We start from the raw sequence: 144,179 nt of genomic DNA on the forward strand, positions 1-144,179 counted from the left end.
ACACCCAAGGACCGTAGATACTATGGCCACAGGGATTGCCCCATACCTGGAAGACTGCTTCATGAGCGGAGGGGAGAAGACAGATGGCATAGAGAAGGGATCACTAAGAAAATGATGGCTGGAGGAACCAGTTGGGATGGAGATGCACGCCGAAAATAGATAATGGCCCAAACATGATGACTTCTCAGTGTCTGTGTTGCAAGCTATAATGCCCAAAAGTAGAGAGAGAGTATGTGGAATAGTGTCTGCCTTAGAGGCAGGGGGAGGGTGGGAAAGGGGTGGGGATAATGGTGGTGGGGAATGTGCCCTGTTGGAGGGATGGGTGTTTGATCACTGTGAGATTGTAACCCAAATATGAAAGCTTGTAACTATCTCACGGTGATTCAATAAAATTTTAAAAGTTAAAAAAGTAGGAAAATACATCCTGAATTGATATATGTTACTGAAATTCAATCCATTTGTAAATTAGAGATGGCCAGTATATTGTGATTAATACAGAACTATGTTAGGAATTCAAAACGTTTTTACCTAGTGGAGATTTATCTATTGTGAACAAAGTGAAATGTTCCTTTCTTTCAAATGGATAAGTACATTAGACCTTTGGCCATCTGGTTCATCTTTGAATCATTAGCCTTGATGGATAGTCTACTTACAAAGGCAATTATATTATGTGTGATTTGGATCTTGATGGAAAAAATAAATTAACCATATGTTTATGCAACATAATAGATAGAATTACAGTTGGAAAAGAGCTTTGCTTGAATAGCATCCAGACCAGTTAAATCACCCTCAGCTTGATCTGTGATAACAGAACTCTGTGGTTATTGCTGCTTTTATATTTTGTAACTGCCTGCTCTAGGTGAATAAGATAGCTCTGAGTCAGCCAGTCTCTTGCCTTTCAAGACTCAATGGATTTAGTTGCATATTATTTGCATTAAAATCCTCTCATATACATTTAGATGGGGACAAGGACAAAGCACCAACTCATTCTCCAAAATTATTCAAGTAGTGAGAGTGATCCTGTTGGAGTTTGGAGTATGCAAGTGATGCTATTTAAATTCTTAAATCAAAACCTGGTTGGCAAAATAGCAATATAAGCTTCAAATTTTTAGAAAACTTCCTATCTATCTTATTTTCAGGATTACAGTTTAATGGAACCCTTTTTTTTCTCTTAGTATTTATTTTGCCTCTCTATTGTTTCCTTGTTGTTTTGTTAACTTCTCTTTCCTTTCTTCTATTTGCTTTCCTTTCTAACTCTTGAGTATTATTTTCTCTCCAAACCCCTGCCACCATCTTATTCCACATTTCTCTTTCCCAAATATGAGTGATATAAAGAATTGGGTGCTAGAGAGATAGTGTGGGGTCTAAGGCACTGTCTTGAATGCTATGAACCCAGGTTTGATTCCCTGCACAATATTTGGGACTCTAAGACTTGCCAGAAGTGATTCCTGAGCACAGAGCTAGGAGTAAGTCCTGAGCACTACTGGGTATGACCCCAAGTCAAAGGAAACAAAACAATGAGGTGAAGAAGCAGAAGTCAAAGAACTGTTAAAGATTAATAGATTGTGGTGATAAAAATAATTATTATACATTTTTAGCAACCACAGGATTTCTAGAATAAGTAAATACTATGTGAGCATTTTATTACCTTTACTTTTCCTACTTCTTTTTAAGGATGTCAAATAAGTGAGAAAAATTGATTTGCCATAATTTTTTCCTACAGTCCTTACCTTATTTTTGTTAGGGCACGGATTGAAATCTCCCTATAATGACAAAGAGACTCCAGAGACTGCAAAGAGCAAGCAGGGTTTATTGTAAGACTGGCTAGCCAGGGTCCAGCCGCCTACTCGGACATGCAGGTCCAGCAGGTTGGGCAAAAGACCCCGAGCTTCTCCAAAGGAGATCTTATATAGGCCTTGCCCGGCCGTTACAGCAGAGCCCGCACATTTCATAGCCAATAGATTTGTAATATTGCAAACTTTCTTAACCAATCCATTTAAAAGGACATCACTCCTTAGCCTATGGTTTTAGAGATCAGTATTCACGCCAATACTCAGGAATGTCCCAGTTCTGGGGGCATTCCTGGGTCTTGTGATATGGGTCGTGTGATATGGGTCTGGTTATCTGGTCTGACCACCACCCTTCTTGGGACCCAAGGTGCCTGTATCCAAATTCCTTGCTCTGGGACAGATAGACAAGTTATTCTAGAATGCGGGCTCCTGTAAAAAGAGTCCTTTAAGAAAGCTAAATAGATTCCTGTGGTCTGTCCTGGGCCAGATCCTCACAATTTTACTACCCACAATTTACTCATTTACCATGTTCTGTCACTTTTAATATCTTTCTACTTTATAATCATATTTCTTAGGGGTGGCAGATCTCTGCCCAGGGGAGGCTAGGAGAAACAAAAGAACAAAACCAAGACAACTCTTTCTGCAAACCACGGTGTTTATTCAAGCCAATATAGCTATATTGGGACCTTCATCTGTGCCTGAATCGTGGCATAGCCGAAGGCCCCCAACTCAAAAAGTTAGCTGTTTTTATACCCTTTTGGGGGAAAAAGGAAAATCACACATATTGCAGCATCAAAGGGAAATCACACCTATAGATCAAAGGGGATCACAGATAGATTGCTTCATTTGCTTATCTCAACATTTGTTGACTGTTAACTGTTTCCCTGCAAATGTTTGGGTACAGTTCCTAGGGCGGTTTGTTGGCCCATTTGGTGACAGTTTCCTGCCCAGCGGTAGGTAGGTCTCCAAAACATCTTTCAAAGCAGCCAAGCATTTACAAAGGCAAATTTAACCCTTGACCTGCCCTCCTCTTCATATTATTCATTTTGATATTAAAAATCTCTAATAATCTTTGATATTTTGGTGTAACTTAAAATATAAAAAGATGTAAAAATGCAAATATGATAAATATTATCAGTAGCTTATATTGAGTGCTTATAAAACCATGATATTGAAATTGAGAATTGAATTCAACATTAGAAACCAGTAAACCAGTCTAGGTAGGGGTAGTGGACAGTGTTGAGATTCCCTCTTTACTTGTTCTTAAAGGAGAAGAGGATGGGAAGATTCACCATCGTTTGAATCTTTTCACCATTTATGTGAAATTACATCAGAAGTATGCCTTAGGAATTGAGTCAATGATGTATTGATCACCCCTGAGCCCACCAGTCTACCTTTATGGAAAATACTTCTCCCAGTTCTCCTTTCCTATAAAACTATTTCTTGGAATTATATGGATACAATTGATGTAGGCAGGTAGATAGGGAAAGGCCCTTGGCAATGAAACTCAGATTATCAAAGTCTCCGGGAAGGAGAATCCTGACACAGACCCACCCTGTGGATACAGAAAACAGACCTTCAGCAGATCCTGAGGAGGTTGGACCCCTCCCCATGAAGTTCCTCAATTCCCTCAACCTCTCCCTTAATCTGATTAGCTTCAGTGACCCAGCTCCAAGGAGACTCCAGAAGACTCTGATCAAGACGAGCTGCAAAGAACCTATAAAAGCCAGCCCAATAGTCCATTCAAGGCTCTCTCCATCCTCGAAGGAGCCCACGTTCTTTCTTGAGCGTGTTACTCCTGCTGTTTTTTCTTTTCCACTTACCCCTTCCTCCTTCCCTAAAAAAAACCTCTAAAATAAAATCTGTTACTTCACTGCTGTCTACTCCTGAAATTCTTTTCCGCGAGCAAGACAAGAACCCAGTAACCCTGGGTCCCGGGTGTTAGAGGTGGCTGGAGAGAAAGTAACCGTCTTTCTCCTCCCCGCTTCACATAAGTCACCCTGGGGCCCACCAACATCACAATGAGTTTTGGAGGATATTGATGTAGGTAGGCCCCACTGGTGGCTTATGTGAAGCGGGGAGGAGAAAGACAGTCACTTTCTTCCAATACACCTCTGCCACTCCAGGATCCAGGGTTACTGGGTTCTTGTTTAGCCTCTCAGAAAAGAATTTCAGGAGAAGCCGTGAAGTAAAACATTTTATTTGCAGTTGTTGAAGTAGAGGAGGAAGAGCAAGTGAGAGAGAGAGAGAGAGTAGAGTAATACACTCAAGAGAAATCTCAGCCTTCTCCAAGGGCAGAGAGCACCCCGACACACATCTCAGCATTAGATAGGAAAGTACACATCTCCAGAAGGGAGATGCTGGTAAAACATGTGCTTGGCCACGTGGGCACAAGAAGCACCTGGGCCTGAGCAGCATATGTACGCACTTCCTTCATTCAAGTGACTTTTATAGGATTTTTCCAACCAACCCCCACATGGGGCTTCTAAGGTAGAAGTCCTTTGCTATGGGGGTTGCCAAGAAGATTAGGGTTAGGAGTGGTCAATGGTCTTTAAAATTCCTTTCCTGGACCTTTGTTTCTGCTGAAGCTTCTGCTGGAGGGTGGTCCAGCCTTCTCTGGGTCTGTTGTTGGTCGGGTGTAAGTCTTATCAGACTTTAGTTCCTTTTTGCTGCAAAGATGGCTTTTTGCAACGTCAGAGCTACTAATATCATTATTTCCCAGGAAATTCATTGCCTTGAGGGAGGGCCTTCCCCACCTACCTGCCTACCTGCAACAACATGAATCAGCCATCTTTGAAGGTTGTTGGTGCATGAATAAACACATTTTTCTCTCATCAAATCTTATTTCACCTTCAAGGGAAGGCACCTGAACTTGCCTACTATTGATGTCGGTGGGCCTACAGGTGACTTATGTGAAAGGAGAAAGACAGTCACTTTCTTTCTGTCCGCCTCTGCCATCCAGGACCCAGGGTTTCTGGGTTTCTGGATTCTTATCTTGGCTTGCAGAAAGGAATTTCAGAAGCAGAAGGCAATGAAATAGATTTTAGTTGGAGGGTTTTTGAAGGTGTGGAGAGGCACAGAGAGAGAGAGAGAGAGAGAGAGAGAGAGAGAGAGAGAGAGAGAGAATAACATGCTCAAGATAGAACACTGGTTTCTCCAAGGGTAGAGAGAGCCCCTAAACACATCCCATCATTAGACTGGAGAGCTGAAAGTGCATTTCTCAAGTGGGAAGATGCGGGCAACACATTTGCTTGGGCACCACATGTGCTAGGCTATGTGGGTGCAAATAGCACATGGGCTGGGACAGCATATGTGCGCCCTTCCCTTGTTCAAGGTGGCCTTTATAGGGTTTCTCCAATTTACCCCCACGCGGGGCTTCAATGTAGGTCAAAGTCCATTGCTAAGGAGGTTACCAGGAAGGTTTGGAGTGGAGATGGTCTTCTTTGGTCTGAATCACTAAAGTTAGGGTATTTGAGGAATTTCCTTCATGGGAAAGGGTCCAATCTCCTCAGGGTCTGTTGCTGCTCAAGGTCTTACCAGGCCTTAGTTTCTGCTTTTCCTGTTTTCTGCAAAGTTGGCTTTTACCATTGCCTTGGAAGGAGCCTCCCCTACCCTGTCTACATCACTATCACAGGCTTAGTGTGTCCCACAGGATATAGCTCTAGTTCTCCGAAGGTTCCTAAAAGTTAAAAAAAAAGGCTTCTTTTACATATATAAAGACCGAAGGTCACAGAGCCGGTGCAATAAGACCACATGTAGAGTGCTTGCCTTGCATGAGGCCCACATAGGTTTGATCTCCTACACCCCATATTGTCCACCAAACCCTGCCAGATGTGATTCCTGAGCACAGAGCCAGGAGTAAGTCCTCAGCACTGTCAGGTGTGGGTCCAAAATCAACAAAGCAAAAAATTATAAACAAACAAAAGATGTCTCAAGTTCAGAAAGGTTAAGCAGTTGTGAAAAAGAGTTAAGTCCTTTCATCCAAAGCTCTTGAGATAGACAACAAACTGAAGCTTCTGTGTTGTAGATGGATAGAAACTAAAGCTGTCGGACTGTCTCTTCTTGCTGCTCTAGCACCACTTCTATTGCTTCAGAATCACTTTGGCTGAGAATCTCCAATGTTCCTGCTATACTGATTTAGCTCTGCCCTGTCAGTTTTGAGCAAGACATTCTCTCTTAAGATTCTCATTGCGATGCAATTTGTTAAGAAAACAAGATGATATTCATTTCTACCCTTAAAAATGTTAAACCTTTCTTACTTTTTATTTGCTCAATAGTGATTTCTATCACTGGCTGTATTTAAATCAGTATTTTCAATAACTGGATCTTGGCCATTGAGCAGTTTGTGGGTGTGATTGCCTAGCTGCTGGAAAATGAGGGATCTAGGTGGAGGAGGCCCAGTCCAGACCCGAGCAGGCTTAGAGATCTCAGGCCCAAGACTTTCACACCTACATTCCGTTGCCAGTTCCTTCATGTGTGAGCCTCATCCAAGCATGTGGAGAGTGGCCTTGAGCATGGCTGTGGCTGGGTTCCAGAGATCTTCTGCTGTCGGGGCTCTGCTTGGGGCAGGGAGAGAAACTCAACCCATCCCCTGAGGGGCCCCAGTGAAGACACCTGGTGGAGGGGCAGGAGACAGCCAAGATCCAGAGTATAGTCTAGAGCTAGGATGTGTGTGGGCTCTCTCCATCCTCGGAGAAGCCCGCATTCTCTCTTGAGAGCATTACTCCTACTATTTTTCATTTCCGCTTATCCCTTCCTCCTTCCCTCAGAAACCTCTAAATAAAATCTGTTTACTTCAAAAAAAAAGAAAAGATCCAGAGTATGACTATAAGACAAAGCTCCCAGAAGCACGTGGCTGCATTTGCTTCTGCACAACCTCTTATTGTCTAGTTCTCCCTCTCAGAAAACCCGGCAAGCTACCAAGAATATCCTCCTCACACGGCAGAGCCTGGCAAGCTCTCCGTGGCCTATTCAATATGCCAAAAACAGTAACAATGATGGATATCATTCCCCTGACTCTGATAGAACCTCCAGTGCGGCACCAGTGGGAAGGACAAGTAAACAGAGGCTGCTAAAATCTCAGGGCTAGGATGAATGGAAATGTTACTGGTTTCCAAGATGACAGTGATACAGTGATTTTCAATTACTATTTAAAAATTAGATAATGACTAATGCAGTCACAACTAATTGCTTTATTCAACCACTTCATTTTACATGGAGGAAATATTTAGTATTCTTTTATGCAAAGAAATTTACTTAGAAAAGTATAAGGTGAGAGAAAAAGAGAGGTATACATGTTTAAGAGAGAACATGGTTTTCTCCAGAATGGGAAAAAGTTAAAATAATGGTTATTATGCAGTGAGTTCCAAATATTTAATCTAATATTTGGGTTAGTCTTATTCAGAATCTTCAGATTCATAGATTTCTAAGAATTGAAATTATAGAGGTAAGTTTTTTCCCCCCAAACTCTCAAAGTGTTAAGATTTCTACCTTATAATACTAAACAAATTAAAGAGTACTTCTGGAATAAAGCTGAGATGGGTTAAGTAGTCTTATAGACATTTATTTATACTCCCTGGACTGTGAATCAATGAATGCAGAAGATTCCAGCACATGAAACTTGTTTGCAAGTCTCTAAAAGAATTTTTTCAGAGCTTAGCAATTGTCTTCTACCTGTTCATCATAAAAAACACAATAGTTTAGGTTTAAAGTTAAACTAAAGAAATTTAATTTAGATATGGGACTTTTTTTTGACAATGCTGTTTATTAAGGCATAGAGTGTGTAACCAATAGAAATTATAATCTCTCCATTGTAGGTATTCAGATAAAGGTTGTCATCTGCTCTTTCTGTCATTGTTTAAACTTTCATGGAAGCATGAGAGTGACATACTGACTCTTATTTGAAGCAATTACTTAAAAACATATTGACTCTACATTTATCTTGATTTATTCAGGAATGAATTGCATATTAATAATATGTTTAAGTAAACTTGGAAATAATACTTTTAGGGACAATGTAAACACTGCACTGCACTGTTGTCCTGTTGTTCATTGATTTGCTCAAGCAGGCACCAGTAATGTCTCCATTGTGAGACTTGTTGTTATTATTTTTGGCATATCGAATATGCCATAGGTAGCTTGCCAAGCTCTGTCGTGTGGATGGGATACTCTCGGTAGCTTGCCAGGCTCTCCGAGAGGGACGGAAGAATCGAACCTGGGTCGGCCATGTGCAAGACAAATGTCCTACCCACTATGCTATTGCTCCAGTCCAATGTAAACACATGTTTTATAAATTGTTTCAGTTTATTTTACTTACAAAATAATTTAAATATATATTTTGCAAGATTTATTTTGATTATTATTTGATATAATAATTATTGCTTATCTATTATCTATTTCTCTTTAACAAATTACTGCCAAATTCAACCTATTAAAATAAATTACATTTACTATCAAACAGTTTCTGTAGGGATCCGAAATGTGGGCATTGCTTAGTTAGACCTTTTGCTTCAAATATAGTATTTGGGGTCTCATATAAGACAGGACTGAAGGAAAAAGCACATTCAGGCTCACACATGTGGTTGTTGACGAGCTCAGTTACTCATAGTTGGTGGAGAAGGGCCTCAGTTGTTAGCCCTACTTCTTCCTGGTTGTTGGGTAGTGGTAATCAATTCTTAATACATAGATTTCCTATATACCATCTACTTTATGACAGACAAGAAGAGAGAAACTTTAGACAAAACAGAAGATATGGTTTTTTATAATCAAATCATGAAGTGATGCCCATTAATTTTACCATATTCTCTTCATACAAAGCAAATCACTTGATATAGTCCAAACTCAAGGAAATAGACTCACAAGGGCCTGAATGTTAAGAGAATTTGAGAGTCTCAAGGAGACTCCATTACATCATTGAGTGTCTCATCAGAAGCTGTATACCACAGCTCCTACAGTTAATAGTGTTAGCTCTGTGATATAATTAAAGCTCTGAGATCCATCTGGTCATAAGTCAAATAAAAATTTTAACTGAAAACAACTAAGTGTTTATTTAAACCTTAACATTCAGTCAAAGAAATATTTGGAGTTTAGGGGTATAAGAAAATGTGTGTGTCAAATTGTTTATAAAACCAAGGATTCAGTCCTTTGCAAAGCTAACTATTCTTAGCTTTATTCTTAGGTTTATTGCAAAGGACAGAACTAAATGAGAATGAACAGAAGTAAGTTTTGAGCACAGAGTAGCAAGACTATGAGCATTAAAAGGCAGATATTCTTAATTTTTCTACCCACTTTTTAATTAAACCATAACCATGCACAATCCTTAAGTACTCAGATTAAGAAGTAATTGGGAGTAAAAGTGGATTAATTTCCATAAATTTGTATCATATGGTGGGACAAAAATTACTTCACATATGAATGACCTAGATATACTATCATTGTATAGAATGCTAGAGTGTTACATTGATTTACATTGGAAACTGGTTGAAAAAAAAAACTGAAGTAGAAATCTAAAAAACTAAAATATCATGAGAATTATCATTTATAAATACATAGATATGAATATGAAAGGCATCTAGAACCCAAGAGTAATTTACACGCAGGGTATTTAAAAAATGCAATCCAAAGTTCAACTGAAATAAAATGATTTCATCTTAAAGGTGATAGATCTAGACTAAAAACATACACTCAAGGTTTTGATCTTATACATGAATAATTCCCACAAAATTTTGGTTTTCATCTAAATTTTAGAGAAAATACAACTGATTCCCAAAGCACTTATAACATAGTAACAGATATTATATTATTTACATCCTCAGTAATTAAATGATGTAGCCAGTGAGTGGAAGAAAAGGAAAGGCATAATGAATAAAAACATCTCCTCATAATAAAAACATATCCTATTTATTTCCTATTACAACTGCAGTAAAACTTCTTATTTGTTATTATTACTGTAGTATGTAGCCATGCTAACAATCACAGATAAGTGATGGCTTAACTTCCAATATCAGTATATCAAATACATAATTAAATATTGTCATAGTTCTAATTAAATAAACTATAATAGTAAAATATTAAACATTTGCTTTCCTGTGGGTATTTTTTCATCTCATTAAAAAAAATTCCAAATTAACCAGATGAAGAATACAAAGGAGAGTTATATGGTGAAATTAGAACATATAACATCATGGAAAGTGATGTTCTGTTTTATTTGCTATTTTTACATCATGTTATTATTGCAAGTAAAATATTATTACTTTAGGTAAAATAAAATTAAATTAAAATTAAAAAATAATAGTATTGCAGGGCTGGAGCAATAGCACAGCATGTAGGACGTTTGCCTTGCATGCGGCCAACCCGGGTTCGATTTCTCCGCCCCTCTCAGAGAGCTCAGCAAGCTACCGAGAGTATTTGACCCGCATGGCAGAGCCTGGCAAGAAATCCATGGTGTATTCTATACGCCAAAAACAGTAACAATAAGTCTTACAATGGAGACATTACTGATGCCCACTCGAGCAAATCGATGAGCAATGGGATGACAGTGACAGTGATAAAGTGATTATTACAGGTGAAAATAATACTTAATTTAGTGACAACTGTATATCATAATACACCATTCCCATAATAATACTTAGGTAATTACGATGATGGTGCCCTTCTCTCGTCCTTTCAGAACTCTACCTATACTTTTATCCCTCTTAAAATGGTGATCAGCATAGATATCACACTATTGTATGGCCAACAAGTATATTGAAAATTGTTCACCATCACTTTTCAGAGAATCCAAATAAAATGACAATTTATCATCTCATGCCAGTAAAATGGCAGTCTTAGGAACAATGGAAAAAAACAGTGTGTTAACAGTTTGGGGTGGGGTTATCATAAAAAGCAACACTTAGTGGGAACACCTTCTGGTTCAACCCTTATGGAAAATGGTATGGCAATGTCACAAAAAAAGGACAAAGCAAAACAAAACAAAAAGCACTAATAATTGAGCTTCCATATGACCCAGAAATTCTACCAGAATCTCCAAATAGGTAGACGTTATCTCATGTAAGCTTATTCATGCCAAACTTGTTGGTGTGTACACAATCTTGGTGTGTGTGTGTGTATGTGTGTGTGTGTGTGTGTGTGTGTGAGATGCATTTCAAGCATTGCTCAGTACTTATTCCTGGCTTTGTGTTCAGGAATTACTCCTAATTATCAGAGCTCAGGGGCACCATGCATGATGCCAGAAATTAAACCTGGGTTGGCTACTTGCAAGGCAAATTCTGTAGCTACTACACTATTTCTTCAGTCCCTACATTTTTTATAAATGGCTTTTACCTTGGCTTCCAATAGTTATTTTATTTAAGTCTCTAAGACTGAAAACGTAGCAAAAGTTGTTTAGCTGATGGTAAAATAAAAATATTTTTTTATTCCTCCTACATAAATATCAAGCACTAGGACATAAATATCTATTTTATATACTTAAATATAGATTTTTACAAATTTTTATATATATCTGAGATTGAATTTCAGAGAAGTAGCAATAACTGTTTCACAACAAAGTCCTTATATCAGTTCTATTTATAAATTTTAGGAAGTATAAGGTCTTGCTCATGCATATAATCTAAGAATCAGGTGACTAATAAAGTTAATACATTGTTGAAGCTTTTTAATATGAGGAAGTACATAGTCATTTTCAAAACTATAAAGATTAGTATTATGTCATATGGTATAATGGATCATCTATTTATTTATTCATCATATTTAATATATCAATAAAATAATCATTGATGACATTCTATATCCCTAATTTGTAATATTTATGATTGACATGAAGAGTATTACACAAATTGCACTTTCTATCCTTAGGAATTGTACTGGGAAAAATTATAAAGTGAGAGAATGCAATGGACGTGAGGTATTCAATATAAGAAGAATAGAATGCTATAGGAGCACAAAACATAGAGAATAACCCAAACTTGGTTGGATTAAGAGATATTCAGCATCCCATATGGTCCCCTAAGTACCGCCAGGAGTGATTCTGGAGTGCAAAGCCAGGAGTAACCCCTGAGCATCACCGGGTGTGACCCAAAAAACAAACAAACAAACAAAAGATATTATTCAGATGAGAATATGTCTAAGCTGGTACATGGAGGTTGATAAGATGTGTAGAGAAATGCATCAGTACAAAATATTTGGAGAAACAAGGAGCATGGTGGACAACTACAAGAAACATGTATCACCATCATCCCATTGATTGTTGAATTTCTCCAGTGGTCTCAGTAACATCTCCATTTGTCCAAGCCCTGAGATTTTAGAAGCCTCTCTCTACTCCATCCTTCCAATGGATGCCGTACTGGAGGTTCTTTCAGGGTCAGAGGAATGAGACCCAGCTTGTTACTGGTTTTGGTATATTAATACACCATCGGGACCTTGCGAGGCTCTCCCATGTGGGAAGCAAAGTCCCAGTAGTTTGCCAGGTTCTCCCAGAGGGAGAAGTAGGCTATAAAAAAGCACACTTGCAGCTGCGTGGTTGCGGGAGCTGGCTTTTAAGTCTTTGGCTGTTGGCTGTTGGTGGGATTACACGGCAGTGGGGGCAGTCCCTGGGTGTGACCGCCTTGCTACTGGAAGATGGGAAATCTGGGCAGAGGAGGCCCAGTCTCGATCCGAGCAGCCTTGGAGGTCTCAGCCCCGGGTCCCACACACCTGGGTTTCTCTGCCAGTTCCTTCATGCATGAGGCTCGTCCGAACCTGTGGAGACGGGCCTCGAGCATGGCTGTGGCGACCAGGAGCTCTGCTTGGGGTGAGAAAGGAAGCTGGAGCCCATCCCCTCCAAGGAGGCCTCGGGGAAGACAGACAGGCCCACAGGCAAGAGACTTTATGTCGAATTTAAATAGAATAGAGTAACTTTTTGAAATTATGTTGACAGTTAAGTGTTTTTTGTGAACTGAATAGTGGGTGTTTCTTTTTTGTCTACTACAGACCATAATTGGACCTCAGAAAGATAGAAAAGTAGCACTTTTCTATCATTAGGTGCAAACTTCCAGGCATGGAAATAGATTTTAAGGACAAATATCCTCTAGCAAGTTGTCCTTAAAACCTGCTCCTAGCAGTTTACAGAATAAAAACAGTTAGGTGTAGGCTGGTGACTCAATCAGAACATAGATGGCTGTTTTCTTCTGACTGATGAGTACATTCTGACATTCAGAGAATGAGAGGGGCTATGAACATCCACCCTGCCCGCACCCAATCCCTTTTCCTATCACTATGACAGTGCCAATATTGTTCAGGAGATATGCAGCCAGCGTACTCCAAAGGGAAGCCAACCCTATTCCTATGAAAGGAATGATTAATGATTTTTCTAATCTTTCTACTGCTTCACAAATCAGGTTGTGATTTGATGTGAGTCAATGTAATATGAAAACATGATATTTGCTCTTCTGTTGTTATTTTCCTTGATAGGATGTGAAGTGTTTTCATACCTGAATAGCTATAACAAACCCATGAACGATGTTTTCAACAAACACAACAAGGTTTATATTATATTTTTTAAGTGTAACATAGAGTAAATGAAATAAAAATTTAAAAGTTCAGTTCCTAAATTACAGTAACATGTTTCAAAGGGTCAATGGTCCCCTCCAGTGGCAACTATTACTGTGCTGTTTCACAGCTTTAATAACTGCAGTGAATCTGACTGACTGAATCACATTTCTATCATTGCAGCCATTTGACATCCAGACACCTGGCTCCAATGGCCAAACCACTTGGATAATCTTAAGGATGGTTATTTCTAGGAACAATTCATCGAAATTGTTCCATGGAGTTCCACGGAAAGTAAATGCAAAGCCAAAGCCAAATACCCTGCTTTCTATAGTTTTCTGGTGTTGTTCAAGGAACATCAACAGCGAACAAGACAGTGAGGATACAATACGAATGGCCATCTACATGACAGAAAATGGCATCTTTGTAAAGAGCTAGTTCAGATAATTACAAAGAGACAAAGATGGTGTTGGCCCAGAGAATCACAAGAAACACTAGAAGCAGCACATTAAATCACATCTAAGGACTTCAAATCTGATTCAATCGATACCATTATTGTTTAAGCCAGTTTGAGCTCAGTTTTCTTTTTTCTCCAGCTAGAAACATCGTAGCTGATTAGAGACAAGCCCTTTAAAATGTTTAGAACTATGTATGATATTGTGCCCCAACATGAACTGCAATTCTCTTAAATGATAGCTGCTATTATTTTTCTCTGTCTCTTAATAAGCTCTACATATTTTAGTCAATAATGAATAAGGATGTTGTAAAGCTTCTTGCATTTAATATTACGTGATTTCATCACATAGACAGTTTTTTGGCATGCTGTTTGTTCTGAAACGAAATAAATTTATTTGGGCCATTTCAAATAAAATGCATCATTCTTCAAGTTTTATGTTAATAGCTTTACTGAAGCGATCAGAAAAGATTCTTTGATTTTACAAGACAAAGGACAGCCTTTTGCCAAAGCTGTGTTGTCTCATGTGGTATGACATCAGAAGTAACTGTCAGCCATTTGCACACCCTTGTTTCCTATCTGTCATTTTTAGGTGCTGGGTGGGATTCATTAAAGGGCAATGTAACACTAGGGGGCAATTATATTTTTATCATGAAGCAATCACTTTTCTTAGAAAAGCCCAGGTACCCATCTGGGGCTTCTGCCCTAGGGAGGTAGTTTTCTTTAGATAATCTCACCTATTGAACTGTCATGTTCCATTGCTCAATTAACTTAGCCGGTATACAGTTCAATAAAAATGTTCCCTCTCTTCAGGCGACTTGATGACTCTTTCTGAATCTCTCACACCCAGCACAATGAAGTCCTGGGCATGAAGTCCTGTGGCCACACACAAAAGCTCCCAGACCTCTTACTGCCCCATGCTGGCCCTCCCTTGGCTCCATGCCCTCCTGCAGATGGAGGAGAGTCCTGAGTCTTTATTCATCCCCTAACAGACAGCACCAGGCAGCTTCCCCTGTGCACACACATTCAGGTTAAACAAATAGCTCAAATGCTGAATTGGTATTAAATCCTCTGTCTGACCTCATCCATTTAAAAATAAACCTTTGAGTGTGAGACAAAAAGAGAGATGTTTTCTGCTTTACAGAATGTCCCTAAACATATGTATTCTTCTGTTAAAAGATGTATTTGAATTCCAACAATAGTAAACATGTATTTCACTAAACTAACACTTCTGAGTTATCCTTTGAATGAAATTAAATGCACTGATGCTTGAAGTTAAAAAGAAATTTAAAGATACAGAATAGAATGATTAAGTTATCTCCAGCATATTCATATGACACTTATCACCACTTTCATTTTACTTCATCTTTCTTTCTTCATTTAACCACTGTAAAATAGGATATATTTCTTTATAGAATATATCTCCAAATTCAAACAAATATTTTCAAGTACATGTACACAGTTTGTCCATTTTTCATAAAAGGCATTCTACTATCTTCATTATTCTTTAAGTATATGTTCTATTATCTTTTCAAAATAACTTAATATAATACAAAATAATAAAATAAAACCAGGAAATAAATACCATTGCACTACATGAGGCAAAATATAATAATCCACACCATAAAATTACATATAATCTTAACTTTCATATTACTAACAGTGACAGTATGGATTGGTTCTACATTTTCTTCAATATTGCAAATAGCATCATGAGGAGTATCTGTATAAATGTTTATATATTCTTATATAGTAACTTCATGGGTAACTTGAATCAATGGAATGATTATAGTCAGGAGATTGCCATAATACTCTTTTTGTTATTTGGGGGGGCCAGACCTAGCAGGTCTCAGGGGTGACTCCTGGCTCTACACTCATGAATCACTCCTTGCCATCTTGAGGGATCATATGAGGTGCTGTGGGGTGGGGAGGGATTGAACCTGGGTTGTTTGTGCGCAGGACCAGCACCTTCCCAGCTGTACTATTGCTCTACTCCTGCATAATATACTTTGATAAAGATAATTTATAATCCAAATGTATCTAAATACTTATTTACACAGACTTCACTCCACATTGTCAAATTAAACTTTTTATTGAAAGTATAGTCAACAAATAAATTTGCATTTACTTGGTTACCTGTCAGCAAAGTACATATGTATTTTATTTGTGATAGATATTCATCCTTTATTTGTGATAGATATTTATCCTTATATGTTTCTCTATTTAAACCCGGGGCTGCCATATGCCCAGGTTTAATTAGATTACTAATTTTGATTAGGTATTTATATCTACAACATGGAATTATCTTTGAGACAAGGTTTGTAAATATTCATGAATTTTAATTTAAATGGATGATGTTTTACTAGTTTTTTTTCCTCCCTTTAGATTCCTAATACCTTCATAGCTACATTGCACTAAATTCGTGTTTAAAATGTGTTAGTTTATTTCTACTAACTGATTGCTTTATTTTAATATATAGACTTATATATTTTCACTTAGAGTCAGTTCACTTACATAGATGGTTTGCACCAAGCACGTTGTCTTTCTATAGCTCTAGAGAAAAATTGATCAATATACATCAAAATTACAAAAGTGAAATTCCTCCAGCATATCTTTCTCTATGATCACTACTAGTTAGTAGTTATAGCTATTACTTTTTAATTAGTGAGATAATTTTATAGTTGAGTTCTATAGTTATGAGTTTTTATAGATAAGGAATATATAATTCCTATACTGTTATAAAAATGAGCTAAAATTAAGAATTTTTTCCATATTTTAAATCAAGCTGAATACTCAGGTAAAGAAAGTAACAGCTCATTTGAAAAACAAAATTATTTTTAAATCTTCCACATTCCTTTGTTCCACATTCTAGCAAAATTTATTACCATGTAGGGAGGCTTAAAGGATTTGAATCCTTCACAATTAATGTGACTGAGGCAAAGTTAGGTTTACAATTTCAGTCTGTGAGCTTCTAGCTATAATTTTAAAATCATACCAGTGTTTACTTCTCTGGAATACAAGGAACAGCCCTTGCACAGGACTGCTTTTATAAACAGTGTTGCTTGGAGGTGGTAGATGCATTGCCACCTAGAATTCTGAGGTGCAATACTATATACCTGAATACAAGCTCTCCGTTTATGAAGACAGCCTTTGGCCCAATTCCCAATGCAATTGATGACAGTAGTTCATAGAGGTCAATCTTTTTCTATTTTTAAACAGTGTTCATATTAGAGTTTAATTTTGACAACCACTATTCATAGGTATGTTATTTTGAAAATAAATCCTTTTTTCTTATGCATTTTAAATAGAGGTTCCTTTCAGATCCCATCTAGTTACCAACTAACAGATGAGTTACTACATATAAATAATTTCATGCTTTCTGCTCTATTAAATCAAAATGAGTGCTAACTTTCCTGGAATAACATATATTCTTATTGAATATATATTCTTTTTAAAATTATTTTTATTGATTCATTGTGGTATACAGTTACAAAGCTTTCATGTTTGAGTTTCAGTCATACAATGATTGAACACCTATCTTTCCACCAGTGCACATTTCCACCACCAATGTCTGCAGTAAACAACACCCCCCCACAATATCCCATTCCTCCCCATACCTTTATGGCAGAAAATTTTCCTCATACTCTCACTCTACTTTTGGTATTTTGGTTTGCATACTGAGAGGCTATCACATTTGGTCCTTTATCTACCTTCAGCACACATCTCGCATCCCGAAAGATTGAATATATATTCTTAACAAATTGAATATATACGTTAACATTATCCTGATTTTTTAAATGTTAGGTGATAATCAGGGAGTTTATGTAAATCCATGCTGTTAGGAACTGTACCCAATCAGTTTTAAAAGATAATAACACTTCTACAGTAATAATTGCAGAGATTTTATACTTGATTGAAAAATTAAAGTTCCAGAAACGCTGAAGAACTGCTGGCTTCTCAGAAAAAAAGCTGGTTTTACTTAAGTGTGATGAGATGAGATGAGAGATGGTAGAGTTGGATCCCACTGATTGCTCCAGCAGAATCTTTTATAAAGGGAAGAGTCTCAGTGCAGCCAGAATCAGAATGTGCATTTGTAAACTCACCTGAGCAGGAGGAAGCAGCTAGCTTTCAAACTGGGATTTATACCAAAATGCCAAATTAAATAGCTGTAGATAATCTGAGTCAAAGTACCTTACATCTGCATTTAAAAGGAGCTAAAGAAGGTTTAGAGAACAAAACACACAAATAGGTGTTTTTTTTTTTTTTAACTAGTCAACTCCCTGGATATTAAATTAGGAGCATAACAGCCTATTGTTAGATTCTAGTGATAAAATGGTCAGGTGGATTTTCATTTTCTTCTTGGTGTAATTTGGGGGAAAAGTCACAAATAATTCACTTGGTTGATGCCTTGCAGCATCAATAGATTTCTAATCTTGCCATGGGAATTTATTTCCAGGATCATTCTAGATTACCCACTGAGAGGTAGGGTACAGATTCACAAGTGCCAATTGCTCAGAGAGTCAATTTATTAGTCTGCTTGCAGATAAACTTTTAATAACAGATGTTATAAATGCCTAGGAACTATAGATTCATTCTTTGCGACTAACTACCAAAATTTTAAGTTTTATAAAATTAAGACTATACTAACCAATCTTCCTTCCAATTATTTATATATAAAAAAGTGAATAACATTAAAAGTAGATTTCAAATATGCCACTTTATGCAAGCAACTATTTTCTTTTTCAGCATACTTGTCTTTGTATATCAGTGATATTTAAAGCTGCACTTTGCACTAATTTAGCTTCTTATAGAACTTCAAGAAAACAAAATCTTTTGGGGCCAGAGAGATAGTATAAGAAATAAGGAGCTTGCCTTGCAACTGATCCAGGTTTGATCTAGCCGGTTGAATATGGTCCCTGACTCCTGCCCAGTGAGGAGTCCCTGACTCCTCCCTCAGCACAGAACTTGGAGCAAACATTGTACAATGTCTCATGCACCACACCCTCCCCTGGTGAAAAAAAAAAGTTTCTTCAAACCATCATTATTATTTTGTATTTTTCTGATTATTTAAACATGAAAGCAATTGAATTTAAAAAAAACATGCTTTATCTTTTCTGAAAAAAATATGTCATTAACGTGTCTTTGAGTTCTATTCTTCTTAGATTAAAAATAGAATAAAAATACCCCATTATTTTTAAGAAGCACTGTAGCACTGACCATGCAAGTGGAAGCAAACAAATTCAACTATATCAAACTAAGAAGCATCTGCACTTCAAAAGAAACAGTGACCAAAATACAGAAAGAGCTCACAGAATGGGAAAGAGTATTTACCCAATACCCATCTGATAAGGGATTATATCCAGGATATACAAGACACTAGTAACATTGTATAAGAAAAAATCCTCCAAGCCATCAAAAAATGGGGAGAAGTGAGCAGAGATTCCCTCAAGAAATACAAATGGCCAAAAGGCACATGAAAAAATGCTCCCCTTCTCTAGTCATCAGGGAGATGCAAATCAAAACAACAATGAGATATCATCTCACACCACAGAGACTGGCACACAGTCAAAAAGACAAAAGCAACCAGTGCTGGAGTGAATGTGGGGAAAAAGGGACTCTCTTTCACTATTGGTGGGAATGCCGACTGGTCCAGCCTTTCTGAAAAAACAATATGGACAGTCCTTCAAAAACTAGAAATTGAGCTTCCACATGACCCCATAATACCACTTCTGGGAATATATCCCGAGGATGCAAAAAAGCACAGTAGAAATGACATCTGTACCTATATGTTCATTGCAGCACTGTTCACAATAGCCAAAATCTGGAAGCAACCAAGTGCCCTAGAACAGATGACTGGTTAAAGAAACTTTGGTACATCTACACAATGGAATACTATGCAGCTGATAGGAGAGATGAAGTCATGAAATTTGCTTATAAATGGATAGACATGGAGAGTATCATGCTAAGTGAAATGAGTTAGAAAGAGAAGGACAGACATAGAGGACTCCACTCATTTGTGGAGAATAGAATAGTATCACATGGGACTGACACCCGAGGACAGTAGATACAAGGGCCAGGAGGAGTGCCCCAGAGCTGTAAGCCTGCTTCATGAGTGGAGGGGATAAGGCAGATAGAATAGAGAAGGGATCACTAAGAAAATAATGGCTGGATGAATCAGTCGGCATGGGAGATGTGTGCTGAATGTAGATAATAGACCAAACATGACCTCTCAGTGTCTGTGTTGCAAGTCATGATGTCCAAAAGTAGAGAGAAAGTATAGGGAATATTCTCTGCCATAGAGGCAGGGGGAGGGTGAGAAAGGGGGCTTATACACGGGATATTGGTGGTGGGGAATGTGCCCTGGTGGAGGGATGGGTGTTTGATCATTGTGTGATTGTAACCCAAACATGAAAGCTTGTAATTATCTCACGGTGATTCAATTTTTTTTTAAAAAAAGCATTATAGCACTGCACTTTTGACCCATTGTTCATCGATTTGCTGAAGTGGGCACCAGTAATGTCTCCATTGTGAGACTCGTTACTGTTTTGGCATATCAAATATGTCACGAGTAGCTTGCCAGGTTGGAGCAATAGCACAGTAGGTAGGGCATTTGCCTTGCACGCGACCGACCCAGGTTTGATTCCTCCATCCCTCTTAGAGAGCCCGAAAAGCTACTGAGAGTATTTATAAGAAGACTGGGGATAATTTCTAAGCTCCTTTGCAAATTCAGTCTCTTAAGGAGTGAATTTGGCAATAATTATGTCAAAATGTCAGTGAATCTGAATTACTGCTCTTAGTAAATTTTTTGTTATTGTACATGTAATGATCCATAATTGGGCGATACTTCACTGATCTTAAGAAACTGACTTGGGTAGTATAATAAAACTCATAAAGCACATTAGATTCAATACCAAATAAATCCATGTCACTTATTATGTCTCTTCGGTTACAGTCAAATAAAAATGAAACAGCTTAAATACAATGCAATAAACATAATATAACAAATTACATAATACATATTGAAGAATTGAGGTGTACAATAAACATAATAAAGTATGATCCAATCTGACTCAAATTATCCACATTTCAGCTACATATAAAAAAGTTCTTCTAGGGCTCTAGATAGATGACTCAAAGGCTGGGTGTTTGATTATATGCATAAAGCCAGAGTTCAATACTAAACTGAACCAAGCAGCTCTCAAAAAACTGTTGAGCTGTTAGAAGCTCCCGAACATTATCAGGCATGGCCCCAAATCAAAACCAGAACTTGCAAAAACATTCTTCTAAATATTTTTACATTACTTGTGGCTCCTGAATACATTTTTTTTATAGGTCACAGCCGACGATGCTCAGGGGTTACTCCTGGCTCTGCACTCAGGAATCACTCCTGGCAGTGCTCAGGGGACCATATGGGATACTGGGAATCGAACCCGGGTCGGCCACGTGCAAGACAAATGCCCTACCCGCTGTGCTATCGCTCCAGCCCCCTCCTGAATACATTTTTTAACTTGACACCACTATAAATGTCCAAATATTTAGCAAATATCTTTTTCCATGTTTCTTACCCTTCCCTGAATTCTGTTCGTTTCCTGTGACATTGTCACTAAGAATCTGGTAGAAGAAGCAAGATTCAGTGCCTCCTTATAGCTTTTAGGTAAATAGTACCGTCTGACATCACTCAGACCAAGCTTAGGGATATTAATGCTAACTTTTCAGTTCTGCTACACTGCAGTGACAAAATGGAATTTCAGGAGGTTGCTCACACCTCTAAGAAGATGAGTAATTGTCACTTTGGGAAAATTTAGTTCTGCAGAATGACTTTCAGGTTCTGTTACTTTTTGACATTTATGATCCCTCTACTAGGTTTCTTTATATTCCACATAGGAGAGAAACCATTCTTCATTTTACCCCCTACTTTTGACTGACTTTCCTCAGCACGATACCTTGTAAATTCAGCATTTTCAACATTTATACACCTGTGGATCCCCACCTGTCCTGAATACCTGCAGCTATAAATCAGGTGGTGGATGAATGATTTTAACCACCCTACACCTGCAGACTGCTGTTCCACGGATCAGCAGTTAATGAAAACTGCTCTGGCTCCTTCCATGTAGTCAGTGGTGAGTTGCAGAACCAAACTGGACAAAGCAATGTTATGGCGAAAAATATAGATGGGAAGCTTTTCTTTCTATAACATAATTACATAATGAAGTTATAGTAGCCATCACTGTGTAGTGCTGGGCTTAAGAGATCATACAGTAATATGGTGTATGCTTCATAATTCTATTATCCTTTGAGCACTGTGCTTAGGGCTAATTCCTAAGCACAGACCCAGATCCTAAGCATAGCCAGGTGTGGCCCAAACATTACCCAATGCCTCCAACAAAAAAAAGTACATGCCACCAGGATATTTCTTTTCCTCCTCAGGAAGAAAAGAATTGAGAGCCTGGGGGCCAGAGTGATGTTACAATGTGTAGGGTGTTTGCCTTTTACAGCCTGGTTGATCTCTGACACCTTGAGCCTCCAGGAGTGATCACTGAGTGCAAAACTGGGAGTAAGCCCTGAGCACTTCTGGGTATTCCCTCTCCAAATAAAATTAAGAGCCTAAGGCATATGACCTTCACAAACCTTAGGGAAAATGGACAGTTTTCTTCAACTAAAGATCTAAGTGTAGCAATGGGAACCTTTTAAACAACTGGTGCTGAAAAACCTTGTTCGCAACATATAAAAATGAATTTGGACCCCTAGCTCACATCAATCATACAAGTTCATTGAAAATTGATTAAAAAACCTAGATATTAAAAATTAATTCATAAATTATACTAAGGAAAAGATTGGCAAAACTTTTTATGACATATACTTGAGAGGCATCTTCAATGACTTAATGCCATTGGGCAAAGAAACAGAAGCAAAAATAAACAAGTTGGAACTGCATCGATTTTAAGCAGCTTCTGCAATGCAAGATGATTACTAGAATAAAGGGACACTCCACAGACTAAAATAAAAGATTTGCTCATCCCACATCTGACAAAGGGTTCATATCCAAGATATTTAGAGTACTTGAAAAACTTAACAGTGAATAGACAAATAAACCCGTTAAAATGAGAGAAGAACGTTAGACAGAACACTCTGTCTAACGTTCATTGATTTAAAGAAAGCCTTTGATTCTGTTGAGACTGAAGCAGTCATAGAAGCCTTAGCCAAACACAGCATTCAACCTCAGTACATCAAGATCCTCCTCGAGCTGTATTACAGATTCATCACCAGGATCTCACCACTCTACAAGAACGTAATCATCGACGTAAACAGAGGGGTTTGGCAGGGTGATACCATTTCACCGAAACTCTTCAGTGTAACCCTCGAGAACATCATGCAACAACTGGAATGGGAAGGAATGGGAGTGAGAATAGACGATCGGCAACTACACCACCTCCTCTTCATTGATGACATTGTTCTAATAACATCAACCAAGCACCACAAATGCTGGCCAACCTCAAGTATGGAAAGGTTGGACTGCAGCTGAATGTCACTAAAACTATGTTCATGAAAAATGAACTAGTCCTAATGTTCCATTTGCTCTCAATGGAATGAACATCTCCGAGTGCAGCAGCTATGTGTCCCTGGGTCGAGAACTCAACGTGAGGAATGACTTGGCGCCAGAACTGCGCAGGAGGAAGAGAGCAGCGTGGAACACCTTCAAGAGCATCGGAGAAGTGGTTAAGAGAAGGAAGAACCTCTGGATCCAGACACATCTTTTCAACTCCACCGTTCTTCCTGGGCCTTACAAAAACAGGACGAGAACACTATTTGGGTATCCCAAAGAGCAATTGAAAGAGCTATGCTTGGAATATCACATTTTACTCAAGTGAGAGAAGGAATCCAGAGTTCTGACCTCTGTTGATAAAATATCAGGGATACTGTCTCGTTTGCCAAGGCATAGAAAGTCAGATGGGCCGGACACATAATGCAATTTAGAGGCCACCGCTGGACTAGAGCTGATACTGACTGGATTCCACAGGATGTCAAAAGACTGCATGGCTGCCCACCTATGAGATGATCAGGCTTCTTTGTCAAAACCCTGAATGAATGGTTTGAGGCTCTTCCTGTTCCTGGAGTGAGTAGATGCCATTGGGCTACACTAGCACGCAACAGGGATGAATGGAGATGTTACTGGAGCCTGCTCAAGCAAATCAAAGATCAACGGGGTGACAAGTGACAAGTGACAAAATGGGAGAAGAGTTGAAAAGACAATATAAGGAAGACATATATATATATATATATATATATATATATGAACAATAGGTATATGAAAATATACTCTCATAGCTTATCACAGAAAATTGCTAGTCAAAATATCAATGAGATATTGCCTCATACCAGTGAGACAGGTACATTTTAAAGACCACCGGTCCTGGCTCAAAGGCACATGAGAAAATGTTCAACATCACTAATCATCAGGGAGATGCAGATCAAAACAACAATGAGATATAATCTCACACCACAGAGACTGGCCCACATCCCCCAAAACAAAAGCAACCGCTGTTGGCGTGGATGGGGGGAGAAAGGGACTGTCCTTCACTGCTAGTGGAAATGCCGACTGGTTCAGCCCTTTTGGAAAACAATATGGATGATTCTCAAAAAGTTAGAAATTGAGCTTCCATTTGACCCAGCAATACCACTCCTAGGAATATATCCCGGAGAGGCAAAAAGGTATAGTAGAGATGACATCTGCATTTCCATGTTCATTGCCTCTCTATTTACCATAGCCACAATATGGAAAAAACCAGAGTGCCCGAAAACAGATGATTGGCTAAAGAAACTCTGGTATATCTACACAATGGAATACTATGTAGCTGTCAGAAAACATGAAGTCATGAAATTTGCATATAAGTGAATCAACATGGAAAGTATCATGCTGAGTGAAATGAGTCAGAAATAAAGAGACAGACATAGAAAGATTGCACTCATATGTGGAATATAAAGTAGCTGAGAGGTACAAGCTTACAATGTTGCGATTCCTGGCAGATATTTCTCTGGACTTAGTTACTACAATACTAAAATACAGAAATCCAAAACTGTGCGGCTGCTAGTGCAGCCTCCTGACCTCATATCTCTTCATTCTCAGCAATGGAAAACAAATTACCAAATGCTTTCTTTTCAGCAGGTCGACTTTAGGGGAGAGAAACTCCAAATCAATAATAGTGAATTTTTTGTTGAAATATTGAATGTAATCGAAGTAAAGTGAAAGTAAAGTGAAATTTATCCGTTACACAGGTGGGGTGGGGGGCTGGGGAGGTGAGGGGGAAGGGGGGAGGTATACCGTGATTCTTGGTGGTGGAATATGTGCACTGGTGAAGGGATGGGTGTTTGAGCATTGTATAATTGAGACTTAAACCTGAAAGCTTTGTAACTTTCCACATGGTGATTCAATAAAAGAATAAAAATAAAATAAAATAAAATAAAATGGAAAAAATAAAGACCACCAGTCCTGGAGGGCATGTGAAAGAACAGGAATGGTCTGTTGGTGGGAATAGTGACTGATTCAGTCTCTGTGGAAAACAGTATGGAGACATCTCAAAAAATTGAAAATTGAGATTCCTTATGACCACAATTCCACTTATTGGCATCTACTCCTAACCCCACACCTGCCACAGTATTTTGAAGAGACATCTGTACTTCTATTTTCACTGCAACATTATTCACAGTAGTCCAAATTTAGACACAACTCACATGTTCAAGAACAGATGAGTGGATAAAGATGCTATGGTAAAAATACTCAATAGGCTACTGCTCAGCTCTAAGAAAAGGTGCTATTATTGTGTTTTGTATGTGTCCCTTCTGTTTTTCCAACCCCTTGTTGAAGGGTTTTCCTTTCTTGATAGTATGGTTTTAGCTCTTTCATTATTGATGAGTGTCTTTATACGTGTGGGTTTATTTATGTACTCTATTTAAATATTATGTTATAGTTTTACACATAGTACACAATTAATTAAATTTCTTCCTTATATTAAGTCTTTCTTCTTTTAATTGTAGTTATTCCAAATAAAGTTCCAAGTCATTTACATCCATTTTACTCCTGTCTTTAGAGCTCCCCACCCAACACTGGATATCCTAGCATCCCCAAAATGGTTAAGTCTAGAATATTCTGATACTTCCTTTAGTTGTTTTTCCTCTTTTCTCTACATTTCTAATCGGCAAAGAAAACAAATTCTAGAGACTTATGAGCCTGCATGAGATAACCATTTAGTAAGACAACTTCACAAATCCATGTGCTTTTACTTCCACTACAGTACGACTGTCAAGTCACACCATTTTTAGTCATACTATGCTCTACCCACCCCAGGGATGGGAGAGAATGTTTGTCTGCTTATTTCCTGGGTGCATTGTTAGTGAATCTGGCCTTCTCAGTGTCTAGTTAGTAATAATATAGTGACATTATTATGAAAATCTCCATAAATATTTGCCTGATATTTTGATAAATTGGTGATTAACGTCAGAATCAACTGTTTCATTGGAATTTATAAAATATTTGTCTTCTAATCAATCACTTTTCCACATTTGCATTACATGAAAAGAAAAATTGCCCAAGAACTATGCTATAGTTAAAAGGTTTTGCCGTCCCTCTCCCTGATTTAGGGATTTATTGATGTATGATTTATATTGTAATTTAATCCACATTGTGACAGTGCTTGTAGGTGGGACTTTAGGATTAGGTTATGAGATAGAGCACTCCCGAATATTTATAACAGCATAAGAGAAGAGAAGAAACTGGTTTTCTTTGTTCTGTCTCATAAGGCTGTCAGAAAAATGTGGCTGTTTCCTCACCAGGCCGTCTAGCTCTTAGACCTTGGACTTCAGAGATTCTAGGAATATGAGAAAAAAAATGTTTATTAGTTAAACCACCTGATATTGGGAAAATTTGTTAGCAAAACCCCAGCAAATTATGACTACAACAAAATAAGAGTTAACGAAAGAAAAGTATAGATATCTTTTTTTTTAATTTATTTATTTTTAATTAGAGAATCACCGTGAGGGTACAGTTACAGATTTATACACTTTTGTGCTTATACTTCCCTCATACAAAGTTTGGAACCCATCCCTTCACCAGTGCCCATTCTCCACCACCCGTAAACCCAGTGTCCCTCCCACCCTCCCCAATCCCATCTCCCCCCCAACCCACCCTGCCACTGTGGCAAGGCATTCCCTTCTGTTTTCTCTCTCTAATTAGCTGTTGTGGTTTGCAATAAAGGTGTTGAGTGGCCGCTGTGCTCAGTCTCTAGCCCTCATTCAGCCCGCAACTCCCTTCCCCCACATGGCCTTCGACTACAATGTAGTTGGTGATCCCTTCTCTGAGTTGGCCTTTCCCCGGAACGTGAGGCCAGCCTCGAAGCCATGGAGTCAACCTCCTGGTACTTATTTCTACAGTTCTTGGGTGTTAGTCTCCCACTCTGTTATTCTATATACCATAGATGAGTGCAATCTTTCTATGTCTGTCTCTCTCTTTCTGACTCATTTCACTCAGCATGAAACTTTTCATGCCCATCCACTTGACTACAAAATTCTTGACCTCCTTTTTTCTAACAGCTGCATAGTATTCCATTGTATAGATGTACCAAAGTTTCCTCAACCAGTCATCCGTTCTAGGGCATTCGGGTTTTTTCCAGATTCTGGCTATTGTAAACAGTGCTGCGATGAACATACATGTGCAGATGTTGTTTCGATTGTACTTTTTTGCCTCTCTGGGATATATTCCCAGCAGTGGTATTGCTGGGTCAAATGGGAATTCAATATCTAATTTTTTGAGAGTCGTCCAAATTGTTTTCCAGAAGGGCTGAACCAGTCGGCATTCCCACCAGCAGTGAAGAAGGGTCCCTTTCTCCCCACATCCTCTCCAACAGCGGTTGCTTTTGTTCTTTTGGATGTGTGCTAGTCTCTGTGGTGTGAGGTGGTATCTCAAAGTTGTTTTGATCTGCATCTCTCTGATGATTAGTGATGCAGAGCACTTTTTCATGTGCCTTTTGGCCATTCGTATTTCTTCCTTGGTAAAGTTTCTGTTCATTTCTTCGCCCCATTTTTTGATGGGGTTGGATGTTTTCTTCTTGTAGAGTCAACCAGTGCTTTATATACCATTGATATCAACCCCTTATCTGATGGGTATTGTGTAAATATCCTTTCCCATTCTGTGGATAGTCTTTGTATTCTGGTCACTGTATCTCTTGCGGTGCAGAAGCTTTTTAGTTTAATGTAGTCCCATTTGTTGATCTCTGTTTTTACTAGATTGCTTAGTTCCGTGTCACCTTTGAAGATACCTTTATCTTCAATATCGTGGAGGGTTTTGCCGACCTTGTCTTCAATGTACCTTATGGTTTGTGGTCTAATGTTGAGGTCTTTAATCCATTTTGATCTGACTTTTGTGCATGGTGTCAGGTCAAGGTCTAAACCCATTTTTTTGCATGTGGTTGTCCAGTTGTGCCAGCACCATTTGTTAAAGAGGCTTTCCTTGCTCCACTTCACATCTCTTGCTCCCTTATCAAAGATTAGATGGTCATACATTTGGGGTTGTGTGTCGGGATATTCCACCCTGTTCCATTGGTCTACGGCTCTGCCTTTGTTCCAGTACCATGCTGTTTTAATTGTTACTGCTTTGTAGTAAAGTTTGAGGTTGGGGATGGTGATGCCTCCCATCATCTTTTTCCCAAGAATTGTTTTAGCTATCCTTGGACGTTTGTTATTCCATATGAATTTTAGGATTGCTTGATCCATTTCTTTGAAGAATGTCATGGGTATACTTATAGAGATCGCATTGAATCTGTATAATGCTTTAGGGAGTATTGCCATTTTGACAACATTGATTCTCCCTATCCACGAGCAGGGTATATGTTTCCATTTCCTCATGTCCTCTTTGATTTCATGGAGTAGCGTTATGTAGTTTTCTTTGTAAAGGTCTTTTACTTCCTTGGTTAAGCTGATTCCGAGGTACCTGATTTTCTGGGGCACGATTGTGAATGGGATTGCTTTTTTCATGTCCCTTTCCTCTGCCTCATTGTTTGCATATATGAAGGCCATGGATATTTGGGTATTGATTTTGTAGCCTGCAACTTTACTGTATAAGTCTATTGTTTCTAAGAGTTTCTTAGTAGAGGTTTTAGGCTTCTCTAGATATAGTATCATGTCGTCTGCAAATAGTGAGAGTTTGATTTCTTCCCTTCCTATCTGGATGCCCTTCATCTCTTTTTCTTGTCTAATAGCTATCGCAAGTACTTCCAGTACTATATTGAAGAGGATTGGTGAGAGTGGGCATCCTTGTCTTGTGCCTGATCTCAGAGGAAAGGCCCTTAGTTTTTCCCCGTTGAGGATAATGCTTGCCGTAGGCTTGTGATAGATGGCTTCGACTATCTTGAGGAAAGTTCCTCCAAACCCCATTTTGGCGAGGGTTTTCATCATGAAAGGATGTTGGATCTTGTCAAATGCTTTCTCTGCATCTATTGATATGATCATATGTTTTTTATCTTTCCTTTTGTTGATATGCTGGATTATGTTGATTGATTTCCGAATGTTAAACCATCCTTGCATCCCTGGGATGAATCCCACTTGGTCGTGATGTATGATCTTTTTGATGAGTTGTTGGATCCTATTTGCTAGTATTTTGTTGAGGATCTTCGCATCGGTGTTCATCAGGGAAATTGGTCTGTAATTTTCTTTCTTAGTGGTGTCTTTGTTTGCTTTTGGTATTAGGGAGATATGTGCTTCATAGAAACTGTTTGGGAGAGTTCCTGTTTTTTCAATTTCCTGGAAAAGTTTGAGGAAAACAGGCAATAGGTCTTCTTTAAATGTTTGGAAGAATTCGCCAGTGAAACCGCCTGGGCTTTTGTTTTTGGGGAGGTTTTTGATTACTGTTTCAATTTCCTTAACATTGATGGGTCTATTCAGGTATTCCAGGTCTTCTTTCTTCAGTGTTGGGAGATTATAGGAATCAAGGAATCCATCCATTTCTTTTAGGTTCTCCTTTTTTGTGGCGTAAAGACTTTCAAAGTAGTCTCTAATGATCTTTTGAATCTCACTGGTTTCTGTTATGATGTCCCCCTTTTCATTTCTGATTCGATTTATTAGAGTTTTCTCTCTTTCTTTCTTTGTGAGACTTGCTAACGGTTTTTCAATCTTATTTATTTTCTCAAAGAACCAACTCTTTGTTTCATTGATCTTTCGGATTGTTTTTTTGGTTTCGATGTCATTAATTTCTGCTCTAATTTTTATTATTTCTTTCCTTCGGTCTGGTTTGGGGTCCTTTCTCTGGTCCTTTTCTAGGGTCTTGAGTCGTGAAGTCAAGCTATCTATGTGGATCCTTTCTTCCTTCCTGAGGAATGCTTGGAGAGCTATAAATTTTCCCCTTAACACGGCTTTAGCTGCGTCCCATAGGTTTTGGTAGCTCGTGTCTTCATTCTCATTTGTTTCTAAGTATCTTTTGATTTCTTCCTTGATTTCCTTCTTGACCCACTCATTGTTCAACATGGAATTGTTTAATTTCCAGGTGTTTGATTTGATTTTCCGTATTTGTGGGTGGTTAGCTTCTATCTTCAGCGCATCGTGGTCTGAAAAGATGGTTGATACAATTTCTATTTTTCCGATTCTATTGAGGTATGTTCTGGGGCCCAGTACATGGTCTATTTTTGAAAATGTTCCATGTGCACTGGAAAAGAATGTGTATTCTTTCTTTTTGGGGTGTAAGGCCCTGTATAGGTCTATTAGGCCTCTCTCTTCAATTTCTTCATTCAGAGTCAGTGTTTCCTTGTTGAGTTTTGTTCTTGTGGATCTATCTAGAGGCGATAAGGCCATATTGAAGTCTCCGACTACAATTGTGCTGTTAGTGATGTCCTCTTTGAAGTCTGTTAGGAGTCGTTTTAAATATTTAGCCGGTCGTTTGTTAGGAGCATATACGTTTAAGAGTGTGATTTCTTCCTGTTGTACATATCCCTTGATAAACAGAAAATGACCTTCGCTGTCCCTTTTGATCTTTTTCATCCTGAAATCTATGTTGTCGGATACCAGGATGGCCACTCCAGCTTTTTTAAGGGGGTTGTTTGCTTGGAGGATTGTTTTCCATCCTTTGACTTTGAGTCTATGTTTACTCTGTTTGTTCAGGTGTGTTTCTTGCAGGCAACAGAATGTTGGGTTTAATTTCCGGATCCATTTAGCCACTCTGTGTCTTTTGATAGGTGCATTTAGGCCATTGACATTGAGAGAGATTATTGTGATGTGGTTTTGTGTCATCTTTCTGTGGGATTTGTTGTTCTTATGGGGCTCCTCCTTGTCTTAGAGTAGCCCCTTTAGACCTTCTTTCAAGATTGGTTTTGAGTCTATGAAGTTCCTGAGCTGTTGTTTATCCGAGAAATAGTGTATGGTTCCTTCGAGTTTGAGTGAGAGTTTAGCTGGATAAAGTATTCTTGGTGAGGCATTCATTTCGTTGAGTTTTTTCACTATGTCCCACCATTGTCTTCGGGCTCGGAGGGTTTCTTCTGACATATCGGCCGTAAATCTGAGGGGTGCTCCTTTGTATGTGATTTCCCTCTTTGACCTTGCTACTTGTAGAATTGTGTCTCTATCTACAGCATCCGCCATTCTGACTATGATATGCCTTGGAGTCTTTTTATTTGGGTCTCTTTTTGCTGGCACTCTTCGGACTTCTTGTATCTGGACGCCTGCCTTCTCCAGCTCTGGGAATTTCTTAGTGATGATGTCTTTGACTATGTTTTTTTCATTGGGGTTACTTCCCTGTGGTTCTGGTACTCCAATGATTCTTATGTTGTTCCTCTTGAAGTCATCCCCCAGGGCTCTGATTCGCTCTATAGCCATTTTGAGGTCTTTGGCCATTATTTGTTGCTGTCTGTAAGCTTTCTGCAGCTCATCCTCAAGCTCGCTGATTCTGTCTTCGGCTGTAGTCATTCTGCTGTTGAGGGCATCTAGTGAGATTTTTATTTCATCTACCGATTGCTTTATTTGTGAGACTTCCGTTCGAAGGTTTGAAATTTCTGCTCTCATTTCTGCTCTCATTTCTTCCTGTATTTTCTTGGTAGACCGTTCCAGCGCTTGATTCATCTCCTCCCTTAATTTATTGGATGTCTGTTCCATAGTTGCTTGGAGTAGGTCGACTCTCCTCCATATTTCCTCTCTGAATTGTTTATCTGAGAGGTCGTAGATGTTGGGAGACTCTTTTGAGGTTTCTAGTATCTTTTCTTCTCCCTCTCTTCGTGGAGGGGATTTTCGCTGTTTCTTCATATTGTCACAGAAGTGCAGAGTTGGAACCTTGTAGTTATTTATTCCTCTTCCTTTTTGTGGGAAGAAGGGGCTCCGATTGTGCTAAACTTCCCTTATTCACTGATAGCTTTTATACTGTCAGCCTAAGCTAATGGGTATTTTGCGTAAATGTTTGAGATCGCAAAAGTGAGTTTTCAAAGGAATACACAGTACGGATTGAGCTGAGGTAGCAAAGAATAACTGCGGCCGCATTAGCGTTGGCCGCTCTGAGAGGAGGCCACGCCCACTTTAGACCACGCCCACTAAGATACAGGCCACGCCCCCAGTGTCTTCCTGTTGATGGGGGGGACGTGCGCAGTTACAAGCCGGTTCGGGAGACGGGGTGCGCCGGGCGAGCAGGGAGTGACATCAGAAACTCGGGAGACGCAGACGGCAGCGGGAAGTGGGGGAAAGGGAGGGCGTGGCCGAGGGATGGTCCTCGTACCTGCAGGATGGAGATTGGTCAGGATCCGATGGCGGCGGCGGAAAGGTGCCAGGCAGGGGCTTCAGGAGAAGCCCCGAGCTGCGGCGGGCAGGGGGCGGGGATGGGGGCTTCTCCGCGCTGAGGCAGGCTCTCCAAGGGATTGCCTGTTTACCTGCAGGATGAAGATTGGTCAGGATCCGATGGCGGTGGCGGAAAGGTGCCAGGCCGAAAAGTATAGATATCTAATCATTTTTTTTCTTTTAGTGCCAACACAGACATTAGTATTCTATCCATTTGTGTCTGTTAGTGCAGAATGAGTTGTTACAGTAATTTATTCATTTATCTATTTTTGAGATAATGAGGGTCCTTTTTCTTTGTTATTGAGAATGAGGACTGTTGCTTTTTAATTCAATGTGGTACAACCAATTGCATTTATTATCCTTTTTGATACTTAAATCTGTCTAACCTTAGCTTATGTGACCAGTTCCTGTCAGCTTCCACTTCCTTCTGACACTGCTGTTAGGTGTGGAGAGTTTCTTTGCTGTCTGACACTGCCAGATGTCACTTGGTCTCTGGACTTAAGACACTGCTTGTTCACCATAGAAACAGTTGAATAACTACTGAATGAGTACATGTAGTTTGGCTATCCTTGTCACATTTATGTTTATTATTTTCCACAGCCTTTGAGGATTTTTCTCTCAGGGAATATTTAAAAATTCTTTCCCCTACCTAACAGTTTACTTGGTCAATACAATATCATTATCCACATTAGTGAAGAAAATCAGTTATAGTAGTGAAGACCAATGTTGAGAAGATTTTAAGGGAGAAGTACTAGGAGCTGAGAACGGTTGAATATATAAGACTGGTGGAAGGAAATGCTACTAATTTCGAGCTGGGCTCAAATGACATCAGTGTTCAAGTTATTTTCATTCCAGTATAGTGTAGCAATTTGAGCTATAAATTTGTCTTATGATGCAAAAAATATAATTTTCTAATGCTTAGATTGATTTATTTGAACTAAGTTTTTCTATTTTCTTTCATATGTCTTCTTCTCTTGTCTTTATTTTTGTCATTTCTACTAAAATATTTGGCATCTTATGGTGATTCCAGATACTTTATGAATTATTCTGCATGTGCATTCTAGTCGGTGTTCTGGAGACCAGACTGAATAAGCTATGCAAGGCAAGCACCCTACCTGCTGTACTATTTCTCCAGTCCTAAGAATGCCATGTTTAAAGAAGCTCAGGTTAGCCATGCGAGAGATCTGTGCTCAGGAGGAGCTTTCAGGAATATCTGTAATGTGGTTGAAGCTTCTTGAAACTTCCAGACCTGAGCAGCTACCAGATAATTGGAGCTTAATGAATAAACTTTATTCATTTGATCTTCCCTGCCTCATGTACTGACTCATGTATACATGAGCAGTTGAGTGGTCGATTTTCAAGCCACTATGGGCGACACAGGCTTGAGCAATAGCACAGCAGGTAGGGCATTTGCCTTGCATGCGGCCGACCAATTCCTCTGTCCCTCTCTGAGAGCCTGACAAACTACCGAGAGTATCCCGCCCTCACAGCAGAGCCTGGCAAGCTACCTGTGGCATATTTGATACGCCAAAAACAGTAACAAGTCTCACAATGGAGACATTACTGGTGCCCGCTCGAGCAAATAGATGAACAAGGGGATGACAGTGACAGTGATGGGCGACACTGGTTATGTATCAATAGATAACTGAAGTAGGCCAAACCCCCCAGGTTTAGAAACCTAGAAATAGTTTTTCCTATATTAATTGCTCAGTTTCACTAGTATTTTTCTGGCTACATCCCAAGACAAATGTAACCTTTGTGCTTATTGAGAATAGTGATTTTTTCTAACTAATTGCAATGCTAGATCAATCATCTCATTTAGTGTCTTCCTCCTTATTCAAACATATTTATCAATTCCAGAATCTTTCTTCATGAAGAACAATCCAAAAACCCACAGGATAGAACAAAGCCTCCTTCCTTTAGTTCATTTTTCTCCTTGAACAATTTTCATTCAGTGTTAGTGAAGTATATTTTAATCTTAGTTTAATATTTTCCCTCCTTCCTTTCTCAGAGATTTAGTGGATTAATAAAAAAAATATAGTCATTCAATGTCTTGGTGTGAGGAATACCTTAAGCATATAATGTATATTCCAGGAAAATTATCCCATTCATATATATTATAAGAAACATTTCTTTATTTTCTTATTTCAGCAAAAGAATTTTTATTAACACAGCATGATAGCATGTTTCAAGCATAATCTGTAGTTTACAATAGTGAAAGTGGCATTATTTAAAGTAGTAACTAATACCAATCAAGATAAAATCATAATTAGAAGGAACAAGTACAACATGTGGCCTGCTCATGACAATTTGATATGGGAGTGTGTAGAGAAGAGAAAGGTAGAAACGCAGCTACAAATCACTTTGTGGAGTGATAAGACAATCCATTTTGCTCCAAAACTACTACATTCTTTATAGTAGAATATAAAGACAGAAAAACTAGATAGATATATGTAGATATACATAGATATATCTATATGCATATATAGTGTAATACATATATACATATGAATGACACGATAATTATAAATATATTTTTACTTGACATATGAAAGGTTTTGAGCATTTAAAATACAATAACAATAAAATATAAGAAGAAATCAATAGGATGACATTGATTTGGCAACCTTTTGGATGCAAAAGTTTAAAAGAATAGAGGAAAATAAAAATATATTTAATTGTGGGAAAATGTTAAGCTACTTTAATGAGAAAAATTATGAAGAAACAAGCTGAAAATTGTTTTAAAATTCATATTTAAGAAGCTTAAATCAGAACCTTCCAACTGAGTTGTTTATATTTAATGTAACTAGCATAGAAATTGAGGCAAAGATCATTTTGGAGGTCAGGTATCATTTCTTCCTCACATAGCTAAGATCACAGGTCTAAGCTATGAAACTGAGATGCCACTTAGTCTGATTCACTAAACAACCTCCTAAGAATAGACAGTGAGGTAGTAACATGAAATCTTAGCAAATGGTTGTTAATGGAAATCTAAAAACCCACTATCTGAAAACCTGCCTATGTGTGTATGCATATAAAAATATATGTTGGATAAGAATGGATTATTTTAAATCATAGGAAGCTCTTAGTTGCATTTTAAAGAATTCACTAAAAGAACTAATATCTAGTGAAAATTCAATTAAACCATTTTTAACCTCAATCCAAGAAAATTGGAAAAGCTTAGTTAAGGGACATTTCAAATCAAAGCTAATTTATTAAATTATGTAGCCAATCTTGAAAAAGTGTATACCTGAATTATATGAAAAGAACTTCTACTGGATTAAAGAACTTAATAGTAATTTTACCTATCTAGATTTTCTGTATCTTTATGCCACATATTATTCCATCACTCAAACTCCTTCAGAACCATTAGTATCTTCCTTCAGCTTTCTCACACCAAATTTCTAACTTTCAAGTTTCCTTCTCCATTTGCTCTGCATATTTTACCTCTAATCAACTTATAAAACCTCATTTCAATGACAGATAGGAATTATGTTCAGTGTTACTAATTAGTAAATGATACACTGGCCTCTGTTTTTTCCAATCTTTGAAACCATCAATAAAAAAATAACTTTCTTTACTAAAAATTGTGCTTCATTTATTTCCACCTGCCTTCTAATGAAACCAAATTGCATTAGTGTGCTAATGACTTATAGTTCTCTTTGAGAAAATTTGCGTTTCAAAAGTTGTTTGGCCTTCGGATGACTGGTTGAGGAAACTTTGGTAGATCTATACAATGGAATACTATGCAGCTGTTAGAAAAAAGGAGGTCATGAATTTTTTATTTAAGTGGATCGGCATGAAAAGTTTCATGCTGAGTGAAATGAGTCAGAAAGAGAGAGACAGACATAGAAAGATTGCACTCATCTATGGTATATAGAATAACAGAGTGGGAGACTAACACCCAAGAATTGTAGAAACAAGTACCAGGAGGTTGACTCCATGGCTTGGAGGCTGGCCTCACATTCTGGGGAAAGGGCAACTCAGAGAAGGGGTCACCAACTATAATGTAGTCGAAGGCCATGCTGGAGAAGGGAGTTGCGGTCTGAATAAGGGCTAGAGACTGAGCACAGTGGCCACTCAACACCTTTATTGCAAACCACAATAGCTAATTAGAGGGAGAGAACAGAAGGGAATGCCCTGCCACAGTGGCAGGGTGGGGTGGGGGGGAGATGGGATTGGGGAGGATGGGAGGGATGCTGGGTTTACTGGTGGTGGAGTATGGGCACTGGTGAATGGATGGGTTCCCGAACTTTGTATGAGGGAAGCATAAGCACAAAAGTGTATAAATCCGTAATTGTACCCTCACGGTGATTCATTAATTAAAAATAAATAAATTTATTTTAAAAAAAGTTGTTTGGCCTTCTATGTGAAAGGCCAAAATATGAAGAAAGAGTGTTTTTTAAAGACTCTGAAACATGAGATAAAATATGGAAGAGAAGAGAGATCATCAACTTGAAATTTCATGATCTGAGTAGACAGAGTAGGGGAATTTAAGCTGAGGGAACAATTTCAGAGAAGAGGTTTTCCAGGATTTGGAAATTCAGTATAATGGGTACCATATACTTTTTGATTTATGCAGCCCTTATTTTTATAGCTAGCCACATTATTTTTAACCTGATCCCAGGACACCTGAAGCTTAAATAAAATATTAGTTAGTGCCACTGCAGTTACAGAAAAAGAAAAAATAAGTAGCAACATACTTATATGGTGAGTCAGTAGGAATATTAGAAATTCTCTCTCATGAATATGCTGGATATAGTGTACAGCATATTCTAGGTATGAAACCTCATATTGTACATGGGAATAGAAAAATGAATATACAATATTGTAAAAACCTAAGGCTTGCCGACGGGCGTGTGCACTCTTGGGCTCTCTGGCGGGCTCTGTCACACCGCCCACGTTTGGTGCCCTGGAACTGCTGTGTGTGGCTGTTGGTCAATGGCAGGCGAGAGAAGGAACAAGGCCAAACTGGTTGCTCGATCAGTTTATTTCATTCTCTCTCTCTGCTTCTCTCCCCGCTCTGGATCTCTCTCTGGATCTCTGGATCTGGCCCCCCAAACACTCTTACCACCTAGTTAAATTCCCCCAGCATGAGGGGTTTGGGGCGTACACATAGGTGTGGTCACAATCAATAGGGGTAAGTTTCCTTTCCCTCAGGGGATGCTTCTCCTAGGACTGATTCTCTTTCAGCAGGAGGATCCACCCAAGGGCGGAGCCCCATGAGTGTGTTTCTCCTCTCCTCATCCAGCAAACATATAAGCATTCATAATATTAATCATTTTGTATGGACACAATAAGAAATGCATTAAAGTTTATAGAATTGCTCTCCTGGGGCCATCTCGATCTCAGACTACAATGCTCAGGCCAGATCAGTCTTTCCTATCCCTAGCAGGGTCCTAGTCTCATCATTACTTTTGGATCATGACAGCATTTGTTTATGATCAAGCTCTTAACTTATAGTTAAGAATTAGGCACTTTGGCCAGGCCCATCTCGATGCCAGGGTAGCACATAACTCACCACTTGCCCTGGATCCGTCCTGTCCCTCGTCGGGACCCAGCTTTTGGGGTGCTAGGAACTGAGGGCAACTGAGGCTTAAGTGGAGAAAGCAGATGCCCAGGAATGAATAATATTCAAAGCCAATTAAGTCCCAAGTTACAAAAGCATAATATTGTCTTTTTGTGTCTATACAAAAAGGACATTGCCTTACAGTAAATTATTCAAAAGGCATAAGGAGAGGAGAAAGGTAATATTAACTTATAATATAAGTTCAGTATCCTAGGAAGGTCTGACCTTACAAATTAGCAGAGTCAGATTAGGGGGAGAAGCTGATTAACTGTTTTTGGGGAAGAGAGCATAGAGAAGTGATTACAGCTAAACAAAGGGATGGGAGAGATTCGGGAACACCTTGATGGGTGTGACTGGGGTAAGCCTAAACTCCGGAAAAAAATGGGACAAGCTCCTTGTGGCAAGGGGGGAGAGGACAAAGTAATGTCACCCTACACAATATATGTTTAAAATATTGATTTACTGGGAGGAAAGTAAAATGACAAGGAGCTAAGTTTTATCATTGTAGTAGTAAAACGAATCTTCCAAATGCTTAAACACAAACAATTCCAATATTAATAAATCTCATTAGCAATTCATCATGAGTATATAGGCACAAATGAGATTAGAAATAATATTCCTGGAAGGTCCTTTAGCTACATAACTGCATGGAATCAGAAGCCTTCATCAAATTAACATGGCCTTTCGTAATTAAAACTCAGTCAGATAGAGTACTAAAGACAATTTATGGGATTAAACTTCTGTAAAAGCTGAATAAATTGATGAATCATTTCCCCAATATCTGCTATAGTCCCAGGACTATCATTATAATTCCAATAAAAGCACCTAATGAAACAGTTCTGCAGAGGAAGTATGTTTATCAAACTTCACTAATTGTATTATCATTTGGTCATCAAATACCTCTACTGATGAGACCCTGAAGGAAGACTGCCTACCATCAAAATGAGTCTCCAATTAATCCTTATTTAAATGAACAATTTTTCTACTTTAACAAAGTTGGCAGTGAGAAACAAGTTAATTTTCACTTGCAATCTAGGCAAAATGTGAACCTCAAACTTTAAATAGTACAAAATACATAGTAAAATTCTTATCACTTCCCTAATTTGGGATCCTTTAGTCATCTCCATAGATTGCATCTACATCTCTAATTATATTTAATTTTTTCCAACTTTATAAAAGTATAATAAAACACAAAAAAGATTTTTAATAATTTAAAAAAATGGCTATACCTTGCAGTGCTCAAGGCTTACTGTTGACTGTGTTCAGGAATCACTGTTGGCTGGGCTCAGGAGACCATATAAGGGGCTGAGATTGAACCTCAGTCAGCCACATGCAATGCTAGTGCCCTGTCTGTCATATAATCTCTCCAGCCTTGTGTTCTTATAAAATTTATGCCCATCATTTTCAGTTTCTCCTCTCCTTATTTGTATTAGACAGATTCAGAAAGAAACGAATGAAAGAAAGAAGGTATTGGAACAAAAGCAGATCTATAGACCAGTGGAATAGGATTGAATATTCTTACATACATCCTCAAATACATTATCATATAATCTTTGATAAGAAAGCAAGAAATGTGAAGTGGAGCAAGGAAAACCTCTTTAAGAAATGGTGATGGCAAAACTGGACAACTACATGCAAAAACAAAAAAACAATGGGCTGAGACCTCTGCCTAACACCATCCACAAAAGTCAGATGAAAGTGGATTAAAGACCTCAACATCAGACAAGAATCCATGAGGTACATTGAAGAAAAGGTTGGCAAAACCCTCCACGACATTGAAGCTAAAGGTATCTTCAAAGACGAAACGCCATTGATCAAGCAAGTGGAAACAGAGGTAAACAAATGGGACTATCTTAAACTAGGAAGTTTCTGTACCTCAAAAGAAACAGTAACCAGAGTACAAAGACAGTTTACAGAATGGGAAAGGATATTCTCCCAATACCCCTCTGATAAGGGGTTAACATCAAGGATATACACGGCATTGGTTGAACTCTACAAGAAGAAAACATCCAACCCTATCAGAAATTGGGGCGATGAAATAAACAGAAACTTTCTCGAAGAAGAAATCTGAATGGCCAAAAGGCACATGAAAAAATGTTCTTCATCACTAGTCATCAGGGAGATGCAGATCAAAACAACAACGAGATACCATCTCACACCACAGAGACTGGCCCACATCCAAAAGAACAAAAGCAACCGGTGCTGATATGGATGTGGGGAGAAAGAGACACTCCTTCACTGGTGGTGGGAATGCTGACTGGTCCAACCTTTTTTTGAAAACAATATGCACGTTTCTCAAAAAACTAGAAATTGAGCTCCCATTTGATCCAGCAATGCTACTTCTGGGAATATATCCCAGAGAGGCAAAAAAGTATAGTGGAAATGACACCTGTACTTACATGTTTTTGGCAGCACTATCTACAACAGCCAGAATCTGGAAAAAACCCAAGTGTCCTCTAACAGATGACTGGTTAAAGAAATTTTGGTACATCTACATAATGAAATACTATGCAGCTGTTAGAAAAGATGAAACCATAAAATTTGCATATAAGTTGATCAGCATGGAAAGTATCATTTTAAGCAAAATGAGGAAAATAGGAATATACATAGAGTGACTGCACTAATTTGTGGAATTTAAAGTAACAAAATAGGAGAATAACACTTAAGGATAGTAGAGATAAGGGCCAGGAGGATCACCACATGGCTTGGAAGCTGATCTCATGTGCTGGGGGAAAGGGCAGCTGGGATGGAGAAGAGACCACTAAGTAAATGATGGTTGGAGGGATCACTCAGGATAGTAGATGTGTGTTGAAAGTATACTATGGACCAAACATGATGTCTGCTTAGTGCCTATATTGCAAACCATACACACAAAAGGAGAGAGAGAGTAAGAGGGAATGTGTGTACCACAGAGGCAGGGGTGGGAAGGGTTGGTGATGGCGGGAGGGATACTGGGAATATTGGTGATGGAGAAGAGGCACTGGTGGAGGGATGGGTACTTGAACATTGTATGACTGAAATATAATCACAAAGTTTTAAAATATGCAACTGTATCTCACAGTGATTCATTAAAATTAAAAAAAATAAAAGGGAAAATAAATGGAAAAAAGAAGCAAAAAACACGTAATATATTTGTAGTTAAATACTTTTTAGATATATTTACAGGTGGTAAAATTCAAAACTTTTAGGCATGAAGTTCTACTAAGAATTTGGGGTGTGTGTGTGTATGTGTGTGTGTGTGTGTGTGTGTTTGGGGGAAGTATTCAAGAGTCTTCTCAGTGCTGCTCAAATTGTCTACAGGCCATTACCAATGAATATAGCCCATGGGGCCAGATGCTTGAATGATTGGGCCTAGCAGTGCAGTACTGTCAGGCTTAGTGGTTCTGGGGACCACCAAATCAACCCAGAACACAATTCCAACAAGCTCACAGTTTCTGGCTCTTATAAGCCAGAATAAGCATTCTGTGTAAAGAACATGTTTATTAATTTATATCAAAATATATTGATTCATATCAAATGGTACTAATATATGGTATTTTGTTCTTGCCTACCACTTAGTATTTGTCTAAAAACCATCCATTTTGGGGTATTGGAGAGATTATACAGCAAGTAGGGCACTTGTATTACACATGACAGACCTACGTTAGATCCTCAGCACCGCATATGGTCCCCTAAGGCACTCCGGGAGTGAGCCCTGAGCACAGAGTCAGGGATACACCCCTAGAATTTCTGGGTATGTCCTCCAAGCACCAAAAAAATAAATTAAACAAAGCACTAGTTTTGGTTTGAAATGTACTCTCTGTATATTTATCTTCCTATAAATCGACTGCTAGAGTATTTGATGATAACAAGCTAAACTTCATGGCTGAGACTATTTGGGCAGTCACTGCTTTAGAAATATCTAAATTGCATTCCTAAACTCAAGTAGAATTTTTCAGAAATTTTGAAAGTAAGGTTTATTAACACTAGATTCCCATAATTTGAAAGGAAACAACCAGAGAGACCTGAGAAGCAGCTGCTTCATTTATTGGGACATTTAATCTGTATTTCACACAATAAATACCATTTGTTCTTGCATTATTCCCAGCCTTGTGCTCTTATTTATGTTTCCTTCCCAGTCTCAGGGGCATTGGGACCCGTGATCCCTCCACTGAAGGAATTCATACCCCTGTCAAACAGGTGTGGGAATGGCTTTTAAGTTAACACGACTTCTCTTGGTGTTCAAAATAATGGACATGGATAGCTCTCAAGGTGAATTTGAAGTGTATTAATTCTGATTCTTAGAGGAAGTAAATTGCAGGGAAATTCTAGACCACATGACCACACATTTGTTCCCCTTTCTTTAATCGCTTTTTGATTTTTCCCATCCTCTGCCTCTACCATCACAAAGTTGAGAATTCAGAGGTTTTGCCCACTGTGTTGCCCTTCTTACCCCACATAAGACTAACTTTACCTAACAGAAGCCATATGTTATTCAACAACCCTGACTTAAAGCAAGCTAGCAACTAGGTCACTAGAGTTTGAATGAACAGATGTTTGACAAACCCATTAACAGGTTAATGGAGGTGGATGAATCAAAGAGAAGGATAAAAACTCGAACACAATCTACACCTGGTGGGAAATAAGATGAGGAAAATGTTAGTGTGTGTGTGTGTGTGTGTGTGTGTGTGTGTGTGAACTGTAGTGGATATTAAAATGCTTGGTTGGGCAAATCTTTTTATTTGTTTTTGGGTCACACCAGTCAGTGCTTAGTGTTTACTCCTGACTCTGAGTTCAGGGAAGATGTCTGGTGGGGCTCAGGGACTATATGCACTGCCAGAAATAAAACTTGGATTGACTGCAATATGAAGCAAGTGCCTTACCTCTTTACAATTTCTCTGGTTCCCATTTAAAAATAATCTTTAATTATGTAGCTAGTTGGGCAAAATTTGAAGTGGAAATATCAAGTGCTGAGAAAAGAAAAGAGAAAGGAAGGTATTTCTTTAGAGCACAAAATAGAAGTTCATCTCGATCTCTTGAATAAGCTGCTCTTACAGATATTTAGATCCCAGTATGACCACAATACATATGGCATTAAATAAACTGGTTGATGTCATATAATTTGTTTCATTCTTTTAATGAGTGAATGACTTTCTTTGTGGGGGCGTGGGGGGAAAACACAATGATTTTATAACTGCAAGGACAAGCCACATTTTTGAATCAAAAGAGTGAATTAATAAAACAACATGGGCAGAATGAGTTGAAAATAAGTAGAAAACAACTAGGTTGATAAAAAAGCAGATCAAAGTAGTATATATAGAAACAGGCAACAATTTCAAAATCAGCTGGAAATAGAGAAATGGTTCCTTAACTATACACAAGTGAAAGGAAGCAGAACACAATGATTCACTGAGAAAGAAAAAGAATGGCTTTAGTTCAGTGTCTGATATATAATAGAAACACATTTAATACGATTAATAATTTTTGAAAAAAATAATGATATAGTTCTACAGTTACAAAATTAAAAAAAGTCATTCTATTCATTAATCTTTAATAATTTTATAGAAATTGCTTTATGGGACATTCAATTATCTGATAAGTTATTTTAGAAAATGTAAAACAATCTACCTTAAATTCAAAGGTTATAAAAAGAAATAAATTTCAAACATTAAGTAATTATTATGTAATTTCTCAATTTACATCAACTTAATTAAAATTTAAAGACTGTTGAATTAATTTTAAATACTCCAAAGAATGGTATTATACAGATATAAGAGAATCAATGCTGGTACATGAGGAGTGGGAGAAAATTTGTAAAATATTGAAAATATTATATTTGTTAAATGATAGTGTAGGTGTTTCTGTTTAATGTGACATTAAAAGGTGAGAAATTATAAAAACATTCACAAAATATATTTTCTTTGCAAGAATTTCACAATTTGAACCATTGCTATATGAAAAAATGAAAATTGAAATTTTTATATGAAATTAAACATAGCTCTTAAGTCCATACCTATCTATTAGATGAATAAATTTTTGTTGGTTTTTAGTACTGGTAAAACATAATGTTTACTTTAAAGTGCATTTCCAATGTCACTTTTTTTCTCTAGTGTATTTGTGTAGGAGATAAGTTCATGTATTTTCAAGCTTCACTCCTCCTTCGGTCATATCTCAGTTGTTTAAGGTCATCATTCTGATGGAAGAGATGGATGATGGGCTCTTTAGAGGTGGGAAGGAAAATTAGTCTAAGACATTTCATCAATATTCCTTATGCAAATTACAGGACTCTAATTTTTACTGCAATTATTGGTAACTAGTTAATCTAACCTTTGACTTCACTTAAGAGCAATGAGCCAAAGGCATTTATTTAAAAAAATCAGTCATTTTTTCCCTGAAATCTAATGTGATAAAATAATTCTCATTATCTAATCAGATTTCTCATTCCTTCAAGATAAAACAAAGCATCTTTACACTATCAGCAAAAGCAGCTTATATTGATACTATTATATTATTGTATAGAATTGACACAGTACTAATGAAACCTTGAAAAATACTTAAAAATCATTAACTTTTACAAAGGTGTTTTAGATGAGCAATTGTCATTAATTCTACCTTGATTTATCAATGCCATCACATTTGCTCTGGTTTTATGAATTCTTTAATTGTTCCAAAGATCCATAAATCACCAGATTCATTGTGATCCTGACAATGTCAGAGAAAGTCCTCTGATAAACTGATCCTTCAGACGAAGGAGAAATGGAGAAAATGATATTGCTTTTGTATTTTTTAATTTTATTTATATCCATGATTGTGTTTACTTAAATTTGAAAGACATATTAAAAACTTTCAGAGTAATAATATCTAATCTTGGATGTTAAACTAGTTAAGGTTAACCAGGTGAGACAAAAGTAGTAGGAATGGCAAACTAAGACAATGACAAATGTTAACTCAAACTGAGTGATGAACAGCTAACAGAAAGCAAATATGTTTAATAATAACTATTCTGCTCTTTTGGGCATAGTAGGAATGATTTAACATTACTTTGATCCACTTAACTATTCTTAAAGCCCAGAACACTCAATTTAATACCACTATCCATTAATTGAATTTTATTTGTAAACTGAGGACCCAAGTCTCTTCATCTGATAGTCTTGCATGTCATGGATATCACAAAAGGGATGTAATAAGAGAGAAGATAAGTTAGATGAAAAGTAAGCCCCAGAAGAATTTTGGTAATTATTCTTATTTATTAATGCAAATACATTAGTTTGAGTTTTCTCTCCATATGTAAAGTGATAAAATTCCATATCTTTTTATAGAATTATCTGAGTTTATATCTAAACTCTTTAAATAATATGTGAGATTATTAGAGTATGGGCACCAGGCCTTGAGTATGGAGACTGCAGGCCTTAGTTAGAACATTGTTCTCTCTATATATCCCTCTCCATGTTCTTGTGATTAGTTTACATTGATCTTATATTCAGAAGAATCTTTGAAGATTTAAAATAATTTTTCTCATCTAAACAGGATTTATAACAATACATATCTTTTCTTGGTATTAATTATTCACTCAGAATTTTTAGTTGCATATTTTCTACTCTACTGATGATAGTTCGTCCTTCCCACTCTGGAGAGCCTCACCTTCCCAGTCACACAGTCTCACGTTCACTTGCTGCTGTGTGCACAGTTCTGGGCAGTCCCAGGGAGCAAAGGGTCTCTGAGGGCAGAAGTTTTCCAGATCAAGACCCTTACCTACTATGTAAGGGATTGAGGGTGGCCCTGAACCCTTAGTTCAAAGTCCTATGACACACATGTCCTCGCACAGCTTCGAATCACTCACTGCACGTTGAGTGTACTATTCTTGTCCCTAGTGATCATGGCTAAGGCGTGCAGGTCATGTGTGTTTAGTATTTTTGGCCTCACCCAGCATCATTGTTTGGGTCCTTATGGGTCTGTCCTCAAGTATTCCTGTCTGCAGTGCTCACTGGAACAGTGGTGCTGGGATTGACCTTGTGGTGTTTGTGTGCAAGACTCACATTCCCAGGGGTCTTCTAGTGTAGCAACCTCGCATTTTACTTGCTTCAACTGTCCGAGAGTCTCTTGCCCGAATGCCTGGCTGCCTTCCCTGGGGCCCCACAGAGGGGGTGGGCTCCAGCTTCCCTCCCCGCCCCAGCAGAGCTCCCGCGGCTGAAGACCTCCGGAGCCTAGCCACAGCCATGCTCAAGGGCCTCTCCACACATTTGGACTAGCCTCACGCATGAACATACCGGCAGAGGAACCGAGGTGTGTGGGACTGAGACCTCCAAGCCTGCTCGGATCAGGACTGGGCCTCTTCCACACAGATTTCCCATTTTCCAGTAGCTAGGTGGTCACACCCAGGGACTACCCCTGGTGCTGTGTAATCCCACCAACGGCCCACACCCAGAAACTTAAAACCAAGGTCCCGGAAGACATCTTATAGCCTACTTCTCCCTCTTGGAGAAACTGGCAAGCTACTGAGAGTTTCCTGCCCACATGGGAGAGCCTCATAAACTCCCCATGGTGTATTCATATGCCAAAACCAGTAACAATGCTGGATCTCATTCCCCTGACCCTGAAAGAACCTCTAATGCGGCATCGTTGAGAAGGAGTAAAGAGAGGCTTCTAAAATCTCAGGGCAAGGACGAATGGAGATGTCAATAAGACCGCGAAATTCAATGATCAATGGGATGATGATGATGATGATGATGATGATGATGATGATGATATTTTACTAGAAGAGAATGAAAGAACACATTGCGAGGTGGCACTTTAATTGAAATATACAGAATGAACTCAGAATAATACTTAACCTGGCAGATATGAAAACAAGTGCTGAATTCCCTCAAAAAATATTTACCTCTGGCTGCAAATCAATTATTCAGTAAGGTTAGTCAAATGAGTTCTGTGATATTGCTTTAGAACTGAGCCCACAAAATATTTTGTAGTTTTATCATAAATAGTCTCTTTGCCATCACTATGTAACTGATTCTCTAAATGCCTCCTCTGAGAACTAATCACTGTTTCACTATCACTGTCATCACTGTCATCCCATTGCTTATCAATTTGCTCGAGCGGGCAACAGTAACGTCTCCATTGTGAGTCTTGTTACTGTTTTTGGCATATTGAATACACCTCGGGTAGCTTCCTAGACTCTGCCATTCGGGCTGAAAACTAATAGTCTGGGTAAAGTAAATTAAAGTTTATCTTTTGGTCCTAAAAATTTGAAATGTGATTTATAAAATAATCTATAGCTAATATATCTAATATATGTGCACATAGAAATTATGCATGCCTGGGTTGTCATAGATCTGAGCATAGTATACACAGAACATGGAATACATATATATATACATATATATATATATATATATACAGTTATAGTACCTCAGGCTTAAGTTTAAGTACTTTCCTGGGAAGATCAAAAATACTTATATCTAAACTTAACCCTTAGAAATCTTATTTCATGGAACTGGTCTAGAAGCCAGAAAAAAGATTATTAGGCAAATGGGTGTATAACTGCACAAATGCATTTGAGAAATACTTCTGCGCATTTTGTCTGTAGTTAAACATTTGAGAATAATCTGATGGCTAATTAGTTTAACTATTCCTCTGCACCTCTCAGACAGCCCAGCAAACTACTGAGAGTATCTCGAAAAGCTTGGCAAGCTACCCATGGCGTATTCGATATGCCAAAAACAGTAATAACAAGTGCACAATGGAGACATTACTGGTGCCCGCTTGAGCAAATCTATGAGCAATGGGATGACAGTGACAGTGATTTATTAAATCAATTATCATATGACTGTGTAATTTTATACCTCACAATATGTGATTAAAATTATATGATGCTAACTGTAACTTTAAGTATATATCAGCTATTACATCCTGTGAAAATATGATTATGAATTAATAAGCGGCCATTATATTTATTTTCTATGACTATTGCATCAAAATAACACACGGTGGCATAAAGCAAATTCATTCTTTTTTAAAAACGCATATTTTTTAGAGTCCAAAGTCAAAGATTCAAGCATCAGCTGAGTAAAGCACCCTCTGAAAACCCTACAAGAGAATTCTAGTAGCTTCTGGCAATAACTCCAATCATTTCCTAGTTGTGACTGTATTATAACCAAGCCTCACATGAATTTCTCCACTGTTTTTCTCAGCACTTCAAATCAATCTTAATCTTCTTTTATGCCATCAGTCATTACACTTAGGATCCACCCTACACTTAGTATGATTTTATTTTGAGATCATTAATTGCCTCTGCAAAAACTGTTTTCAAATATGGTACATTTAGAATAACTGGGTATTGGAAGTTATACAAGTATTTTTGTACACTACTATACAGGGTTATTTTAAGAGAACTCATTGTCATCAATCATTTTTAAAATCTCTGGATTTTTCCAGTTAAACAGTCCCTACAAAAAAAGTCATCTGTCAACTCATTATTATGCAAACCCTGAGGAAATTATATAGAGATATTCATTATTTGCTTTCTGCTTCCAATGTTATTTTAGAAATGATATCATGTTTGGAGTATAGATAATTACATTAGAACAGGTTACTAAGAATTTCTGGTTCAACAAGATTAAGCCTCCAATAAATTTTTTAAAATGATGTCTAGGTAGGTAAAAATCTTCTGCATGGTATTAAGTACCAGGTATTGAAGATCATGGTAAAATTAGGTTGGGTTTAACTGCTTGGTAGCACTAATTTCTTCAAAGGAATAATAGTATATGAAGCGAAATGCCTTGCCGAAGCTGAATTTACAAAGAAAACAACCCAAAATATGGACATAGCAGCAGGCATGAGTTAACAACTCTTCAATGTGAGTGACTCTATATGACGTAGGCTTCTGAGTTTCCCTAGATATTCACCCCATATTTGACTGGAACTGGTTTCTATTCAGCACCCAAACTACTCCCAAGATTAAGCTTGACATCCAAAGTGTAAAAGCTTAGAAGTTCAGAAGAGCTCAAAAAATTACGCTTTAAAAATTGGGGAAAATTATGTGATTATGTGATTAAGGTTGCTTGACAAAAATGTTGAATATTATTGTGAATAGTTAAGTCCTAAACAGCTGCATTGATAAATGCTTCAATCATAGTTGAAGGCTGTTCGTGTTTAATAAAAATTGATTGAAAATAGTTTGTTCTCAGGGAAGCTGAACAATTATTGTGCACATATATTTATTTACAAAGTTTTGTTGCAAATGGCAAAATTACAATTTTATATTAACTGTAGCACTGTAGCACTGTCATCCTGTTGTTCATAGATTTGCTAGAGTGGGCACCAGTAACATCTCCATTGTGAGACTTGTTGTTACTGCTTTTGGCATATTGAATAGGCCACGGGTAGCTTGCCAGGCTCTGTCCTGTTGATGGGATACTCTTGGTAGCTTGCCGGGCTCTCCAAGATGGAAGGAGGAATCGAACCTGGGTCAGCCACATGCAAGCCAAATGCCCTACCTGCTGTGCTATCGCTCCAGATCCAAAATAATCATAACACATTATTTTTATGTTAATGACAAGGGTTATATAAAAACATAATGATAAGTTTCGTTTATTATTAAGGACTTTAAAAGAATCAGGTCCTGAAAATGCACTATGCCATTTACATTCAAAAGAATTTTTTTAACAGGTATGATTAGTGTAAAGATTTATCAGATGAAGTAATCAGATTAGGCTATTCAAAATGCGAGACTAAAATGTGGTAGAAGTGTCATAAGGATAGCATAGAAATTAAGGCCACTGAATTCTAAAAACTGCTTCAACTGAGTCCTCATCATCACCAGGAATGACCCCTAAACACAGAATCAAAGTAAACCCTAAGTACCACTGCGTGTGGCCTGAAAAAACAAATGAATAGATTATAAAACAATGGTAGAGTTGGCATATTGAAAAAGCACTGCATGATTATAAATTACCTATTATAAAGTCTCACCAACATTACAGGTCTTGTGATAATTCAAGCCATTCATTTATATTATTTTGTTAAAATTGCATTCAAAAATAAAGACAGATTTTGACCAGTTTGGTGAGAAAAATACAAGAATGAATCTAGGAAACATATTTTATTTTAGAAGGAACTCTCAAGCCCTATCTCTTTTATGGTACTAATAAAACCAATGGGTAGTATGATACCTTTAAATAAAAATTTACAATGTTTCCTGAGAAATTAAGTAGTAACTAATCATATAACAACTGTTTAAATGGTTGCTGTCATATGTACTGAAAACAGGTTTAATAAAGTAGTGACACTTCTAAAAGAGAAAAGAAGTAGAACTCAATGAGTTCTTATTTAAATTTACTGTGTACAACCTTGAGAATCCTAATAAACTTTACATGACCTAGTTCCCTGGGTGTAAAATGGGTACAGTTAATTTTATTAAACTTATCTAGGGTTTGTGAAGATGGATGACTTAATCATGTCCAGAACACATTCTATAATTCTTTAATGACAAATACATGAAAACTTTTTAGTGAAATGTTGAGAGTAAGAAAGAAAGAAAGAAGCTACATTTATCGTACCACAAGATTTAGGATTAAGTTCTTCATGTTTTAAAACTACTGATGTGGTAAACTCCTCATAAGAGCCTGCATCATTGTGAGTGACACAGTTTGGAACATAGACACTCAAAAAACAACACCGTCTCTGCAATCCAAGTACTCAGTGCTCAGACTCTGCCAACACTTGCAACTTAATGCCAATCAAGTTGGCCTTTCTGAGACTTGTGTTCTACACATATAAAATGAGAGTGTTGAACTCAGGCAGAAGTTAAGACGGTTTATTTAGTGAACATTCATTACATAGCACATATCATGTATTCATTGATAGCAAAGGACAAACTCAGAGAGAAAAAAATATTTTTACTTCAACAAAGGTTATATTCTGAAAGAGAGATCATGAAGAGAGGGAGAAGAAACTATGCTTCATCAATAACAAAGGCTATAGAGATCATGGTTTGGGAGAATGAAGCGAGGCAAGAAGTGCAATATGTCATGGTTCAAGTGCCCTAAATGACGCAAAGCACTGCTGGGTGAGGTCCTGCCCCTTCCTCAGAAGGAACAATAGGGAACAGCGCCAGAGTAAGAAGGAGCTTACCACATTTGCAGGAAAAGAAGAAAACACAATTAAAAAAAGAATGTAAAAGTGTAACTGTGAAGACAAGAAGAGAGGAGCTTGGAACCACATCATTTCGGTCCCTTTTTCATTTAATATCTGAATATTAGTAAAATCTCTGCAAGAGGGTGGAAGCTCAGGCCCTGGCATCCTGAGCCCTACCAAGAATAATCTCTGAGCACAGAGTCAGGAGGTAGCCTGGAGCACTAATAGGTGTAGCCCTCAAATCAAAATCAAACTGAACCAAAATTCAAAAAAACCTCATGGGAAAACTCACTGCAGAAACGAAGTCTTACACAAATTGTTTTATGCTGGGTTGAGAACAGATTGACCTAAAGCACCAGGTTCTATTGTAGTTACAGGAGATAGAATAGCATACTGGGGTAGGGGATGTTAATGAGAAAACAAGCTGACTATTGATGGTATATATTTTGATTTTTTTTTTTAGTAAACCAAAGTAGCATTTTTTGAACAAAACTTGCTTTAAAGATATGAGAGGAGAGAAGAGGGAACGTGTTAACAGAGAAAATAGTCTTCTCTAAAATGGAAATAAGCAAGCAAAGAAACAAGCAAGTGAGATATGAGCTCAAGCGGGGACATGGGCTTGAAGGGCGAGCCTATTTTGATATTAAAAAAAAAAACAGTTCACTCTAATGATTAACATGAGGGCACGTGAGAGAAAAACATGAATCAAAAGTGATGCCTAGATTTTATACAGAGTCTAAGAAGTAATGATAGCTTTTAAAAACAGATACAAAAGTTTACACATATGATAAAAAGAAACTGGGAAGTCTTTGGCCTAGTGGGGAGAATTTATGTTTACCTCTTTCTTTTTGTAATCAAAATAATTGGATTAAGCTACACATAAACTAATCTGAAAACCCAACCTACAGAACTTTCATGGCAATAGACAGGTGGATCGAGCCCAGCTGGGTTAGAGACAGAAAGACAACGTGGTCATGGAAAAAACTCCACTGTGAAGCCTAAAGCTAAAATTGAAAGATATCTAAGGTGCAGAACTTAATTCTAGTGGCAGTGAGGTCCCAAGCACCTTACTGAAGTCTGACAGGCCTCCAAGCACACTCTAGATTGGAAGATGAAAGAGACAGGAAAAGGGTCAGTGCACTGAGAGGAACTTCCTGCAATGCTAGTGGTGGGATAGGATGCAATGTGTGTCTTAAATTTAGTAACTAGGATAACATAACCTATTTCCAAAAGTAAATATAATTAATATAAACCACCCCTGACTTAAGCTAAATGTTGATTGAGGAAAAAAATTAGTCAAGCATCTATTGCAACTACATTTTTGGATGTCTTGAAAATGCTACTAAATTAACACAAATGAGATCTTAACAGAGAAATAAGATCTATTTAAAGAAAACCAAATAAAAGTTTTAGAACTGAATGATACAATGCCTAAAATTTGTATTTCTTTAAGTTAACAGAATAGAGAGAACAAGAACAACATCATTAAACTGGAAATAAAAGTCCTCTTTTATGCTTCTTTCACATATTTCATGTCTTGGGAGTATCTTGCTACTTTTATGTAGGGTTTCATTTCCTTTTCTAGAATATCATTTATCAATTATTGGAAGGTTACATTGGTATTAATCAATTCCTTTAGCTCATTTTTGTGTTTGAAGTAAAATGGGTGTATTTAATGAAATAAAGGAGAAAAAAGAGGAGAAAGAGTGAGAGAGAGTGTATATCTCATGTTGAGAATTAGGTAAAGAATAGTATTGCTGTGGTACATGCAAACAAGCAAAGGCAGTTAAAGAAATGTAACTGTGGGAAATAAATGTGCTTCCAAATAGTCACTGTATATCAAATCATGTCCTAGTCTCTCAATTTTAAATATCTCTGTGGAAAAACAAATATACTGATAATTAGCATCTTTTTTGTGGAAACAACACGTCTCTATTAGTATGGTGTTTGTGAATAATAATTGAATATAAATGGTTGAAAACCACATTTTTCTTGAAAGTCTAAAACTACCAGCTTATTAAGTGTCATTTTATGACAGAAACTCAAATACTTCATATTTGAGTTCAAATCTGGAGTTACCTGGCAGATAACAATCACAATTTTTTACACCACCTTAATCTTTCACTTTTTATTTAAACTACTGGAATGGAGAACATTTTTTAATTGGAGCACAGGAATGTTGTTTTGAAATGCAGAGCAATGCTTTTTAAAAACTAAATTGCCATTGCTAGCATCACGGTCATGGTCATTTATTTTTATTTAAGTTTGTTTTTTCTTTTTGCTTTCCTTGGTTTTTGAATTTGAAAACACATCCCATAGTATTCAGGGGTTACTCCTTGCTCTGCACAAAGGATTTCTCCTGGTGGTACTGAGAGACCATACGTGGCACCAGGAATTGAACCCAGGTCAGTCACATGTAAGGCAGATGCCTTATCAAACGTACTTTCTCTCCAATCCTCACAAACTATTTTGAAGAAGCAAGATAACTGCTACATTATTTTGTTTCCATCAAGGTCCCATAATCTCTGATGTCAGTGTAATAATTGCAAATGGAACTAGAAGCACAGTGTATAGAAAAGATGTAAACATTTTTTCATAAATCTGCTACATATGCATTTTTATCTTTATACAGCTGAGGACACATATCAGATTCTTTTCACTGAAAACATTTTATGACAATCAAATATTTAACCTATTTATTTTGGCTGGTACACTGAGTTCATTATAAATTAGGGGTACTATATTATTCAGGGCTGGAGCTATAGCACAGTGGGTAAGGCCTTTGCCTTGCACAAGGCCAACCTGGGTTCAATTCCTCCACCTTTCTTGGAGAGCCCGGCAAGCTCCGGTGAGTATCCCACCTGCAGGGCAGAGCCTGCAAGCTACCCGACATATTCAATATGCCAAAAACAGTAACAAAAAGTCTCACAGTGAAAACATTACTGGTGCCTGCTCAAACAAATCAATGAGCAACAGGGATTACATATTCCTATAAATCTCTTATAAGGCAAGTATGAGAGAAAGATATGAAGATGGTATTTTATGGGGAATCACGGTTAGTAGATGGTACTAAGGGGCTGACTAGAAGCAGAATTAAGTATATGTAGTTGCCAACCTGGACCAGGGAACTTGTGAATGCCACAGAGAGGGTCATTTTCTCCTGTCTATAAAGCAGGATTAGTACACACACATAAACCTCGGAACTGAGCAGCTTGCTGCAGAGATACCTCCAAATTTTGCAATAGGCAACTTTGGCCAGGCCACTCCAGACAGGATCAGGTGCAACCCCTCACCTAGGAATCCCGGCAACCACCATTTTCTAGAACTTATCGAGAGCTCCAGGTACGTGGTGACAGTTGCGGCAAACGTCAGGCCTCATGAGATAGGGGAGGAGTCGGCCCTTCTCCTTCACATGCCCCATGGGACTCTGAGATGATGCCCGCAAATGGCCACCGGCTACTTAAGCTCCCACACTGCCATGATCCAGACACACACACACGAGTCTCAGAACCGAGCAGCTCCCTACAGAGATCTTCCAAACCTTAATTATTAAAATTTTAGAATTTCTAGAGCATTTGCCGCGAGTTTATTCATAACAAGCAACACAAAACAAATTGTCTAGCATTGCTTTTTTGGTAGGTTTGAGTGGTGGCGGGACTGGTGTTGAAATGTCGAATGTAACCAAAGGGGAGAGAGAGAGTATTGTGAAATTGCCTGCTATACAGGGAGAGAAGGGGGGAGGGGGGGAAGGGGGCATACTGGGGATTTTGGTGGTGGAAAATGTGCACTGGTGAAGGGATGGGTGTTTGATGGCTGTATAATGGAAGCTCAAACATGAAAGCTTTGTAACTCTATCTCTCGGTAAATCAATAAAAAGGGAGAAAAAATAAAAAGCAGGATTACTGGGCTAGCAAGGGATGGAACACCCAACTCATGTTGTATCCTGGGAAAATGGAGGGAACATGCCCTGGGATGGGTTCTCAAGTGAGCAGAAAGAATATGTTATAAGAGAAGATACATTCAGTCAGGAAAAAAATAGCAGCTGTCAGGTAGAATACTGCTATGGCATTAAATCACAACAAGTAATGATACTCAGTACCCTGCTGTGTGGTAGGGGAAAATTTGGAGATAAATCAGTTAACAGAGCCTCACATTTCTGCATCAATGTTTTCTCCAGAAAGAATGGAATAATTACTAGAAGATATAAAAAGGGAAACATTAAATAGTATGATAGAGTGTATTTTATGAAAACCTTAAAAATAAATCTAGACCTAGGAGATTAAGAATCACATCTTTAAGTTGTTACCTATATTATCAAAAGGCAGAAGGTTAAGTGAGGTTCTTCCTGGGAAAAGAAACTGATGCAAATAAACTGAACATTTTATTAAAAAAAAAATGCTTTAAAAGGGGTTGTGGATAAGATTTCAGAAGTAGTTCTTAGGATTAAGTCACTTGCCTTGCATGTGACTAACCCTTGTTTTAAATCCTGGCCCCAAAATACCTCCAGGACTAATTCTTGAGGGCAGAGCTGGGAGTAAGCCCTGAAGACTTCTGAGTGTAGTACCAAATCCAAACTAAAAAAAAAAAAACACCAAAAAGTAAAAAGTAAAAATAAGTGTTGGGGAACTATTATCCCCACAACACCTGGACACGTACACAAGGTCCAGGTAGGAACCTATTCGAGGGTCAGAGGAGGGCTGATGCATGGAGAAACACTTCTGGAAGCCAATTCAGTGATTACAGCTCACTTTATTGCCAAATACATTTAAAAAATAATTTCTAATTTATTTTCATAATTCACAATCATAATAATTGATTACATTTACTATTTCAGCACTAATCCCACCACCATTACACCTTCTCACCACCATTATTTTGAATTTTCCCTTCACCACTCAAGACTGCATTACAGGCAGATACTACCTAATTTATTTTGTATTGCTTCTTATGAATAATAAGAGATGCTGTGTGGCCGCGAAAACAGCCACATGTTCCTGGAACTCTAAAATTTTAAATAATTGGGATCTGGAGACATCTCTGCAGTGTGCTGCTCTCTTCTGAGATTTATTTCTCTGGATCATGGCTGGCTGTTAATGTGCTTAAATGGTACCTGGAAGCAGTTTGTGGGCATGACTGCCAGGACACTGGAAGGGCGGGAGATAGGAAGAGGCAGTCCATTCCCGACTTCATGAGGCCTGGTTTACAGTCACTGGTCCCGCATACTTGGGTTTTTCAGGGGGTTCATTCTCATGAAAATACACACACTCTTATAGAGAATCTTGGCTAACAGGAGGTCCAATCACATTAGAGCTTAACACTATTGGCCTATCACTTTTTCCCCTGTGTTGTCCCTGATCCAATCCCCTGCAAGCCGATATGTTGCAGTTAGAATGACTTGCTTAAGGCATATATGACGGTTTTTGCATTTTAGGTGTGATGACTAGGGGTGGAGTGAGGCTCAAGGCCCGACAGAAGAAGCAGGCACCCAGTTTTGCTGTCTCTGCCCAGTTACTCCACTTGCCAGGTTTCACTTCACAGCCCTTTTGCAAGGTTGGTTTTTCCTTGCCCCAGTGCCTGTCACCCTCCTCCACAAAAAGAGAAAAAGGAAGAAGGCAGGAAGGTATTGTAGAGAATATAAGGGATGAAATATACTGTACTGCTGGTCACAGGTAAAAGTAATTAAGTAACTTTTAAAGATAAGGACAAAAAAAGTTAACAGCCCGGTCATAAAACTGTCCTAACTATGGTGAGAAATCATCACTATCCAGAGGGGCACTAGAAATCAATGAATGGCTTTCATACAGACAAATGACTTAGTTTGATTTGTATTTTACAAAGATAATTCTGAACTTAATCTTGAGAATATTTGGGAAATACATTAGAGTAAACTGAGATGTACAAGAGCACATGGTGATCAGTGAAAACTCACACAACAGGAAGACCTTATGGACATGGAACAATCCAGCAGCAAGGCCAAGTAGTGCCGAGAGTCACAGTCTCTGACACAGCTGAAATGAACCTGAGATTGTCACCTCTCATTTAATTCTGAATTTTGGGATCCTTAGTTTCTGTCCATTTCTAGAGATACTCCTCCAGCTTTCCTGTTTAGAACATGAAGTCTATGGATTCGAAGTATAGAACATTAAGTAAGGAGAACCTAAATAGAATGATGAATGCCTTGTAAGTAGAATGAACCTGGCTTGGTGACTAGATTTAGGGATGAGGGAAAGATAGAACCAAAGGAAAAGACTAAGTTTTGGGGTGAGGACTTGATGATTGGGAGACATTTTAGTGTCCTATGTACAGAAAGATGAGAAAATGTGCATTTTCTTTGAAATATTAGCCTGATCTTTATCAGTTTTGCTTACACATTATCTTGATGTTATTTAATAGAAAACCTCACAATATTAAGAAAATAGTGAAGCGAAGGAAAGCCATTTGTTTGCCGTTTGTTTTTCTCTTTTCTTCCAGCACTCTGTCAGCTAGAGAGCAGGGGTATATTTGTACTTTGCAGGGGTAGACATTGCCACCCAGCACTCTAAAATTCAAGGTACGTAATCTGTAGGGTAAAATTCTAGAAGATATAAAAGTAGCTAAAAAATGAAACTTGGTCCTTGCTTTTAGACTGGGGTTTTCTGAGCCTTCACACATGGTATTGATTTGGATACTTCATAGTTCTGGGGACAGTTTTACACACTGTAGAATAACAGTGACCCACTAGACATTATCATCCCTCAGCTGTAACAAGCAAAAAGTCTTCAAATATTGCCAAATGTTCCATGAAACAGTAAAATTACTCCCAGATATTCTTGAGCTTTACAAAGTAAGTGACTGAGACAGAATCTGGATAGTCACAAGCTGAGGGGGGCAGGTAGACGAGAGAACAGTCTAATTGTGAACTTGGATTACACTTCGAAAACGTTTTTTGCTGACATGGAGCTTATTGTACAGTGCATAATACTAGTGTGCAAAAGAAGAACCTGCTAAAAGACTAAATGAGAAGTCGGTAGTGAGGGCAATGTATCAGAAATGGGGTAATTCTGTCTTCCCGTTGTTCATCAATTTGCTCGAGCAGGCACCAGTAATGCTTCCATTGTGAAACTTGTTACTGTTTTTGGCATATTGAATGTGCCATGGGTAGTTTGCCAGGTTCTGCTTTGTGGGCAGGATACTCTCGGTAGCTTGCCGGGCTCTCTGAGAAGGACGGAGGAATCGAACCTGGGTCAGCCACATGCGAGGCAAACACCCTACCTGATATCGTGAGATCAAAACCTCTGAAAGGAGGAGATTCCACACAGTCACAATTTCTTTTATCAATTCAGCTAAATTTAATGTATATTTGTGCATGGATATATATGGATTTAATTGTAAAAATTTCAACATATAGTTAATTGGCAGTCATTTTATATTATTTAAATCAAACAAAACTTAGAACTTGCATTTTTACCTATTTTATTATAATTTGCATATAATAAAAATATGTAAATTTTTACATATTTTTAAAAAATATTTTATTTATTACATATAATAAATTTTATTTATTACATATGATAAAAATGTGTAAATAGGGAAAGTGATTTATAATAAGCCAAAAGAACACTTAGAATGAATCACTTTCCTTGTGCTTATAAATAATGAAATAAAACATCCATAAAATGTGTGTGTATTTTATTGGCTTCTATTTACCCTGCAAACTAGGCCAATATGTTATTTGCCAAAAGTGAGTTGGAAAATATTTGAGCCAGTGGTCTGGGGAGTGATGTTTAATAAAAATAGTGTGAGGAACATACAGAAGAGATCCTAAACCAGTATAACATGAAAAACTTGCCTTGTTATTGAGAGCTCACTGGAGTTCAGCTCCAAGCATTAATGACTCTGCCAATGAAGATGTCTAGGAACACTAAAAGAAACAGGAGATATGTGTGAAGCGGGAATAACATTGCACGTGAGGAAGTGGGATGAATGATGAACCCATAAAATTGGCAAGTAAGAGTGAACAAAGCAATTAGTCTAAGACTGGTCAGATGGGGATTTTTAAAGATTATATTAAATTCTTATTCTCAGGAGTCACTTCTGATGGTGCTCTGGGACCATATGGGGTGCTGGGGATTGGGCCCAGGTCTATGGCGTGCCACACACATGCCCTAGCAGACTGTGCTAATGCTCTGGGCCCCATTATCTAGGTGCTTTTGATGAAGACATTGAAACTTATGCTAGAAGATGCATGACAGAGCAAACAATAGAAAACATATTATTATAATTAGGTTATTATCCCACAAAATAACCTAGGCTTGGCAAGCTCCCCGTGGTGTATTCGATATGCCAAGTACATAACAATAACAGTCTCATTCCTCTGACTCCAAAAAGAGCCTCCAATTATTGGGAAAAACAAGTAAGGAGAGGCTGCTAAAATCTCAGGGCTGGGACGAATGGAGACGTTACTGGCGCCTGCTCAAGTAAATCAATGAACAACTGGATTACAGTGATACAGTGAAGTGATATTACATATCATGATAGTATGTAATCAAGTGATTTCTCTTATAAATCTCATGAAATAAGCATTTTTACATACACTTGTCATAGTTTGGAGAGATTAAAGTACTTTATAGTTGTTTATAGACTAAAGTAAAACTAGGACCAGATTCTAGATTTCTAATTTCCTATAGTAGACTCTTTTTAACTATATAGAAGAATTATTTAAAAGCTACATATAAAGAAAATCACATTCAGTTTTTAGTGAGAGTGAACTGATGACAAGCCTATAAGTTTTCTCCAAATTATATTCTCATAGCATTCATTTTGCTCAGTGCTTCAAACACAAAGGCTCCTGGGATTCAACTCTAAAATACTGCGTTGCCTTCTAAGAATGCAGCTTTACAATAAATTTGGCTGTCATTCTTCTGCTGTGCAATCAGTAGTACATAATAAAGATAATAGTACCTCACATTTATATACTGTTTCCCTATTTCAGAGGCACTTTCATGTACATTCTATGGGCCTCATTATAGCTCAGAGAATAGATTTACTAATGCTTAAGTTTATTCATGATTGTCACATTGGTATTACTCAGACACAGCTCCCTTATTCATATGGCTGGTTAGCTGTGAGAAACTTTCATCAGAGAAACAGAAAAATACAATGCAATCAGAGTTCAAGTGTTATTTATAATTCTGCATTGCTTGAATCCCTTCTTTTACTTGGTTAGATATTCAGACATATGCCTCAAACTCTTCTAAAAAGAATAGTTATTTAAATACATGTTCTTTGTATTTAGTCAGAGCTTTCTAAATCATTTACAGAGCAATGTCTGAGGAATATTTTAAAATTTAAAACCACAAAGTGGGGATATAGATCAAAGTTAAAACACTTGCCTTGATGTGTGAGGTGCTAGATTCAACTCCTGCCATAAAAAATTCAATGTAATTATTTGAAAACTTGGAGTACTATTTTAATAAGATATTTTGTAATATAACCTCATATGTGGTATTTATAATAAATGGACAAGGGAATGCAATGTTTTAAAGCTGGGTATACCCTGATCAACCCTGGCCCCAGAGTATAGGGAGAAGAACTGAGGTCATCGGTAGAGGAGAATGGGAACTGGTGAAGGGATGGGTACTCGAGCATTGTATGACTGAAACACAAGCACGGAAGTAGCTAAATCTGTAACTGTAATCTCACAGTGATTCATTAATAAATTTTAAAAACAAGAAAAGAAAAGAATAAGTGAAAGTGGGGTAGGAGAAAGAAGAGACAGATGAGAGGCAATAGGGGCCAGGTCGAGGAGCCAGACACAAAGGTGTATAGATTGATAGAGCCAAATATCCAACCACTGAGTCAACAGCACTAAAATCAAGAGACCCAATATTGAACAACCACTTAGAAAGGTACCTGTCAAGAGGGCATGCTCCACAGCTTAGAAGCTGGCCTCACATGCTGGGGGGAAAGGCAGCTCAGACAGAGAAGGGACCACCAAGTAAAGGGTGCTAGGAGGGCCCATTCAGGAAGGGAGATGCAGGCTGAAAGTAGATTATAGACCAAAAATGATGGCCACTCAATACCTCTATTGCAAACCACAACACCCCAAAAGAGAGAGAGCAAAAGGGCAGGGTGGGGTGGGGGAAACAGGGTGGGAGTGGTGGGAGGGATGCAGGGACTATTGTTGGTGGAAAATGGGCACTGGTGGAGGGAGGGCCACTCGATCATTGTATGACTGAAATATAAGCACAGAAGTTTGTAAGTCTGTAACTGTACCTCACGGTGATTCACTAATAATTTTTTTTTAAAGGGCAGGCTAGGTTATGGGGAGGAATAAGGAAAGAAATCTGGGAACATTGGTAGCAGGAAGTCAATAATCCTTGTGGGATGGTGCTGCAATATGAGTAAGTTTGTAAATCATGGTACCGTAATTAACAAATGTGGAAAAACATAAAAAAACATATTTGGGTCAAGGATGTGGCTCAGCAGAACACTTGCTTTGCCAAACATAGGAGGTCTTGGGTTCTGTTTCTGACTCCTCCACTGAAAAGAGTATTATGTAAAAAGAACCAATATTATTTATACGATATGATATTACTATTAATAAAAGATTGATTTGTAAAAGATTAGTCATTGTTGGCACTTGTCACTTGTCACTTGTCATCCCATTGATCTTCGATTTGCTCAAGCGGGCGCCAGTAACATCTCTATTTGTCCCTGTCGTGTGCTACTGTAGCCCAATGATATCTGCTGGCTCCAAGAACAGGAAAAGCCTCAAATCGTTCATTCAGGGTTTTTACAAAGAAGTCTGACTATCTCGTTGGTGGGTGGCCACACGGTCTTTTGGCATCCAGTGGAATCCACTCAATAACAGCTCTAGTCCAGAGGTCATCTCTTGAATCGCATCTGGCCCATCTGATTTTTGATGCCTTGGCAAACAAGACAGCCTCTCTGATTCTTGACCGTCGACAGAGATCGGAACTCCAGATTCCTTCTCTCACTTGAGTGAAATGTGATACTCCTAGCATAGCTCTTTCAATTCCTCTTGGGGATACCCGAATAGCGTTCTCATCCTGTTTGTGTAGGGCCCAGGTCTCTGAGGCGTATGTTAGTGCAGGAAGAACAGTGGAATCGAAAAAATGTGCCCGGAGTCAGAGGTTCTTCATCCTCTTAACCACTTCTTCAACGCTCTTAAAAGCATTCCACTCTGTTTTCTTCCTCCTGTGCAACTCTGGCGCCAAGTCGTTCCTCATGTTGAGTTCTCGACCCAGGTACACATAGCTGCTGCATTTGGAGATGTTCGTTCCATTGAGAGCAAATGGAACATCAGGGACTAGTTCGCTTTTTCATGAACATAATTGTTGGCAAGTATATCTTATTTGCTTTGAAATGAAGACAATCTTGTAGAAGAACCCTAAAGTTATTATTAATATAATTTATTTTCCTTTCAGTTTTGGAAAATAAAAGTAAGGTATTATGAATAATGACAAATGAATCAACTTAAAATGGATCTTTCTGGCTATTGGGCTGTTATATTCATATTTACATAGATAGTAGCTTCTGTGTTCGATTAAGCACTGTGTCAGCTGGTGCCTGGGGATCATTCTCAGTGATGCTTGAGGATCATGCAGTGTGAGGGGTAGAAACTGGGCTTCCTCCAGTCTTGTCAGTTTATCTTTCTTTTAACATTTTATTAAGACTCATAACAGTAAAAGGAAAAATATGGTTGTAGTTTTTGTTTTCGTTCAAGAAAAAATTTCAAACCATTGAGACACTGAATTTATATCAATCTCATGTTCTCTATTGTAACTGCATTCTTAAAGCTTTTGTATAAACTTTCACTGTGATTAAATGGCTACCCAACAGTGTGATAGATGTTAATTTGTTGCCAAAATATTTATTTAAATTTTGATGCTAACTATTGTTTAAAGTATAATAAAGCTGTGTCAAAAAATCATTCTCCTGTCTCCAGACTTTAAGCCAGGTTGACTTCACCAGGGCGCCTAAGACTGGGGCAAGCGTCTCCTTCCCCCTGGCGGCTGCCAATTTCCAGGACCCAATGAAAAGTGCAGGTACAAGGGTTCAGTGACGCCAAACTCCAGGCCTCAAGGGATAAAGGATAGGCCAGTCTCTCTCATCCCCCATCCCCATGGGACCCTGGAGGTCTTGCCCACAAACTACCTCCGGCTGCTACTTAAACTCTTTGGTGGCCATGATCCAGAGACATAAAAAGGAATCTCTGAACCAAGCAGCTTGTTGCTGAGATTTCTCCAAACCCTAATTCTCTAGAATTTTTGAGTTCCAGGAGTACACGGTAACTCTTGTGGCAGTGTAACATCTTATGCTATTCGTAACAAGCAATACAAAAGAGAGTATGGGGGAGATTGTATGCCATAGAGGCAGGGGGAGGAGTGGGTGGGGGACTGGGGTTCTCGGTGGTGGAAGATGTGAACTGTGGAGGGAAGGGTGATTGATAATTTTATGACTGAAACTCAAACAGAAAAGTTTTGGAACTGTATCTCACAGTGATTTAAAAAATAATAATACAATACAATTAACATTGTGAATAAAAAAGTAATGTGGAGTTCATTACAATTCAATCAGCTTAATCAGTGGCTGAGTGAATAGCAGTACTCCTACATTAAAAAAATTAAAAAAGAAATCATTCAAACATGAAAGCTTGTAACTATCTCATGGTGATTCAGTAGAATGGTATGATCAAACATGATTTAAAAGACATGTTAATGACAATAACTGTCGGAAATGATCATTCTAAATGGGAACTGAGTGTTGAAAGTAGGGATATAAAGTAGGTAAAGATTACTTTTCATTATCTGTATTGCAAACCATAAGCAGAGACAGAGAGAGAGACAGAGAGAGAGGGAGGGAGAGAGAGAAGAAAAGTACCTGCCATAGTGGAAGGCAGGGGTGGGGGTGGGGAAAGAGGAAAACTGGGATCTTTGGTGGTGGGAAAAGTACACTGGTGAAGGAATGGGTGTTAGAACATTATATGACTGAACTCCAATCCTGAACAACTTTGCAAATATGTATCTCACTGTGATTTAGTAAAAATAAATAAATAAAAACAAAAAGAAAAGAGCGGCTTACAGGTAGAGAAGAATAACAAATCCTCAGTATTTAACCAGAGGTCACCTCACAGTCACCAGGATGACTATTAATTTTGTTTTTTAAAAAAAGGAAGAAAAGAAAATCAAGTATGAGGAAAAATCAAAATCTTTATCTACTGTTTCTGGGAATGTCAGTAGTGCAGTTATTAAGCAGAATAGTGTGATAATTCCTCAACCTTTGCAAATAGCATTACCACAGAATCCAGTCATTCCACTTCAGGCTATTTATCAAAAAGAATTTAAATTAGGGTGTCAAAGGTTAAAAAATAAAGTAAAATAGAGATATAAGATATTGTTATTAATTATTGAAATATTTAATTTTTTTTGTCTCTTTGGGTCATACTTGGCGATGCACAGGGGTTACTCCTGGCTCTTTACTCAGGAATTACCCCCTGGCGGTGCTCTAATTATTGAAATATTTAGACTTAATTGTTTATTTCTAAAATATTTTATCATAAATTTAACCCAATGTACCTCAAACTGGTCATAAAATTATTAAATGAAATTGAATACCCTTGGAAAAGATTTATAAATGTTCTGTTTCATTGGGTTAATAGGCCAAATGTATGACATTATTTTTGTGTGTTGAATTTGTTAGTATTGTGGGAAAAGAGTTGTTGACTAAAATGTAGTCATTATTAAAATTGTAGATTTTTAAATATCTTAGAATTCTGCCAATTAATCTGAACTGTACTAAAATATATTTAAATCAAAAACCATAAAGATATAGCCTATTATATGAACTCAAAATTTGATAGCAAGCAACCGTAGTTCCATGAAGCTTGGCATATGTTCTTAACTTAAATGACGAAGCAACAAGTTATATCAGAAATTGTATCAATATGCTCTGAATTCTTCTAATTTAGGTTTCTATTAATAATAAAAAGAGACATATGTGCTTAGTCTTCTTCCACCCAGATTCCCCATTTTCCAGTAGCTAGGCAGGAACATTCAGAAACTGTCCCCCGGTGCCATGTAATCCCAATATTGGCCAACATCCAGAGACTACAAAACCAAGCTCCCAGAAGCATGTGGCTGCATCACAATTCCAACATCCGATAGCCTAGTTCTCCCTCTTGGAGAACCTGGCAAGCCACCAAGAGTTTCCTGCCCTCATGGGAGAGCCTGGCAAGCTCCCTGTGATTCATATGCCAAATACAGTAACAATGATGGGCCTCATTCCCCTGACCCTGAAGAGCCTCTATTGCAGCATCATAGGGAAGAACGAGTAAAGAGAGGTTGCTAAAATCTCAGGGCTAGGATGAATAGGGACATTACTGGGCCTTCTCAAGCAAATCAATGAGATGACAGTATATACATACCTCGGAGAGCCTGACAAACTACCAAGATTATCCCACCCACACAGGCAGAGCCTGGCAAGCTACCTGGGGCATATTCGATATGCCAAAAACAGTAATGATAGGTCTCATTCCCCTGACCCTGAAAGAGCCTTCAGTCATTGGGAAAGATGAGTAAGAAGACGCTGCTAAAATATCAGGGCTGAGAGGAGTAGAGACGTTACTGGTGCCCACTCGAGTAAATCGATGAACAACAGGATGACAGTGATACAATGATATGTGCTTTGATAAAAATTCTATATTTGATTCAATTCCACTCACAGTTTTATACGCATGTTTTAAAACTCATATCAATTAATAATGACTATAAAATTTTTGAAAAAATATTATACTACAAAAACATAATTATCTCCATTTAAAATGTCCTCTGAAAATGTTTGAATCAGTTAAAAAAATTAAGCATTTTAAATTTAAAATATTTAAATTTTTAGCCCCACATCTTCAGCTGAGGTCCCTCCCAAGCTAAGGACAGCTCCAGATTGTAAAGCCCATAACAACATAAAGAAACAGAGAAAATACCCACCACCAGGGGAGAGCCAAGAAAATATCTCACTAACCGCAGCAGCGACCTCCCAGAAATACAACCTCCTCTCGGATAAAGAATTCAGAGAGGAAGTTGTGAGGATGGTTCACTAACTCAATGCAACTATGGAACGAACTTCTAATAAATTAAGGGAGGATATGGATGAGGCATTGGAACGCTCCACCAAGATAATCAAGGAAGAAATGAGAGCAGAAATTTCAAAGCTACAAACAGAAGTCACACAACTGAAAGAATCAGTAGATGAAATAAAAAACTCCGTAGGAGCCCTCAATAGTAGAATGACTACAGCCGAAGACAGAATCAGTGAGCTTGAAGATGAGCTGCACAAAGCATATAGGCAACAACAAATAATGGCAAAAGACCTCAAAATGGCTCTAGAGCGAATTAGAATCCTAGGGGATGACCTCAGGAGAAACAACATAAGAATCATGGGAGTGCCGGAACCACACGAAACCAATCCCAATGAAAAAAAACACCATTAAAAACATCATTGCTAAAAAATTCCCAGAGCCAGAGAATGCGGACATCCAGATCCAAGGAGTGCGAAGGGTGCCAGCTAAAAGGGACCCAAACAGAAAATCCCCAAGGCATATCATAGTCAGAATGATGGATGCCATGGATAGAGACACAATACTGCAAGCAGAAAGATCAAAGAAAGAGATCATATACAAAGGCGCACCCCTTAGATTCACAGCAGACCTATCAGAAGAAACCCTCCAAGCCCGAAGACAATGGTGGGATATAGTGAAAAAACTTAATGAAATGAATGTCTCACCAAGAATACTCTACCCGGCTAAACTCTCAGTTAAACTTGAAGGAACCATACACTATTTCACAGAGAAGCAACAGCTCAGGAACTTCATAGACTGAAGACCAAATTTAAAAGAAGGACTCAAAGGGCTACTATAAGACAAGGAAAAAACCTACAACAACAACAAACCCTACAGAAAAATGACACAAAATCCCATGATAATAATTTCTCTTAATGTTAACGGTCTAAATGCACCAATCAAGAGGCACAGAGTGGCAAAATGGATTCGGAAACTAAACCCAACTTTCTGCTGCCTACAAGAAACACATCTAAATAGTCAGAACAAACACAGACTCAAAATCAAAGGATGGAAAACAATCCTGCAAGCAAACAGCCCCCTCAAAAAAAAAAAAGCAGGGGTGGCCATACTTGTATCCGATAGCATAGACTTCAGGCTGAAAAAGATCAGAAGGGACAGCGAAGGGCTTTTTCTATTCATCAAAGGATATGTACAACAGGAAGAAATCACACTCCTAAACGTATACGCAGCTAATGAACGACCAGCTAAATACTTAAAAGAACTCCTAACAGAATTTAAGGAGGACATAACTAGCACCACGATAGTAGTTGGAGATTTCAACCCTGCCTTATCACCTCTGGATAGATCGACAAGAACAACACTCCGCAAGGAAATAATGGCCCTGGAGGAAGAAATGGAGGAGACAGGGCTAATAGACCTATACAGGGCTATACACCCCAAAAAGAAAGAATACACATTCTTTTCCAGCGCACACGGAACGTTTTCCAAAATAGACCATGTTCTGGGCCACAAAATATACCTTAATAAAATTGGGAAGATAGAAATTGTATCAACTATCTTTTCAGATCATGATGCACTGAAGATGGAAGTTAATCACACACAGACGCGGAGAACCAAATCAAACACTTGGAAATTAAACAACTCACTATTGAACAATGACAGGGTCACGAAGGAAATCAAGGAAGAAATCAAGAGATACCTCGAAACAAATGAGAATGAAGACACAAGCTACCAGAACCTATGGGATGCAGCTAAAGCTGTGTTAAGGGGAAAATTTATAGCTCTGCAAGCCTTCCTCAGAAAGGAAGAAAGGGCCTATATAGATAGCTTGACTTCGCAGCTCAAGATCTTAGAAGAGGACCAGCAAAAAGAACCCAAACCAGATCGAAGGAAAGAAATAATAAAACTTAGAGCAGAAATTAACGATGTGGAAACGCGAAAAACAATCCGAAAGATCAATGAAACAAAGAGCTGGTTCTTCGGGAAAATAAATAAGATTGATAAACCACTAGCAAGACTCACAAAGAAAGAAAGAGAGAAAACCCTAATAAACCGAATCAAAAATGAAAAGGGGGACGTCACAACAGAAACCAAGGAGATTCAAAGGACCATCAGAGACTACTTTGAAAGTCTGTATGCCACGAAACAAGAGAACCAAAAAGAAATGGACGAATTCCTTGACTCCTACAATCTCCCAAGGCTGAGCCAAGAAGACGTGAAATACCTCAATAGGCCCATAAATATCAAGGAAATCGAAACAATCAAAATTCTCCCCAAAAACAAAAGCCCAGGTCCAGACAGATTCATTGGCGAATTCTTCCAAACATTTAAAGAAGACTTGTTGCCAGTTTTCCTCAAGCTTTTCCAGGAAATTGAAAAGACAGGAACCCTTCCGAACAGTTTCTACGAGGCACATATCTCCCTAATACCGAAAGCAAACAAAGACACCACTAACAAAGAAAACTATAGACCAATATCCTTGATGAACACCGATGCGAAGATCCTCAACAAAATAGTAGCAAATAGAATCCAACAACTCATCATTTACAATGATATATTACAAAATAATTTAGGGATTAACGAATTGGTGTGGGGATAATGCACCTTCTTTGCATATTTATGATGCTTGGTGCTACATAGTTCCTGGAATATCAACAGGTGAATTCCTAGATGGCTACATTACTGCCAAATATTGGCCTGGAGGCCCTCGAATAATGGGAGGCCTAGTAATGTCCAGTATCACAGGGCCCAAGTAGTCATTCATTCTCAGGTCCTTGCCTTAAACTACCAGTCTGGATGGTGGAGACAAGCTGGGAGGGACTTCTGAATCTCCTAAGCACTAACTGTGGTGTTCTCTGCAAAACAAAATAAAATAGAAGTTAGAGGGAGCTAAAAGAATTTGAATATATTTCTGTACCTGATTTAATGTATCTCTATATAACCTACCTATATATTTTTTCAAATGTAAATAAAAAGAAAAAATTATAATTGATGTTGAATAATAATACTTTTCTTCTTAGAAACATGAGAAATATATAAAGTTATTCTAAGATATAGAAATACCAGTTCCAAAGTCTACGTGAAATATAATTCATTTGTTGAAACCACAAAATAAAATCTGGATCAGAGATATTGAAAAGAAAAATATGAAACTGAGAGGAATACAAGAGAAAATCAAGCAAAATGGCAAACAAAAAGAAACAAAATGTATAAATATATAACTAACCAGAAAATAAAGACAAAATGGCTTTGAGTAAGCCTCTGAAGTATATAATCAACATGGATGTAAGTGGCCTAAAGTTACCAAACTCTATACACGTTGGCAGGAGAGATGAAAAATAAATCAGTACTCAGGATAATAAAGATAGTTCAAGTGGATGCACATATAATTTGCATGCAGAAGCTCCAGGTTTGCTCTCTGTCACTGCACGGTCCCTCAAACAATGCCAGTAGTGACCCCTAAGAACAGAGACAGGACTAGCCTGGAGTACTACCAGATATGGTCCAAAAATGAAACCAAATGAAAAAATTAAAATCCTTCCACACTGTACACACTACATGCTGCCATTATATATTTAGCTTTGGGGGCTGGAGTGATAGCACAGTGGTAGGGCGTTCGCCTTTCACGCGGCCGGCCCATATTCAATTCTTCTACCCCTCTAGGAGAGCCCGGCTAGCTACCGAGAGTATGGTGCTCCCATGGCAGAGCCTGGCAAGCTACCCATGGCATATTAGATGTGTCAAAAACAGTAACAAATAAGTCTCACAATCGAGAGACGTTACTGGTGCCTGCTTAAACAAATTGATGAGCAACAGGATATTTAGCTTTTGGGGGGTCACACCCAGTGATGCACAGGGGCTACTCCCGGCTCTGCACTCAGGAATTACTCCTGGTGGTTCTTGGGGGACCACATGGGATTCTGGGAATCGAACCTAGGTCTGCTGCATGCAAGGCAAATGCCCTACCTGCTATGCTATCGCTTCTAGCCCCACTGCCATTATATATAAACACAGACACAAAGCAAACGACTGGAGCAACACATAACCAGTCAGCAATAAAAATAAAAGCACAGGAACTTCTGTTCTTATATCTGGCTGTCATCCTGTTGTTCATTGATTTACTTGAGGGGGCACCAGTAATGTCTCTATTACACTAAGTCCTGAGATTTCAGCAGCCTCTCCTTACTTGTCTTTCCCAAAGATTGGAGGCTCTTTCCTGGTTAAGGGAATGAGACCTATCGTTACTGTTTTTGGCATATTGAATATGCCACGGGTAGCTTGCCAGGCTCTGCTGTGCAGGCAGGATACTCTAGGTAGCTTGCCAGGCTCTCCAAGAGGTATGTATATAGCTTTTACTGTATTTTGGATATGGATACACCATGGGGAGCTTGCAAGGCTCTCCTGTGTGGGCAATAGACTCTTGGTAGCTTGTCACATTCTCCAAAGGGGCAGAATAAGGCTATTAGATGTCCGGGAGCTTGGTCTTATAGTCTCTGGATGTTGGCTATTGGTGGGATTACAGGGCGCTGGGGGCAATTTGTGGGTGTAGCTGCCAAGCTACTGATAAATGGGGGGTCTGGGTGGAGAAGGCTCGGTCCCAATCCGAGCAGGTTTGTAGATCTCAGCCCTAGGTCCCGCACACCTGGATTCTCCTCTGCCGGTCCCTTCATGCTTGAGGCTCGTCCTCCTGTGGGGAGTGGCCTTGAGCATCATGGCTGGGTTCTGGCATATATATATATATATATATATATATATGTATATATATAAGTTCTGACTTATATATATATATATACTTGTATCTGGCTATACAAGTATAATAGACATTGATAACAACATATATTATGTAATGTATGTAATGTATATCATGTAATAATCAAATTAATATATCAAGAAGATACAAAGTTTGACCTATACTCAACACAAGGAAATCCAATTAAAATTCAGCAGACTTCAAGATATGCATTCACAAAAACAATTAACAATTTTAGGGCATTTCAAAACACCACAAATAGCAATAGCCAGGTCATGCAGAAAACATAGTGAGGAAATAAAGTTACTAAATGAAGTAATCAATTAAATGAACTTAATAGATATATAGAGGGTAAATATAAATGAATAAATACAAATTATTCTCAATTATACATGAAGCACTCTTAAGAAAAGATCAAATGCCAGTGACACAGGACATATTTATTTATGTGTGAAGATTGAATTACATTAAGCACCTTTTCTATTTGCAAGGGAATAGATTTGAGACTTGAACTTAACAACAAAGATAAATGGGATAACTTAGAATATGTGCAGACCTAGAGATTTACTTCTGAAAATGACTACATCAAAGGAGAAATTCAAAATTACCCAGGGAAGAGCAGAAACAAAGAGATGAGCTCTCAGATTCTATAGGAGCAATAAAGGGAATATTGAGAGGATGTGCATTGCTGTACAACTCTATGTCAATAAACAAGAGAATTCTCAAAGGAAAAATAAAATAATCTCACACCCGAAAAAACTAAAATGGAAGAACAAACAGAAAGTAAAATCAGCAGAAGAAAACAGCAAATATTGGAATAGAAATAATTAAAAGAGAGGCCTCCAAAGAGAATCTAAAGGTCAATGAAACCAAGAGCTGATTCTTTACCTACAGAAGGTTTCTTACCCTGATTGAAGGAAAGTATTTTTTAAAATACATAATTAATAGTGGTTTGTGTAAATTGTTACCTAAGACCCCCAAAATATATTATGTGCTTACACCAAGTTTAATTAATTATTGTACTCATGGTTTCATAAATCCATGATGTGCATAATAAATGATTATGTACTAACTAGTTTCATTCCTGAAATAGGGTCAGTTGTGGGCCTAAGATGAAACAGTTTAAACACAAAAATGAGTCATTCTTTCACAGATACCACTGCAGTGCCTCTCAGGATTGGAAATCTGCGCTTGAGCTGGACGTCAGCCAGATTCCCTCTCTTTCTTGCCTCTCAGTCACATGAATACCTGGGTGATTGACAGAAGTGATTTTTCTTCAATGCTTGCTTTTCCTGCTTGCTCAGATAGTATATCTGAGAATATTGTTATGAATTTTGTCCAACTACTTTTGGATAAACCTTCCATGAGTTAATCTTTTTTATACCTTATGGCAGAGCTGTTTTTGGTAACTGGTTTAAGTTACATCATCAGCTCTCAATTAGAAGCTTTCAAGGGTTGCTTTGGACAGATGTTGAAGGAGAGAAAAAACAAAAAAAAAAACAAAAAAAACAAAAACAAACAAACAAACAAAAAGATATTGAAGGAGAATCAGTTAGTGCTAGAGATGAAACCAGAAGCATCTACCATGCCAAGCATGTGATATGACCTCCTGAATCATATGTTCAGTTCCCTTTTCAGCAAGCTGAAAGGGTCTCTATAATCATAGTAAGGAATAAATAATTGAATGCATATAGGTCACATCTCAATTCCAACTCACTTTATTCACATCTCCATTTCCTGCCAGATGTTTTAACTTTTAATATATTTTGCTGTTCCGTCAGAGCTTTTGTGAATTCAAAATGATATTTTCTCCCTGTCGTCTTTATAATAAAAACCAGTAACCAGATCTGGTTCAAGCTTTCAGGTTAACAGGGGTGAAGCCACTTGGAAGTCACCAGGGAAATACTTAGAGCATTTTTTGACTAACAGTGGAAGTGAAAATTCTGAAAAAAAAAAATTTACTTTGAAACTTACTCTCTCGGGATCCTCTTGCCTAAAGACTTTGATTCCAAAGATGTAACACATTCGGGCATCCAGCGCAACATCCGATAGCGATGCACTGGGACACCAAACTGGGCTACAACTCTGTGCTGCCGGGGGTGGATTTTTTTTTCCTCCCCACCCTGTCTTCCTGCACGGAAAGCGGCAGGCTGGCGGCACCCATGTGGCAGGCGCCATCTTCTGTGACTCCAAACCCACAGGTATTCGGATTTTACTTTGGGGGCTCCCAGGAACTCATGGTAAGGGGGCGTAACCGGCACGCCCTCGGCCCAGATAAATCCGGAGCCGCTGAGCGCGAATCGGAAACTCTCGCCTAAATACTTTGAATTCAGAGACTTCTTACAGCAATGCACTGGGACTGTGAACTGGGCTATGTAATTTCTGGCAGAATTTTCCCTGGACTTTATGCAGAAATCCAAAACCGCGCGGATGCGGCAGCGACTTAACATTTATAATTGTCAGCAATGTGAAACGGTTCCATTTGAACAGGTCTGACTTGGGGGGGAAACTCCAAATAATAACAGTAAGTTTTTGTTGAAATATTGAAGGTTTTTAATGTAGCAGCCACCTCTGGACTGTGAACTAAGCAAAAGCCCCACGCTGGCCGACTCGGCGTGGCGTACACCATACTATGAGGCGCAGGAAGGGGGATGAGGGGGAAAAAGGAAAAAAAAAAAAAGGGAAAAGGAAAAAAAAAGAGAGAGAGAGTTATGTCAACTATAGTGAGTTTTGTGTTGAATTATGGAATGTAATCAAGGTAAAGAAAAAATGAAGTGAAATTCATTAGTTATACAGTAGGGGGTAGGGGGTGGGGGCGGGGGGTATACTGGGGTTTCTGGTGGTGGAATATGGGCACTGGTGAAGGGATGGGTGTTTGAATATTGTATAACTGACATATAAACCTGAGAACTTTGTAACTTTCCATATGGTGATTTAATAAAATTTAAAAAAAAAGAAACACTCTCTCAAGAAAGTTTGTACTTCATATCATGTATGCAATAATACTGATTTGAAACTTAAAACTGAGCAATGACTAATTTTTCCTCAATGGCCTTGGCTTCTGCTGGAGTCTCTAGAATAAATTCTAGAAAATTTTAAGATGTAGTAGGTCAGAAGATTTACCTTGTTCTGGCAGATTAGTCTATCCTAAAAGATGCATTTAACATGAAAGACCCGCATATCCTAGTATTTTAAGTATGCATAGGCCTGTGTAACTAGTTTTGAGTGAAGGGGAACAACTGACAGTGCTCAGGGCTTACTCCTAGCTCTGTGCTCAGGAAGCATATGCAGTTAGAGGGATTGATATCTGGTTGAATGTGTGCAGGGCCAGTGCTTTAATACCTGTTCTATGTCTCTAGACCCATGTCTCACTTTATTATAGTGGAAAAAAGGTACAAATAGCCAGCAAGATAATTTAGATGATCCCAATTTTGTTAACAGCATCCAAGATACCATAATCGGGAGTCAGATGAACATCTACCTTCTCTCCAACAGGCCTAGTCAGGGCGTTAACTCTGGCCACATCAATGTCATAGAGCTTATTTGAAAGCTGTTTAATCCAGTGCTTGTTGGCCTTGTCACCCACAATGAGCATCATGGTGTTGTCAGCTTCTGTCTTCTTCATGCAGACTTAGTGGTCAGAGGGTACTTGATGATGACACAGTGTTCAAGCTTGTTTCTCTTGGAGACACCCTCCAAAGGAGGTGAAGATGCACAGGTCTTTTTGCATTTGTAGATACCTTTCAGCTCTGATTTCTTGGCATTCTAAGCTTTGTCTTTGGTTTCCAGTTTGGAAGAGGTAGGCCTCCTTCTTGGCTTTGGTGTCATCTTTGCGTAAAGGGTTTGCATATTTCACCTTTTAAATAAGATATAATTAAATAAAATTAAAAGTAAAGAAGGAAAATGGTGGTTCTAGAGAAAAGAAAAAAACAGGAGACAATGGTATTATTAAAACAAGAGAATGGCACTTCTTGGGGAAGGGTGGGTTCTAGAAGATAGAGAGATACACATTTGGGTGGTGCTAGTGTGAGGTAGGATCTGATTGGTCTTTGGGGTGGTTGGGTTAATGGGCCTTGGGGCCACATATGACTCTGTGCTCAGGCATGACTGTCTGGGACTCCAAGGGTCATAGTGGATGTGAAGGATTGAGCCCAATGCAGCCGCATGCTAGGTACATGCTCTAACTACTGTATTACTGCCCTAACCCCTAATGTCATTATCTAGGTTAGTTTGTGAAATCAATCAGATTAACATGTCTTCAAACTCTGATATCAGGTAAAATCAATCAGACAATAGGAGCAGAGATACCTATGGATATAAGCAAGAGCCAAAATCTATGACTGCCTTGGGGTCCTGGAAGAGAGAGAAGCTTTGTGAGAAGCTACAGCTGGAAAGAAATGGCAATGGGGAAGCTGCAGGAGAGAAGCTGCTGCCATGGGAAGGTGCTGGAGATCTTAAACTAAGACGCTTCTGCACCTCAAAAGGTACCATGACCAGAATACAACAATAATTTGCAGAATGGGAAATTATATTCACCCAGTACCCATCTGACAAGGGGCTAATATCAAAGAAATACAAGGCACTGGTTGAACGCTACAAGAAGAAACATCCAACCCCATCAGAAAATGGGGCAATGGAATGAACAGAAACTGTCTCAAAGAAGAAATATGAATGATCAAAAGGCACATGAAGAAGTGCTCTTCATCACTAATCATCAGGGAGATGCAGATCAAACTGTCACTGTCACTGTCATTGTTACTGTCACCTAATATGAGTGCCTAGTTAAATTATTTAAACCTGATTCTCATTTTCCTCCCAAATATTAGTCCAGTATAGTAGGACACTGTCCTGTGTACTCATTCTTGTAGCAAAAGCATGAGTTTTGAAGACTCTTAAATCTGAATTCAAATTTATCTCCATCATTTTCTGTTTATATAGTGTTGCATAAAGCTCTCTAGAGCATATATTTACAATGGCATATGGGAATAACTACTGCTTCTTAAAAGACCTCTACTACAGAAGAAAATCTAATAACAAAACACAATAAAAGTAGTTTTTAGACTCAGAAAAATATGGTAGTGACCAGAGTGGAAGGGGATGTGGGCAAGGGGGAAGGAGGAAATGTGGTAACAGACTCTAAAACTTTGGCGGTGGATATAAGGTGTGTATAAATATTGAGGTATGATTCCATATTCCTGACACATATCACATTACTAACCCTCCCCAGCTCCTACACCCTATTGTCAGGTGTAGCCTCTGTTTAAGAAATAAAAGCAGAAGATTTTTTAAGAGAACTAAATTATAAAAGAACAATAATAATGTTAAAGTTATGATGAGAAAATGTGTTGAAGTATAATCAACGTGCAATTCTCAGAATAGATTTTTTGTAAAGATAATAAAAAATCACAACCAAAGTGGAAAAATAAGTAAATTAAGTTTGATTTCTATTTTTTGAGATTTTCATGTTTTATTTGTCCTAGAAAGAGAGATAGGGAACCCAAGTCAAATGGTGAAGGAAAATAAATTAAATGAACACTGGCAAATGTAGACGCCAAACAGAGACAAAGCAGATCTTGTCTGTGAGGAGAATAAGATCAACAACAGGAAATTTTAGAGACAAGATTCTTTGAGAGGATGAAAGTCAGCAGCAAGGCAATTAACAGCTCTGATCATTTTCAAGTTGTCTAAAGAAACCCTATCTAGCCGCAGCATGAATTTCATAGGTCATATTTTACCTCACCAAGTGGGAGGACAAATAAATCAGACTTGCAAACAAATTAGTTATATGAAAAAGAGATTTATTAAATTAAAATTGATCACCAGAAGCAGATAATTTTCATAACTCACAATTATTATAGTTGAAGCAGGTTCCTAAGGAATCCCTTGCTGAGACATTTTTGCACCATGATTTGGAGTGACATCAAGACAAATATTACAGCAGAAGTAGTATCAAATCTGAGCTTAAAGGATAATATGAATCTCTACCAATCAGCAGACTTATGATATAGAGTGAAAGAAACCTTCCTGGATTTTCTATCTAATTAGAATGAAGCAATATGAAGGTCTCAGGGAACTATCACAATGTTTCTTAGAATTCCGAGCTTATTCCACAATCATAAAATAAAAGCAAAACAACCCACAATATGTCTTGATGGTGTTGAAAATTTCATTTGTTTGAGGTTTTATTTGATCATAATTTTTTGATAGTTTCTGTGATTTTAAATTATATATGTCCTCTAAGAATATTTTTAAAGTATAAACTGACTGCTTTGGGCAATTATGAAAAACCTGTATGACAAAAAGAGACCTAAATTTCTTGAGTCTTCTTTTTTCTGCTGTCATTTATGCAGCAAATATATTTTTGATAAGCAACGGTGAAATGAAAGCAACCAGAGACAAAGAATCATTCCGTGATGGATAAGGAAATATATATTCATCTCATTTGTTCTTAGGTTGTCTTCTGCAGTTGGTAATCTGTGCTCACATGACACCAATACCAGGGTATGATTACATGAGGTCTAGTTATAATTTTTAGCAGGATTAGAATTGAGGCATGACATTAATAGGATGTGGGAGAAATTTCAAATCTGGAGTAAAAAGAGGAAGGAGTTATTATTTAAGGTGACAATATAAGAGACCAATTAACAAAAGAAATAGTGTTTTCTGCTGGTAATATATCCCAGAGAAGCAAAAACGTATAGTCGAAATGACATCTGCACATATATGTTCATCATAGCACTGTTTACAATAGCCAGAATCTGGAAAAAACCCGAGTGCCCGAGAACAGATGACTGGTTGAAGAAACTTTGGTACATCTATACAATGGAATACTATGCAGATGTTAGAAAAAATGAGGTCCTGAACTTTGCATATAAGTGGATTAGCATGGAAAGTATCGTGCTAAGTGAAATGAGTCAGAAAGAGAGAGACAGACATAGAAAAATTGCACTCATCTGTGGAATATAGAATAAGAGAGTAGGAGACTAACACCCAAGAATAGTAGAAATAAAGAAATCATAGTTAATAACTCTTATTAATGAGACCTTTCTTTTCTTTTACATTTTTATTTTAGTTGAAGTATCATAGTTATAAAATGTTTATGGTTTTTATGCACATTTACCACCATTAAAGTGCTAAAGAATCTGTCCTTAGATAATGAAGTATTTCTTCTTTGCTCATTAAATCATGTATTTAAAAAGTGTAAAAACTTAGTGACACTACATTGAGGATGTTTATGAGCTCACAGAAATGATGGCATGGGTAGTCAGCAAAGCACAAAAAAGATGAGAAATGAAGTAAGAAAACAATAATTGATCAGAAATGACAGAAATGAAGAGTATGGTAGCACTGTAGCACTGTTGTCCCGTTGTTCATCGATTTGCTTGAGCGGGCACCAGTAACGTCTCCATTGTGAGACTTGCTACTGTTTTTGGCATATTGAATACACCATGGATAGCTTGCCAGGCTCTGCTCTGCAGGTGGGATACTCTCGGTACCTTGCTGGGCTCTCTGAGAGGGACAGAGGAATCAAACCTGTCCTACCCGCTGTGCTATTGCTCCAGTCCTAGCTGAAATTAAATGTTTTTCTTTCATGGCAGTCATATCCTTAGTCGATATGACTAAGGTATATGGTAGGTAAAATTAAAAAAAACCCTCAATAACAAGTCTGAGCAGCATTAAATAAGGAGAGATTGAGGAGCTCAAGATAAAATGCAGAAAACCTTTAGAAAACACAGAATATGGAATAAAGTCTGCTAAGAAATGATCAGCACACAAGGGAATGATGGGATGAGTCCAGAACAGTGTAAGAATCACTGAAGTCCCTGTAAAACCATTAAAGAAATCATAGTTAATAACTCAGAGTCGAGTGCAGGCACTAAGACCCAAGAAGCCCAAAGTGTGCTATCTTAAATAGACCCAAATAGGAAAATGTCCAAGACATTACAATCCCGATGATAAAAGCCTAAGACAGGGACAGAATATTGAAGGCTGCTGGACTATAAACGGAATTTACAAACAAAAGCAAGCCCCTAAGAATTACAGCAGTTCTAAATGAAGCTCATGAGCCCGAAAAGAAAGTAAGGATGGAGTTTTTTTTTTTTAAAAAGTGCCCACAGTGAAATGAACATATCACCATAAATCCAGTTAGATCATCATTCAGAGTTGAAGGAATGATAGACAGGCAACAACTTAAGGAACTCATAATCCTGAAGCCAGGTTTTCCAGAAATGTTAATGGAACTTCTTAAAAAGACAAGACAAACGTCTCAGTACTGTGCCGTTGAGTGTGACATTTACTCATGGTGCTAATGGTTGCCTGCTATTAGATTAAGAAAGGTCTGATTGCATCTAGCTTGCTATTGGAATTTAAACTTTTACAATAATGAATTAATGCTTCATTCATATTGAATGCTCTATGCTTTTTCAAATGATTTTTGAAATATCTGTTGAGATCTTTATTACCACTTTTTCCTTATTAATGCAGATAATTAAGCTCTACCTAAAATATATTTTATAACATAAAGCCTATATTGCCTTTCTAGGATAAAACACACTTTCATACTTTTAAAGCCTATTTATATTTTTTTCTTAAAATTTTCTTAATTCTCTTTTTTTAGCTTACATATTTATAGAATGCAATCTATTTCCTCTTTTAAATTGTGTTAGGAGCGATAGCACAGCGGTTGGGCATTCGCCTTTCACGCGGCCAACCCGAGTTCGATTCCTCCACCCCTCTCGGAGAGCCCGGCAAGCTACCAAGAGTATCGAGCCCGAATGGCAGAGCCTGGCAAGCTACCCGTGCGTATTGGCTGTGCCAAAAACAGTATCAATAAGTGTCTCATTGAGAGACGTTACTGGTGCCCACTCGAACAAATCGATGAGCAACGGGACGACAGTGACAGTGATTAATTTAAAACAATTATCACCTACTAAGTTACATGACAGGTTATTTATGCAGTTTTTTTTTTAATCACACCAGCTATGCTCAGTGACACCTGACTGTGCTCAAGGACACTCTTGGCTGTGCTCAGGGAACCGAAGAGGGTACCAAAAATAAACCCATGTTGTCTGCATGCAAGACAAGTGCCCTACCCACTGTAATACCTCTCCCAAGACATGCAGTTTTTGAAATATACATATTTTTAAATCAGTCATTCATTTACAGTTCTGTCTAATTTTAGTAGCTTAGCTTTATTTATTTATTTATTTATGTGTCTAGATCCTTACCATTATATATATATATATATATACATATGTGTGTGTATATATAGGAATATATGTGTGTATATACATTATATATTATGTGTATATATATATATTAAATCTCTGTTGAAGGCAAATGAAACATCAGGAACTAGTTCGTTTCTCATGAACACGATCTTCGTGAGATTTAGCTGCAGCCTGACCTTTCCACACTCACGGTCGAAGTCGGCCAGCACTCTTGCTACGTGGCCAATATTTGGTGTTATGAGAATGATGCCATCAATGAAGTGGAGGTGGTGTAGTTGCCGACCATCTATCTTCACTCCCATTCCTTCCCATTCCAGTCATCCCATAATGTTCTTGAGGGTGAAACTGAAGAGTTGCAGTGAAATGGTGTCGCCCTGCCGAACCCCTCTCTACTTTGTTGATCACTTCTTCGTAGAATGTTGAATTCCTGGTGGTGAATCCGTGATACAGCTCAACAGAAGATCCTGATGTACTGAGTTTGAACACCCTGTTTGGCTAGGGCTTTGATGACTGAATTAGTCTCAACAGAATCAAAAGTCTTCTTTAAATCAATGAGCATTACACAGAGCGGCATCTTGAACTTTTGTGAAACTTCAATGAGCTTGGTCACTGTATGGATATGGTCAATTGTGCTTAATCCTTTTCGGCGGAACTTGACTTGCTCACATGGTTGTCCTTCATCTAGTGTTCTGCCTATTCTATTCAGGATGAATTGAGTGAATAACTTATAGACAACAAACAACAGGCAGATCAGGCGATAGTTGCCAATGTCCTTGGATGTCTCCCTTCTTGTACAACAGAACGGTCCTGCTGGTTTTCCATTGGGGTGGAATCTTGTATCCAGACAGGTAGTGTGTGAAGAGCCGAGCCAGTGTATTGACGAGTACTGGCAGCAGATTCTTCAGGTGTTCAGGTCTCACCTTGTCTGGAGTGGATGCTGTACGCTTCTTTACTGACGAAATGACATGTCGGGTTTCGGAAAGGAGAATGCTGGGAATGACATCCATCCTGCGGAATTTGGTATGTGGGCAGGTGGGCATGAATATCAAAGAGATCTGAGTTGAAGTCATGGATAACCTTTGCCATTACTCTTCGGGAAGATGTGATAGATCCATCAGGACATCAGAGGGCAGTCATCTTGGTTCTGTAGTTGGCGAAGGACAGGCAGGTGTGCGAATACTTTTCTCATCTTCTGCCACATTTACCAACACTGCTGCTCTTCTCTCTTTGAGGTCTTCCTTTATCGCTTCTCTGCACAGCCTTGTGAGCTTGTGATTGCCTGAGGCTCACGCCAGATCACATTGGCGAAGGAGCTTCAGAGTTTCCAAAGACAGGCGACTTTTGTGGCTTTCTCTCTCTGCATTCCTCACACAATGGTGGAGGTGCTGAACCAGTCGATCATATTCCTCATCGATGTTGTCAAGGACGGCATCTTCCCATATTGCTGCAATAGTGCCATCGAGCTCCCAGTTGATGGTCGTTCTGGGAGTTCTCTTCTTAAACTTTGCAGCCCTTTCTTCCACTCTATGAAGTAGAATTTTGCACAAAGGAGGCGGTGATCTCTTCCCATTTGGAATTTTGGGACAACAGCGACATTGGTCAGACAAAACCATCAATTGAATATGATGTGGTCAATTTCATTATGGAACTGTCCACCAGGAGACTTCCATGTCCAGCGTTTAGATTCAGTCTTCTGAAACTGCAAGTTACCATGGATAGTCTTGGTCAACATGATGAACTCAGACAGTCTTTCACCCTGTTCGTTCATTCTAGGCCATGGGTCCCAATGTGGAGTTCTCTGGGCGACCTTATAGGTCCTATCTTGGTGTTAAAATTACCGACAATGACCTTGTAGAAGGTGTGGTCTTCTTTACAGAACTTCTCCAGCTCCATGTTTCTTCTCAATTTCTTCTTTGTCATAGTTGGATGTTGGTGCGTAGGGTCTACTGTTGCATGTTCTAAGGAACAGTTCTCCAGTGTCGAAAATGGCGTGGTGTTCGATGCCTTCTCATTTTGGTCAATCTAATGACGTCATACTTGATCTTCCATGCTTGCAATTGGATGCTTCCAATGCCTGTGTACATGTGTTAAAAGTGCAAACAGTCATTTTAGTCCTTCTTTGTTTTGGCAGCCTAGTTCAGCCCTAAGATTTTATCAGCCTCTCCTTGTTCATCCTTCTTAAAGCTGCCATACTGGGGACTCTTCCAGTGCCAGGGGAATGACACCCATTGTTGTTACTGGCTTTGGCACATTGAATACACCATGGGTTGCTTGCCAGGCTCTGCCACGCGGGCAGGATACTCTCGGTAGCTTGCTGGGCTCTCAGAGAGGGATGAGGCTTTTAGGGCAGCCTCCAATCACCATTATATGTGTTCTCATGGTTCACTCCATATTAGAGCCCCATAAAATACAGTACAGTAATGATGGAAAATGGGTAAGAAGTGTTTATAATGTGTCTGGAAAGTGGCCTGGAGCATATCAGCAGTTGGGTAGTGAAGGTCGGTGGATGAGGAATTTATCTGGCTAAGTAGTTAAGAGGACGAAGAACCTCTGGCTCCAGGCATATCTTTTCGACTCCACCGTTCTTCCTGCACTAACATATGCCTCAGAGACCTAGGCCCTACAAAAATAGGATGAGATCGCTAATCTTGTATCCCAAAGAGGAATCAAAAGAGCTATGCTTAGAGTATCAAGTTTCACTCAAGTGAGAGAAGGAATCCGGAGTTCTGACCTCCATTGGTGTTCCTGGAGCGAGTAGATTCCATTTGGCTACACTAGCACATAACAGGGACAAATGGAGAAGTTAATGGTGCCCACTTGAACAAATCGAAGATCAACGGGATAACAAGTGACAAGTGATTAAATCTCATGTGGAATATAAAGAAAAATAAAGAACAAGAAATGGTCAAAGTCATTGGAACTGGAGATTTTGTCTCTAGGACAGAGCTTACAATAGAAAGGAGGCTGGCAGGGACCCTTGGGACACTACTGGAGGGAACAGGCTCTTTAATGATGGGTGTGGGGTTGGAATAATGGTACATGAGAAGGGAACCATATGATTAACAGTACTGTAAGCCCAGTACCTCAATAAATACAAGGAGAAAAGAGAAACAAAGTACAGTCAGAATCCTTACACAGTAAAACTCATTGTTTCTATCAGATTTGCATGGTAAGTTCTACAAATTTTGTTGCTGGCACAAAGGATGCTGATCTTTGGTCTGGGAATATTACTCAGTACATGCTGACTGGCATCATGCTGAGGGCATTACAAGGAGTGACACAGAACTGTACTAACCCCTAGGACCTTTCACACCCTTGGGTGTGGCCCCAGACCTGTATGATTTTATGCTGAATTACCATCAACTTTCTTAGTAATTTTAGAGACTCAACAATAACTCTTTCGGAAGAGAGCACAGAGTAATGCTCCATAGATATGCCTCCAGATCCCATGCCTGGTTGTTTCATTTGGGGAAACCTGGAGGGGCTTGAACAAGACCCCTTCCCACACCAGCAGAGCCAGCCCCCGGCAGCTGAAAGCCTCCAGAACTCAACCACTTCCCTGCTCATGGCCACTCTTCACAGGTTCAGACGAGACGCACCCCTGCATCCATGAGTGAATCTATTCCTGACATCTCATACTTTACACCACTGATATACTAAGAGTAGTACATCACATTGATGGGGTTTAAAGTAGAAGGCAACCAGACTCAGGGGGAAGTATATTTATTTATATCGATATATGCACACAAGCCTCAACCTTTCACAACATATTACTAATCTCTTGTAGAAGGGCTTAATAGATCCTGGGTGGAATACAACAATCTTCACACATTTTCCTTTAAGAAACCTTTTTGTATCATTTTTAGTGGATTAATCATGGCAAATAATACAAGATAAATTATTTAAGTTCTGCTTTGGGGGCAGGATTTATTTCCAGGATGGAAACATTAGAAATGGGGTGGTGGGAAAGTGTAATGGTCATGGGATTAGTGTTTGAGTATTAAATGTAATCAAACACTGTGAAAAACTTTATAAAAATAAAGTTAAAATTTAAAAAATGAATAAAATAAAATTTTTCCTAGTAATTTTAGAAAATTTTTCAAAAAACAATATTGAGTCACAGAGACAGTGTAGAAGTAAGGGACTTGCTTTGCATGTGGTTATTTCCTCTGTGACCTGGCATAGGTCCACAGCACCTCATATGTTCCCTTTGACCTATCAGGAGTGGTCACTGAGTGAAGAGTTAGGAGTGATCCCTGAACATCACTGCATGTGGCCCCCAAACAAGCAGGCAAACAAATAAATGGTACGATGCTGCCTTGTAAACGTTGTCAGAGATCCCCTTTCCTTACCAGAAAGGTTTTTTGACAAAGATATTATTTTCCTGAGAAATTTTAACCTTTATGAATTTATATTTATGGATTTTGACTTTAAATTTTTACGCTAATTTTGAACAAGAAAGCAGTTTTGGAGGACCCTGTGGTGCTGAATATCTAAGTGACTTAGTCACTTTCCAGGTGTTTTACTTTCTGTACTCTCCTGGCCACTTTTGGTTTAGGATCTAGAAACTGTACGGTTCTGTTGATAAAATATCTGCATTTTTTATCAAGGCAATGATTACCCTAAAATAATTTCAAGAATCATAATATTCCATCCAACATGAAAATTGAATTCTCAGCAGAGACATGTTACAATATATAAGGTTCTGGACTTGCACAAGCCAATCAGTGTTCAATTCCCAGCATTTCATATGCCCTTCCCTACCCCACTCCAGTACTCCACCAGGAGTGATCCTTAAGCACAGACCTGGGATTAAGCACCATGGGTGTGGCTCCAAACTCAACAGAACAAAATTAAAATTCTCCTGTAAACTGGCAATAATCCTAGAGAGGGACTTCACTGTGGCGCCTATACTACTTTATGAATAAAGAGGCAGCATCATTTGGAACACTTTCCAACTATGACATTTATTAATTTTAATATCCATGGCTAGTTTCTAGCAACCTGCCTTCTATGCTATGCCTGAAAAAATAAATAAATAAAAGATTAGAAGGGCATTGTTTGGTCAATTTGAGCACAGCCGTTAGAATATTAAATTTGAATGCAGATAAGCAGGGAAATTGGCCTCATCTGTGCAGGCCCGATTTTTGTGTTGTTTTATCAATTAAAGTTATGGGGAAAATCAGATGGAAGAAATGTTTTGTATAATAAAACAGCTGACAAAGAGAAAATGAGCACAGTTAAATTCGAAGAACACTGTGATTTCTAGCCTTTGTTCAAGTTGCTGGGGTCCCTTTGTTTTGCTCCTCCTCAGTCTTCATCTTGTTACTAATTTCCTTTCCCTTTTCTCCAATTACAGATTATCAGTATCAAGCTATTTTAAACTGGCTCATTCTTATTAGAAATATATTCCCCTCCCTTCTCTGAAATCGGCCCACGTTCAAGCCAGTATGAAGTTTTATTTGGCAGTTCTTTATACAAAATATTCATCCAGAATCTTCAAACAGAAAAAAAGCGTTATTGAATAAAGCTCCTAATATTGGCCTTATCCTTACTGAAGATAGGATATATTCTGACACATCTACAAAAAATAATATTTAATTGAAAAAAGCCAGTTGTGCATTTAGCCAAGCTTTTCTCTAACCTTGTCCAGACTGAATTGCCTTACTGAGGTGTTGACTTGGGCCCTAGGGAGTTCCTACTCTGAGTGCAGAGTCAGTTGCAAATGTGTTTTTAGTCAAATATAAATGCTGAAGAACACAAACACATTGTTTGCCATGTAAGACCTTTGTAACATGAAACCTAAGATTAGCTGCCACTAAAGATCTTTTTGAGTCAAGATCTTGTTCTGAAAAGATTTTTCAGGAAAGATAATATCGCTAAGCAGATAGAGGAATCTGACTCTGGTCTAGCTGGCCATGCCCTCTGTTTGTAAGCACCAGCCCCAGCTATTACATGTTTGGTTCATTAGCATGACAGAGGAGAACAGGATCAATAAGAGGGTCCTGCTTCTATCCTTACTGCAATATCAGGGTTATGTTTAGTATTTGGGGACAGAGGATTAGGTTCATTTTCCAAGGAGGATTTCTACAATAATGAACTGAATCTAATGTTTAATAAGCTTTTTGTTCTTTTGCGTTCACTCTAACTTGGAAGTAATTTCAGTCTGTCTGCACAGGGAACCCACTGGCTTACACCATCCCAAGGTTCTTAATGGCAGGGCTCCAGCCTTATATATATCGCTTCATCTCTGGTTATATGTGGTTGACTGCCTCTGTAGATTGGGCTTAAACCACTAGAGTATTTCTTCCCCATCCAATGCCTGGTAACAGCTGGATTTTATTGTATTAATATCTTACTAATCTCTACAAAATCAAATTTATTCTAGAAATATTTTGTGGTTTCTATATAACCTCAGAACACTTACAATTAATTTCATAGTATTAGAATAATCGGTATGCTCACCTTTGAAAACATTAAAGATATAAAATATGTGCATATCAAAAATGTTGTGAAATTATAGTGAAGTATCTTGGCAGATCTTAATGCTGAACTTATTGGACCTTTTTGAAATATGAAAATTACTATAAAGAAACATCCTTAATAATGTAGGAATTTTATTTTAATTTTAACTCACAAACTGAGTTTATTGCTGTGGGTATCAGGGAATAAAAAATCTTGTCCAAGTCAAATATTGGTCATAGGAAATTGAGTCTTTAAATTCTCTGAGTTTTCATTCATGCCATCTAAGATAAGAAGATGGAGGTAGGTTCATCTCCAAGCTTCTTTTAGGGACAAAGGCTGTCAGGGCGGTCTATGGCCATGTCCAAATGCATTTATTAATAAACATTCCTGAAAGAAATTCTTAAGTCGAAGAAACAAGTGTAGTGGTTCTAGGAAACACTGTACACTGAAATTCGCATTTAACACACTAGGATCTAAGTGTAAAACTGGGTAGAAAAATCATACTTAATGAATAATGGTCAACATTTATTAGACTTAGCAAAATCTTCTTTACTTCTCTGATCTAAAAATAGTTTTTACAAAACTTGTCACAAAGCCTATTTCCTCAGAAACTTCTATATAAACCTGTAACATCTTACTTAAGACTACTTTGACTACCTATTTCAGCATCTTAAATTACTTCGAATCATTTTGGTTTGCTCACAAAATTGAGAGTAAGAAATATGGGTGAGCCTTGCCTCTTCAGATATATCCCTCAGGGTTGCTTGAACATCTTGCCCTTCACTGGATTACTTACTTGGGGTATTAATGTTCTACAGTTCTTGCAATTAGCTAAATTCTCTCCCTCCATTGGCCTTTGTTAATGGCTGTGCTGACTACAAAATCCAAGAATTTTTTTTCTCTCGACTGTATGGTGACACATTGTTTTCTGATATGATTATTCCTTCATTCTCTGTACCCAGAGTGAGCTTCTGGCAGTATGGAAATCTTGGTATGGATGGATTTCTTAAATGGTGATGGCATTCCAAATAAGCAGAAAACAGAAGCCACTAATACTGCCAATTTTTTTTACGTTATAACTAGCATATTATCACTACTATCATCTTCCATTAGGGCAGCATATGCTAGATTCAGTAGGTAGAGAAACAATCTCTACTTTCTGGAGGTTGGGGGTGATCAAAAAATTGCTGTCATGTATCATTTGCTACAGTAACTATTCCTGATTTGATTATTTACTGGAAGCAGAGGATTTATTCAGATTTTGTGACCTAAGTGGATATATGCTCATTTTTTGTTACTGACAAGCTAAGCTTATCATATTTTTTCCAAATAGATTTAAGCAGAAACCATTATATGAATAATATTTAGTGAATCAGTCATGTACTTTGCTTGCAAAATTGCTCGATAGGCACCAGAATATAAAGTGCTTTCTACACTGAACATTTGTTCCTTGATTTCCATGTTGAGATCACCTACATAGTAAAAACTATAGAATCACACTACTAGTGAGTTAAGAAATGATCTTGAAAAGTCATAGAATCTTTATTTTTCTTGGGATGCCATAACAGGTTGGTATAAATGATAGCTTCAACAGCAGGATTTTTTTTCACCCTACTGGAGACTAAAACTGGAGATTAAGGTGTCAGGAAGATTGGCTTCTTTTGACTTAACTATTTTCTTCTTTCTGTGTCTTCACATTGCTTTTTGAAGTACATGTGTGAGTCCAAATTTCTTCACACAAGAAGATTATTTAAGTTGTATTATAACTCACACTGGTGATCTCATTCTATCCCAATTGCCTCCTTAAGGACCCTTCATTAGCGAGAGCAGAATTCAACCCATTGCTTCCAGATGTCCTGTACTCTTTCCTCTTCTAAGTCTCCTAAATCCATGCTCAGCATTTGAGTCCAATGAGTTAGGAAGGAAAAAAGATTATATGCCCTAGGAATAGATACAACAACCTTAGGACAAGTTTTCACTAATTGCTTTGCCAACATCATTTGCTTATAGAGCACAGCTATTTGTTAGGGAAAGGTTGGAAGGAAGCTGCACTGTGTTTCTTGTCAATCCACTCCACCTGCTAATTAAAATATATATGACATGTTCTGTCTTCTCTGAGGTCTCACAGTGTACTGCCAGGTTAGGTTTATTTGATTTTCTAGGTTTGTCAGTGGATTATTTGTTTTCATATCACAAAAGGTAGTCAGATACACTTCATAGCACACTGAAACTACTGCCTGACAAGTGATTGTTCCACATGCACAGAACATGCTTATACAGGCTGGCAAAGGATGCTCCCAGTACAGAGAAGTTGACTTTTATGTGTAATCCACTTGCTTTGCCTGTCTCACTGTCTGAGCTCATAGCTTCTGACACAGGAAAAATCAGAATAGTACAGAGATTAAAATGTAATGGAACTGAAACTGTAGAGTGACCTAGATTGGAGACTTTTGGAAGGGCATAATGGCACACTTGAGTTGAAAATGGTATTAACAGAATATTAAACCATTAGATGGATAATGATCTTTTTATTAGTCTTTGTCAGATAAATTCATCATAGTAGAGAACATGAGAGTGGCAATATTTTGTAGAATAACTTCCCTAACACTTATCACTTTCTTAATGTGAAAGAGTATGCATCTGATCCATCAGATGTCTACAGTATTGTTTGCTTATTTGCAAGAATAACTTGTTATTTTTAGTGAAGCAAATAGATTTTAATTTTAATTTTTTATTAAAGGACTATGATTTACAAGTTATTAATAGTTGTGTTTTAGGCATGTAATATTTCAACAGCAGAGAGTCGCTTGCCCACAAGCCTGGCTGTCTTCCCCGGGGCCTCACAGAGAGGATGGGCTCCAGCTTCCCTCCCCACCCAGAGCAGAGCTCCCAGTGGCCCAAGACCACCAGAACCTAGCTACAGTCATGCTTGAGGCCCCTCTCCACATGTTTGGACAGGCCTCACACATTGAAGGTACAGGCAGAGGAACATAGGTATGTGTAATTCCATCAACAGCCAACATCCAGAGACTTAAAAGCAAGCTCCCAGAAGATATCTTGTAGCTTACTTCTCCCTCTGGGGGAAACTGGCAAGCTTCTGAGAGTTTCCTGCCCACATGGGACAGCCTTGCAAGCTTCCCATGGTGTATTCATATGCTAAATCCAGTAACAAGCTGGATGTCATTCCCCTGACCCTGAAAGAGCCTCCAGTGTGACACCCTTGGGAGGGGTGAGTAGAGAGAGACTTCTAAGATCTCAGGGAAAGGACTAATTGAGAGGTTACTGAGCCAGCTCAAGAAATCGACGATTAACAGGATTTCATGATCATGAATATTTCAACACCAATCCCACCACCAGTGTCAACTTTCCTCCACCAATGATCCCATATTTCCTCTATAGACCACCCCCATCTCATCCCTGCTTATCAACTTGACAGGCACATTACAAAGTTTCAGAGGTTGCAGCTTAGAGTTCTTGTTATATGTTCTGTTGAATTGTGTTTTGGATATATGATATCACAGGCATAATTGGAACTCTGATGCTTGTTCATTTATTTTCACTCTCCTTCTCCCTTGATCTCTCTCCTTCTATGTCCTCCTCTCTGAATACTGGGACCAAGAGGTGTCTAGGCCTCCCCATTCCATTACAATACATTTTCTCAACCAGTATTCTATATACCACAGGTAAGTAAGATCATCCTGTGTTGAAGCAAGTGGTTCTTATTGAAATACATTTACTTATAAAAAAATGTGAGAGGAAAAGAGAAAGTGATTCATGTTCAAGTGGGAATAGAATGGAAAAAGACTCATTAACTCATTATCAGTCTCTTTTTGTACTCCTCAGTTCTAAGATGTATCAATAGGTTGATGAATTCAGTGGACACATAATAAACATCCTTTTAGCACATCCTAGGAGTGTAGCTGCATTTTTTAAGTAAAGGTATTATTCTGACATTGGTATGACAGTTAACATTTTTATTATGTGAGAATGAGTTTTCACCCATTTTAGACACAGATTAAACCTTAAACCATCTGTAATAAACATTACACACCTACAAAATCAGTGATGGGATGACAGGTGGAGTTGACGTGATGATTAGACATATGATTCATAATACCAGTTTGCAGCCTTGCCCTCAAATTTGTCATAAGAATAAGGTGTATGAACATGGCTCTGGGTTTAATTTTCTGACTGGTATTACTTTTCAAATCATGAAATCAATTGCAATTGACCTGACCTTAAAATGTAAATATAAACTTTCAGTATAAGACATGTATTCAAAAATAAAATTTTCTGGGAGAAAATAACCTTTCCAAAAATAATATCATCAATAAGTAGCATGACTAAGATCAGTGTGTTGAGACCATCAGAAATAAGTATATTTAGAAGTATATTTAAAAAGCAGCTATTGACTTGGAGATTACGAATCAAAGACTTTCAATCAGAGAGGGTTTTTGATACTAACCTTGTAAATAAGGTCAGAACAGACTAAGAACAGAATGACACCCCGAAAAGCTCAAGAAGTTTACCTGCACAGTTTGCACTTTGTGAACTCTTCACCGGGAATTAAACAGAAGTTCTGAACCAATCTTGCCCTCCAGGCTTTATCTACCACTTTCTGAAAGTTCTGGAAGTAGGTTTATATTTATTCAAAGAAGACATTAGTTGATTGAATAGAAATAATGTTATGCATTATTTCTCAGTCGCAGACTGAAACTGGTTTTTCTTCCCTCCCTTTTGTTTTACATATCATTTTTCCTAGTTCTGCAACTGGCAGTCCCTCTGGGTCTATTTTTGGAGCCCTTGCTCAGGTAATATTATTTTCCACACTCCGCCAAAGGTTGGGATTAATTCTCTTCTACTTTGACCCCAGTTTTCTGTTATCTTCCTGGCATTCAATTTACACTTCCTTTGAAACTCATCTGTGTATCCCATAGCTGCTGAAAATGTCCTTTGTAAGAAAGCTTAATTCTCACATTCTCTGTAATGATAGTCGTAATATAAGAATTATTTGTTAACTTATTTTTAGAGCTGACAAAAATACTGATAAAATACATATTTTGTTCTGATACACTAAAGTTAAAGTTTCTAGTAAGTTTTCTGCAAAGCAAAGGGAGAGATACCTATACGAATAAAGAGAAATTCATCTTAATTCTTTTTTCTCAGGACAGTTGTCAACAGAAGATTTAAAATAAACTCACTTTGCAATTGCTAACTTCAAAGTCATAAGAAAGTAAAATATGTCCATGGAGTATTTTTTAAAAAGTATTTAATTTTTGTGAGATAGAGCATTGCAAAATTGTTCATGATTGCGTTTCAGTCATATAATGTCCAACACCCATCCCTCCACCAGTGTAATTTCCACCACCAGTGACCCCAATTTCCCACCCTTCCAAGCCATCCCCAACCCGAGCCTGCCTCTATAGCAGGCACCTCTCTTCTCTATCTCTCTTTCTCTCTCGCATTTTAGGCATTACGGTTTATGATACAGATGCTGAAAGGTTATCAGCTATAACTCTTTACCCATTTTCAACACTCAGTTCTTGTCCAGAGTGATCATTTCCAACTAGTGTTGTCATAATGGACCCTCCTCTATCTTAACTCCCATCCACCTCCCACACCATTGACCCACCAGTCCTCCTGGCCTGTTTTCCCTGCCATTGGGTATTAGTGTCATACTGGGTTTTTTAAATCTCCCACATATAAATGTAGTCATTCTATATCTATCCCTTTCCTTCTGACTCCTTTCACACAGCATGATACTCTCTACGTTTATCCATTGATAGGCAAATTTCATGAACTCATTTTCCTTAACAGCTGTGTAGTATTTCATTGTGTAGATGTACCATAGTTTCTTTATCCATACATCCGTTCTCAGGCACTCAAGTTGTTTCCAGGTTCTGGCTAATATGAATAGTGCTGCAATGAACATAGAACTGCAGATGGTGTTTCTGCTGTGTGCCTTTGATCCCCCAGGCTATATTTCCAGAATTGGTATTGCTGAGTCTAATGGGAGCTAAATTTCTAGTCTTTTGAGGAATGTCCATACTGTTTACAAAAAAGGTCAGACCAGTCAGTATTCCCACCAACAATGAATGAGAGTCCCTTTCTTCCTGCATCCACACCAGCACTGGTTGTTCTTGTTCATTTGGATGTGTGCCAGTCTCTGTGGTGTTAGATGATATCTCATTGTTGTTTTGATTTGCATCTCCCTGATGATTAGCCATGTAGAGAATTTTTTCATGTGCCTTTTGGCCATTCAAATTTCTTCTTTGAGAAAGTTTCTCTTCATTTTTTTTTCTCCATTTTTTGATGGGGTTGAGTGTGCTTTTCTTGTTAAGTCCTACCAGTGTCTTGTATATTTTTTATATTAACATCCTATCAGATGGGTATTGGGTAAATAGTTTTTTCCAATTCCATATGCTGAATCTTGGTTGCTGTTTCATTTGAGGTGCAGACACTTCTTAATTTAATGTAGTCCCATTTATTAATCTTTGCTTCCACTTGCTTGGCTAGCGGTGTTTTACCTTTGATGATGTCTTGAGCTTCAGTGTTGTGGAGGGTTTTGCCTATGTTTTCTCCAATGTATCATATGGATTCATGTCTGATGTTGAAGACTTTAATCCATTCTGATCTAACTTTTGTGTATGACATTGGGTAGAGGTCAGAGGTATTTTTTTTTCCACATAGCTGTCCAGTTTTCCCAGCTTGTTAAAGAGGTTTTCCTTGCTCCACTTCATATTTCTTGCTTCCTTATCAAAGATGAGATGATAGTATATTTTAGGGTCTGTGCCAGGATGTTCAATTCTATTCCATTGGTCTGCAGATCTTTTTTATTCCAATACGACGCTGTTTTATTTTTTTTTGTTCTTAAACTACTGTCATTTTATTTATTTATTTTTATTAGTTTATTTTTAATCAGAGAGTCATCGTGAGGGTACAGTTACAGATCCATACATCTTTGTGCTCATGTTTCCCCCATACAAAGTTCGATAACCCATCCCTTCACCAGTGCCCATTCTCCACCACCAGTAAACCCAACATCCCTCCCCCCCTCCCCAGTTCCGTCTCCCCCCACCCCACCCTGCCACTATGGCAGGGAATTCCCTTTTGTTCTCTCTCTCTGATTAGGTGTTGTGGTTTGCAATAAAGGTGTTGAGTGGCCATTGTGTTCAGTCTCTAGTCTGTATTCGGCCCGCATCACCCTTCCCCCACATGACCTCCAACCACAACCTTAAACTCTACTACAAAGCGGTAACAATTAAAACAGCATGGTACTGGAACAAAGGCAGAGCTGCAGACCAATGGAACAGGGTGGAATATCCCCACACACAACCTCAAATGTATGATCATCTAATCTTTGATAAAGGAGCAAGAGATGTGAAGTGGAGCAAGGAAAGTCTCTTTAACAAATGGTGCTGGCACAACTGGACAACCACATGCAAAAAAATGGGCTTAGAACTCGACCTGACACCATGCACAAAAGTAAGATCAAAATGGATTAAAGACCTCAACATCAGACCACAAACCATAAGGTACATTGAAGACAAGGTCGGCAAAACCCTCTACGATATTGAAGATAAAGGTATCTTCAAAGATGACACGGAACTAAACAATCTAGTAAAAATAGAAATCAACAAATGGGACTATGTTGGGGCTGGACTGAGCTATCAGGGCGAGCCCATGTATACTGTACCGTACTACGGACAGGAACATAGGGACCCATGAAAATGGGCGAGATTTCTCGTGTGTCCTGACTGGTTTGGATGAAGCTGAACATTTTCCCCCTTCAAGCTGCCTTCAGAAAAATAATTTCAGAATACTGAAAAGAGCAGTTTTTCCTTCTCTCACAGAAGCCTGGCTGGTCTTTGACATGCAAATAATGTTAGCAAGGCCTGACCTTGGAGATTGTAAAATGTAGGCTCTGGCCCAGCTTTGTCTTTGGGATGCAGATTTCAGGTGCCTGCCCAGTTTGTATTTGAAGTGGCAAGCACAGCCTAGTCTTTAGGATGTAAATCCAGGTGCCTGAAGAAGGTTTCAGTTTCGGTTTTGTATCCAGGTGCCTGTAGGTTTCAGTTTCGGTTTTGTATCTTTCCCTTCTCAGTTCTGTATTCTTTTCCCGAGGCTATAGGCCTACCCATACAAGGAAACAATATGTTCCATTATCTCAATGTTCTCCCTGTAACATTTTTTGATGCCTTTGGTGACGTCACTATATTGCGCCCTTTAGAGGTACCATGATCAATAAAAGGAGGTCCACGAGGCCATCTGCCTTTGCTAAGAGCCAGAGCGAGCCTTAGTCCTCCAATCAGTGATTATTTCTTCCGCGTTCCTATCTCAGCGCCTCCGATTGCAGAACGTTCACGCAACAGGACTACATTAAACTAAAAAGCTTCTGCACCGCAAAAGATACAGTGACCAGAATACAAAGACTATCTACAGAATGGGAAAGGATATTTACACAATACCCATCAGATAAGGGGTTAATATCAATGGTATATAAAGCACTGGTTGAACTCTACAAGAAGAAAACATCCAACCCCATCAAAAAATGGGGCGAAGAAATGAACAGAAACTTTACCAAGGAAGAGATACGAATGGCCAAAAGGCACATAAAAAAGTGCTCTACATCACTAATAGTCAGAGAGATGCAGATCAAAACAACATGAGATACCACCTCACACCACAGAGACTAGCACACATCCAAAAGAACAAAAGCAACCACTGTTGGAGATGATGTGGGGAGAAAGGGACCCTTCTACACTGCTGGTGGGAATGCCGGCTAGTTCAGCCCTTTTGGAAAACAGTATGGACGATTCTCAAAAAACTAGAGGTTGAGCTCCCATTTGACCCAGCAATACCACTGCTGGGAATATATCCCAGAAAAACCAAAAAGTATAGCCCAAGTGACATATGCACTTATATGTTCACCGCAGCACTGTTTACAATAGCCAGAATCTGGAAAAAACCCGAGTGCCCTAGAACAGATGACTGGTTGAAGAAACTCTGGTACATCTATACAATGGAATACTATGCAGCTGTTAGAAAAAATGAGGTCATGACGTTTGCATATAAGTGGATCAACATGGAAAGTATCATGCTAAGTGAAATGAGTCAGAAAGAGAGAGACAGACATAGAAAGATTGCACTCATCTGTGGAATATAGAATAATAGACTATAAGACTAACGCCCAAGAATAGTAGAAATAAGTACCAGGAGATTGTTTCCATGGCTTGGAGGCTGGTCTCTCATTCTGGGTAACTCAGGGAAGGGACCACCAAGTAATACAACGCTGTTTTAATTACTACTGTTTTGTAGTACAGTTTGAAGTTGGGGAAGGTGATGCCTTCCATATTCTTTTCCCCAAGAATTACTTTAGACATTCGTGGGGGTTTATTGTTCCATATGAATTTCAGGAGCGTTTAAGCATTTTTTTTTTTTAAAATCTCATGGTTATCCTTATAGGAATCACATTGAACTTGTATCACCTTCTTCTCATTCATTATTTGCATATAGGAAAGCGATGGACCTTTGCATATTGATTTTGTAACCTGTCACTCTACTACACAAATCTATTGTTTCTAGGAGCTTTTTGTTAGAGACTTGTTCTCTAAGCATAGTATCATGTCATCTGTGAATAGTGAGAGTTTGACCTCTTCCTTTCCTAGCTGAATACCCTTTATACCTTTTTCTTCCTTAATTGCTATGACAAATACTTTCAGTATTAGAGGTGGTGAGAGTAGGCAACTTGTCTTGTGCACAATCTCAGACAGAAGGCTTTATTTTTTTCCTATTGAGAATAATGTTTGTGGTAGATGGCTTTGACTCAAGTTCCTTCGAATCCCATTTTGTTGAGAGTTTTTTTCATCATGAATGAGTGCACCATCCTTCTTAAATTCAGCCTCAGGATAAATCCTAATTGCTCATGGTATATAATCTTTGTGATGAGTCTGTTGAATTCTGTTTGCTAGTATTTTATTGAGGGTCTTTTCATCTGTATTCATCAAGGATATCGGTCTTAAATTTTCTCTTTATTTTGGTGGAGTCTCTGTGTGCTTTGGATATCAGGGTGATATTTGCCTCATAAAAATTGTTTGGGAATATTTCTATTTCTTCAATTTTCTGAAAAAGCTTGAGAAGGTTTGGCAATAGGTCCCCTTTAGAGGTTTGAAAGAATTCACCAGTGAATTCATCTGGACCTAGGCTTTTGCTTTGGGGAAAACTTTTGGTTGTCATTTCAGTTTCCTTTATGGTGATAGGTTTGTTCAGGTATTCCAAATCCTCTTGGTTCAGTCTTGGAAGATAAGACACCAGGAATTTGCCCATTTCTTCAAGATTCTCTTGTTCCATGCCATAAAGATTTCCACAGCATATCCTTGATATCAACCCTTTATAAGATGGGTACTGCGTAAATATCCTTTCCCATTCTGTAGACTGTCTTTGTATTTTGGTCACTGTTTCTTTTGAGGTGCAGAAGTTTCTTAGTTCGAGATAGTCTCATTTATTTATCTGTTTTCACTTGCTTGGCCAGTGGTGTGTCAGCTTTGAAGATACCATTGGCTTCAATGTCGTGGAGGGTTTTGCCGACCTTGTCTTCGATGTACCTTAGGGATTCTGGTCTGATGTTGAGTCTTTAATCCATTTTGATATGACTTTTGTACATGGTGATAGGTGGAGGTCTAAGCCCATTTTTTGCATGTAGCTGTCCAGTTTTGCCAGCACAATTTCTTATACATGCTTTCCTTTTTCACTTCATATTTCTTGCTCCCTTATCAAAGATTAGATGATCATATATTTGGGGTGTGTGTCAGAGTATTCAACCCTGTTCCATTGATCTGCAGCTCTGCCTTTGTTCCAGTACCATGCTGTTTTAAGAAAACTGCCAACCCGATCAAAAAATGGGGTGATGAAATGAACAGAAACTTTCCCAAAGAAGAAATCCGAATGCCTTAGAGGCACATGAGAAAATGTTCCACATCACTAATCATCAGGGAGATGCAGATCAAAACAACAATGAGATATCATCTCACACCACAGAGACTGGCCCACATCCCAAAAAACAAAAGCAACCGATGTTGGTGTGGATGTGGGGAGAAAGGGACTCTTCTTCACTGCTGGTGGGAATGCTGACTGGTTCACCCCTTTTGGAAAACAATATGGACGATTCTCAAAAAATTAGAAATTGAGCTTACATTTGACCCAGCAATACCACTCCTGGGAATATATCCTGGAGAGGCAAAAAGGTATAGTAGAGATGACATCTGCATTTCTATGTTCATTGCCACACTGTTTACAATAGCCACAATCTGGAAAAAAACTGAGTGCCCCAAAACAGATGACTGGTTAAAGAAACTCTGGTTCATCTACACAATGGAATACTATGTAGCTGTCACAAAACATGAAGTCATGAAATTTGCATATAAGTGGATCAACATGGAAAGTATCATGTTGAGTGAAATGAGTCAGAAAGAAAAAGACAGACATAGAAAGATTGCACTCATATGTGGAATATAAAATAGCTGAGTAGTACAAGTTTGCAATGATGCAATTTCTGGCAGACATTTCTCTAGACTTAGTTACTAAAATACTAAGACAGAAATCCAAAACCATGCGGCTGCTAGTGGGGCCACTCATATCTCTTTATTCTCAGCAATGGCAAACAAATTATCAAATGCTTCCTTTTCAGCAGGTCTGACTTTAGCGGGGAGAAACTCCAAACAATATTGGTGAGTTTTGTGTTGAAATGTAATCAAAGTAAAGTGATTACATTTCACTTGAATTACATTTGAATTACATTTGAATGTAATCAAAGTAAAGTGAAAGTAAATTGAAATTTATCAGTTACACATGTGGGGTGGGGGGCTGGGGATGTGGGGAGGCGGTGTGGAGTTATACTGTGATTCTTGGTGGTGGAATATGTGCACTGGTGAAGGGATGGGTGTTAGAGCATCGTATGACTGAGACTTAAACCTGAAAACTTGTAACTTTCCACATGGTGATTCAATAAATGAAAAAATAAAGATTTCCACAGTAGGAGCTGGAGAGATAGCACAGCGGGTAGGGCGTTTGCCTTGCACGTGGCCGACCCGGGTTCAAATCCCAGCATCCCATATGGTCCCCTGAGCACGGCCAGGGGTAATTCCTGAGTGCAGAGCCAGGAGTAACCCCTGTGCATCGCCAGGTGTGACCCAAAAAGAAAAAAAAAAGATTTTCACAGTAATGTCTGATGACCCAATGGATTTCTTCAGTTTCTATTGTGATGCCCCTCCTTGTATTTCTGATACAGTTTATGAGGTTCCTCTCTCCCAGTTCCTTTGTGAGTCTCGCTAGTGGTTTATCGATCTTGTTTATTTTCTCAAAGAACCAGCTCTTGGTTTCGTTGATCTTTTGCATTGTTTTCTGGGATTCCAGATCGTTGATTTCTGCTCCAGGTTTTATTATTTCCTTCCTACTGCTATGTTTAGGCTCCTTTTGTTGGTCATTTTACAAGATGTGAGGTTAAGTTATTGATGTGGGCCCTTCTTCTTTTCTGATGAATGCTTACAGAGCTATAAATTTTCCTCTTAACACTGCTTTTGCTGTATCGCACAAGTTCTGGTAACTCGTGTCATCATTCTTATTTTTTTCTGGAATCTTTTGATTTTCTCTTTGATTCCTCTCCAGACCACCAGTTGTTCAGTAGAGAGCTGTTTAATTTTCAGGTGTTTGATTTGATTCTCAGTGTGTGATTCTCAGTGTGTGATTCATTTCTATTTTCAGTGCAGCATGGTCTGAAAGGACCCTTGATATAATTTCTATCCTCTTGATTTTATGGATATATGTTTTGTGGCCCGGCATGTGGTCTATCTTGGAGAATATCCCATATGCACTGGAGAAGAATGGGTGTTTGGCCTTTTGGGGATGTACAGTCCTGTATATATCTACTAGCCTCTTCTCCTCCATTTCTTCCCTCAAATAAAGTATCTCCTTGCTGAGCTTTAGTCTAGTTCATCTATTGAGAGGTGACAGAGCAGTGTTAAAGTCTCCAACTACTATTGTTTTGCTATCAATGTCTTTCTTCAAGTCTTATAGTTGTTTCAAGTATTTTGCTGGTCCCTTTTTATGTGCATATACTTTTAGAAGTGTGTGTGAGAGAATACCAATCCCTTGATATTTAAGAAATGACCTTCACTATCTCTTATAGCCTTCTTCTTCCTGAAGTCTATGTGGTCTGATACCAGTATGGCTACTCTGACATTTTCAAGGGGGCTTTTGACTTGGAGAATTATTTTCCAACCATTGACTTTGAGCCTATGTTTGCTTTGATTGTTCAGATGTGTTTTTTGTAGGCAGCAGAATGTTGGGTTAATTTTCTAAATAATCCTGCCACTCTGTGCCTCTTGATTGATGCATTTAGTACACTGATATTGAGAAAGATAATTGTGATGGGGATTTGTTCCATCTTTATTTAGCAGTTTGGTGTATTTGTGGGATTTGTCTTGTCTTAAAGTAGCCATTTACTTCTTCTTGTAACATTGGTTTTGTTTCTATGAAGTTGCTTTTGATCTGTGAAGTTGTTTATTGTTCTTTCTAATCTAAATTAGAGTCTAACTGGGTAATATATCCTTGGGGAGGCATTTATTTCATTGAGTTTTCACTATATCCCACCACTGCCTTTACGCATAGAAGGTTTCATCTGAGAAGTCTGCTGTGAATCTTAGGGATGCGCCATTATGAGCTATTTCCTTCTTTGATCTTTCTACTTTGAGTATTCTATCTTTATCTGTGTTTTTTGTCAATCTGACGAGGATGTCTTGGGATATTCTTTGAATTTATTTTAGCCTGTATCCTTTGGGCATCCTGGATTTGGGTGCACTCATTCTTTAGCTCTGGAAACTTCTTGGCAATGATAGCTTTGATGGATGCTTCATCAAAGTTTTCTTCTTTCACCTCTGGTACTTTATTGATTCTTACGTTGTTCCTCTTAGCATCATCCCAATCTCCTGTCATCCCGATCTCCTATCATCCTTTTATTTTGATGATCTTTTCCAACTCCTGCTGTAGTCTGGAGATTCTCTGTATCTCATCTTAGAGTTCACTGATTCTGTCCTTAGAAGCTGTTATTCTGCTGGTGAGGCCTTCCAGTGAGTTTTTCATTTCACCTACCATGTTTATCACGTCTGTCTTTTCTACTTGTATTTTCATTTACATTTTCCTCAATTCTGTTCTCACAGTCTCCTGTATTTTGTTGGTGATGCATTCCATGGTTTCTGTGAGCTCCTTATGCATACTTGTCATTTTCATTATAAATTACTTATCAGAGAGCTTATATAGCTTATTATTACTTATTTGGTCATCTGGGCTAGCTTCTTCACTCACTAAGTCTAATGAGTGTCTGCATTGCTTTACCATCATGATCTTTGCTGTTTAGGGTTGTTTCCTGTGTAGTTTTGTGTGGTTAGAAACATAAATTAGGGTGTATTTATATGTGTAAGATGAGTGAAAGAGTGAAAGATAAGAGCGGCTGTGGAGTGAAGCCAAGTGACAGTGCTCTTTGGGGAGATTGGGATTGGAATGTTCTACCTGAGAGGCTGATACACTCCAATGTCTGTGGGAGTGCTGCTCTGAGCTCCTTAACTATGGAGTATATTTTTGCTTTTCAGTTATCTCACCATGTCTCAGGTTGTTAAATACTGTCTACTGGAATGCTTCATTCCCAGGAATTCAGTAAATACATATAAACACTTTATTTTAATTGGCATCGTGATGCCAATTTTTCTTGCAAGAGTAATTATTTTTAGTATATTTTTAATTTAGTATATTTTATTATGCTAATTTTTAGTATTTTTAGTACATATTAAGCATATTTTGATTTTGCCTTACTTTGAACAGAACAAAAAGAATTTTGTTTACTCAAATCTATTCAGAGAGACTTCTTGTAGCAAAATTAAATCTCTATTTTTAAGTGTATGAAATTAATTCAAGAAACACTTGCTAAGAGGATGTATTAACAATGTCAAAGTTTCATGACTGATCACTAAAGTGCTTAAGTCTTCTACACTTAGAAAAACTTTGTAAATCTTAAGAATTCTTAATAGTAATAATGTAAAAAAAGACAACTTGTCTTCAGGTTGTATTTTAATAGCATATAGAGATTATCAAGATTTTCAGAAAATTCCATAAAGATATCTTTTCTAATTAGACACATTATAGAATTTGAGATTTTATGATGATGATTTTATGAGAAACACATTTTCTATAAAATAGTTCTCCAAGTTTAATTTTAAACAATATTAAGAAAACTATTTTAAAAATTAGACACAATCATCTAAGACATTATTATCTTGGTCTGAAGGATATTTAATTGTCAGTATAATTGCTTTTCTGTCACAAACTTTTCTTTACCCTTTCCACTTCCACAATTTGACTATGCTAATCTGGATCAATTACTATTTTAAAAACTACAGATATTCAAGAAGGGCTGGTTATTTATTTGTTTATTCATTTTGGGTTTTGTACTATACCAATTGGTGCTCAGGGCTTCTTCCTGGCTCTGCTTTCACAGGTCACTTCTAGTAGGTTCAGGGGACAATGTGAAGCACTGCTTAGTTAAACTAGGGTCAGCTGAGAGCAAGGCAAACACCCTACCTGCTGTACTAGCAGTCTGGCCCCAGGTTATTCATTCCTTTAAAAATGAGTACACCAAATGTAGAACCAGTCAGCATTATTATCAGCAGTGGATGAGAGTTCCCTTTCTCCAGTCTATGTCAATCCTGGCTGTTTCTGTTTTGTGTTGTGTGCCAGTCTCATGGGTATAATATGATATATCACTACTGTTTTGATTTGCATTTCCCAGATGATAAATGATAGAGCACAGATTTTTTTTTCATGTGTTTATTGTTCACCTGTGTGTCTTCTTTGTGGAAGTTTCTGTTCATTTCTTCTCTTCATCAAAATCCCAAGTTTTATTGGATTGATTGTTTTTTTCTAATTGAGTTTTACAAGTTTTGTCAGATGAGTGGTGGGCAAATATTTTCTCCCAGCCAATATCTTTTGATTTTGGTTATGATTTCTTTTGTGGTACAGAAGATTCTCTATTTGATATTGTTCCATTTATTTACTTTGCTTCTGTTTGTTTAGCCAATGGCATTAATTTGAGAAATTCCTGGATTCAGGTCTGATATTGACATCATTAATTCTTATTTATTTATTTATTTATTTTTGGTCATATCTGGCAATGCTCAGGGGTTAGTCTTGGCTCTGCACTCAGAAATTACTCCTAGCGGTACTCTGGGAAGTATGGGATGCTGAGTCAAACCAGATCAAACAGGTGCAAGGCAAATGTTCTATGCTCTTACTATCATTCTTTTAATCATTTTTAATTGACTTTTGTTAAAGATATAAGATAGAATTCTTTTTTTTTAATATGTGACTGGCCAATTCTTTTAACACCAGTTGTTGAAGAGAATTTCCTTTCTCCACTTCATACTCTTATCTCCCTTGACAAAGATTAGCTGACTGCTTACATGAGGATTTGTCTCCAAGCTCTCAGTTCTGTTCCACTGGTCTGTGAGTTATCTTTATTCCAGTACCATACTATCTTGCATATATGATTTATAGTATATTTTAAAGTTTGGAAAAGAAAAACCTCCTATTTTCTTTCCCTTAAAATTGCTCTGGCTATTTGGGTGTTTTCTTTTTTAATGTAAATTTTATCAATATTAACACTGTGTCCTTTAAAAATGACATGGATATTTGTACATTGAATCAGTATAATGCTTTTGTTGGGGTTGTCTTTTTGACAACACTGTAGCACTGTGGCACTGTCTTCCCGTTGTTCATCGATTTGCTTTAGTGGGCACCAGTAACATCTCCACCGTGAGACTTATTATTACTGTTTTTGGCATATTGAATATGACATGGGTAGCTTGCCAGGCTCTGCCATGCGAGCAGCATACTCTCAGTAGCTTGCCAGGCTGTCCAGAGGGACAGAGGAATCAAACCCAGGTTGGCCTCGTGCAAGGTAAATGCCCTACCCGCTGTGCTATCGCTCCAGTAGTACGACAACATTATGCCTTCTAAATCCCCAAATGGGATGTGTTTCTATTTCTGTGTCTTCTTTCATTTCATTTAGCAGTGATAGTCTTCTTTAGCTAAGTATTTCACTTGTTTTTTTCATTTTGTAAGTATTTACCACACACACATAAAAGTTGTTAAGTCACTTTGCAAAATAATTTGAATTGTACCAAACAAACTAAGACTTGAACTTCCATATGACCCAGAAATTCTACTTTTAGAGCATCTATCCTAAAGACATCAAAACTCTATATTGAAAAGAATTTGCAGTCTAATATTCATTACAGTACTATTTACAACAGTTACAATTTGGAGACAACAGGAGTGTCCTAGAACTGATGATTGGGTAAATCATCACGCTTGTGCATACACACACACAGACACAGTGATGTTTTGAATATTTGGTTACATACTTTTCCCTAGGGTACTTGTGCATTTTGTTAAATGCAATTTATTTGAGTGTTGGAAATTGTATAGGTACTAACATTTATTAGCATTCATAGAGTACACTATAGCTTACAAAATTTTATTCATATTTGCTATTATTTTTCACTCTGATATAAGACTATGTGTTTTATATATGTCAAATGTTCTCAAACTCAGCAATTGCTTATTGCTGTTATCCCAACTTATAGACAAAGAAACACAAACACAACAGGTTATATATTTTAGTCATAAAATATCAGGACAAATGGAAAAGCCAAGGTTTGGTACCAGAGCATCTATAACCAAATGTCCAAAGTTTGGAAGAAGGAATGAAGGAATTAAAATGTCTGGCGACTGTATTGAAGGGAAGTAAAGTACTTGTAAGTTCTTACCAGAACTCAAATTGAGAAGGAATATAGCCTGAGAACTGACATTCAGAAACAAACTGATTTCTTTGTGCAAAGTTAGTTTCTTTCAGATAGGTTATATATATAGCTGTAAATCTGCAAAAAAATGAGTACTAAAACATGAAGTACTAAAAGTGATACCTATGTAATAAATCAGTTAAAGCAGCAAAAAGGTCAACATAAAATATGCATTATATTTTAAAATTCCAATTTTTAATTCCACATAATGAATTATTTGAAGTAAACTATTTAGCATGATGAAACTTGTATTCATTTTTTATAGATTTAAATTTTTAGGTGAAACAATATTGGTTTACACTATTGAAGAATTTTAGGAATTTCCCATCAACATTTATATATCTTTGTATACTAAAGCCACACCCACACCAAAGAATAATGGCTCACTACCATAAAAACAAAACAAAACAAAACAAAATCCTTTTTCCCTGTTTCTCTCACTCCTTCTTTTGTTTCTTATCTGCTAAGTAACCACTATAGTTTTCACTTAGTCTAGCAGTTAATTTTGTTGATTGTTGCTGCTAAATTGCTTTAATTACTCCTAGACCTCATAGGAGCAAAACTATTTGGTTCCTGTATTTTAATTTTTCATTTCGTTCTACATGGTCACCTCAAGATCCATTTTTCCTCCCCCAAAGAGCAATAAATAGCATGCTTTTCTTTTTCATGAATCGGATAGCCATGTATCTCAATATGTACTTTGAAGAATTTCCTATCCAGGATTTTTGGTCATTTAAAAAATTGAATTACTTAAATTATTGTTATGGTCTAGTTTGAGTTAAGATAGTTGGGATACCAACTATTTATTGAATGGATTATCACACCTTCCCCTATCTTATATGGAATTTACCAGTTTAATTATAATATTGAAGTATAATGTTCTGAATTAATTTCTCTGCGTGGTGGTCAATAGCAAATCTTTTTCTTTTTCTGGCTTGTGGTTGCTCAGGTTTTGTTATTCTATTTATTAAAAGAACATTTTTTCATTGTAATTTTATGACTAATTTACTACAGATGTTCATGTATGTGTGTTTATTTATGGAATAAAAAAATAAATGTTTTAATGAGATGTTAACTAGTACCTATAATAATTCCCTACATCAATATGTTGCAGTGGAAATGAGGGAGATAGGCATCTTTATCTATACCATCTGAATACGTGTCATAGAGTTTATCTGGGCCTCTTTAATATTGCAAGTCAGTGTGCATGTAGGTGTGGTGGTGATGGGGTGAAGGTTTACATCTTAGTATTCTATTATGGTTCAAAGTTGTTGAGATTTCAAAAAACAGATTTTAATGTATTTCCTTGGAATTTTTCAAATTTCTCTTGCCTTATTATGTGGGTAGCAAATTTTAGGTGTAGCCTATAATTTGTCCATTCGAATAAACTTCTTGAGACCACAAACTTTGCCTTAGCCATGATTGTCACTGTGTGGTACTAATATGATGCCATATAGGTAATGCCTAGTAATTATGTAATTTCATAACTTGCCATTAATAATATGGTCAAACCCAGGGCTTCACATATGTAAAACATGTTCTCTATTTTTTAACAAATCATGCTTTTCAAAATGCTTCAAATTTTTTCCCCATTAAGTGCAGAAATCCTCACTTGGGGAATAGCAGCCCATTTTATCCAAATCAAATGTCCATTTCACCTAAAATTTAAGGTCCAACAAAAAATTTAATTAAAAGGATTTATATTTTAGTTTCTTTTATGCCAATTACTCTCAAGCAATTATAAAATTTTCTATAGAAAAACAGCATACAGAAATGACACTGTATGTTGTGTTTACAGATGTTAACTGTTAGCTAATTCAGAAGTGCTCCTTATTAAAATTGAACACCTTGGTACAAAGTTTACATCTTGGGCCTATTGCATACAGTTTATTTCTTAGCTAAATAAATGCGTGGTGATAAGCAAAACACTATGTCTTTTTTGTTTCAGTTTAATACGATTTTATTTTATTTTTTTTTAATAAGTGAATCACCGTGAGATTACAATTACAGATTTGTTCTTTTGGATGTGTGCTAGTCTCTGTGGTGTAAGGTGGTATCTCATGGTTGTTTTGATCTGTATCTCCCTGATGATTAGTGATGTAGAGCATTTTTTCATGTGCCTTTTGGTCATTCGTATCTCTTCCTTTGGAAAGTTTCTGTTCATTTCTTCGCCCCATTTTCTGATGGGGTATAATGTAATATTTTGCAGAAAGAAGCCTTCAATTATGTAACATAACTTTTGGTGGTATATGGAAAAGCTCTAGTATTATTAAGCAAAGATGTATTGCTTAGGTTCTGTCAAATAAAAAGATACACGTAGGTGCCTATTAATGTATCAAAAGGTGACCAGCAAATGAACATTCTGCCGCTAAAAGTCAAAATAGTAAGAAATTTTATTCATCATTTTATAACTTCATTAAATGTATGAATTATCTAGTAAGAAATTGCTGATAATTTAGTTTTATAGTAACTGTAGTACTTTATATAGGACATGTTCTAATTTAATTTTATTACTTATAGTTTTGTGTACTTAAAAAATTAAAGCATAAAATTCTATCCAAAGAATTTTAATCATAAATTTTAAAAGTGTGTTCTATGAGAGTACCACATTTATTATTCTTTTAGAAATATAACCCAGTCTTTTCAGATCAAAATTTTATAAGGTAAGAATATATTATGCAATAAAAAAGGGGAAAAAAAGGAAAGAAATATTATGTGATTTTTGTGTGAAAATCAGTACTCTAAGTCCTATGTGGATTCTTATCACTACTATAAGAAATGCTCAGGATGTGGTAGTACAGAGGAGATTATGCAAAGTGAGGTATAGTATTCTGAAGCAATCTTATTTTCTATAACAACTTTATCACAAATGTTAAGACAAATAAAAAGGAAAGTTCTTATTTTATGCAGTTTAATTGGTACACCTAATTTTAAAGCAATTTCTAATTAGAAAATCAACAAAAATCTTTGACAGTAAGCAACCTGACTGCATAAAAATGTTAAAGCAGTCTCTACTTTGGGGATTTAAAGAATTCTCAATAAATTTGGAAAAGGTTAAAGAAGAAGCAAGATTTTATTTTATTACAAAAATCTTATTTCAGAGAAAAAAACTATAGGAATTTATTAGAAAGGATAGACAGTCAACATTGCAATAGTGATGTTAATAATAGTGGGATAGACTTAAGTAGATTGTTTAAAATATATTTTGAGATCCTTGGAAAGCAAACATCCAGTGAATTACTTTTCAGTTATTTCATTGTGGAACATATTTATTTGGTACTTCCTGTTACATTTTCTTCTTTGCATTTTGGTAGTTGAGATCACCTGGTGTAATAGTGCTGAAGTTAACACTGGTGGTCAACGTTCCTGTCCCTGCATTACCACAAAAGTGCCAAAGAACCTCCACGATTGTCTATATTTATTTAACTCTATACTGTCACCATTATTGCTTCTTACTGCCTATCTTTTTTTTTTCAGATTAAATAGTGTCTTTATTGTGACATCCATGCAAATTTTCCCCAAATAAAAAAACTAACAACCCCTTATTGTAAACTCTAGGATAGGGCTTCTTAAACTTTTCTAGATGGAATTCATTTTTGCCTGGGGAAGTTTTAAGTAACTGAGATATCTTGGAATAAACAATAGATATATAAATTAAATCACTGTCACTGTCATCCTGTTGCTCTTCGATTTGCTCAGCGGAGTGCCTATCTTTTTTAATGTGACTATCTTTTTAAGTTGTTCCATTCATATTACCATAATGTGGCAATAAATCAGGTGGTGAGCTATAAACTGAAAATTTAAAAGGTCAATGGCAATATCACAAAACACCATCTGGATATATTTAAATGTGGGAATTTTCTAACCCGAGTATCAAAACAGGAAAATCTAGAAGGTAAAATTAGGAAATTAGGTAGAGCATAGAGAATTAGGAAATAGAAAAAAATTAGATATTTTCTTAAAAAAATAGAAAATTAGAAAGATTAGAAGAAAATATGGAGATAAACAATCACTATCACTATCACTATCATCCTGTTGATCCTCCATTTGCTCGAGCATCTCCGTTCGTCCTAGCCCTGAGATTTTAGCACCCTCTCTTTACTCTTCCTTTCCAACAGTGCCGCATTAGAGGCAATTTAAGGGTAAGGAGAATGAAACCCATCATTGTTACTTTATTTGGCATATGCATACACCACGGGAGCTTGCCAGGCTCTCCCATGCAGGAAGGAAACTCTCAGTAGCTTGCCAGTTCTCTGAGAGGGAGAACTAGGCTATAAGATGTCTTGGCCGCTCGCCTCCAGGAGCTTGGTTTTATAGTCTCTGGATGTTGGCTGTTGATGGGATTATATGGCCCAGGGGGCAGTTCCTGGGTGTGACCACCTAGCTACTGGAAAATGGGGAATCTGGGCAGAAGAGGCCCAGTCCCGATCCCAGCAGACTTGGAGATCTCAGCCCCAGGTCCTGCACACCTGGGTTTCTCTGCCTGTTCCTTCATGCGTGAGGCTCATCTGAACGTGTGGAGAGAGACCTTGAGCATGGCTGAGATAAACAATATCAGGAACAAGCTGAAAATTTGTATCTGAGCCTGATATTTGATAATGATACATATCTAAAACACGGCAGAGGTTGGCAAGCTACCTGTGGCATATTTGATATGCCAAAAACAATAACAAGTCTCACAATGGAGACATTACTGGTGCCCACTCGAGCAAATCAATGAACAACGGAACAGTGCTACATTGCTACATATCTGATATTTCTATAACTTTATAACTGATATTTGACAAAATAAAATTTGCAATTGTTTGTCATCAGTATGGCAATGATACAGAAGAGTTAGCTATCAGATTTAAATAATTTGTAAAGCAATATTTTAAAAATAACAAATATTTAAATGTACCTTTAATATGTGGTGTTTATATACACTGTAATAATATTCACTCATAAATAATGACATTTGCCTTTTGCAAGTACGTGGATGGACAAGGATCACATCATGCTAAATAAAATTAGACATAAATGAAAGACTGGACAATATTTTCCTGCATCTGAAGTGAGATCTAAAGAAATAAATTATTGACAAAAGAAAATGAAAAATAAGCCTTTGGGATTGATCACAGAACTGAGGCTCAGAAAGCAGAGGGGTTTGGAATGGGAAGCAAAGAGAAGAAAAGAGTGGAGAACCAGAAGTGAAAGTGGTCCAGAGGATTGTGGAGAATAGTGTTAGTACTATGATGTTGTCTGTGCTGTGGCAATAAATTTCAAAAAATCTAAAATTATAGCCTTAAATCTTTACCTCAACTAAAAGTATAAAAATATTTTAAAAAATACACCCTTTGGGATTCTTTGAGTCTTTATACCAACAGATCCTTTTGACACATTACAAAATAAGCATTTAAGAGATCAATAACATAATTTTTCTTCTCAGAAATTACTGATGACATTTGAAAACCTGGTATATTTTTTATTGTATTTCTTTAGCTGAGACTACAAGGTAACAGTATATTGAGAATATAATAAAAACTTAAGAACATGTGCTTGGGGTGCCAGAGAGATAGGACAGCTGATAGACCAATTGCCTTGCATGGGGGTGACCTGAGTTCAATCCCGAGCATACTATATGGTCCCTTGAGCACTGCCAGGAATAATTTCTGAGTGCAGAGCCAGGAGTGACCCCTGAGCATTGCTAGTTGTGCCCTAAAGCCATAAAAAATAAAGAAAGAAAAAGAACATATGCTTAGAACTTCCAAGACACAGTGCATAGGTACTGCCAGGATATTTAAGGTCTAGATGTGGTCCTAGTTCCCCGGAGTTTATACTGCAGCAGCAAGGCTGACATATAAACCATGAGGTCAATTGAAATGCTTTTAAAGACATGTATCCCGAGAACATTTGTGTTTATAAAATAGTTGATAACTAGATCTGTCTCTGACCTTCTTTAGGCTAAGATTAGTTATATGAACATTAGACTCTGGCAACACATTCATTTCTTGATTTCATGGCCAGTTTTACATATAATCTGTCAAGGACAGTTCCTTATTTTGTTAGACAGGCCTTAGGGAAAGTCACTTTTTTCCCTCAGGATATTTCAGAAACCTAATATCTTCTCCTTTAAAGGTTATACATCCTCCATCTGACTGTATGGCTAAGTTTGCAGTATAGATAAGGTAATGGTATATCCTTCATTTCTAGGCTAGCTAGTTTAATCCAGTTCTCAACCATGGAGTGATTGTGATAAGTGAACTGACTTCCCAAAGTGCTCCACTGCACTTTGGGAAGTGCTCCACTGCACTTTGGGAAGTGCTCCACTGCACTTTGGGAAATATCTCCACATGAGATATTTCAGGAGAGACAAGTGAAGCAAATGTCACTTTAACACTCTGTCACGACTCTAGCTCCAGAGGATACAATGTTCTTCCTACTCCACATTTTATTTGTATTATATTATTAAGGCCAAACACTGCCCAATTTATAAATCAAACTTCATTATATGTGCATATATATGGTTAAAGCAAAGTATATGTAGAATTTAGCAGTTTCTCAGTTTCAGGCATCACTAGGGATCTTCAACTCCCATCTTGCAGATGAAGGGAGATCATTGCACACGTGATGCTTTCTGCTTACTGGAAAAATCATTATCAATATATCCCAAGCAGTTGATTCATCTATTTACTTATTCTATGCTTATTTACTAAGCAATATTTTATCATTAAAAGCATGTATGTTGTTGTTATGATCTAGTGATGTCTTAGTCCATTCAGACTTCTAGTATAGAATATCAGACATTTATTTATCATAGTTCTAGAGTCAGGGAGGCATAAAATCAGGGTGCTGGCAGATTAAGAGTCAACTTCCTATTTCATAAAAATCTCTCTTTTTCCTATGTCTTTACACAGTAGAAAAGAGCTGTCCAAAGTCTTTTTTAAAAAAACAATGACAACACTTTATATATCCTTGATAGCAACCCTTTATCAGATGGGTATTGGGTGAATATCCTTTCCCATTCTGTAGGTTGCCTTTGAATTCTGGTCACTGTGTCTTTTGTGGTGCAGAAGCTTTTTAGTTTAATATAGTCCCATTTGTTTATCTCTGTTTCTACTTGATTACTTAGTTCTGTGTCATCTTTGAAGATACCTTTATCTTCAATATCGTGAAGGGTTTTGCCGACCTTGTCTTCAATGTACCTTATGGATTGTGGTCTGATGTTGAGGTCTTTAATCCATTTTGATCTGACTTCTGTGCATGGTGTTTGGTCGATGTCTAAGCCCAGTTTTTGCATGTGGCTGTCCAGTTATGCCAGCACCATTTGTTGAAGAGGCTTCTTTTGTTCCATTTCACATTTCTTGCCCTCTTACCAAGGATCAAATGATCATATATTTTGGGTTGCATGTAGGGATATTCCACCCTGTTCCATTGATCAGCGGCTCTGCCTTTGTTCCAGTACCATGCTGTTTTAATTGTTACTGCTTTGTAGTAAAGTTTGAAGTTGGGGAGGGTGATGCTTCCCATCGTCTTTTTCCCAAGAATTGCTTTAGCTATTTGTGGGCATTTATTGTTCCATAAGAATTTCAGGAGTGTTTGATCAATTTCTTTGAAGAATTTCATGGGTATCCTTATAGGGATCACATTGAATCTGTATAGTGCTTTTGGGAGTATAGCCATTTTGACACTGTTAAGTCTTTCTGTCCATGGCAGGGAATATGTTTCCATTTCCTCATGTCCTCTTTTATTTCATTGAGTAGTGTTTTGTAGTTTTCCTTGTAGAGATCCTTTACTTCCTTAGGCTGATTCCTAGGTACTTGATCTTCTGGGGCACAATTGTGAATGGGATTTTTTTTTAATATCACTTTCCTCTGACTCGCTATTTGCATATAGGAAGGCCATGGATTTTTGAGCATTGATTTTATAGCCTGCAACTTTGTTGTACAAGTCTATTGTTTCTAGGAGTTTCTTAGTGGAGGTTTCAGGGTTCTTTAGGCATAGAATCATGTCATTTGCAGATGGTTGACCTCTACAAAAGGAAAACATCCAACCCCGTCAAAAAATGGGGCGAAGAAATGAACAGAAACTTTCTCAAGGAAGAAATACGAATGGCTAAAAGGCACATGAAAAAATGCTCTTCATCACTAGTCATCAGGGAGATGCAAATCAAAACAACTATGAGATACCACCTCACACCACAGAGACTGGCTCACATCCAAAAGAACAAAAACAACCAGTGTTGGCGTGGATGTGGGGAGAAAGGAACCCTCCTACACTGCTGGTGGGAATGTCGACTGGTTCAGCCCTTTTGGAAAACAATATGGACAATTCTCAAAAAATTAGAAATTGAGCTTCCATTTGACCCAGCAATACCACTCCTGGGAATATACCCCGGAGAAGCAAAAATGTATAGTCAAAATGACATCTGCACCTGTATGTTTATTGCAGCACAGTTTACAATAGCCAGAATCTGGAAAAAAGCCAAATGCCCGAGAACAGATGGCTGGCTAAAAAAACTTTGGTACATTTACACAATGGAATACTATGCAGCTGTTAGAAAGCATGAAGTCATGAAATTTGCATATAAGTGGCTCAAAATGGAAAGTATCATGTTGAGTGAAATGAGTCAGAAAGAAAGAGACAGACACAGAAAGATTGCACTCATATGTGGGATATAAAGTAGCAGAGAGTTATGAGCTAGTAATGACGCAACCTCTGGCAGAAAGCCCTCTGGACTTAGTCACTAAAATACTAAAATACAGAAACTAGAACCTTACGGCCGCTACTGTGGCTACACGACCTCATTTCTCCTCATTCTCAGCAATGGAAAACAAATTATCAAATGCTTCCTTTCCAGCAGGTCCAACTCTGGGGAGGAAACTCCAAACAATAATAGTGAGTTTTTGTGTTTGTATGTAATCAAAGTAAAGAGAAAGTAAAGTGAAATTTATCAACTACACAGGCGGGTAGTTGTGAAATTTATCAACTACACAAGGGGGATGGGGGGCGGGTGTGCGGGGGAGATTTACTGTGGTTCTCGGTGGTGGAATATATGCACTGGTGAAGGGATGGGTGTTAGAGCAGTATGTAACTGAGACATAAGCCTGAAAGCTTTGTAACTATCAACATGATGATTCAAAAAAAATAAATTATTAAAAAAATAAGTTTAAAGTGAGGTCAACAGTTTTGGATGCAGAAATAAATCCTTTATTTATCTTTAAAGGCAAAAAAATAAAATTTCTTTTAAAAGTAAAATAAAATAAAAAGCAATGACAACAATAACAATAGCAATAAGTCTATTCAAGAAGGTTAATATGTCCTCAGACATTAAATTCATTCGAAATAGTTCGCTTTCAAATAGTATCATACTATTTCACCACAATTTTAACATAAGAAACCTGGAGGTACAAAAACATTCATTCTACAGCAAATACAGAGTAAGAAGATAACATTTGGGTCCCTCTGGGCCTTTAGTCAAACAACAACTTTTCTTCCCCCCCCTCACTCCCCCGCCAAAAAATCTCTGCAAATGCCTTCCTCCTCATTCTTGGTCTCTATCTCTATAAACAAAACGTACCTTCACATTCTCTATTGAATCCTTAAGGCCTTAAATATACTACCTCATACATATTTAATTGTTTAAGACATTTTAATGTTGATATAATAGATTTTTCATGACATAAATTTATATCATTTATAAAACTTGTCAAATAATTTTCCTAAAAGCTAATTCATAAGACAACCCATTCAAAAATACTCATTTTATTTTAAACAAACATTAAGGGAGAATTTCTTGGTATATGGTAGAATCTTAATAAAAGACAACTTTTATTTTTTACTTCTCACATCTTTCCCAAAACCATCACGTCTTTGTGGAAATACTCAATGATGGACAAGTTCATATTTATTTCACTGGAAATGACAGGATTTGAAGGCAGATACCATTTACCATTTTCACATTTCTTCATTATGCCTTATTTTCTATCAAAAGATGAAAAAGATTAAATGTTATAAATCCAATGAAGGTTATAAAAGATAAATGACAAGCAAGATTGATCACATTGGATTTCCTTTAATAAGCCAGTTCCATTGTGTACTTCAGATCTCTAAAAATTCAAAGTGGTATTATCTCAGAACGTTCATTGTTTTGGTCATTAACATGACTTTTAAAATTGGTATCTGTATCACTGTATCACTGTCATCCCCTTGTTCATCAATTTGCTTGAGCGGGTGTGAGTAATGTCTCCATTCATCCCTGTTGTGTGCTACTGTAACCCGATGGCATATTGGGGGCTCTTTCAGGGTCAGGGGAATGAGGACCATTGTTATTGATTTTGGCATATCAAATACGCCATGGGTAACTTGCCAGGCTCTGCCATGCGGGCAGATATTCTTGGTAGCTTGCCAGGCTCTTGGAGAGGGATGGAGGCTTTTGGGGCAGCCTCTAATTGCCTTGACATTACAAGAGACATTACATTCCCAGTCTACCGAATGTAAGCTTTTGGTAGACTGGCATGTTCTAATGATCTACAAACTGACAAACACACACCTGCCTGTGTCTCTGGGCAGCACCTGGGACATCTGCAGCCTCAGGTTGATCTCCTTGAGGTTGATGGAGTGCCCCTGGAGATTGTTGAGCAGCTGGCAGAGCAAGACCCTATCGAGGAAGATCTGTGCCAGGTCGAACACCTGCACCGAGTCCCAGGTCACCTGGTGCTTGGCTGACAGCACCCCACAGTGGATGAGCCACTGCGCACACTGCTGCCATGTTTGATGGTGCCAGCCAGAGCAGGTGGCGACGCTGCAGCTGCTGCCATGGTTTCTTGGTGCCCTGCTGATGCCATTTTGTCTGAATCTTGCAAAACAGCTGGTGATGTCCAACAGGAATGATGCATAGAGTTCCAGCAGGGATCACATATAGAGCCACATGCTATCTAAGGCGAGATGGTGAGCTGGGTTTGGGAGAACACGAGGGGTTTGGGCGGCGCTGGTGCCATATCTAGTATTAAAAAATCCTATGTAATTTAAAAAAATGTTCTCTAACCTAAAGCAAACATTAGTTGATACTTGAATTTATCTAACTGGGTTAGTGTATACCACAGAAAATGACCCACGCATGGAAAAAGAAATATGAAGAAAAAGTTAAGATTTGGGGCTAGAGCCATAGCACAGTGGGCAGGGCGTTTGCCTTGCACGTGGCTGACCAGGGTTCGAATCCCAGCATCCCATATGGTACCCTGAGCACCGCCAGTAGTAATTCCTGAGTGAAGAGCCAGGAGTTACCCCTGTGCATTGGACCCAAAAAGCAAAAAAAAAAAAAAGTTTAGATTCAAAATCTTCATCTTACATTAGAAGAGTAGATGTAACAAAAAAAAAATCCCATCTGTATAACAGAATTATTTCCAGTTTCAGCTCCAAATCTAAAGAACTTGGATATTAACATTCTTAATTTTTTTAAAAAAAAGTAATATTTTTTGGCAGAGTACAAACTATATGATCATATTACCATTACCAAGAATGAATATTACTATTCTTAATTAAAAAATAAATAATATTTTTTACAGAGTACTAACTATATGATATGATCACAAAAACTATACAATTTTTTTCAGGACTGGAATAATAGCACAGTGGGTAGGGCATTTGCTTTGTATGTGGTCGACCCAAGTTGGATTCTTCCGTCCCTCTTGAAGAGCCCGGCAAGCTACCAAGAGTATCTCGCCTGCATGGCCGAGCCTGGCAAGCTACTCATGGTGTACTCGATATGCCAAAAACAGTAACAAGTCTCACAATGGAGATGCTACTGGTGCTCACTCGAGCAAACCGATGAACAATGGAATGACAGTGTGACAGTGCTAACAATGTTTTTTTAATTGATGCCTCTATTGCACTTATTAAAGAATTGGAATTGAGGGGGTCAAGCCACATTCCAAACACTTAGAAAATTAGATACAGTCAGAGATTTACATCCAAAACTTCTTCTATAGTCGTAAACTAGTTAACAAAATTAAATGATAATTTTGAATTTTTTTAATGCTGACCATGGGCAATAATTGAATTTTAGAGTCCTGGGATTATAATGTTAAGATATGACTCAGTACAATTCTGTGGACTCTACCTCAGTAATATCACTAGATTCTCAAAATCAAACCTATTTTATTGTTCTGGCAAGAAGAGGTTATGATACACCGCAATTCAAAACTAGGAGTAATTTCCTGAGTGCAGAGCCAGGACAACTCCTGAGCATGACCGGTGTGTGGCCCCAAATGGCAGTGGGGGTGGGAATGGAGAAAGAAAATATGGTAAGAATAACAACATGCAGAATAGAGAAGATAGTCAGGACACAAGATAGGGAAAATAAAGCTGCCACTGGAGAAACACATATCCAAGAAACAAAGTTTATGTAAAGGATAAAATTTAATCAGGAGATTATAAAGCTTCCTCACTGACAATTAAAAGAAGATGCCAACCTCAAATTCTGTTTATAGAAATTTTTTTTGGCAAAATTCAGTTGAAAAACATTTAGAAGCATCCAAAATTCAATATTCGTTAGTGTCCAACTTGCCCATCAAATCACACTAAATGTTCTTAAGGCAGAAGGAAAAAGATATTTTAGAAGCTTTGATCTACATAAAAATCAGAGAATAAATAAATAAATAAATAATTTCAGTAGTTTTATTAGTTGAACCAAATATAACTTTAAATTAGTAATAATGCACTAGGTGATTACTGCAAAGGGATAAATTCACTGTCACTGTCATCCGTTGCTCATCAATTTGCTCGAGCGGGTACCAGTAACGCCTCCACTGTGAGACTTACTGTTACTGTTTTTTGGCATATCGAATACGCCATGGGTAGCTCACCAGGCTCTCTGAGAGGGGTGGAGAAATCGAACCCGGGTTGGCTGCATTCAAGGCAAATGTCCTAACTGCTGTGCTATTGCTCCAGCCCAAGGAATAAATTAAGTGAGAATAATAGAATGTGGGGAAGTAATGGAGATATTATCATATATCTATACTTGAAGTGAAATGGTATTTAAAAAGTAATATAGATTATAAGACATATATTAAGCTCTATTTTTAAGGGGGACAATTTATAAATGAGAATAAAAATTTTTAAATGAAGAGTTTTAAGTAAGGCAAGTCTCAACAAAGAAAAAATTGGAACTCCAACTATGGGAGTTACAAACAATCCAAGAAATTAATAATGCCTTTGTATGTGAATAGTCTAAGCACATAAACTAATATTGAGGGGAAAATGACTAGACCTATTAACTATGAGAAGCATGCCATTTTTTGTTTATAAAAGCCTTCTTCATAATCGCCCAAACTAAGGCACAATCCAAATTTTCTTCAACACATAAATGAATGGACAAAGAGGGCTGAAAAGAGCTCAACAGGTTGAGAACACATTTTGCATGAGTTTCTAAAGACTGCAGGAAATGAGTCTTGAGTGGCATGGAACCAGAAGTAAACTCAAAGTAGATTCAGTCACTGCCCAAGAGAAATGAGCTTTCAAGTAATAAAAAAGACACGAAGGAGGAATGCATGTTAATAAAGAGAAGACCATCCCAAAAGGTTGTGTGATACATGATTCTAAAATAATGGCATTTTGTAAAAAGCACAGTTAAAGAAAGATACTTTAAATTTAGACTCACAAAGGCTAAGAAAGGATGGAAGAAAAGAATAGATATAGTGTGTTAATGCTAATTAGCACAATGCCATAGCAGTTATTTTAATTTCAAACACAGATGGTGTTAGAACAAGAACTATTGTTAAGACTGGTAGGGATAGGTCACATCTCTGCAACAACATGAATCACTGGTCAGACTGAGAACTCTAGGGCCTTCTCTAATTGGGGCGGGCAGATTCTTTTTTCTGCCTTTAGGACAGCAGCCTAGAGCCAACACAACACCTTCCAGTATGGAAATGGCCCACCTCCACAATAGAGCCTCATCAAACTGCCAGGCCACCAAATTGTTCCAGATCTATAGCTGCTGGGCTGCATGGCTGCATATGTGGCTGAGCTCATATTTTGTAGTACTGTCGCCTAGTAGGATCACAGCAAATCTGATTGGAAAGTTGCACAGAGACCACTAAGATCCTTGATCCCATGCAACAACACAGGAGACTCAGGTATTGCAGGATATCCTTAGACAGTGACTTTAGTAACAGCATTGTAAGATATAACAATTATCACAAATTGACTCTTATTGATACGATTTTTGGTATTTCCATTTGCCTTTGTGTCTTAACAAACAAGATGAAGTAAATTTAAGTGTACCTGCAAGGGGAAGGCTGGGGTGTTGGGTGGGAAACGGGGTTGGGGGGCATCAGTGGAGAGAGGAGCACACTGGTGGTGGGATTGTGGTGGCATTAGTATTGGAACATTTAATGCCAGAAACAACTACATTATGAATAACTTGGTAAATCACGATGTTATAATAATTTAAATCACATACCCAAACAAAAACTAAATAGAGAAAAAAAAACCTTGGATAAAGTACAGTAAGCAATTAAAAATAATCAATCCTCAAGAACATGAAAGTTGCTTATAAATAGATAGACATGGAGAGTATCATGCTAAGTGAAATGAGTCAGAAAGAGAGGGACAGACATAGAAGGACTGCACTCATTTATGGAGTATAAAATAACATCACATGAGGCTGACACCCAAGGACAGTAGATACAAGGGCCAGGGGGATTGCCCCATAGCTGGAAGCCTGCTTCATGAGCAGAGGGGAGAAGGCATATGGAATAGAGAAGGGATCACTAAGAAAATGATGGCTGGAGGCTGGAGGAATCAGTGAGGATGGGAGATGCATGCTGAAAGTAAGATAATAGAACAAACATGATGACCTCTCAGTGTTTTTGTTGCAAGCCATAATGCCCAAAAGTAGAGAGTATGGGGAATATTGTCTGCCATGGAGGCAGGGGGATTGGGGCGGGGGGGGGGGTATACCCGGGATATTGCTTGTGGGGAATGTGCACTGGTGGAGGGTGTTTGATCACTGTGAGATTGTAACCCAAAGATGAAAGCTTGTAACTATCTCATGGTGATTCAATAAAATTTTTAAAAAAGAGAGAGATACAGTTAAAAAAAGAAATTTGAAGTCTTTTGATCAAAATAGATGACAAATGAAAAAAGAAGAAATTAAAAGTTCATTTTAGGAACTCACATGCACATGCCCTGAAGTTGAAATACGCGGTCAAGGCAACCACATGTTCTTGGAAGTCTAAGTCCATTGTTAGTGGAAGACATCCAAGAGGGATGTTGAAATAAGTTTCTTGACATGTTTCTTAGCATTTCTGTGAAATTAAGGGAGGTCAAACAAGGTAAGTCACACATTTAAAAAAAAAACACGATAAATTATAATCCTAAGTAACCATTAAAGCATTGTCATCAGGATGCAAAGAAAGCAGCTGTTAAAAAGAATGTGAGAGCTCTCAGCCTTTGCCTCTTGCCTGGCCCACAGCAGAGAGCAATGTGGCTGTTGCAACATTAGGTGCAATTTTTTTTTTTATCTTCTGTGATTGAGCAAACACTAGAAAACACCACTAGCAAGAGTATTTGACAGCTGGCTTTTGGGGAGTGTGATAAACACTCAAGTTTATGTCAGATTTGATCCACTTGTTTCCCTTTGGTGTCTGTGAAACTCTAGTGTCCTTTCAGTGTTTGGAACTGGAAGAGCTGCCTTCACTCCCTTCTGTGGATACCAGGAAAAATGGAAAACTGTAGGATTCTCTCAAAGCTGAGAGAGTGAGTTCTCACACATTTGAATTGCAGTTTGAGTACTTAAAACTTAATTTAAAGAAGTGCAAAGAAATTAAAATCTCAAAGATGAAAGCAACATTACATATGTTTGTGTCTCACTTTTAGTCATAGACCTTCCAACTCATAAAATCTCAATAATTTTTATTCAAACTTTGCTTTATAAGTAGGCAAACATATTAATAATAAACAATAATAATTAATAATTTATATTTTGTTGTATACCACTAATAGTATCTGTGCACAATCTAAAGGTGATCCCACTGCTTTCTTTTTAATGTAAGCACACTCCATTCCACCTCCTTCTGGAGGTGTGGAGATAAGAAAAGGCCATTGCATGTTGCACCAGGCATTAGTTTTCCTAAAACTGACTCTCCCTTGATCCTTCCCAGTAGTATGCAAGTCTCACATGTGAGGAATTTCATCTCCTTTGCTTGCTTCCTCCTTCTCCTCATCATCATCCTTATTTTCCTCTCTTCTTCCTCCTCCTCTTCCTTCTCCTCCTTTTCTTCCTCCTTCTATTCTTCCTCCTCTTCCTACTCCTTCTCCTTCTTCTTGTATTTGTTCTCAGGGATCACTTATGGCAGTTATCAGGGAAATATTAAACTTTGTGCCATTCCTAAAAGTAGAATTAAGAGATATAGGTTCTCAGAGTTTACCAAAGTATTTAAATGTTTCAGGATGAGTCTTTTAAATTGCAACTAAAGTGACTGGAGTCATAGTACTGTAGGTAGGGCATTTGCGTTGCACATGGCCAACCTGGATTTAATCCCTGGCACCTGGTACAGTCCCACAAGCCATGTAAGAGTAATGCCTAAGAACAGAGCCAGGAGTAAGCCCTGAGCACAGCCAGGTGTGACCCAAAAACCACAACAAGAACTGAAATTTGTAATTACCTAAAAGTCACTTGTAGTAAAACAATTATTTAAATGATCTTGTATAATCAACATAATTAGGGCTGGAAAGAGTGTGCAGAGATTCTTTGCAGATTCTTCTAAGCACAGAAACTGGAGAGTGTAAGCTTTAATCACTATCAGATGTGTCATCATCCTTCCCTCAACCCTCATAAAAAGGAAAATATATTGGCACCATTTCCTAGAATTTGACTGACAATTTGTGTATATTCACATGCTCTGATTTATGCTGATTAACTCTAAGTTACAACATTTAGCAGTAAAGAAGTGGATAGTAGACACTGGAGAGATAGTACAGCCTACTTGCCTTCTACCCAGCTGGCCCAGGTTCAATTCCTGGTATCCCATATGGTCCCAGAGCATGCCAGGAGTGGTTTCTGAGTGCAGAGCCAGGAAGAGTAGTTCCTGGGCATTGCAATCTGTGACCTATAAACCAAAAAGAAAAAAAAAGAAAGAAAGAAAAATAGGAGGTGAGAAGATGGTGAACAACAGAAAAGAAACAGTAAACACTTTTTTAAAATTCAGGAACATTGGGCCAGGAAGATAGTGCAGAAGTGAGGTGCTTTTTTCTTGCACACAGCTGACTGAGGTTTGATCTACCACAACCTATATGGGTTCTGTTCCTCCCAACTGCCCCCACAGCACTGCTAACCTATATATAACTATAGCTATATATAGTTCTTACAGTCTCATGATTTTTACCATAGGTAAAATGTGAGTAGGCCTGACCAAGCATACTAAGTCATACTCAAAATTTATACATATGTATATGTGTACATATACACACACATTCTTATTATGCTGAAAAAATAAGAACAAAAGTAGAGAATGCTTTAATGCAACTTGGTAGTTGGTTTTTAGAGAGCCTAGAAAGCTATCGAGAGTATCCTGCCTACACCACAAAGCCTGGCAAGCTACCCGTGGTGTACTCGATATGCCAAAAACAGTAACAATGATGACCCCCACTCCCCTGACCCTGAAAGAGCCCCCAATTTACCATCGGGATACACTAGCATGTGACAGGGACTTATGGAGGCATCACTGGCTCCTGCTTGAACAAATCAATGAACAAAGGCATGACAGTGATACAGTAATGTGTGTGTGTGTGTGTGTGTGTGTGTGTGTGTTGCATGGGATTTAAACCTGGGTTAGTCACCTGTAAGGCAAGTGCTTCAACCCAAGTACTATGCCTCTGCCCCCAAATTTTCTGTTGTTAAAAGAGAAGAGCCTTTTGGTTTATAGCCCACTCTAACCTAGTATGGTCTTACTTTAACCTCTTTCTAACTTCTTACAGTCATATTATAAGGTTCCAGCTATACCTGAATCTGGAGGGATACAGTTCAAACCTATATATGTGATCTAGTCCTAGTGTCTTGTCATCTTAACTGAAGTTGCACCATGCTTCTGAAGACCAACCAGATGACACCAGCTCTCTGAAGGTGACATAGCTTTTCCTTCTGGTAGATTATCTCAGGAAAGTTTCTTCGCCAAGTCATACCACTTTAGATTTACCCTATTCAAGATATATTAAACTAGGTAAGGCTGATAAATTGTCTACACATAAATATTTGCAAGTAAATATGTAATCATTTGTACAAATTTTTATTATTAAAAAGGAAATAATATGAATAACTATATTTGAGCTTCTGATAATGCTGTGGCTGTTTGTGAATGTGCTTTGTGATACAGATTTGGGTAGATTTAGAGCTAGGCACTCAGGGATCCAAATATACTGGGACCCAAATTCAAAGCTTCTGACACAAAGTGTTGCTCTGTGTGGCCCTGGAGGCCCCTGAGTGCCATAAATATGCCATTAAGTTTCCCTCCAAGTTTTAAGGAACATGTAGCTCTACCTCTGCTGGTGCTAATGTTGACCCGAAGCCTGGTTCAGCAGACACTGCTGAGGGGTCTCCCACTTTCCTGGAGCATTGCTTGAGACCCCTCTCGGAAAAATCAAAAGATAAGACAAAATAAAGGAGAGCAACACATCTGTGTTTGTTTCAGATGGTTAGACAAGAAAGCAATTCTAACATCTGGAGCTAGAATACTAAGTGAGAACTTTTAAAAGCTGCAATGATGAACCAACTGTTCCACTTTTTTGTTTGTTTTGTAGCAGGAAAATGACCCAATGGTTCTTTCCCCCAAGGAACAAAAATATAGCAGTTATATAAACAAGTGAAAGGCCTACAACTCAAAATGACACTATATTGTGAAAAGCATAGTTTGTGATTCAGATCAATTAAACTGTAAGAATTGCTGCTAAGAAATGGTAAAAAAAGAAAAAATGATGGTACTCTGAAGGCCTATAGAATAAAAGGGAAAATTTTCAAATTGTCAATAATCTGGTCAATGTCTAAAGTATTCATAGTCATTTTAATCAGTTTGGCTTCATCTCTTTTTGCCCATTAAAATATTATTTTCTTCATTGACTTCTATTCCACATGAGTGAGATCATCTAATAATATTTTTCTTCCTCACTAATCTCATTCACTTTAAGTACCATCCTCCGTGGTGTCACCAGTTTTCATAACTAGGTACTACTTCATTGAGTGCATGCATATTTATCTATATAAATGAAATAAAATGTATGTATACATGTATATATGTATACATATATATACATATATGTTTACATGTATGACACAACTAATAGAGGAAGACCAGTGACAGTAAGAGGATATAATAAATTCAGTGCCAGAATGTTCATTAAAAAATAATTTTAACTAAAAATTATAGTCAGGAAAATGATTTGTTTGGTTTCATTCTAGAAATTTCTTTCTAGACCAATGCTGAAATTAGGATAAGAGAATTTAATAACTCTGAGTATATAACTGAAGACAAGCTATTATCAAAGATAATATTTTAAGGATAATATTCTAAGGAACAAAGAAAATGGACAATATGGCAAGTGCTATGGTAAAGGCAAGTGGTCAGGTATAGGCAGGAACGCGAAAATGGGCAGTACCTAATGGAGATTGAGATTTTACGGAAGGTTGCTTAAGCAAAGTGATTACAAAGCAGGGACAAGGAGAGTAGGAGTTTCCCTAGAAACAGTGGCTGTGAAGAACCAGAAGGAGGGAAGCAAAGTACTGGCGAGTTGCTCACTCTAGAAAATGAGGAGTAAACAAACAGATGATATTGAAAAAAGATGATATTGTGTAAAAAATATAAAACATGCCCATGGGAGGGTGCAATGTGTGTGTTGAATTGTTCGAGAACTCTCAGGGTGGTGCTCTCTCTCTCTCTCTCTCTCTCTCTCTCTCTCTCTCTCTCTCGCTGCTTGCGATCGGTGCTCTTGAGCTGCTATGTATGGACCAGAATCATGATGGCTCCTCCTTTGTGCTCTGCTTCTGTGTGTACTGCTGTACTCTCTTCTGTCTGTCTCTCTATCTCTTACGCTGTCTCTGCAATCTCTCCTCTGGTCTCTTCTGACCTCTCTCTGTCTCTGCTTCTGTGTCTTCTCTCTTGCTTCTGTGTCTTCTCTCTCCACTTCTGTGTCTTCTCTGCTGCTTCTGTGTCTTCCCTGTCTACTTATCTTACAGTCTTAGTTTATATAGCAATCACAAAGGATGGTGACACAAAGGTGGGTTGAACATTAACATTAACAAATCAACAAAGAAAGGTAAGACCATTTCTCCAGGAGATTAACAAAATCTCATCTAAGGAGATTACTCCAGATTACTAGGAGATCCACTCAAGGGTGGGACCCAAACAAGGGTGTGTCGATTTCTTCCTTCCTCAGCTAGTAATCCACTTAAATAGCTGTAGTAAGTCTACTTCTAATATTTCTAGCAATGTCATTCTGTATGAGAACAGTAAGAGATATGTCAAACTTAAAGTTTTGTTCTTCCTGAGGATATTCACTATACATTCCAGACCATAGTCCTCAGGCCAGGTTAGTCTTACTAACCCCAGCAGGGTCCTAGTCTCATCGCTACTTTGGATCATGACAGTATTTGTCTATGACCATGCTCTCAACTTATACTTGAGTATTGTGGTGCTTTGTCCTGGCCCATTTCAATGCCAGGGTAGATCACAGCTTGCCCTGGGTCCATTCAATCCCTCATTGGGACCCTACTTTTGGAGTACTAGGAACTAAGGGCAACTGAGTCAAGATAGCAGATGCCCAGGAGTAAATATTATTGGAGTCAATCAGTTACAAAGCATAATATTAACTGTCTTCCTGTGTCTGTATACAGAAAGGATATTGCTTTAAGGTAAACTAAGTTCCCTGAGGCAAGGCTAAAAGGACAAACCCAATGTTATCCTACAATATTGAAAGGCAAATAAGAGTAATAGTTGACTAGGTCTAGCAAAACTTACTAAATCTTATTCTCAGGGAAATTTCAGAATGTTTTGTAAGAATGGTTTAGGGGGATAGAGACAGGCTTGCATCTATAAGGTCATTTAATAACAGATTTATTAAAATACATGACAGTAATTTTTTCTATCTTCAATATATTTACTATACAAAGTAACATTTCTACAAATCTGGAAAATTTTCAAATATACCTATACAGACAAAAATCAAGGAAAGTGGTGATAGCACAGTGGTTAGAATACATACCCAACATGGATCAGACCCGAGTTTGATTCCAGGAAAGACATGATCTCCTGGGCATTGCTAGGTGCAGTCCTTTAGGCCCCTACTATCAACAGATTGACCCTGGTTTCCAGGTTCTGCAAGACATGAGCAGCATCACACCCTTGGTTCTTGCACTGAACCACCAGACAATTGACCCAGAATTTCTAGTGGGTGTGACAACTTCCCTTCCCCAAATAACATAAACAAATGAAAAAATAAAACAAATTGAGGGTCAGAAAGATTGTAGTGGGGATAAGGTATATATTTTTCATGTGATCAACACAGATTCAATTTCAGGTATCCAAAGCATCAACAAATGCACTTAGCCCTGATACTCCTGAGCACTGTTAGCATGGGAAGGTAATCCCAAATAATCCCCACACTACAAAGGTCCAGTAGCAATGCACCCTAGGTCCCTTGTGTTTAGAATTTAGCAGCCAGTCAAGTGGGTTAGCAATCTTTTAGAATTTTCCCTGGGTCTTCTAAGCACCACTAGGGAGACCTAATAAATAAATAAAAATACATTCAGTAGATGTGTAGCCAATGTGATACTAGTAAACACAGAAGGGTGGAAATATGTAAAGCCAAAATATGTAAAGGTGAAAAATGTAAAGCAAATTTTTACATTTTGTTAAAATTGTTAATCTTTGTTAATCTGTTCTCAACTAGCCCATATCTTTGCTCAATCCAGTCCAATCCTGCTTCTACAATTAGGTACAAAATGCAAAATGCACTAAAAGTTGTGTTTTGTGCAATGGTCAAAACAATATAACACATTCCACACGTTCAGAGGCTGCCTAATGAAGTCACATAAATCATTTTTCCTGATCTTTATGCAGAGAGATAATTAAGGGAAACCAGACAGAGAGGATACCAAAACAGAATGTGTAAGTTTATGGTCAGTTCTATATGAAAGAAAAGGAAGACAACAACCATATTCAATGAATGTACACCAAAATATTAATTAATATATAAGGAAATAGACATGGAACCATTTTTGGGGAAGGGGCTGTTTGACTTATTGTTGTTAAGTTTTCGAAGTGCTTTTACTCAAGATATTACTCTTTGTCAGATGAGTGTTGAGCAAATACTTTCTCTCAGCATGCAGCCTTCCTTTTTATTTTAGTCTTCTTTTCTTTTGCAGTGCAGAAGCATTTTTGATTTGCTGTAATCCTATTTGTATCTTTTTGTTTCTGTTTACTTGGTCAATGGAACAAAATTATTAAAAATACCTCTAGATATAATATTATGAAAGGTTTTGTATATGCTTTTCTCAAAGTAATTTATGGAATCAGGTCTGATTCTAATGATACTGATGATGCCAATCCATTTTGAATTGAGTTTCATGTATCATTTGAGATAAAGGTTTGAGTCCCTTTGTTAACATATGGCTGATTCGGTTTCCCAGCACTATTGGTTAAAGAGGCTTTTCTTGCTCTTTCTCACACATCTAAATCTTTCGCTGCAGATTAGCTGTCCATATGTCTAAGAGTCTGTCTCTGAACTCTTGTTTGTGTTTCATGTTAACATAGTCAGACAGTATTGATTTCCATAGTTTTATACTATAATTTAAAGTTATGGAGAAACAAATTTCTCATCTTTTTTCCCCATAATTGCTTTGGCTATATGGAAAACTTTATTGTCTCATATAAATTTCAATCACAGTTTGGTCTATTTCTTTAAAAATGTCATGACTATTTCTATAGAAATTTCAGTGAATCTGTACAATACTTTGGGAAGTATAGTCATTTTGGCTATACTACTCCTTCCAAGCCATGCCCACCTCATGCCAGTGATACAAGAACCCATTAAAAAGGATAAGTTATGCAGGTGAGGATTTGTGGGATACGGAATCATTATAAAGGGGGGGCAGTAAATGAACCACCATCCACTATTGGTGTGATTATTGACTGTGTCAGGCCCTGTGGAAAACAGTATAGATAATTCTCAAAGGACTAAGAATTGTGATCCTATATGATTCAGCAATTCCACATCTTAGAATCTTTCTTAACGGCACCAAAATGCTGTTTTGGAAAGACAGCTTTGCTCCTGTGTTCACTACAGATCTATTCACAGTAGATAAGTTCTGGAAATAATTCAAGATTCTAAGAATAGATAAGAGGATTAAATAATTATAGTATACATACAGAATGCAATGTTATTGGCTATTAAAAAAAGAAAATCAGATAGTTAGATATGGATGGAACCAGAGATTACTTTGCTGAGTGAAGTTATCAGAAGGAGAGGTAAAAATACAGAATGATTCCTTTCATGTTCAGTATATCAAGAAATTTAGTAAATCAAAAACAAATGAGCAAAGGCAATAGAACCTGAGCACTGGACTACAGAACTGAGTTTAATAAGGGCTCTACTGGTGGTGAAGTCCCCACGGAAGGTATCCGTTAGTCACTAGGGGAGGGACTCTGACTCTGGTGTGATGCTAGAACACTGTATGCACCAAATGATAACTATTGCAAATCGGGGTGCCTCAGTAAAATTGAAAATATAAAATAAAATTTCATAAGAGCCAGCAATTCCAATCTTAGGTATTCATATCTGAAACACACAAAAATACTAAGTTATAAATGTATGTGTGCTTTTGTTCAGTGAAGCATTATTTACAGTTGCAAGGTATCAAAACAACTTAAGTGTTCAACAATAGATGAATAGGGAAAAAGGTGTGGTACATATACACAGTGAAATTCTCCTCGGTTACAAAAAAAAAGAAAAGAAATGACTTCTCTCTGTGTCTGATAATATGAATGCAGTTGATGTCATGTTATGTGAAATTAGAAGAACAAGTACTGAATGATCTCACTCGTATGTGGAATATATAAGAAAAAGGCAAATGAAGAAGAGAAAAAATACTCAATATCTGAGCCTTAAATTCTGACATAACTAAGGAGGCAGAAGGAACAAGAAGTGGAGACAGCTTTAATAGTCCAGTAGGTTGCGATGGAGTGACAGTTTGGTGGTAAATATGATGTCAAAACTTACTTTTGAAAATGTGTGAGAACTCATTCCCAAAACATTAGCAGTGACTATAGGCTACTATCATACCAGTAAAAAATAGATGGGTTGATTAAATCTATGAATTAGGACATGTGTGTGACCTTTCCTCCGCTGTTGCTGCATGAGCAGAATCGCGGAGGCCAAATGAACGACTTTGGACACCAGCAGCCCACTGAAATGCCTCCAGACTGGGAACTGAGCCTCTACCCCAGACTGCGACAGTGGGGAAGGGTTTCTCTCTCCAGGCTTTCCCATCTTATGAGCACCACAAAAGGGGAGTAAAAACTTGCAGTGATGTAATTTCTGGCAGAATTTTCCCTGGACTTTATACAGAAATCCAAAACCGCAATAGCAGCTGCGCGACCTAATATCTCCTAATTGTCAGCAATATGAAATGGTTCCTTTTTAGCAGGTGGGACTTTGGGGGGGAAACTCCAAACAATAATAGTGGATCTTTTGTTGAAATATCGAAAGTAATCAAAGTAGCAGCCATTTCTCTAGACTGTGAACTAAGCCATAACCCCACATCGGCCGAGTTGAGGAAATATCCTTTTTTCTCGGATCTCTTCCTTTCTCGGGTAGAAACGTGGCGTGGTGTCAGCCATATTATGATGTCTATTAAGTAGGCACTAACTTGGTAGTGCAGGAACTGAAAAAAAGGGGGAAAAATTATGTACTTGGAACAGCGGGACACTTGGGCAGTCTCGGGCCGGGCTGATACCAGCGCACGCTATACCGAAATTCCATCCGGGTAGCCACACTTTTGTGTGGCCACTTAGCTGCTGATCTACCAGAATCCGGAAACCAACTAGACTACTTTTGGTCCCAGGAACTGCTTGCAGACATGCTGCTAGACTGTCAACTAAGCCATAGCCCCACGCCAGCTGAGGACGGAAAATATCCCTCTTTCTCAGTTTTTTTTCCCTTTGTCGGGCGGCGTGGCGTCAATCATATTACTAAGCAGGCATGAACTCGGTGGCGCGGGAAGGAGGGGGAAAAAAAGTTATGTACTTGGAACAGCGAGACTTAATATCTCTTCATTCTCAGCAATGGAAAACTAAATATCAAATGCTTCCTTGGCAGTAGGACTGCCTTTTTTTGGGGAAAATTCCAACAACAATAGTGAGTTTTGTGTTAAAATATGGAATGTAATCAAGGTAAAGAGAAAACGAAGTGAAATTTATCAGTTACGCGGGCGGGGTTGGGGTCGAGGGGGAGGGAGGTATATGGGGATTTTGGTGGTGGAATATGGGCACTGGTGAAGGGAAGGGTGTTTGAGTATTGTATAACTGAGACATAAGACTGAGAACTTTGTAACTTTTCACATGGTGATTCAATAAAATAAATTTTTTAAAAAATCTATGAATTAGATGAAAATATGAATGGCTTGACCTCTAAACATAACGGCATTTGTTTTCCATGTAACCTCAATTTTTGTTTCAAATTGAAGATGACTCTCAACTTGTAAATATTAAAGTATCACATTATGTAGATCTGTACACAATTATTTCCAATAAAATGAAGAGACTCACAATATGAGATTCACAAGTTCAATTTTTCTTATTTTTCAGAGAACACAGTCTAGTGACAAAACCTATATCAGAAAATGAACTAAATTATGAATAACTCTTTTACCCCACAAACAATTAAATAATACTCTTAAAATTTTTGCTAAAATTTTATATACAAGGCAAAACCAATAATGGTAATTGGTCTGAAAAGACACACAGTTGGTATTTTATTTGAGTTGAGCTTTTTTTTAAATTTTATAGAATCACCATGAAATAGTTATAAGCTTTCATGTTTGGGTTATAATCTCACAATGATAAAATACCCATCCTTCCATGAGGGCACATTCACCACCACCAATATCCTGGCTATACCCCCCTGTCCAATCCTCCCCCAGCCTCCATGGCAGACAATATTCCCCATACTCTCTTTTTACTTTTGGGCATTATGGCTTGCAACTTTTAAAGACACAGAGAGGTCATCATGTTTGTTCCATATCTACTTCCGGCATGCATCTCCAATCCCAACTAATTCATCCAGCCATCAGTTTCTTAGTTATCCCTTCTCTATTCCAACTGCCTTCTCCCCTTCACTTATGAAGCAGTCTTCCAGCTATAGGGCAATCCTCCTGGCCCTTGTATCTACTGTCGTTGGATGTCAGCCTCACGTGATGATATTCTATACCCCACAAATGAGTGCAGTCCTTCTATGTCTGTCCCTCTTTTTCTGACTCATTTCACTTATCTTGATACTCTCCGTGTCTATCCATTTATAAGCAAATTTCATGACTTCATCTCTCCTAACAGCTGCATAGTATTCCATTGTGTAGATGTACAAAGTTTCTTTAACCAGCCATCTGTTTTAGGGCACTCAGGTTTCCCGATTTTGGCTATTGTGAACAGTACTCCAATGAATATATAGGTACAGATATCATTTCCATTGTGCTTTTTTGAAACCTCTGGATATACTCCCAGAAGTGGTATTGCAGGGTCATATGGAAGCTCACTATCTAGTTTTTGAACGACTGTCTACTTTGTTTTCCAGAAAGGCTGGGCCAGTTGGCATTCCCACCAACAGTGAAACCACAACACCTAATCAGAGAGAGAGAACAAAAGGGAATACCCTGCCATAGTGGCAGGGTGGGGTGGGGGGAGACGGGACTGGGGAGGGGGGGAGGGATGTTGGGTTTACTGGTGGTGGAGAATGGGCACTGGTGAAGGGATGGGTTATCGAACTTTGTATGGGGGAAACATGAGCACAAAGATGTATGGATCTGTAACTGTACCCTCATGATGACTCTCTAATTAAAAATAAACGAATAAAAAAAAAAAAGAAAGAGCGTGCCTTTTTCTCAACATCCATGCCGGCACTGGTTGCTTTTGTGCTTTTGCATGTGTGCCAGTCTCTGTGGTGTGAGATGATATCTCATTGTTGTTTTGATTTGCATCTCCCTGATGACTAGCGATGTGGATCATTTTTTCATGTGCCTTTTGGCCATTTGTATTTCTTTTTTCAGGAAACTTCTGTTCATTTCTTCTCCCCGTTTTTTGATAGGGTTGGAGGTTTTTTCTTATACAATGTTAATAGTGTCTTTGATATCTTTGATATTAATCCCTTATCAGATGGGTAATGGGTAAATATTCTTTCCTATTCTGTGGGCTCTTTCTGTATTTTGGTCGTTTTTTCCTGTGAAGTGCAGGAACTTCTTGACTTGATGTAGTCCCATTTGTTTTTGTTTGCTTCCACTTGCATGGTCAGTGCTGTTTCATCCTTAAAGATGCTTTTAGCTTCAGTGTCATGGAGAGCTCTACCTACATTTTTTTCTATGTACCTTATAGATTCTTGTCTGATATTGAGGTCGTTAATCCACTTTGATCTGATTTTTGTGCCTGGCATTAGACAGGTCAGAGTTAATTTTTTTTTCAAGTAGCTATCCAGTTTTCCCAGCACCACTTGTTGAAGAGGCTTTCTTTGTTTCACTTTGCATTTCTTGGTCCTTTGTCAATGATTAAGTGGCCATATATTTGGGGGACTGTGATGGGATATTCAACTCTGTTTCATTGGTCTGCAGGTCTGTTTTCATCCCAATACCATACTGTTTTAATTACTACTGCTTTGTAGTAGAGTTTGAAGTTAGGGAAGGTAACACCATCCATCTACTTTTTTCCAAGGATTGCTTTAGCTCTTCGTGGGGGTTTATTGTTCCATATGAATTTCAGGAGTGTCTTGTCCATTTCTTTGAAAAATGTCATAGGTATCCTGATAGGGACCACATTAAATTTGTATAGTGCTTTGGGCAGTATTACCATTTTGATAATGTTAACAATCCCTATCCATGAGCAGGGGATGTGTCTCCATTTCCTAGTGTCCTCCTTTATTTCTTGAAGTAGTGTTTTGTAATTTTCCTTGTATAGGTCCTTCACCTCTTTGGTTAAGCTGACTCCAAGGTACTTGATTTTCTGAGGAATTACAGTGAACGAGATTGTTTTTTAATCTCTCTTTCTTCTCTTTCATTATTTGTATATACGAAAGCCATGGACTTTTGGGTGTTGATTTTGTAGCCTGCCACTTTACTATATCGACCTATTGTATCTAGGAACTTTTCTGTAAAGTCTTTAGGGTTTTCCAAGTATAGTATCATATCCTCTGCAAATAGTGATAACTTGATCTCTTCCTTTCCTATCTGTATGCCCTTGTTATCTTTTTCTTGTCTAACTCATATGGCCAGGACTTCCAGTACTAAATTGAATAGGAGTGGTGAAAGCGGGCAACCTTGCCTTGTACCCGATCTTTGAGGGAAGGCTTTTAGTTTTTCCCCATTGAGAATGATACTTGCCATGGGCTTTTGGTACATGGATTTGACTATATTGAGGAAAGTTCCTTCGATGCCTATACTGCTGAGAGTTTTCATCATAAACGGGTGCTGAATCTTGTAAAATGCTTTCTCTGCATCTATTAATATGATCATATGGTTTTTATTATTTCTTTTATTGATATGATGAATTATGTTGATTGACTTGACAATGTTAAACCATCCTTGCATCCTTGGGATGAATCTTACTTGGTCATGGTGTATGGTCTTTTTGATGAGTTGTTGGATTCTATTTGCTAATATTTTGTTGAGGATCATTGTGTCTGTGTTCATCAGGGATGTCGGTCTTGTAATTTTATTTCTTTGTGGTATCTTTGTCTGCTTTTGCTATCAGGGTGATATTTGTTTCATAAAAGCTGTTTGGAAGTGTTTTTGATACTTTTATTTCCTGAAGTATAAAATTAAATAGGATTGGGAGTAAGTCCTCTTTAAAGGTTTGGAAGAATTGACTAGTAAATGAATCTGGGCCAAAACTTTTGTGCTTGGGGAGACTTTTTATTACCGTTTCAATTTCCATGATGGTGATAGGTCTGTTCAAGTATTCCTGTTCTTCTTGATTCATCCTTAAGAGGCTATAGGAGTCTAGGAATTTACCCATTTCCTCAAGGTTTTTGTGTTTTGTGGCATAAAGATTCTCAAAGTAATCACTGAGGATCCTTTGAATTTCTGTAGTTACTGTTGTCATGTCCCCATTTTCATTTCTGATTCAATTTATTATGGTTTTTTCTCTCCCTTTTTTGTGAGTCTTCATCATCATCATTATCATCATCATCATCATCATCATCATCATCATCATCATCATCATCATCATCCTGTTGATTGTCGAATTTCTTGAGCGGTCTCGGTAACATCTCCATTTGTCTATCCCTGAGATTTTAGAAGCCTCTCTTTACTCGTCCTTCTCAGAGCTGCACTGAAGGCTTTTTCAGGGTCAGGGGAATGAGACCCAGCATTGTTATTGGTTTTGGCATATGAATACACCATGAGAAGTTTATGAGGCTCTCACATGTGGGTAGGAAATTCTTGGTAGCTAGCCAGGTTCTCCCAGAGGGAGAACAAGGCTATAAGATGTGAGTCTTGCTAGAGGTTTATCGATCTTGTTTATTTTCTCAAAGAACCAGCTCTTGGTTTCATTGATCTTTTGGATTTTTTTTGTTTTCATCTCATTAATTTGTGCTCTGAGTTTTATTATTTCCTTCCTCCTGTTCGGATTGGGGTCCATTTGTTGGTCATTCTCCAAGCTCTTAAGCTGTGAGGTTAGGTTACTTATGTGGGCTCACTCCTCCCTCCTGAGAAATGCTTGTAGATCTATGAACTTTCCTCTTAACACAGCTTTTGCTGTGTCCCATAAGTTTTGGTAACTCATGTCCTCATTGTCATTCATTTCCAGGAATCTTTTGATTTCCTCTTTGCTTTGCTTTCTAAGCTACTCGTTGTCCATTAGTGAGCTATTTAATTTTCAGGTGTTTGATTTCATTTTCTGTTTGTGTGTGTGATTTATTTCTAATTTCAGTGTATTGTGGTCTAAGAAGATCATTGATATAATCTCTATCTTCTTAATTTTATGGAGGTATGTTTTGTGGCTCAGCATGTGGTCTATCTTGGAGAATGTTCCATGCACACTTGAGAAGAATACATATTCAGCTTTTTGAGGATGAAGTGTCCTGTATATATCTACTAAATCCCTTTCTTCCATTTCTTGCCTCAGATGCAGTATGTCCTTGCTAAGCTTGAGTCTGGTTGATCTATCAAGAGTTGATAAAGTGGTGTTGAAGTCTCCAACTAGTGTTGCTATTAATGTCTTTCTTTGAGTCTATGAGTAGTTGTTTTAAGTACTTTGCTGGTCCCTCATTAGTTGCATATATATTTAGTATTGTTAGTTCTTCCTGTTGTACAGATCCCTTTATCAATAAGAAATGACCTTCACTGTCTCTTGTGACCTTCTTCAGTCTGAAATCAATGTGGTCTGATACTAGGATGGCTACCCCAGATTTTTTATGTAGTTGTTCACAAGTAGAATTGCTTTCCAGCCTTTGACTTTGAGCCTGTGTTTCTTCTGACTGTTTAGATGAGTTTCTTGCAGGCAGCAGAATGTTGGGTTCAATTTTCTAATCCATCCTGCCACTCTGTGTCTTTTAATTGGTGCGTTTAACCCATTGACGTTGAGAGAGATTATTGTTATGGGGTTTTGTCCCATTTTTCTGCTAAGGTTTGGTGTATTTGAGGGTCTTGTCTTAAAGTTGTTCTTGTAACCATGGTTTTGAGTCTATAAAGTTCCTGCACTGTTATTTATCTGTGAAACTGTGTGTTATTCCTTCTGTTATGAATGAGAGAGTCTAGCCGGGTAAAGTATTTTTGGTGAGGCATTTATTTCATTGAGTTTTTTCACTATATCCCACCACTGTTTTTGGGCCATGAGGGTTTCATCAGACAAGTTGGCTGTGAATCTTAAGGATGCTCCTTTATAGCCAATTTCTTTCTTTGATCTTGCTGCTTTCAGGATTTTGTCTCTATCTAATGTTTTGGTCATTTAAATCAGGATGTGTCTTGGGGTATTTCTATTTGGATTTCTTCTAGTTGGTACCTTTTGGGCCTCCTGAATGTAGTCGCATGTTTTCTTCAGCTCTGGGAACATCATAGCAATGATGTTTTTGACAGTTTCTTCTTCATCAGGGTTTTCTTCCTGTCCTCTGGCTCTCCAGTAATTCTTATATTACTCGTCTTGACTTCATCACGATCTTCTCTTGCCATCTGTTCCCGGATCGTCAGTCTCTTTTCATTTTCTTTTCTCGAAGGTCTCTGGACTTCATCTTCGAGCTCACTTATTCTGTCCTCAGCAGCTGTTACTCTGCTCTTGAGGCTGTCCAGTGAGTTTTTTAATTCGCCTACCTGGTTTTTCAGGTCTGACATTTTCGTTAGTAATTTTGTTTGCATTTTCCATATTTCTACCTTCAAATCCTCTTGCATTTTATTGGTATTGCTTTTCATTGTTTCTTTTAGCTCCTTAAACACCCTCAGTAGCTCCCTTCTAAATTCCTTATCAGAGAAGTTATCTAGCACTTCATTGCTGTTGGGGTCTTCTGGGCTAGCCTCTTCAACAAGTAAGCTTGGTGGAGATCTGTGTTGCTTTACCATTGTGACCTATGTGGCCTAAATGAGGTGGGCTTAATGAGATATTGGCCGTGTTTCTGTTGGTTAAGCTAACCTGGTGAAAGTTCCAGCTAAGAGGGTAACTTGTGTTTCTTGTCTGATATGGAGGGGAGAGAATAACTCCAGAAGGAGCCCTAACCCAGACTAGTGCCTGGATGGGATTGCAGAGGATGCGTGGAACTTTTCAGCTTGGGGTGTCCACGCAGTGTCCCTCAGTTCCCGTCCCCTGCTGACCAAGGCTGGAAACCGGCTTTCCTGGGGACTGGTTAAAAACACAGCTCCGGGAAGGCACCCTGACCCGGGCTGGTACCTGGATGGGAGGACCTGAGTTGAGCTTTAATCTTTTTGTGAACAGCAAAAGAGACTTATTGCTTAAGTATAACTGCCTGCCAAATATATTTGTGCATTTATTTTATGTTGTTTTGGTAGCAAATCATCACAAATTTCATCACTTGAAGAAATTGTATAAATAAATTTGGTATATAAGAGTTCTGGAGGTTTAATTCAAACTGAATCCAAGATGGATTGCAACTGGATAAAACTTAAGGTTTCAGCAGATGAGCTTTCACTTCTGAAAGCAAGTGGATCTACTTTTTGTGCTGTTCATTGCAGCTCAAAGACATCTTTAGAACGCACGAATCTGCCTATGACAGTTGTGTTTTTGACTAATATTGAGTAGATTTTCATGTATCTAAGAACAATTTACTTTTTATTCTTAGTGAAATATTTGTTTATTTTTTAAAATGTTTTTAATTTTATTGAATCACCATGAGATAGTTACAAATTTTCATGTTTGGGTTACCATCTCACAATGATCAAACACCCATCCCTCCACCAGTGCACATTCCCCACCACCATATCCCAGATATAACCCCCTTTCCCACCCTCCCCCTGCCTCTATAGCAGACAATATTCCCCATACTCTCTTTCTACTTTTGGGCATTATAGCTTGCAACAAAGAAACTGAGAAGTCATCATGTTTGGTCCATTATCTACTTTCGGCATACATCTCCCATCCCAACTGGTTCCTCCAGACATCATTTCCTTAGTGATCCCTTCTCTATTCCATCTGCCTTCTCCCCTCTGCTCATGAAGCAGTCTTCCAGCTATGGGGCAATCCTCCTGGCCCTTGTATCTGTATCTACTGTCCTTGGGTGTCAGCCTCATGTGATGCTACACTCCACAAATGAGTGCAGTCCCTCTATGTCTGTCCCTCTCTTTCTGACTCACTTCACTTAGCATAATACTTTTATTTTGCTGTTGGGATTATACTAAGTGAATAAGCATTTATTTGCAGAAACCAAAATTTTAGAATATTAAGTTGGAAACTGCTTGTGTCAAAATTTAATTTCACTGTTCCATCATTCTAACAAAGGGCAAATGAGTTAAGATTGACTGTTGCAACCAAAGCACATCAGTAACTGTCTGATTGAGAGCACCAGATTTCCATGTATGCATTGCTAATCTTGGTAGCAGTTAACTAATTTTCCTTTTCCACAGTGATTGTATAATTACCCATAATTTTGTTGCCAGTTTGATTCCACAAATGTCAGTCTCCTTTGCCATTTGAGTTTTTTCCTTGATAAAAAATATTTTCATTCCCCTGGGCAAAGCATTGTATTATTATAAAGAATTCCATAAAATAATTAAAAAATTGATAATATAATCTTAAGAAGGAATCAAATTAGGATTTTGTGGAATGAGTTATATGAGTTCCTTATGTACTATGGATATTGGCAACCTAGTAAATCTCTCTTCTTCTAACTGTTTTTTCCCATCACATAATTTGCCTTTTCATTTTATCATTTATTTGTTTTGCAGAAGATTTTTGGATTGATGTTTTTCAGCTTTGTATATTTGCGTTTGTTGCCTGGCAATATATTTTCAAATATATTGTCATAAAATATATCCAAAAACCAGCATCAAGCATCTCTCTGCGATGTTTTCTTCTAGGAGTTTTCTGGTTCAGATTCTTAAGTGTTTATTCAAACTAAAGCTCATGTTTGGGTATTATATCAAATAATTGACAAAGAATAAACTTTCTGAAGAAAATTTTTAAATGACCAAATTTATGTGAAAAGATATGCAATATCACTAATGATCAACAAAACTCAAATAAAAAATCACAATTAAACATTTTCATACCTGTGGTTATTTTATATAATATTATCAGCAATAAGTAAAACAAGCATTCTGGAGTGTTGTGCACAGGACAGAAACTTAGTTCATGGTGGTGATAATGCAAATTGCTAAAGTCATTAAGGAAACTGGTATAGGGCTTCCTCAATATCCTAAAAGCAAAACAATTAGGATCTGGCATGTGATTACATAATTCAAGCTATATACGCAAATCATATAAAATTACTAATGAAGAGATAAACTGAATGTGATATATATGCTACTAAACATATATATTAATATATCTTATAATCTTAACTAACATCACTGTCATCCCGCTGTTCATCGATTTGCTCAAGCTGGCCAGTAACGTCTTCATTTGTTCTTGTCGAGTTCCAGTGTAGCCTGATGATATCTAGTCACTCCAGGAATATGAAGAGCATGTTGTTTGTTACTGTTTTAGGCATATCAAAAATGTCACGGATAGCTTGCCAGGATCTGCCATGCAGGGGAAAATAAATAAGTAAATAAAAATAAAGAGGCAGCTACGTGCTCCATGAAAAATTGTGTCACTCTCTTCCAGGAGCTTTGTTTCATAGTCTCTGGATCTTGGCCGTTGATGAGATTACATGGTGCTCAGGGGAGTTTGTGGGTATGGCTGTCAAGCCACTGGAAAACTGGGGATCTGGGTGGAGGAGGCCCAGTACCCATCTGACCAGGCTTAGAGATCTCTGCCACGGGTCCTGCATACCTGGGTTCCTCTGTTGGTTCCTTCAGGGGTGAGGTTCATCGGAACCTGTGGAGAGTTGCCTTAGCATGACTGTAGTTGAGTTCTTGTGGTTTTTGGCTCTTGAGGTTGAGGGCTCTGCTTGGGGTGGGGAGGGAAACTTATCCCACCCCCCAAAGAGGGACCCCCAGTGAAGACAGCCTGGTGCAGGGGCGGGAGACTCACTAACATGAAAGAAGAAAATAATTGTCTTTATGACAATACAGATGAATTTAGAGGACATTATGTGATACGAACAAGTCAGAGAGAAGAATAACTACTATATGACTAAGTGATACATGGATCATAAAAATAACATTTCTAGAAGCAGTTTATTATTGTTCTCTAAAGTTTGGATATGAGTACAGGTGGAAGTGATCAAGGGCTTCAAACTTAGAGTTATAAGAATAAATAATATGGATATGTAATATACTCATATCAAGACTAGAGCTAACAGCAATGTACTGTGTATTTGAAAGTTGCAAAGAGAGTACATATTAAAATCTTTCATTTAACATACTTTGATAATTATTTGAAATATATGCTTATGTCAAATCATTGTGACTTGTGTCTTAAAATTACACAATGATATATGTAGATTATAGCTCCATGAAACAGGGAAATGCAATAAGAATAAAAACTAGTTACATTTCAGCATAATCTAGTTGATGTATGTTTTCCCACTGGAAAGCAATACAGCCTACTTTTTCTGAGACTAGCTATATTGCCGAGTGTTAGAAAAACTAAGGTGATATATGCTTAGATTTAAACACTTGTCAAGAAGCTTGTCTCCTAAAACTGCGCTCAGTACAACACCCCTCTTGGGATCTACTAGATGTTTCCTCAGTGTTGCAAATAAATAATTCATTACCTGGACTTTCACTCAACATAAAAGTGAAACATCTTTGAAAGATCATTGGTTAGTGAGTAATGACACTTCCATGCAATGCAGCATGAGAAAAATGCATGTAAGACACCAGCAGAGTAAAGACTAATTTGGCACTGTTAAAGAGGGCTAGGGTGTAAGCTTCATGGAGGTATTCTATATTCCCTAGAAAAAAGCATTAAAAACAGGTCAAATTCACTGTAAAATATTAATATTATTGCAGTACTTTTTAAAAATATAAACATAGAATGTGGTAAACTATATTAGCAAGATACTGTATATTCATTTTCTTCAGACTATTTTAAAATTATTTATTGTAGCACATAGTTATCATCAGACTAGCTGAATTTCAAGTACTTTATATCCACCTAGGTCCATGTTGGAGAGGGTATGTCTAACTTTTATATACACAAAGTTGTTTTGGATGGCTGAAATTGTATACATTTTGAAATTCATATTTAACCTGCACAAGTTATGTATTGTTTCTGAGACAAATAAAGAAAGAGTATTTAAATTAATTGTACAATTTGTTTTAAGGTGAACTTTTTTTTCCAATGCATAATCTAAGGTGATTAGTAAGGAGGAGAAAAAACCAAGTGTTTCAGTTACATTTAAAAATATATTTCCAGATGCACCCAGAAAGAATATTAAAATAAATTACATCCAAAAAATAAGGGACAAAGAAATAGCATGGGGATTAAGGCCAACCCAGGCTAGATCTCTGGTAACAAAAGTACTCTGAGATTTGCCAAGAGTGATCCTTGGACACAAAGTTCTGAAAAAAAATAAACAAATGAGCAAAGAAAGGAAGAGAGTTCTTGTAAAGCCACATATTTGGACAATGAGATGACCTTAAAAATTGATTTATAATAGTAAATTAAACATTAACCTAATTGTTCTGAAGCATAGAGCAAAAATATGAAGAGTCTAACCATTTTGTAGTCAAGATTTGTGTCTCCAATTTCACTTTCCAAAAATTGATCAATTAGTACAGCTTTATAAAATGGTTTTTAAAGTATTAAGTCAAAGTATTAGGGCCTGGAGAGTTTGTTCAGGGATTAATGGGGGTGATTGCATGCTGGTGACCCACGTACCACATAGTCACCAAGCATTGTTAGGTACCTTTATGAGACTCCAGAGCACTAAAGCAGTGATGGGCCACATGAACCCGGCATATCAGGGCCAACGCTACACCCCTTCCTCATTGAAATTCCAGCCCTGTTAACCAGGAATGACTGGAAAGGGCCCCTGTATCTCTTGAGTCCTACTTGGGAAGTACACTCTCCCCAAAATAGCACCTGTTTGAAATTTCCGGATTAAACATCGCTTGGTTAATATGTCAGACAATTACAGAGTACTATTTGGTGTATATATGCATGCTGATTTTTGGGTTCTGTATGTTGAGCAATTGCATAATATGTTGAGTTAAAATATTAACCTGTTCTGGGGCTGGAGCGATAGCACAGTGGGTAGGGCGTTTGCCTTGCACGTGGCTGACCCGGGTTCGATTCCCAGCATCCCTTATGGTCCCCTGAGAACCGCCAGGAGTAATTCCTGAGTGCACAGCCAGGAGTAACCCCTGTGCATTGCCAGGTGTGACCCCCCCCAAAAAAAAATTAACCTGTTCTGGTATTGGAGAGATAGTACAGGGGCCAGGATCCTTGCTTTGTATGTAATTGACCCCAGTTTAATGCCCAGTACTGCGTATTATCCGTTTTTCTTTTTTTTTTTTTCAAAGCCTAAGTTTTGTCAAACAAATTTGATTCACGTCTATTTGTCCCTCTATGTTTTCTTCCAGAAATGAACAGATTAGACAGGGTGAATGAGGTCATTTGTATTTTGTTTATGAATTACATGATCACAGTTGGCAACAGCCTGTAAAAGAATAATCCAAGGAAGCTACTCATAAAAGCTGTGCCCTCAATTTAGCTAAGGGAGCATTTGCAATGATTTGATAGTTGGTGCATTTTTAATTATGAGGACTTATTTCTTCTTGGCCAAACTCTATCCATGATGTGATGTTTGCAGGGAGGATCAATGCTTTTCTCTTTACTTGCAATCCCTTTTCCACAACTGTGGAGTAAAATGAATTCATTTCTATTAACTAAATAGTTCTTCTCTAATGCAGTGAATCCCTACTTTCATCAAGCACCTGTTCATTTGGGTCTATGCTTGTCCCACTTTTCCTAGCTACTTTTATTTTTATTTATTTTTTTTGCAAATTTGACAACTTTATTTTTTAATTATTTATTTTTAATTAGTGAATCAACGTGAGGGTACAGTTACAGTTTTATACATTTTTGTGCTCATGTTTCCCCCATACAGAGTTCAAGAACCCATCCCTTCACCAGTGCCCATTCTCTACCACCAGTAAACCCAGCATCTCTCCCGCCCTCCCCAGTCCCGTCTCCCCCCACCCCACACTGCCACTATGGCAGGGTATTCCCTTTTGATCTCTCTCTCTGATTAGGTGCTGTGGTTTGCAATAAAGGTGTTCAGTAGCCATTGTGTTCAGTCTCTAGTCTATATCCGGCATGCATCACCCTTCCCCCGCATGACATCCGACCACATTTTACTTGGTGTTTCCTTCTCTGAGTTGCCCAGAATGAGAGACCAGCCTCCGAGCCATGGGGACAACCTCCTGGTACTTATTTCTACTAATCTTGGGTGTTAGTCTTATAGTCTATTATTCTATGCTCCACAGATGAGTGCAATCTTTCTATGTCTGTCTCTCTTTTTCTGACTCATTTCACTTAGCATGATACTTTCCATGCTGATCCATTTATATGCAAAGCCATCTATCACGAACCGATGGCAAGCATTATCATCAATGGAGAAAAACTAAGGGCCTTTCCCCTAAGATCGGGGACAAGACAAGGATGCCCACTCTCACCACTTCTTTTTAATATAGTACTGGAAGTATTAGCAATAGCCATCAGGCAAGAAAAAAATATTAAGGGGATTCAGATCGGAAAGGAAGAAATCAAGCTCTCACTATTCGCAGATGATATGATACTATACCTAGAGAAGCCTAAAAGCTCTAGTAAGAAACTCTTAGAAACAATTGACCTGTACAGTAAAGTTGCAGGCTATAAAATCAATACCCAAAAATCCATGGCCTTCCTATATGCAAACAATGAGACAGAGGAAAGGGACATGAAAAAAGCAATTCCATTCACAATCGTATCATCCGTTTTTCACAGCCAAGAGTGATCTTGAGCACAGACCAGGAATAAGTCCTGGGCACTATTGGTTGTAGCCCCCCTCTCATTAAAAAAAAACATTGTTTATGTTATTTCTGATTACTGATAATAAAAATATAAATACAGGACATTATGCTAAATTATTAGAATCTAAAACTAAAGGTACAGCTGTCTTTAAAAAAAGACGTGAGTGAACAGTTCTGGAATTGGTATTAGATACATGGTAAGGGAGAGGCAAAGTCATGAGAAAAAGTTTTGGTGAGTAGATAAGTCTGACTAGAATGAAAGCAATCTGAGGAAGGAGATGTTGGGAGTATCAAAGTTTTTTGAGAATTATTTCTGAGGAAATAGAAAGCTGATGAGAAGAAGTGATTTAAAAAAAAGATTTATTTCAGGAAAATCATTCTGTACTTTGTACAATTTTCTTGAGACAACTCGGCACCCAGTGCAACTGTAGGAAGGTGAAACTGAGTCTCTAGAACACCAGGACAGTCAGCAGCACCGGATGAAACATCGCTTGGTTAACTCAGACAACCAAAGTGCTGTGTCACTTGAATTGTTTGCCTTCGACATTCATATTCTAGGCATTTAGCATGTGTAATCATTTTTTTAAAAAATGGAAGAGGGAGTAGATGAGCCACACTGCTAGGTGGCCAGGGCTTATTCCTGCCTCTGTGAACTCTACTCCTGAGAGTGTTCAGGGATCATGTGCAGTGCCAGGAACTGAAACTGGGTCAGCC

This window comes from Sorex araneus, chromosome 1 (assembly GCF_027595985.1).
Source record: "Sorex araneus isolate mSorAra2 chromosome 1, mSorAra2.pri, whole genome shotgun sequence".
In the NCBI taxonomy this organism is placed as follows: Eukaryota; Metazoa; Chordata; class Mammalia; order Eulipotyphla; family Soricidae; genus Sorex; species Sorex araneus.